A 144,179-nucleotide genomic window follows, 5' to 3' on the forward strand; every position below is an offset into this window, starting at 1 on the left:
AGTTCCAGAGCAGCCTCAGAAACTTAGCAAAGCCCTAAGCAACTTAATGAGACCCTCCCTGTCTCAAAAAAGAGCTGGGATATGGCTCAGTGGTAAAGTACCTCAAAAGGAAGGAAGGAAGGAAGGGAGGGAAGGAGGGAGGGAGGAAGGGAGGGAGGGAGGAAGGGAGGACTCAAAACCCAAACCAACAAACATGCATCCCTGAATGCTATATATGTTGGTAAAGAGTAATGCTGAGACCCAAACAGTAACATAGTAGAATGATAGCAGGTAGATATTCTCACAAGGGACAGAAAGATGATTGTAGCTGAAGGGACAGAGGTGGAGAAAGTCTGAGATCCTTCTTGACGCACACCACAGTGAACAACAGCTCCTGCAAAGCTGTGACAGTTCTAATGTTTTTTGTTTTGTTTTTTAATGGTAAGTTCTTTTTAAATTTTATTTTTTACTCTTATTTATCTTCTGCAGTGCTGATGATCAAATCAAAAGCTTCAAGCATAGCAGGTAAGAGCTCTACCACTGAGCCATATCCCCAGTCCATCAGTTCTGGCTTTTTAAATTCAAGGCAGATGATGACTTCATATATTCCTGAATTAAAAATTTTCAGATTCAAAACAGGCAAATAAAATATATTCACAGTAGAATTATTACTCTTATCACCAACTCTCAAATCAAGAAAAAAACATTAGAGGGCTGGGGTTGTGGCTCAGCGGTAAAGCACTCTTCTAGCACATTCGAGGCCCTGGGTTCGATCCTTAGAGCACCACATAAAAATAAATAAATAAAATAAAGGTATAAAAATGCATGTTTATTTGGGATATTTATAGTAGCAGACATAGTTAAACAAGTCATACTGACATCAATGTTAATTTAAAAATATATATCAGTGACTCAAGGGTATAAATACAATACTTTATGTTTGACAATGTGATGTTAACATGAGACATTATGTATATACCAAACCACATTAGCATTCAAAGGGACCTTAAAAATCTTTGTCTGGTATTTTTCAAACTGCAGATTATATCCCATTAGTAGGTTATGAAATCAATTTAGCAAGTTATAATAAAAATTATTTTTAAACAAAACACAATAATATATAAAATATAAAAGATAAAGATGGAAGTATTTATTCATGAAACTTTTGTTTACAGTTTTATATATTTACATACACACAAACTTCTATGCATACATGTGTATACTGTATATGTACTTCATTATGTAAAATGCTTAACAAATTCTGATAATGTGGACCTCTCCAGGTGACGCATGGATATCCTCTTCACTTTCCATCAAAAGTAATGACATAAATGACACTGGCTGAGTGTGTGCTTTGGGTGAATGTCCCAACTCTTCCCATATATAGTAATCTATAGCATCCTTATACCAAGTCTGAGACAGGTCTATTATCATTTACATCCTATACATGAGAAAACTGAGATAGAGGCTGAGTAACATGAACAGAGTCACCTGCCAGCAAGAACAAAGGTGGATTTCATTCCAGTGGACTCCAGAAGGTAAGTACCTCTCCTGGCTTCTATATGTACCCTCACAACAAAGCCTATCCCACTGTCCAAGTCGCAGTGAAGGTTAGCAGAGCCAGTTCTAGGCTACAGATACCATTTCCCAGTCCTATGTTTTCCATTATACCTCACGAACAGTCAAGTGAAACAAATTCAAAATAAAAGATACATACAAATATATTTGAAAGAGAAGATATTTATTTACATCACTATTTTCTTTTTACAATGCTTCCACTTTTTAAATAGCAAAATTTTGCAAGAAATCAGTTCTAAATTATTGAGATATTTTAACAAAGAAATTTTTTCCCTATGATTTTTATTTACAATTGTTTAGAGTTTTGGAACTGCATAACATAATTGAGACCTCTTATTCAAACTTTGCATCATTCTCAAAAACTTTTGGTTTAGGAAATTATGTTTTTATCATATCCTTGGCAGTTCAGGTCCTTCAGAAATATGAACCAGCTTCATAAGTGATCCACATTTTGGTTGCAGGCTGAACCTATCTGACACTTTTTCATGGCAAGTGAAAATATTTTGATGTTTTTAAATTGCTTTGATTAAAACTTTCTGGAGCTTTTCTATAACTGTGTGTATGTTCTGCGCACACCTTGGAATTATGAAGAGGGACGATCTCCAATGTGGCCAACCCTGAGACTCATAAGAGATTGAGACCTTTACTGATGCAGATATTGGTGCATTTTCCTCTCTGGGGATGGTCATATTTGAGATGCTTAATTTTCCTTTGATACTGTCCAGGAAAATCACTTATTTTGGAAAAACTCACCATTCATAAAATGATTTTCAACAATGACGTCCTTTCATATCACACTGACAGATTTCAAACATTTATTAGTGAAACTATAAGAGGATGATTTTCTTAATATTTTGAACATGAGTTCCTCTGAATAGTTGGTATACCATCCGTTAAAAAATAGAACAGATTAACTGATCAAAGCTACAGGTTACAATGAAACACTCTGCCTGACTCCTCTGTGTAAGAACAGCCAAGGGCTGGCCTTGAGCATCACGCAGCAGCAATAGAAGTATCATCCATGAGTCGACCCTGTGGCTTTAAAGTGGGATACACAAAACGGAATTACAAAGTAATAATGACAACAGAAACTAATTCTAGGAACCGTTTTTCAAAGACAGAATAAATGTGCATAAGTAAAAATTGTTACTCTTCTTTTAACCCCACATCTTTCTTCACTTGAGCCTAAGGTGGCAACTGCATAGCCAGGTGCTGCCCCTCTGTCACCAATGGCAACATCACCAGCTGACCAAGTATTTTGACCTGCTTGGTCTACTTCAGTCAGTCCTTCTCTTTCAGCCTTGTGATCTAACAGCTCCATGAAACAGAACCTAGTTACCATTCCTGGTCTAATTGATAGTTTTATTTTCTCTCTTGCTCAAGGCCCTCCTATGTCTCAAGCTTTAAAAGTCAGCCAAGAATCTAAGATGATAGACAAATTTCTTTTGGGGATTCAAGATCTTCAAATCTCCTCTTTGAGAAAAAAAAGCAATTTGCAATGAACTCTAGAGTAACCTAACAATATAAACTACAAAGACAGAATACTCAGATTAAAACCAAAAATTTCCTTTTCTCTAAGGCTGCTGATTGAACAAAATTTAAAAACATTACACCAGAAAAGTCAAGACTAAGAATTAATAAAAAATATCATAACTTTTTGTTTTGTTTCATGATGCTAGGATCAATATAACTGAAGTTGTAAAATTTGAAGTTGTAAAATCTAGTATCTAAAATAAGTCTTGTGAATACTTTTATCATTTATAAGTAGTAGACTTTATAGGAGAAACTCTGAGAGACAGTGATCAAAAAATGAAAGACAATAATATCACAACTTCACAAACAGAATGATTACCGAGAGATTCCCTGAGGCAGTGAACGTATGTATATACTTCTTTGTGTGTACATGTACGTACATGTCTGTGTGTGTATACATACACGAGTACATGTAAGTATAGGTCTTCAACACTCAAGGCAGGAATGGAATGAGTAAAAGAATAGGTCCTTAGTCTTATTCTTCACTTAATTTTTTGGTCTTGATGAAGGATGCTCAGTTTTAAAGACAAAATACTACTTCACCTGGTTAAATCCTTGCCAAATGTAGCTATGGGACTAAAGATGAGAATATTTTGCAATCAGAAACTGAATTTTTTAAAGGAAGAAAGATAATGATCCCATCTTGCTCTAAAGACCACTAGCCAATAAGGTAGCCACTAATCACATTTAGCTATTGAACACTGAAGTGTGGTTAATGCAACCAAATCATTTTAAAATTTAACTTACTTTCAACTAATTTTATTTATATTTCAACAGTGGCTAGAGGCTACTATATTGCACAGAACAGCTCTAAAGTTACATAAAAGTGTGGGATGTAAAATTTTAGTTACTGATTATTTAATAAGTGAGAAAGGGTAATCCTCAGTCACTGACTCTAGTGTGACAGGTCAAAAATATGTTTTAATTAACAAAAATTATAGATATTTATGGTGTACAAAATGTTTTGAAATACACATACATTACGGAATGGCAAAAAAATTTTAAGTTTCCCCAACTGATAAAGGAGTTGGCTCTGAGGACTCAAGTCTACACTTGCAGCAGCAGTAAAGTTACTAGAATGTATTACTTGTATTTAGAGAAGAAATCACAGCAATTAGAAAAGGGGATGTTTGGTGGGTATGGTGGTACACTCCTAAAATCCCAGCTACTTGGGAGGCTGAGACAGGAGGAAACCAAATTCAAGGCCAGCCTAGGAATTTATCTAGACCTTGTCTCAAAGTAAAAACAACAACAATAACAACAAAAAAAACCCCCAAAGGAACTGGGGAGAGGTAGGTAGTTGTAGAGTGCTTGAGACTATGGATTCAATATCTAGTACCACAAGAAAGAAAGAAAGAAGGAAAACAGGGGCATGTTTGTTATGTTAAAACTTAGAAATGTTATTTTCTGGAAACTTCTAAAAATGAATTTAAACACTAGCCAGAAGAGGTTCATCATGAGAGAAAACCAAAAGACTGAACTAGCATTAATTTGGATTAGGTTTGGGTGCACTGGGCACTATAGAGAAAGAAACACAGATTAATTGATGGAACCAAAATCTCTACTTATCAGTATGAATGACTCTAGCACCTCAAACAAATTATTTTTGTACAGCTAGAATATGATCAAGTCTGTGTACTGACACATATTTCCACAGTCATTACACTACTACTTCTGAGTTTAGAAACAGCAAAGTTCAAAAAGTAAAACAACTAAAAGGCCTTTCAGAGACAATTCATTCCCATAACACTTCCCTATCTAGTAATGAGACTTTTCTCCTTTAGAAAGATACTAGATGTGAAAGTGAGCAATGGCAATGGAAGTGTCTTCAGAATGTGATCAGGAGAGAATGTCTGAACCACTACTGTTTAAACACAAGGAGATCTGAAACTGAGATTTTTCTTTTACTATTGAAAAGTATAGTGTGGATAGGAGATTGGAAGGATTAATAAAATCAGTTTTTTTATAGATACAAAAACATTGTGTAAGTGTGGAAAGACAGAAGCAAGGGAAAGTATGCAGTACACATTAACAAAACTTAAACAAGAGAGACTAAAAAGGAAGTAATGAGCAATGTAACTCATCATTCCAATAGTGGTATAGATTTAAAAGACACACAAGATTCATATATATTCGTATAAATGGAGATACAGAGATTCCCTCAGATGCATCTGGGAATCTAATTTAGGTATCTGGGAACAACTTAATCAGAGATGGTATGCTGAGCTAAATAAACACCTGTCCTGCCCAATTCACTCTCCCACGCTATGACCATCCTGAGTATTCTTTTATTGCAGGAGCCTGGAAATTGTGTTAATTTTTAAAAATCAAAATATTAAACCAGGGTATAGTTTCTGACAGATGATGATTTTCAGAAGAGACTCCAATACAATATTAAAGACTTAGAATCAGGTAAGTTTAGGAATATTTAGAAAGTTAATCATTTGATTAAAAACTAGTTATGAACTACAACTTTAAAAGCATGTTCAAGGATACCATAAAGATAAATCATCTAATGATATAAAAACCTTTGAAATCAGATTCTCTAAAAATAATAACTTTTTACAAAAATAAATAGCAATGTTGCCAAATTCATGTAATAAAAGTCAAAATGGTCACTGCTGGTCTCAAAAGATTCAGTGAAGTTACATGAAAAATGTCTTTTTGTCTGCTTTTAAGAGTGAATATAAAAGATAGAAAATTTATAAGCCTTACCTTTACAAAAATACTGGTAGGTATAAAACGCCTGAGCAGCTGATTTGTGAAATTAGGAAATCTAAGCAAGTTGATGTTGAGAGATGGCAGTTGCTGGTATCCGGCCATTAGAGGGTAGAAATTATATAACATTTCCTGTTCAGTTCCAGGTAGAATACGTAATCGAATCTAATCACAAAAAGTTACAAAAAAATAATCAAGAACACATACTTGCAATATATTTACATTGTTACTCTTCGATTATTTACAAAAGTTGAACACTTAAATCCTTCTGGGTAAAACATTTACTCCCTCTTCTATTCTATCTTCCAGATAGATTCCCAAATATAGGATGAATTAATATGCAGTTAGAACAAGGTGGATAGGAAATCATGTGCATGACTTCTCAGTTCCTACTAAGATTTAAAGGTAACTTATACCTGCTCAAGAATAAGAATAGTAGTAGGTTACTATTTTATGTCTTAGATCATATAGATTTTGTTATAGAATAATGTTAGAAAGTGTCTATTTGTAAATACTACGTTAACATAACATAAACAGCTACTTCTCGGATTTTCTTTAAGGGATTTTACCATTGTATTAGAGTAAATAATTTCAGGGGAAAAAACAGTGTTTGAAAAACTTTAACAATACTTTAGAAAAAAATATGAACTTATTGTTAGCTTTATATTTCCTAACCACTTATAAGTAAATACCTGGAAAGATCAGGATAATCAAGAAAAGTTTATTCATTTGTAAATGAGAAATGAGTACATCTATATGTCAGGGATAATATATGCGTAGGTATTCCAAAGTAATATACTGGTATATTTAGTATTACATGTCAAAAATTTAAAATAGTACATGGATACATATCATATATCATACATAAATCTATTTCTCACTGGACAACAAACATAGCACCCAGAATAAGCTGAGCAAAGCTGATTAGTTAGGGCAGATGCTTCTAGGTGTTAAAACATGTTTGTCCTTCCAATTATGCCCTTATTAATAAAAAGTATTGACACCTGAGGAGTATCTGTGTTTCCCCTCAGACAGCGAAGGATAGCATTTTCACTGGAGTATAATTTTGCCTAAGTGTCATTTTAAAACCTAATAAACTTTTCCCAATGACTTACCTAAACAAATCAAATAGCTTAAATAATTTATTTCTAAGTATAGATACAAAATTGTATCTACACATACTAAAGGTAAGTAAATTCTATGCAAGATCAAAATTTCTACAAAAATTCACTGATAGTTAAGATAAGCCAGCTTTTAATATAGTCATGCTTCCAGGCCTCAATTTAAGTTTCTTTCTCTCTTTTTCACACACACACACACACACACACACACACACACACACACACATACACACACACTCATCAGTAAGTAAGAGATTTAAGTTTTTCAGAAATTCTAACATAATATATTCCAAGGATCTATGAATTTTTGTTCCTAAGAAGTAAGATCTTGATCTTAATGATGTAAAAAGGTAACATACCTTTGTAAGAAGTTAAACTTAATCTTTAATAGTGCTTAAAAAGTCACTACTGTCAAAACAATAGTCTAAATTGGTTCATTTATAAAAATTAAATGTCCAGGGGCTGGGGTTGTAGCTCAGTGGTAGAGCACTCACCTTGCATGCCTGGGGCACTGAGTTCGATCCTCAGCACCCATGAAACAAAGACACTGTGTCCACTATAACTAAAGAATAAATATTTTTTTAAAAAATTAAATGTCCAGTTCTCCATTTCCTGACCATACTTTTGTGCCTACATAAGCAATACCATGAAAGATGATCTATACCTGTTTGAGACCTGAGAACATGAAGGCATCACTGGGCTCCACAGAAATTTCCACATCTTGAACTAAATTAGTCTTATTTCGCAGGTGATACTTGACGGGTAAAGATTCTCTGACACGTCCAAATGATGGCAAATCTATAAAGAAAGATGACATGTTTCTCTTGGTTAAAAAAAAGAGGGCTCATCATTAATGAGTTCTTTTGTAAATGAATCTCATCCTGAAGATACAGTATTATTTAAATGAATGATATTACTGTGTTCATGCAAGGGAAGAAAATTCCTTGACTGGATAGTAGCTATAGGATGAAATAGGCTAAGAATGTGAGTCTTCTAAAAATGATCAACTTAGAAAGATTTTGGCCATCAGGAACTCAATTACAATTTATGACTAATTTAAAAAATCTATAAATGATTTCCCAAAAATCATTCCCATAATTCCTAAACCAGAATAAGCAAAAGTTCTGTTTTAGTGAAACTATTAAGCAAACTTCCATTCATCTGTGTACACACACACACACACACACACACACACACACACATAGAGAATTGAGTGTGTTTTATAGTTCTGCCATTTTATTTTATCTGGGATACAAAAACATGAAATGCTTTCTGAAATCGTATGTTATCCTTGCACAGAGGCCATGCTAATTTTCTCGGTATCATCCCAATATTACTGTCTGTACTGTTGAAGCAAATACTATATGATGCTTTTTCAAAGTTATTATAGACATCAATCAGGGTAATCAGGTAGTTGATAAAGGGAAGTTTCACTTGATAAATGTATTCCAATAAAGAAGAAAGGCATACTAGACAGATACCACATGCCTCCCGATAGAGCACAAACCATTAACTATGACAGTCTTGCCAAAACTTGAACCTGAGTCTGACCAAGCCTATGGACGATCAATTTATAGGGAGAGAGAAATATTAAAAATGGTACCATGCAAGCATCAAAATCCAGGCTATGGAGAAAAGAATAAATGATATGGTTTCTTTGACAAATAAGTAGCAAGGAAGAGGGAGAGAAAGTGAAAGAGCATGGTGGTAGTGGAGAAAGCAGCACTGGAAGAGAGATAATGGAGGGGTTAACAGTGGCAGGGAGGAGTAGCGCAGGAAAGAGGGAGTCAGCATACCTAAAGACTGAGATGGATAGGATGAAACTTATTCATAATTTGAAGTACACTAAACTTAAACTAGAAAACATTCAAGGTTAATTAAGAACATTTCAACAATGGAATTTCAGAATATTCATATATTCAGAATTTATTCCTGATTTTTAAAGTCATAATATTGGTATTATGATTATGTTGAGGAAAATAGCCATTACTTTTAAAGAGGTAAACTAAAATATCTGCATAAGAAATGACATCAAGGGTTTTTCTTTTTTTTTCCAAAATAATAGGGATGGGAAGAGCATGCAGTGCAGAAATGAAACAAGATTGGCCATAATCCACTTATAAACATCAGAAACTTTTCATAATACAAAGTTTAAAAACCTTAGAAGCTAAAAATACATATTATTACTGAATCCTTTTTATCAAGCAAAATTTGAATTTTTGATACCTGCATTCACATGGAGAGGGATATGTTCTACAATCACATGTGGCAGAGTGATGACTGTACTGATGACAGGGATGTTCTCCATGGCTGAAGTCCTACGGCAGAAAAGGCCATCTTTTAAACTCACATTTTATGTAGGATGTTAATAAATCAAATGCAGGGAACATGTGTATTAACCAACTAGTATCAAAGGAAATATATTTATCCATTCCCAAAATTTGACTAATGGAAGCAGTTTTGTAAAGTAAGAGCTTTCAGAATCTCATTTTATTTTGGATATTTCTGATGAATAATGGATATAATCCATGGGTGCTGCTGCTGCTAACAGAAGACAACCCAGGAGTTGTATCAGATTGGCAATCGTGAAGCACATCATTTGATTCAGTGATTTTGGGAGTAGGACTTTCTTAATGCAGGAAGTAGAATGGTGATTTACATTATGACACCAACTCATTTCATTAAGGATGGATGGTTCACTGATGGGCCTCAGACCACTTAAAGGGCACTGTTATAACTCACTAAAAGTACATAGTGGAAACTGAAAAATTAAAACGTATTTTACTACCAGTCAAAAAAATGGTGTTCTAACATTCACATAGGAGTACATATGTATAAAGTATATATGTATATAGTAACATTATAAAAATGTTCAATATTTCCCCCATGTTATGGTTAAGAATGATAAACTACAGGGGTGGCTGGCAGCTATGTGAATGCCAAAGAAATATGAAGAGTTATTTAGAGATGGAGCAGTTCACACTACACTACTACACAGCAAAAAGCAAGATGTAAAGCATCTAATCCTTCGTCAATAATAAATATATCTGTGGTATGATGGTAGCATGACAAATTAATTAAGCAGTGCTTCATTTGTTTTGTTTTTGGTACTGGGGATTGAACCCAGTGGTGCTTAACAACTGAGCCACCATCTCAACCCTTTTTATTTTTTATTTCAAGACTAGGTCTCACTAAGTTGCTTAGGGCCTCACTAAATTTCTGAGGCTGGCCTTCAACTTGCAATCTTCCTGCCTTAGCCTCCTAAGCTGCTGGGATTATAGTCACTGTCATGTGCCACCATGCCTTGCTTAAACAGTACTTCTAAAATGATGTTTTAATTCCTATCAACATGTAAATTAAATATTAATATGATAAATTCAGAATTAGAAGAAAGAAAAGACAAGTTGGATTTGTTTTTTATTTCTTAGTAAAACCACATTTTTCCATTCTTATTTTTTAAAAAGTTCAGCTTTAAGTTTTAATATGGTAAATACTGACACATATAACACATAAATAAAAGTTCTTTAGAATTCTCAATGATTTTTCAAAGTGTAAAAGTGTCCTGACACCACAGAGCTTGACAACTACTAGCCTATAGTTTTCTTTATATCTTCTGCCTTTGTCAGGCTTTGGTATCAGAGCTCTTTATGAGAAGAACCATTGGAGAATTTCTTGTTCTCTGCATATAACTTGTAACATGAGAATAATAAATAATAAAACCATGGGATCACATCTAATAAATGTATTTTTTGAAGGCTTGAAGGTCACTTTTTAAATTTTCTTCATAACACTGAGTTTTTAGGGGTAAAAATTTCTTCTCAGTTAATTTTGGTAACTCATAATAACCTTGTTGTGATCGCCATACCATTCAGATCTTCCTACTCATTACTCTGAATTGTATAAAATATTCCCTTTAAAATGATTTTTCTCACTTTTAAATAATAAATTATATTACATTTTAAAAAATATGAAAATAATTAAGGAATACTAAGAGAATAACACATGAAATATCATTTAGCTGTCTCCCAGACTAAGAAAGATAATAAAATGTACCTACATGGCTCTTTCCTACTTGTCCATCTTCCCCTCTAGAGAAAACCACTATTCTGAATTTAGGGCTGGGACGTAACTCAGCATTTGTGAGGCCCTGGGTTCAATCCCCAGTACCAAAGAAAACAAAACAAAAGCAAAAAACCACTATCCTAAATTTGGTATTTTGGTATCCATCATTCCCATGTATTTCTTTATATTCTTTCCAATTATATACAAAGTCCTAAGAAACATGTAGTATGTTTCATGCTTTTCAATGTTATATAAATACAATTTGTTCATATTCTCATCTGCAGCTTGCTACGTTCATTTTACATTATGATATTGACAGGTGCACCTCTGGTTCATTCACTTTCACTTGTAAGTAGTATTTCACTGCAAAAATGTACCCCAATTTGTCCACTTCCCTGTTGATGAGCATTTAGTTTTTCAAACTTTTTAACTATTATAATCAGTGCTGCTATGAACATTCTTCTCCATATGTCCTCTGGGTACAGCTCTTTCCTATGTCTGCATCATTACAGATATCTTCAACTTGATCTAGCAGTGCCTATTAGAATTCTAAATCAATTATTCTAGTATATTCCACATCTTTAGTAAACTTGGTATTGTTAACCCTTTTCCTTTTTTTCAAGCTAGTGGGATATGAATCTCAAAAGCATACTTTGAATTTGTCATTCCCCAATTACTAGGAAGGTTGAGCTTCTCTCCATATGTATGTTTATTGGCTATGTGGTTTCCTCTACTTAAACTGCCTACTCAAGTATTTTGTTCACCTTCCTGACAAATTACCTATCTTTTTTAATATGACTTATGGAAGTTCTTGATATGAACTCTAATCCTTGTGAGTTAAACTTGTTGCAAACATGTTTTCCCAGTTTGTACTTTGTCTATTCACTCATGGTATTTTTAGAGAAATGAAAATTTAAATTTTTTTTTACCATATGATTTTTTTTTTAGTCATACATGACAGCAGAATGTATTTTGACATATAATACATACATGGAATGTACATACATCAATCATATTGTCTATTCTATTCTGTTGCCCTACCTATCCCCCCTACTCTCCCATCCTTTCTCTCTATCCAATCTAATGTGACACACTTTTTATTTTCTTTTTCTCATCACAACATCATATACGTATTCTGTATAACAATGAGGTTCTCCTTCCATCTTCCGTGCAACTCCCCTTCTCCCTCTTTTTCCCTCCCACCTCTCTTCCCTATTTAGTGGTAGTCTTCTTCTCATGCTCTTCCTCCCTATCCCATTTTGAGACACCTATAGCACAAGAGTTAAAACCAAGAATCAACAAATGGGACGAATTCAAACTAAAAAGTTTTTTCTCAGCAAGAGAAATAATATGTGAGGTGAATAGGGAGCCTACATTCTGGGAATAAATTTTTACCCTTCAAACATCAGATAGAGCTCTAATCTCTAGAGTATATAAAGAACTCAAAAAGTTAAACAACAAAAAAAACAAATAACCCAATCAACAAATGGGCCAAGGACTTGAACAAACTTCTCAGAAGAGGATATACAATCAATCAACAAATACATGAAAAAATGCTCACCATCTCTAGCAATCAGAGAAATGCAAATTAAAACTACTCTAAGATACCATCTCACTCCAATAAGAATGGCAGCCATTATGAAGTCAAACAACAACAAGTGCTGGCAAGGATGTGGGGAAAAAGGTACACTCATACATTGCTGGTGGGACTGCAAATTGGTGCAGCCAATTTGGAAAGCAGTATGGAGATTCCTTGGAAAGCTGGGAATGGAACCACCATTTGAGCCAGCTATTCCCCTTCTCAAGACTATACCCAAAAGACCTAAAAAGAGCATACTACAAGGACACAGCCACATCAATGTTTATAGCAGCACAATTCACAATAGCTAGATTGTGGAACCAACCTAGATGCCCTTCAATAGATAAATGGATTAAAAAAATGTGGCATTTATATACTATGGAATATTACTCAGCACTAAAAAATAACAAAATCATGGCATTTGCAGGCAAATGGATGGCATTAGAGCAGATTATGCTAAGTGAAGTTAGCCAAACCCTAAAAACAAATGCCGAATGTCTTCTCTGAAAATTTAATTTTAATCAATCAAATTAATTAATCAATTTTAGACATCTTTAAGACCTAATCCATGTCATAAAGCAATTCTCTTATGCTTTCTGTTCAAAGTAATAAAGTTTTATCATTTACAATAAGATCTTTAATATACCTAGAATGAATTTTTATATTTAGTATACAGTTTAATTCCAAATTTTTCCCAAATGAACAGCTGATTATTCACCACCAGTGATAAAACAGTTCATCCTTTCTCCATTGATCTGCAATGTTCTCTCTGTAGAATATCAGTTCCATACAGGTATGGATCTACAAGTCTATTTCTAGACTCTCTCTTCCAATCTATTGGCTAATTTACACGTTTCTGAGCCAAGAGTGCTGACAACTATAGTTTTATAATAAGTCTTGGAATCTAGAAGGGGAAGAACCACCGCCTAGTTCTTTTTTCTGGAGTATTTTGATTATTTCTGACTTTTTTCCTTTCCATATAATTTTTATTTTCAGTACTGAGCACTCCACCACTGAGCTACAACCCCAGTCCTTTTTTATTTTTTATATTGAGATAAAGTCTCATTAAGTTGTCAAGGCTGACTTGCAATCCTCCTGCCCTAGGTCCCCAAGTCCCTGAGATTACAGGTGTATACCACCACATCCAGCTCATATGAATTTTAGAATCAAGCGTCCAGTTACACAAAAATACCTGTTGAAATATTAAAGACCTGTACTGAATCTATAGAAAAACTTAAAGAGATTAAATCTTACACAAGATCACTGTGTATCTCTCCCATCTACTTAGGTTTTCCTGATGTTTTTAAGTTATCTCCATAAAGGCAAGGCAAATCTTCTATTAAGTATAATCCTACATATATTAGAATTGTGGTTATCATGAAAACAATATTTTTGTTTTACTCTTATTTATTTTTTTTCAGGGTGGGGGGGAGATTAGGATTAGGCCCAGGGCCTCATACATGCTAGGCAGGCACCCTACCACTGAGCTATATCCCCACTCCCTCTCTTTAAAGTACATTGCCTAGAGGCTTATTTTTGACATATAGAAATATAATTGATATTTGTATATTGATATTATATTCAGAACATTGCCCAAACTCTTAATTCCCTTGGGTTTTCTATATAGACAATTATATTGACTATCAAAGAAGATAGTTTCCACCTTATGTGTTCTCATAATCCTATCTTCAGATTTAGTATGGCTGAAATTTCATTAAGATACAAAGAAATTTTATATAGCACAAAACTGTGGCAAACACAAATTAAAGTTTAATTTTCTGTTTTAGTCTGTGTTTTTAGCACATGACTGATTATATTCATATGATTTCTATTCTGCTTTTCAGAATGATAAATGACCATCACAAATAAAGTATTAGACTAACAAAGACACGAAGAAGAGATAGAGTAGATATTATATTTACCTCTTCCAGGAGATAATATAATGTCCAGTTGCTACTCCACCTTCATTTCCAACAGATGGGCATCGAAGACAAAAGCATTCACTAGCACTCTCTCCAGTCTGTAAGACAACTATAAGACAACTTTATAATCTTACACAGTGGTTTCATCTATGAGAGTTTCATATTTAAGCAATATAAAAAAGGTTTACATTATGAATTAAATAATATTTATAGAGACTTAGATAGTAGTGTTCACAGACATCAAATGACTTTTTCAAGACCACAAGGTCCAGTGTTTGTGCTAATGTAACAATATTTCATTATGATAAAAACCAGTGAGAAATCTGTGTGTCATATCAAAACTAATGAACAGGAGGAGCTTGGAGGTAGAATGATCACCACAGTGATTATTATTCTTTTTCCAAATCATTTCATGTCTTAAAAAAAAATTTTAGAGTAGAGAAAAAGAGAAAACATAAGTCACCCTTAAAGTACACAAAATGTGAATCTAAAAAATTCTGTTTTTTTTTTCTGAGTGAATATTCATTATCAGTACCACTCAAGTGGAAATGTATCACATATTACTTCATTATGTTCTAGTGTGACCAATCACCTGTTTGTTTCCTTTTGTTAATTTTATAGTAAATTCCTTTAGTGCTCATCTAAACCAAGTCTTCTCAACCTTTTAGCACTTCACAGCCTGCAATATCACTCCCTTAAATACAACCAGGCAATGTTGCCTTTCTGATGTCAATTTTAGGACATTTGTGAGTAAAACTCTGAAATAATAACAACACTCCCAAACATTAGGTTGTTATTGTTTTATGACTATTTTTTCTTTTTTGGTGCTAGGAATTGGACCCAGGGGTGCTTAACAACGTATCCACATCCCCAGCCCATTTAATTTTTTATTTTGAGACACATTCTCACTAAGTTGCTTAGGGCCTTGCTAAGTTGCTGAGACCATCTTTGAACTTGCTATACTTCTGCCTCAGTCTCCCAAGCTACTGGGATTATAATAATGTACCACCATGCCAGCATTTTTGTAATTTTTTAATGAAGAAGGCTGTGATAGATTGATGGAGATCTGACTGTAGATAAATAACAATCCATAGTGAAAAGGAAAAAACTGGGTTAATTTTTACTTCAATTAAGTTCTTTAAAGTAATTTTAAGGACTAACAAATGATATTGTAGTTTAGTAAATTTGAAAATGCATCAATTCAAATCTCTGGAAATAGCTTTTTTAAAAACCTAAGCTCTACCAAAACCCTCCATAAATTCTAAGTTAACCAAAATGATCACAAAATTTATTAAGAATGAACATATGGCAATTTGTGACACAGAAGTGCTAACACTATTCGTTTTGAAGACAAAGGAAAGAGCCATGAGCCAAGGAATGCAAGTGGCCCAGAGGAGCTGGAAACGACCAAGAAACACATTCTTCTCAAGAGCCTTAAGAAAGAATTCACTGAAACCAACCCCTTGTTTTTAGGATTTCTAACCTCCAGAATTTTAAGACAATAGTTTTGTGTTATTTTGAGCCATTAATTTCATGGTCATTTGTTATAGCAGCAACAGGATCCTAAATCAGAGGAGGTTCAAACCATTTAAAAATACACATTAAATGATGCTGACAATAAAGGCACTCTAAATGCAAAATGTTTTTAATGATAATTACATTAGAGAACATGGAAATTAGCATTTAAATAGAGAGGTCTAGAGACATGTTTGACCTCTATCTATTGTCATCACATAAAGATTTGATGCCAAGATCTTCACAAAAATCTAGTTATTTTATCACTCCAAGGGAAATTAGTACCTCCTTTCTGATGAGTTTTCTAAACAGAAATGGTAAATATGGAGACTGTCTAATCTTTCTGATGTCTTAAGAACCTGGCCTGGAGTCTTACAGTGAAGCACTCAATAAACATTTGTAGATTATTTATTTAAAGATACTGAAATGTATTTACAGGTCAAATGCACATGTATGCATTTATGTATGTTTGTGTGTTTATGTGTGTGGGGGGGAAATCTGATAACTGTTCATCTAATTTTTAATTTTAATCTGTATTTCAAATGACTGAATCCTGTAAGCAGTTAGTGCTCAGTGACTGAATTACCAAATAGACAACTCTATATTTGACTTTATGAATATATCATGACTTTTTTCTCATAATATTTATCCTTGTAAAACAGCTGAGTACACTTTTGCTTAGGTTAATATTCAAATTAATTTTATTACCTCAAACAGCTCAAGAAGCATAAAAGCCTAAGGTACGCTAAACCAGAGGTGTCATCCTGGATTTGAATCTGTTCTATGAAGTTTTAGTTGGGTGATTTAGGAAATTTATGTTCTACTTTCCTAAACATCTTATCCCATTTAAAATTACACGAAACAATAAACAATTAAAAATTAATAAGAAAAAACAACATTTAAAAAATTCAAATACCAAAAGAATTTCTATTTTACTTTTAAGTATGTTTTTCAGAATTTAACTTCCTCAGAGTAAAAATTTGATCTTTTAAAATAAGGAATATTCAAGCAAAAGGTAAATGATACTAATACTACCTTAATTCTAAGTGTTAAGCTTCAAGTTCCCTCATTTAGCAAAAAAAACAAAAACAAAAACAAAAAAACTCTTTACATTGCTAGCTTGCTCAAACACACACACACACACACACACACGGACACACAGGCCTACACACACACAACTCTCTGCCATTTAAATGGGAATAATCTGAAGTTTCACCTTTGTCCACTTGGGACTCCAGCTGATCCACTGCAGTCATAGAAGGAGCAAGCTGTAGTTCACTGGATACAATAGTGAGGGCCCACGGGGAGGCACTTAAAAGGTCCGTCATTAACAGAAAAGGGATGTCAGCATAGACCCTTTCCAGGTGCTCAAACTGTCAAAAACAAAGATAAAAGGTCTGTAAACAATTATACTAATCATTTTATTTCTTCCCATCAATTTCTTTCCTTTTCTTTTTTTAAAGAGAGAGAGAGAGAGAGGAGAGAGAGAGAATTTTTTTTTAATATTTATTTTTCAGTTTTTGGCAGACACAACATCTTTATTTTATGTGGTGCTAAGGATCGAACCCAGCGCCCCTTGAATGCCAGGCGAGCGCGTTACCACTTGAGCCAAATCCCCAGCCCAATTTCTATAACCCAAATGATTTCCAGTATGTATCACAGGAATATACCTTCGTAGAAACAAATTTAACTGCAACATCAAATGGAAAGACTGTTTCTATTGTTACGGTTTCATCCTGCAAGAAAATTCGAAGGGTACATTCAGTGGCTTTTCTAACATATTTTATATATTTAAATAAAAATTTTAAAATAGAAGGCATACAAAATACAATTTTTAATTGATCAATAAATAATCCCAAGCTAAACTTTAAGAAGCTAGATTCTTTTTCTTAGATGAAGTTTTTAAAAATATAAAGAAACCTGAGAACTATTTTTAGTAAGTTATCTATGGATAATTCACTCTGCAAAGTACTTTCTTCTATATGATTTTATCTCCAGATCCAGTGAAGCAGGATTTTATAGAACCAGCTATTAAGAAAGATATAGTGACTTGCCTAAGGCCACAAAGCTAGTGGTACCAAGCCTAGAATCTGGGTCTTCCTCTTGTGCATATTCTTTACCTCACCTTGATTCAAAATGACTAAAATAATAATAATAATAAATATAGCAACAAGAAGCAATGTGACAGACACTTATAATCACTATCCATGTTTATGCAATCATTCAAGGAAAAAGGTGGTATTATGATTGCCACTTTAAGATGAGGCTGTCACATAGAAGATATTAACTAAAATAATATAAGAGAGGATTGTTCCATGTATGGTGCTCCATAAAGTTATGAAAAAGAAATACCTTGTGGCACTTGCAAACAATTTCCTTTTCTTCAACAGTTGTATTGATCAGGTAAGAAACATACACAAGAAACATTCTTGATCCCACTGTTCCACAGCGAACATACAATGTTTTTTCCAGCTGTAACGAAGTGTTATAATTTAATATTACAGAGACTTTCTCCTGATACATTCTAGGATAATATTTCCAACTTTTAGAGTTTACTAGACCAACTGGCCAAATTCTTTCTCTTTATAGGTTGTTACAATATAACTAATCTAACTAATTCAAGTTCCCACTATGGAGAACCTTTAGTATACTGCCAAGGTATAAAAGTAGGATCATTACCACTCTCTCTCTCTTTAAATTGCCCTCAATTTCCCAATAAATTTTTGTATTTGGTTTGGAAACAGAAGTTGATGTGCTAATGCACTAAGTTACAGACAACACTTATTTTATACAACTAATTCTCCATATTAGGACCATCTGTTCTAAAATCTCTTGTATAAAAACTGCCAAAGATACTCTAGATATTTAAATATATAAAATGTTCATTAATTAAATCACAACATACTAGGATATGATGTTAAAACAATCCAGAACTACCTAAAACTTGCTACATATTTAAAGTTACAAACCAGATGATTTCCTCTCCAATCCCCAAAGGCCAAATTCACCTGTTCTCCTGGATGTAAGTCTCCAATAGGAATGTCAGTAAGTAAAGCCGGGTAGGAGTCATCGCATAGTTCTGTTCCATGAAGAGTCACATGAGTTTTCTGAGTTAAGTTCGCATCCTGTCCTAAGAGTGTTAATATATTGGGGTTTTAAGACACAGAGAATTTAAATGTTATCATAACAATCAATGCTTGATGAAGAGCCCTATATTATATTATCTTCTAAACAAATGTCCTACCCTTGACACTATGGCACTTATTTTACGATGGATTAATAATATCAAACTGAAAAAAATGAATGCTTACCTGGTTTTAAACCAGCAGTGAGCTTCACATCTCTGATCTGGGTCTTCTCATGAGATTGAACAGTCACAACCAAACAATACATTTCATTTGTCAGAGCAGGAGGCTCATGTTGCAAATGCACAGAAATGTTTGGAACTCTGGAAATAATCCTTTGAAAAGAAACCTTAGCTAAGCAACTGTTGGTTTTGAAGTATTTAAATAAGATATTTAAAAGAAACAAGAGCTGGGCATGGTGGGCGCACACCTACAATCCCAGTGACTTGGAAGGCTGAGACAGGAGGATCACAGGTTCAAGGCCAGCCTCAGGAATTTAGTGAGACCCTGTCTCACTAAAAACTAAAAAGGACTGGGGAGGTAGCTTAGTAGTAAAGCACTCCTGGGTTCATTCTCCAATACAAATAAAAAGAAGGTGATCTTTAACAATCTGCCTTACAAAGCAGACTTACATTGTGCTTGCTTGGATGATTATGCTGTCCCAGTGAACCTCATTGTCTGGAAGTTTAGGTCGTCTTTTGAAAGAACGAGCAGCCTGCAGGGCTTCCTGGGAGGAAGCAGCATCTCCTCCTCCTCCCTGCCAACTCAAAACCACACACCTGCCTGTCTCATTGCCCAGAACCAGGTCCACAGAAGTAATCTGAAAGAGAAAAGGTATGTTAGAAATGTCATCTCATATGTGTTTGTCACCATCCTCCTCAACAAAATTACCCTAAGAATGGCTACTATAAAAATTCACCCAGAGACCCACAGAGTAGCAGGAAGCAGAACACTTAATGTTTTGGAATGCTTAATGTTTTGTCTTAGTCTGGCTGGGACACAAACTTACAGTACTCTGAATCTCAACTTCTTCATCTTTGAAATTGAGATCATAAGCTGAATTTCAAGCCAGGAGACTGTACAGTGCAGTTATAATGTCAATACCTAGGCACAGTACTTGATATTACAGATGCTCAATTAGTAGATGATGAAGAAATAAATATTTAAATGACCACTTACACATCTACAACCTAGTTTCTAATTTCACAAACATTTTTCCTTAGAATATTTGTAGTATTAGCAATAAAATTTTTTATAGTTTGAATAAATGTTCCTTTCAATTAAATCCATTAACAAAATGACTCAAAACAGGATTACTGATTATGATTTATATATAGTAGAGTTCTTCAATTATGTAAAAAACAAAATACATCATTAGGGATTTAGTCAAATCAAGAAGAACTTTTTGTAAAACAAATAAGCAAAAATCTTTGGGACTGGGAATATAGCTCAAGGGTAGAGCACTTCCCTAGCACACACAAGGCCCTGGGTTCAATCCCCATGACCATAAAACAAAGAAAACACTCTCAATACTGGTTAATGATAAAATCAACAGCCTCACAGAAATTGTTATGGAAATATTGGTAGAACACCTAGGTACCATCTATTTTAGCAAGTTTAAAATAACTAATCATTCTCATTCAAGTCATGGCAAACAAGCACTTAATGTGCTTATCACTATTCTAAGCAATTTATATTTCTGATCTAAACCTCATGAAACCCTAAGGTGTAGGTACCCCTGTGATCCCCATTTTAAAGATGAATACAGAAACAGAGAGGTTACGTAACTGCCCAGGTTCAGAAGCTAGCCATCTGATGAGTTAGAATTTAAGGCCACATAGTTTGGTTCCAGAGCATATGTTCAAATAAAATATTATAAAATATTACTTTCATAATATATTTTCTGAAACATTTTAACTATATTAAATCAATCTTTTAAAATATTCATCACTACTTTTTCTTTTAACTATATGCAATCATTAATGTTTAAACACTAAAAAGATACTTAGTATAAATTATACAAAATATACTTGCCATATTATACAATATATATTGTTCGAAATTCCTTAAATGATTATATTATGTAGTTATTAAAAAATGAGATCAGTCTTACGTACTAACATGAAATGATATATAATATAAAGTATTAAGTGAAAAAAGCATGAGTATTATGTATATATTACCAATTTTTTATTAGTTCATTTTAGTTATACGTGACAATAGTCAATTTTGAGATATTTTACAAATATGAAGTATATCTTATTCTAACTACCAATTTTTTGGGAAAAAATTTTTTAACTACAAATAGAAAAATGTCTATAAGGAAACCTATCAAATTACCCTGATTGGTTTTCCTTGGGAAATCCAGGTGGGAGATTTTCTTTTCTTTTTTTTTAATTTAAAAAATTATGTATTTTTTAATTGTTTGACCTAAACACATTGCTTTTGTAATTAAAAATATTTTAAAACAAGTTCTGCAACTAACCTCAATTTTCTTTCCCACATCTTCAGTTTTTGCAACAAATTTAAATAACAGTTTTCTTGTTTTACCAGGAACTAAACACATCCTCCCTTGGGTCAAATTTTCCAAAACTTCACTTGCTTTAGATGCCTCTTCTATTACACAGAACTGGTTGTATTCCTGAAAAAGAGGTTAGCAACGGTCACCATTTACAAAGGCTAAATGTCACCTGTTTTGCTAACATTAAAAGCCAAGTGCTTTGGAGCTAGTTTAGTTTTAACTCCATGCTATTGAAGCATTATAATGGGTTATTAATAAAAGGAAATATTTTAATGCCAAATTTAGGCACTTATCTACTCACTGTTGCCATAAGAATAAACAGTTCACTAAACACAACCTGATTTCTGAAAATGCTTAGATATCCTTTTTGTAGAGAGAGAAATAAGTTGTTTATTGCACCAATGCTGTGCAACAAAGAAGAGCTTCTTGAAGGGCTTACTTTTCACATGGCTTCTGAGACACTGCACTGTCTCCTGCTTCTCATCCTCTTTGGTTACTTTCTGGTTTTCCCTCAAAAGCCTTTATTCTTTACTAGGTCCCTTGAATTCAGGGGTCCCACAAGTTTTGGTCCTTGGCTTTCTTTCAGTTCTATTGTTTTCTCTATGTTTACTTCATTAGCAAGTTTGTGCATTTATACATATTCTGTACCTTTGTGCTAAAATCTCCCACATAAAAATTATGGTAGTCTGTTCCTATTTCCTTAACTACAGGCTTATAGCCATGATTGTCTAGAGAACAAAATCCCCTCCCATCTAAGTCAGCAGATCCCAAACTGAATGTATATCTTTCTTCCCAGAAGAACATACTTCTCACAAATAGATAAACAGAGACATCATTCATGTATGGATATGCATAACTGCCACATTCACACCTGTTCATTAAACATCAAGAGCTTCCCAAGAATTCTTCCCATAGAATTTCTTTTTTTTTTTTTTATTGTTGGTTGTTCAAAACATTACATAGTTCTTGATATATCATATTTCACATTTTGATTCAAGCGGGTTATGAACTCCCATTTTACCCCGTATACAGCTTGCAGAATCACATCAGTTACACTTCCATTGCTTTACATATTGATATACTCATGTCTGTTGTATTCTGCTGCCTTTCCTATCCTCTACTATCCCCCCTCCCCTCCCCTCCAACAATACAAGGGGGAGAAATGAATTAAGAATTTCTTACATAGTTTAATTTTTATACATTTCCTATGAGTTTCATTTCTAGTGTATGCTTATAAAACTTAGGCATTCTACTTTTTTCCTTATGATCAGCATCTTGAATTTCAAATAAACTATATTCAGAATATACTTTAATGTTTAAAACTTTATGTAGCACTTAAATTATGGAAGTAGTTTATGTTTCTTATTTAAAATAAAGTAAGAAAAATAAGTGGAATACTAAGATATTAAGGAAAAAGTAAAATAAGAGTCCCTAGAGTAACCTTCTAATTTCAGACTTAAGAGTATTTCATGTTGGGAAAAAATAAAAAAAATAATAAAGACCTATCCTTGTGAAACTATGATTCTAGTTAAAAAAAATAAATAATTTACCAAATGATTACACATACAAGCTGAAACCATGGCTGTCACTCTTACTATAAAGGGTTATGAAAGACTTGCTAGGTCCACCTCGTGACCTTTATTCATCCCATCCCCATTCCTTACTCTCTCTCTGTTCGGTCAAGAATTCAGATTTATCTATTTTCAAATGCCTCTTTCACCTTACATCTCCATTCCTGCCACTAGCATCCTGATTCAAATCCTCATATCTTGAAGCTGGGTTAATACAAACAGCCTTTAATTAGTTTCTATAACATCATTTCTTTCCCTCTATTTTGCTACTACAATGAAATTTGTTAGACATAAATTCCATGCTCTTGCTTTAATATTCTCAAACTAATTCAAAGAAATCCCTGGGTAAGGGTTTGAAGTTAAATAAAATATGCTGATTTTCGGGCAATCTAGGTCCATTTAACCATTCTACTAAAGACATTTCTCAGTTTGTATGAATTAAATCATATTAAAACAGATAATGTCCTTTCCTTATTACCATCCAATAACTAGAACATGGATAAAAGAACAAATAAATAAATAAATCTTAAATGACTTCCATTTATTATTTAGTCTATCTCTGCTTAACTCTTCAAGGCTCCTGTAAACCATCAGGACTTATTTCCCACCACCTATGCTTAAAAACTCTCTGGTCTCTTGAGGTCATTGTCTTGACTTATGCATAAATATAGAATGTGTACTCCTATTTCACTGCACTGTTTTCTCACTGTCAAACATGTTCTCCCCTTTCCATCCTTTTATACCTATCTTAGTACCATATTCATTCTTGGAACTTCCTCCCTTTTCTTGGCAAATAGATTTCTAGGTTATACTACACAATTCAGTATTCACTATCTACTTGAACAATATGTGAGTCATTGGTCCCTGCTCCCAATGCTTACATTGTGATGAAATGATATGCTATAATCTTTCAAGTTCAGAATACTACTCTCAATAGATGCTTGTTGGTTAAAGGCTCAATATACTTTCTGGGAGGACAAAAGAAAATTATCCGTCAAGTGAGCTTATAAATGAAATAGCTGAAATGTAATCCATAACTTCACTTTATTATATCATACTTTGAAAATGTTCAAGTGCATGAAACATGGTATGTTCCCATTTCTTCAAGAAAAAAGTGGCTTATATATTCATAAATGAAAAATATCTATATTACTCAAGAAGTTAACAGAGAGAACCTCAAGAACCTCAAGAGAATAAAATTGGAGGATTATACATTTAATCATTTACTTATCACTTTATAGCCATCTATTCCATCTTAAATTTTTTAATATTAAACATGTATTTGTTCTATAATATACAAATAACATTAAAATAAAAATGGAAACAAATGATTTTGAAAATTGGATTATATTCAATTCTGAATCTTATTTGAAATTAAGTTGGACATTATAAATATATACACACGGAATTCTTAATATTTCATAAACAAAAAGTAAAAATAAATAAAACTCAAGAGTAGGGAAAGTGTAATACTTGACTTGATAGAGTTCAGAAATATAAATAGGTAATTTATATTTATATATTTATGTTACAGACCTTACTGAAGTTATTTGTTACTATGAAACCATTAAGACCTAAAATTCACTAAGTTCATTTTATGTAGTTAGAAAATGCAAGCTATAATAATAAACACAATAAAAATACATTAAAAAGTACTATTACCTGATTATTAAAGCTGACACAGAGTTTGGAAAACCTAATGGGATGTGGACAATCAGCCTTCAGATAAATGTCAAACTGAACAGGAACATCAACATGAAAACTTGGGGCATGAAATTTGGCTTTGCATTGTACTAGAAGTCAAACAAAAAGAGCTGAGTTATACACTACCAGATACTCACAACCCAAACACTTTATTCTATGAATTATATTTACTCAGAAGAGACCCACTGGCATTCTTACTGATTTCTTACTTAAGGTATTCTTACAGGCTGCTAAACTAAGACAGTTCAACAGACATAAATGTAGCTCACTTTTTAAAAATGAACAAAAGTTAAATAAGTTTCAAAGCCGTCTTTAATTTTAAAATCAGTATTGCCTCTAAAATGTCAGTGACAAAATTTTAAAGTGAAAAGAACCATTTTAAGATTAACTTGTGTCAAAAGACCTGACTAGAAATCAAAGCATAAACCTTTTAAGTAACTGCCTTTTCAAATTATGCCTGAAGTACATAAATGAACAAAGTATGTTTTAAGACATAAATCAAACATTTAATATCTTGACCTAAGACATTTAGGAGAAATTTTTTTTAAAAATCACAATTTAGCCATAAAATGATTATACTTTGAAAATTCTTTCTTGACTTTTATATTTATTATTCTACATCTATTTATTTTATAGTAAGAAGGATGATTTCCCTAAAATAATATTTTAGATGCTAGCAACCTACCGAATGGCACAAAGTCCTGCACTCCGATTGTGAAAACATTGCTGCCGGCCAGAGAAACTCGGTCTGCCCACAGCTTCTGAGCAGTTTTCACAGCTAAGACATCACAGTCAGGTTCAGGATCTGGAATTTCGTTCTGCATCAACACAGAGGTAAACATTTGTTCAATCAGTTGGAAAAAATATCTAGGTATACATGTCCCTGAAACATATCTTACACAAAGAATTCCAACCTACCATTAAAACATTTATGAGGTTCTTTTCTATACGAGATTTCTGATCATCTTTCAGAGTTGAAGCTAAAATGAAGAAATAAAATTAGAACTAAATTCACTATCCTGCTTAATGTTTCTATAATAATTTAGAGTAAATACCTCTTCTAAAATGACTAAGCACAATGACTTGCACATAATCCAAGTACTACTAAATAGCTGAGACTGAATTATTTTTCCAATTAAAAAGTTTAATGATGTGAAATAGTTCTGTAGATTGGATTTTTACTGAAAGAACATCACATTACCTCTTCCAAGGAGTTCTAGGGAATAAGTAATGTAATCCTTTAATTGGGCCATAAGGTAGGAACACTTCAGAGCTGTAGTCAATATAGATGTAAGCAGAGTCCACCATCCTTCACTCCGATAATCACACATCACATAATCCAGCAATCTAAGGGATGACAAGGAGAAGGCATAATGAAGAGCTTCACAAGAAGGGTCTGAAGAGTTCTTAGAGATAACAAAGTGCTCGTCTCATTTTATATTAATGTAAGAAAATCTTACTGAGATACAGGTATTTTTCATACTTAGTTAAACCTGAGATTTCCTAAAACTCTGAAAAAGATAGTGCCAACAGAAGGCACTTGAAAAATATCACAGAAATGGAATATAATAGAAATATGGAAATAATAAATTCAATATAAAGTTCTACTTCTATTTCACTGTAAGGTAAACAGAATACTTATTAAAAATAAATAGTAAATAAGACTCACTTCAAAGCTTTGGTATAATCCTTTGCATAATAATATTCCTCTCCCATCTGAACCACTATGAAAGGAAAAAAAGACTTACGTACATAATTTAAAATTACTCAAAGTTGCATGAATTTTAGCATGCTATGGATACATACTTAGATGACTTTTCATTCTTGGACACTTATACTTTTTGAATTGTGCAACAGCATTACTCAGAAGAGTTATTATTATTTCCTGTGAAAAGATAGAAAGTATGAAACATTTAAATAATCTCATTTTCTTGAATTCTGTAAAAACTAGTTTATATTGAGGGGGAAAAAACAACAACTTACAGAGTGAACAACATTTCTCTCCTTCAGCTGAAGGGCAAGAATTCCCACCTTCTCTTTTTCAGGATCAGAAAGATCAAAACCTGTGAAAGATGAGACGCAACCCATTTTAAACAGCTCATTTAACTTAAATCTTCACATAAATATAGTATGTGTACACTCCTGGAGTCCTTTACTGTAATATAATGTATTTAAGATTATCAACTATTCTAGACTCTTCAAGATTCTAAGGCAGCTTTATTAACAAAAACTTCATTGTGATCTCTGTTTTGCAGAGAACATTACTGAGCTCAGTGTTCTTTTATCTAGTGGAATCATCTTAAGAGTAGTATTCATATCATTCTCTACAAATTCTCTATAAAGATCAAAGTACATAACCTCTTAACAACTGAGATAGATTCCACTGTCACTGATGTTGCCTCAATTAAAATATGTATAAAACACAAAAAGGATGTAGATAATTTTGGGAAATTTTTTTGGGGGGGTACAGGGATTGAACCCAGAGGGGCTTACGCACTGAACCACATCCCCAGCTTATTTTATTTTTTATTTAGAGACAGGGTCTCAGTAAGATGCTCAGGGGTCTCACTAAGTTGCTGAGTCTGGCTTTGAACTAGTGATCCTCCTGCTTCAGCCTCCCAAGTGGCTGGGATTATAGGGGTGCACAATTGTACCCATCTTATAAATTGTTTTTAAAGTGATACAAGTTAATGTTGTTTTAAAAGGTCACATTAATCATTAAAGTTAACTGGAATTAAAAAGTTTCAGTAGTAACAGTGGCTTACTTAAGACACAGATGTCTAAATATTTTAATCACATCAATATCTTTAATTAAAAATGACCTATGATATAGTGATACAAACAAATCTAAAAAACTACATATCTGAAAAAAATGTTTCAAAAGCATATATTTTTATTTCAACAAAATTTTTCTACTGGCCACATTAAGCATAAAAAATAGTGATAACTATCTTGGCCTTTTGAAATTGAAAAAGAAGTGATGGAAAGAAAAATATTTACTTAGTATTCCTTGTCGCCACGGTCTTTGTCCGTAAAAGTCAAGGACGCCTGTTTGTGTTTCTAAGGGATCAGGATTGGGATACATTACAGAAGCCTGCGAATTAAAAATCAAACTTAAATATGAGTTTATCTATCCCATCACAAATGGACTCTTGCACAATCTATGACTGAATAAATAAGTTTTCACAAATACAGACATCAAACATACATTCAAATAACACAGTTGTGAATATTTTTAACATGAATTAAATTTTAATAAAATTTAAATTAAAAATGTTTCATCTAGCATTTAGAAAATCTTATAAAAACTGAACAAATCAATCTAATTTTAACAAATGGTTTCACAGCAACTAAAGTCTTTATATTTTCTTTTTATCTTGGCTATAATAAACCAGTAAAAAAATTGCAAAGTATGTTTAATATTTATTCCCTATGTATAAATATTCTTTGTAAACAAAAACATTATTACAAGGAGTTTCAAAGACACAATTTTCTTATCCTTTCTGTTGTTATTAATTCTGATATTGGGGAAAGTGGGTATTTTTTTTTAAAAGAGAGAGACAGAGAAAGAGAGAGAGACAATTCTTCTTTTAATATTTATTTTTTAGTTTTCGGTGGACACAACATCTCTATTTTTTTTTTTTTAATGTGGTGCTGAGGATCAAACCCAGCACCCACGCATGCCAGGTGAGCAAAGATCAAACCCAGCACCTGCGCATGCCAGGTGAGCGCGCTATCGCTTGAGCCACATCCCCAGCCAGAAAGTGGGTATTTTTGATAGCAAAATCCAACAGATTTACACTGATTTCTTTTTTCTTCTTTTTAACTTTTCCCTTGGAATCCAAAATGCAATATAAGTGCATTCCTGAAGAATGTGTAAAAACACCCAAAAGCAACAGGATAAAAATTTAAATTACATTCAGGTGCGGTAGTGCATGCCTGTAATCCCAGCTGAGGCAAGAGGATGGTGAGTTCAAAGCCAGCCTCAGCAAAAAGTGAGGTACTAAGCAACTCAGTGAGATCCTATGTCTAAATAAAATACAAGATAGGGCTGGGGAGGTGGCTCAGTGACCAACTGCCCCTGAGTTCAATCCCTGGTACCCTTCCCCCCAAATTCTTAAATTACATCTAAACCTCTATCACTTGTTAAGAAGTAAACATTATTCTTATAGATTTTTATACAAAAATTTGTTATTGATTGGAATAATTTTTCAATTAAATATAATCTGTGCATTTCACCATATCGTTAGTTAGTCTTCAAAACAACAGATCTTGCTGAGAATAAACATTTTAATTAGAATAACATACTTTAACATATTTCCTATAGTTGTTCATCTTCTTTTAATTTATATTATCATTAATACATTTATGAGAATTTAAATAAGTCTTGCTACTGATCTCTTAGAATCTATTATCTACTTTGGATTTCTGAAAATAAAATTCTGGGTCAAAAGATATGTTTAGTTAGTTTTAAAGCTTTCCAAATTTTTTGGCAGAATTGTCATTTTTTACATTCTGCAATGCCCAGTCCTTCATATTCTTAACATACTTAATTTTAATCATCTTTTAAAATACTGTGTTTGGATTACAACATGACAGCTTAAAAATATTATACATTTAATAAATACAGTTGGAAATCACATATAATAGAAAAACTTCCAGTTAATTCACAGATAAAAGTGAAGTACTTTGGCCTAAACCAAAAATAGTCATAATTCCTAAAACAATAAAAAATATTATATTCAACGATTTGGAAACAAATTATAATACCATCAGTCTTAAGTTCTTTCAAGAGAAGATTAATAAATTTCCTAAATGCCAGATAACACAGAAATTGGTAACTTACTTCATGACTACAAAGAGTTTTTGCATGCTGTTTCCGCTCCTGAGCATAATAGGCTGCCTGCTGATAATAGAAACCAGGATTCTGAGTTTGAATGGCTGTTAACCCTAACTTAATAGCTTCATCAAATAAATCTCCAAAGGCCTGGAATCTTAAAAAATAAAAATAAAAAAATCAAGAAATAAAAAAGAATGAAAAGGCAGTTTATTTCCAGTAATTATTCAGACTGGGAACTATGATCTCAGCAACTTATATTAAAATGCTATTGATTAACAGTTAAGACTTGTAATAATTTCTAGTGTGTAAGACTAATACACACCAATTTTAAGGTTATAGATAAATTCTAAACAACTCAGTGAGATTTACAGATAAATTCATCTCTTCTTCACTAACAAGTCTACAGATATACCATCAAACTAGATCTCAACATAGTTTTCACTGCTCAAAATACATCCAAGTTTCTGACAAAATTTTCCTTCTAGCAATTTTTAAACATAAGTCTCAAACAGAAAGCTCTGTGACAGTAGGAGTTTTGTTTGCTCGCTGATGTATTCTATGGATATAGATACACAGCAGAAACCAAATGAATGTATGTTGAATGAAAAAGATAGCAATATGAATTAAATGACCTCCATTAAAAAACTGAGCCAATCAACAGATACTATTACCAGAAATATATGTGCATCATATCATTAAAAATCTTATTGAAAAAAAAAAAAACCTAACTCAGTTTAGAACCAAAGTCCATGCTAATTCCATTTCTTCAAGCCCCATGTGTTATTTTTTTTAACATTCTAAAAGTACAATTTAAAACATACTGTTTAGACATCCATGCAGCATGCTCAAAAGACAATTCCGCACTTCCAATTTTTTTCTTACACAAGTCAATGTGTTTTCGGAACTGAGCAATTGCATCCAATGGGGTATTGTGTTGAAAACACAGTCTACAAATCTGCAAAATGTAAAAATCAGCCCCAAAATAAGGGGGGAAAAAGTCAAAAGACAAATTCATTTAAAAACATGTAAAGTTTGATAATAACTTTAAAAAGACGACAGAACTTTATTCTCTGAAGTTCTTTGCAACATAAATTATTTTCTTCATAAGAATAGTTAAGCTAAAACACAAGGATAAACATCTTTGAGGAATGAAATAAAATAATACAGCACTTTCGCTGAATTTATTCTATATCTTAGAAAAGCTTTTTAAAAATACAGAATGTTAAAACTTATACCAAATAATTATACCCAGTTATTCCCAATAAAGAACCTAAAGATGGGCTTGGGTAAAGTATTTTCAACAGGCAATTGAGAAAGAACAGATTGACTTTCGGTTTTAGAATTGTCAGAATACTGAAGATTTTCTGTAGCACAAAGTACAGTTACTTCCATAGAAAACACAGATTACAGAAATTTTCAAAAACTTTTCCCTGGAATATTATTTCAAAACAATATAATCTATGTGTATTTGGGGTAAGAGTAAAAACAGAATAATTAAAGCCTCAATTAATTTCCATATGCTTATTATAATTTTCAATTTTATTTTTTAGAAATAAAGGAATACACGAAAAGTGTCTCATCCATTCCTGTCTTTTAGACACCTAATTTTTCTTTCCATAGGCAACCAGTTTCTGGCATATGCTTCCTGATATATTCTACACACAGACAAGTATATGTATGTTTATATACATGAACTAGTATGCTAGCAGCTTGCATGAGACACACTGAATTATGTCTCAGTTTTCTCACCCAACAGTATCTTAGGTATCATTTGATATCTATATATCAGAACTGTCTCATTCTTTCTTTTTTTTTTTATTTTTCTTTTAGTTGTAGTTAGAAACAATACCTTTATTTTATTTATTTATTTATTTATTTTTTATGTGGTGCTGAGGATCGAACCCAGGGCCTCACACATGCCTGGCAAGTGCTCTACCACTGAGCCACAACCCCAACCCTGTCTCATTCTTAATAGGTGTATAAAGTTCTACTATTTAGAGTTACAATTTATATAACTAATCACTTACTGATAGTTTGTTCCCAATTGTTTCCTATTAGAAGATATAATAAGTATTCATAGATATGATTTGCCAGTGTTAGCACATATGTCAAATAAATTTCCTGAAAGGGAATTGCTATGTAAAAAAAAATGTTCACTTTAAATCTACACAGTCACTGCAAAAATATTTTCTACAGAGGCTGTACAAATTACACTTACACTAATAATGAATTGACGTATGTGCTTGCACATTACCAACTTAATACCAGACTCCTTTCAAATAAGAGTTTGGAAAATTAAAAGCAAACAAACACCCCTTAATTGCCTGCTGAGGTGGAGAGGGAGCTATCACTACCACATACAATCTTAAAATGCTCAAACAATGGTTATAAAAGTTTTCTATAGGGTGAATAGATATACCTTTCTTACACTTGTGCCAATAAACCAAGAAAGGCTTATGTAGTTCTAATATGTTGTATCATTTAAAATTCAGTAATTTAGGTAGTTTTCTTCTTACTACTCCTGTTCAAAACTAAACACCAAAAAACTTCCAACCAGTACCTATGAACTCAAAAGCAAAACCACTGCTATTAGGCTGCTAAGAATCAAGGCCCTTTTGAATAAAAGAATACAAAAAAGGAGAGCATCATTAATCAAACATCAACTTTTCAGAGCAAGAACTAATTTTGATTTTCTAATTTAAAAAAAGGACAATAATACTTAAGATAAATTTCCTGTATTTGGAAGTAGAAGTATTACCTTGTAATTTATAAATCCTGCCATGGTCTTGATTTCCAGAATATTGGTTTCATGAGCTCTCAATTCATGTACAAGATTATAGGCAGTCCTATAATTCCTAATATAAATGCAAGGAAGTTGGTTAATTATGATATAAATTAACATAAAAAGTTTCCTAAGAACAAAATTATTATAAAGAAGAGATAATATTTACTCAACATTTAACACTCAACAGCTCAATAACAGCATATATTTATCCCCAATGTTTTTAAAAATGATCTACTGATTAATAATATATTTGGAAGGAATTACTGACTTTTCATAAAGAGCAGAACCATTTCCTGTACATTGTCATTAATATCCATCATTAACCAATGGAAGACAAGTTGACAAATGAAAGTTACTTAGAATTACACTGAAAAATGAGCATTCTGTTTAAAAAATACATTTTTAAAAAAATATCCTTTACAAGCTCCTCAAACATTGCATTAGCAAAGGTGATATCAAGACAGAACAGAGATCAACAACTTTTAAAGCCTAAGTACATGCACCAGTGAAGGATAGCACTGATCTCAGGCAGTGACTGGAGAAGAAACATCCTTACTAGGGTGGCTGATGCAGAAGAATGGAGGTGAGAAAGAAGAGCCCTGTTGGAATGGGGCCTACCCTAAGATGGGAGGCAATGAGAAAATCTCAAAACAGGCTGCTCCATAGTAAAAACTATACTCTGAATTTCTTTTTTTTTTAAATTTTTTTCTTTTGGGGATTATTTTTTAATAGACCTGAACTTGAAGGTTTTTTAAAATCAATATTAATTGGTGTTAAAATTTAATGGTTTTAACGCAATCCATAAAAATAAACTACATGAAAGCCAATTATAATTATATGAAGTCATTAAGATTCAGAGAACACAACTTGGTGTTTAGCACCTCAACAATAAATAAAAATATGTTTCTACAATATTCTTATATGACTAAGAGCTTTAAAATATACTTCTATTTTTTTCCATCTCCTTAATTATAGAATAAATAATTAGTTTTTCATCCCTTTTATACTGTCATTGTAAATAAAAAAAACTGAGTTAAAGTTTAAAAAGAGTGGTTTTTTTTCATTAAGTTGTGACTGGTAAAAATAAAGGATATCTGCTTGGCCACTATCAATACACTGACAACTAATCTCCAAGAACCTACTAGGCAGATCCTTCAAATGGAAAATGATATTACCAATGGGCATTATAAATTTATAGACAAAAAAATAAAATTAAAAATTAAAAAGAAAATCATAGATGATTGGAATAAAAGTACCATAAACCTTAAAAAACCCATAATCTGATTTAAATAATATTTAGTTTTTATTTACTTTGGAAATCAGTCTTTTAAGACAAAAATTCCACTGAACAAGCAAAAAAAGTCAGGAAGATGGGGAAAATTTTACACTTTATCTCTTTAGATCATGAAATTTAATTAAATTAGACCCAAAATTTTTATGACACTCTGAAATTTACTTACAATATTGTAATGGAAAAAATGTTTTAAAATCTCAAATTATATTCCATTAATTTTTGGACAAACTAAATATTAAATTCTTGAATCTAATCAACATAAACATTTTAAAATTAATTTCAGTTTGGCTTAGACTCAGAAAGTACCATTAATATGTTAGCATTAACATAAAAATAAGAAAAATTCAGTTTGAAAACTCAAAAACTTACTTCAAAGCATTTTGTGTATCTTGTTTCAACTCACTGAAGAAAGCTATTTTGAACTGATGTCTAACAAATAAAAGCTGGGAAAAAAAGGATGAAAGAAGCACTATTAAATACATATTTAAAATGTGAAAATTCTAATAATGTTTATTATAAGAAAACATTAAGTATAAAGGAAAATTCAAAACTAACATTAAACTGTTATTCCAACAAACATAAATATAGTTTAAAGGTCTATTAAAGTCTATCTTTAAAAACTTTTTTAAGGGCAAGGAATTTAAAAACAAATTTTAAGAGCAAAGAGTTTAATTTAAAAACAAGTTAGATTTTAAAAGATTTTTTAAAAAACTTGAGAAGTACTGAAGCCATTTAAGATATAAACGTATTAAAGACAAGTAATAATGGACTTAAAAATAATCAATAATGAAAAATGTACTTTAGAATGCCTCTGTTATTGAAAAAATATATACCTGGTGTGTTGTTTTATTCAAAAATTCTTTATGAGATTTCACTCTTCTAATCTCAGTATAGTAATAAGTCTGTGCATGTTCATAAAAGGCATTTTCTAATCTGTTATAAAAAGAACATACAAATATTAAAGTTATTTTAAACCAAACTCTTTTCAAGAATCATATTTGTAAGACCTGAAAATAAAATTCTGACAGAGATGTCTATTTTACTTCACGACTGAGATTTAAAAAAAAAAAAGGGTGAAGCAAAGTAAAAACTAAATTCTTAGACAAAAATGTTAAAATTAAATGGTATACACTGAGCAAAATTCACAAAAGTCATTTACAATTATTTATAATACAAGGTATAACATTAAAAGGTTAAGTTAAAATTAACCTTTAAATCTGAGTTAAATCTAATTTTAAACAATTAAAATTAGATTCTAACTTGAACCAAATAATGTTTGGAGGAATAAATTAACTTAACCTGTCAAAGTTTTATAAATGAGAATGATAAGGCACTGACATTTAGATCATCTAACTTTATGACAGCCAGAAATATGTATTTAGGTCATCCTCAATGATTAAAACAACAAAACCAATTAGTATTATTAGAATGTCTCATAAATATCAAGCTTATTTTAGTTTTTAACTTGGCTGTGTACTCACAGATAAACATCCAAATGTTAGTACAGAGAACCAAGAGCAAGTAGCCCTGACAGAACCTATGATTTCCTATAAAGTTTGTTTTGCAGAATCAAATCTTCCCTCCCTTTAAATATAACTGATTAAACAGTTACAGAGCTTTGACTGGAATGGGTAAATGCTATAAAGCTTTTACCTTTTAAGTCACATATTTCTACATTATTTGAGGAATTTTTTGAGGAAAAAAATACATAACCAGTTTCAAAACCGTAAATAAGTAAATGATAGATCTAGTCAAGAAGTGAGGTATTAGTGAAAAGACCAATTCTTTTAGTAAGTATTTAAAACTTATGCTCTTAAGGTAATATCAAACAACTAAGAATAATTTTGGGGAAAAACAGACACTGAACTTCTTTGCTCTAAAACAGAAAATCTAATCAATTGTATTATCATTTAGTGATTTCAACTAGTTGAATTCTCACCGTCTATGCTTTTCTATGATGTTCCTTTGCCCCCCACATAAACATTACTTTCTTTCCCTCATCTAAACTTTCAAATACAGTTATAGGTCTTCCTCTCTTCCCTAAAGCCTTCCCCAGACACATCTATCCATTTGTTCTCTGAAATGATACAAGATTGCAAATTATGCAGAATTTACACTTGCAATGCTCTGTGGTATTTTACATAAATATTTTTGGTCTCAATAAAGTAACTCCTTTTTTTTCTTTTTATATTTTTTATCTGTAGATGGACACAATACCTTTATTTATTTTTATATGGTGCTGAAGATCAAACCTAATGCCTCACATGTGCGAGGTGGGTGCTCTACCACTGAGCTACAGCCCCACCCCAAGTAACTCCTTCGTAAAGGGAACCCAATTGATTAGTTTTGTACTAAATACACACACATACATAGATATAAAAAACACACATGCATCTATCTTTTGTCTCAAAACAAAATGTATCCTACCAAATAATTTGGATTAAAACGTTAATTTTAAGCAGCTTCTTACTCTAGCCATTTATCAGAAAATAAGTGGTATACACTCAGCAAAATTCACATGAAGATCACCTGGAGTCCATTTTTTTACCATCACTGCATCAGTTTTCAGATGAAGAACATTCAAGCTTCCCAACTATACATATAGATTTAAGTCTAAAAGAAAAGGGCCTTCCCAAATTTTATAAACTACATAATGGGCAAAAATCATCTTACAAGTTTAGGGGATAAAAGGAGAAATCACTCTATACTTAAAAGGAAATTATTATTGAAGGTAGATCCTGGGCTAAAGGTTGAAAACAGAGGGAAGAAGCAGAGAAGAAGCAAGAGTAGCAAGTGCCTAGCACTACTTACATCCTTCTTTTCCCCTACAGCCTTTTCAAAAAAGGGCAACAGGAGAGAGAGTTGAATATTGCCTCTAGTGGTCCACCCACGAAAATGCTTAGAGCAATCCCAATTCTGAATGTTATAGAAAGGTAAAGACCAGATCCCAAATCTAATTGCCTGGATGTACATTATCTGTATAAATTTTTAGATTTTTAATGAATTTAGACCCTTAAAATTCTTTATTTTTTTTAATATTGCCATTGTCTAATCTTTTATTTTTAAACTAGTCAAAAATTATTTCCAGTATTTTTAAAAATGTAAATGATAATAATGACAATGATAATTATGATGATAGCAAATACTTATATGGAGCAAACATTTAAATTGATCTCAGAAAAAAAATCATAAATATAAAGATTTACAAATGGCCATTTTTGGCATGTACTCTCTATATCTCTGCAACACAACTTTCCTCTAATAAGCATCTGCTTTTTTCCTCATTATTAAAATGTCACCTTTGTTTTCAAAAGCAGGGTGTGTGTGTGTGTGTGTGTGTATGTGTGTGTGTGTGTGTGTGTGTGTGTGTATGTATCTGTGTGTTTTAAACATTTGTTAGTTAGCATGATACTGACAGTCTGTATTATCCTAAGATAAAAGATCTGAAAATTTGGAACATTTATCTTTTCATAAAAGAAAAACACTTAACTCATCACTAAGTTTGAAAACTCTTCAAAGAATTTTGCCTTAAAATGATAGTGAACCTATGCAATACAAAGGAGTTTCACAGTCATCCTCCAATAAATTAGTGTTATAAGCATTGAGAAATTTAAAGAAAATTAACCAAATCATTGACTTCCTATAGTATTTGTCCTTAATACCTCAAACTGCTCTGAAACACATGATTGAGTAACTCTGCCACCTTCCTCCCAGATTAATGAATGTGAAGATTTCCTAGTAGTCGACTTTATTCTCTCTCTGAAGATAAAATATAAATATGAAGAAAGGGTTTAATGTCTTCCCTGATCTTTAATGAACTGTCTCAAGCACTCCTTGTTCTCAGATCCACATGCTAGAGGTCATGGACTCAGAGCACTTGCTTTTTACATCAGTTATTGGAATACTATACTCTTTTATTTAAATGTTTCCTTATCCCCCAACAAGATTTAAGAGTAATAGCTGAAACTATACCTTCCGATTCTCTCACATCCATGACAGCTACATTTGAAAGCAGAGGAAGACAGGCTCACTAGTGGTTAAGGTATGGTTTCTCAACTTCAGCACCACTGAGGCTGTGTAGGGTTGTCCTGTGCGTTGCAGGATATGCAGCAGCATCCCTGGCCTCTAGCTGCTAGAGGCAATATAGCAACCCCCTCGGTTGTGGCAATCATGCCCAAATGTTCCCTGGTGGGTAAAATTACTCTGTTTAAGAATCACTGGACTAAAGTAAAGGATAGCGAACGTCGGCTTTCTTAGCAAGGCCATGTGTAAACTTGAAAGCCAAGTTCTTAAGAGGAAAAAGGGAACTGGAAGATAGAGCTAGTATGATAGCACACTGACAAGAAACAGCATTGGAACGACAGAAGTACTGAAATAAGAAGTGCAAGGATGAACCATCAAAGCCTAGAGAGGGAGTCAAGAGCCAGCTGTGAGGCTAGGATGAGCCTCAGTGGAAAGAAAAGAAAAGCAACTTGTATGTTATCTATACATTAATTATCTATACATTGTCCTTTCTTCTTTGTTTTTCCCCATTGGTAATATAGTTGTATTAAAATACAAAACTCGTTATTCTTTTTCTCTGAATTCTGATCAATCAACTCAATGCTACATTTGGCACTACTAATCTGACTTTCTGCAGTGTCCGTCCTATTGTTTATTATTTCCAACATGGAGATTTTCTTAATTGCATTTAAATTTTCTTGCAATTCATTTTTTCATTTGATCCTGTTGCCTTTGCATGCTCTCTCCTTCTAAACTTATGCTTCACTTTCTTAGAAGCCATGTCATTTAATATTAATGAGAATACCAGATATCCTACTCTGACAGATAATGTTCAGATGTCTGCTTCTGAGGCAGAGAATCAAATGTGAGATAAATAATAATCAAAGATAGGGGCTGGGGATGTGGCTCAAGCAGTAGCGCACTCGCCTGGCACGCGTGCAGCCCAGGTTCGATCCTCAGCACCACATACAAACAAAGATGTTGTGTCCGCCAACAACTAAAAAAAATAAATATTAAAAAATTCTCTTAAAAAAAAAGATAAACTAAGCTATTCTTGTGTTCCTAATACTTTTGCACAATGAAAAGAAAAAAGTCATCTTATAGCCAGAATCACTGAAAATACTCCTATCTAAATATATATTCATGAAAAATGTAACACTATAAAATTTCTTTGCAACACTAAATATTAGAAAACAATGCATAATAGTCCCATAAAAATATTGTGTCCACAGGTAATTTGCTCTTTATAAAGGCTTAACATTTAATGGGACTCTCAGCCTTCTTAAAACATTTTTAAATACAGTGACAGACATATAAAGAATAAAGCAGGGCTGGGGTTGTAGCTCAGAGGAAAAGTGCTCGCCTGGCATGCATAAGGCACTGGGTTTGATCCTCAGCACCATATAAAAATAAAAGTATTGTGTCCACTTAAAACTAAAAAATAAATGTTAAAAAAAAAAAGAATGGGCACTGGGGCTGTGGCTCAGCGGTAAAGCACTCACCTAGCATGTGTAAGGCACTGGGTTTGATCCTCAGCACCACATAAAAAATAAATAAAATAAAGGTATTGTGTCCATCTACAACTAAAAAAAAAAAAAGGAATGCAACAATAAGAGTCAAGAAATAGAGACACCACCGTCATATAAAAGATCACACATGGTAATTACTGAAAAGTACAAGGGGATAAACCATTTATATTTCTTTTTCTTTTTGAGATGGGTCTCATTGTGTTGCCCAGGCTGGCCCAGAACTAGTGAACTCAAGCAATCCTTCTACCTTTCTGCCTCAGCCTGCAGGAGTAGCTGCAAATATTGACAGGGTATCCAACTCATATTTTTTAGAAGTGAGGTTGACCTAGATGTACACGTGAAAAGATGTCAGTATAGTAAGTGGAAGATCAATATGTATTATATTACATTTATTTTTGTTAGTTTAAATAGTGTTAAAAAGATATGCGTATATTTCTTCCTTTACAGAAGACATTTTTTGAAAGTGTGCTTAAGGAATTGTTGATAATGGTTATAAAGTTAAAAAATTGACAAAAGGAACTTTTATTTTACTTTTATATCCTCTGTACCATTTATATTTTTTCTACTGAACATGTTTTATTTTCTTAAAAACAAATGGGTCTAATATACCAATTTCTTAATTCCTAAGGAATAATCTAAAAAATAAAAGACCTTTATTTACCTTATAATATAACCCACAAGGTGGTCAGTGTGGGGAAGCACAAACAAAGACTTTCCTGAGAGTTCACATGCATTGCACAAAGCTGCAGCCCTTTCTGAAGCAATGACATCTTCCCCTGTTGATAAGCCCCAGAAAGAGAAAAACAAAATAAGTAGTGTATTTTTTATATGAATATTTCCCCAAATCTGGAATTTGGAATAAAAACCTAAAGCACTTTTCACCATGTCAATACAACTCCTAGGTTCCTTTGAGAGCCTGGGGTTATTAATACAAACCTTTTAGGAAAAAAATTGTGGAATTTTCTAAGCCAGGACAGGAAGGCCAAGTAATGCCAACGGATACAACATATAGCTATTTTTAAAAACATAACTCAAAATGGAAGCAGCAGTTCATGAGAGAAGTTTCCAAAACCACTTAGGATGGGATAAGTCTTAACATAAAAACAAAACAAAAAAAATATTATGCGTCTAAGAAAATCTGGGAAAACAGAAAAAACAAGTATTTAAAATGATGGGGCTGGGGTATGCCTCAATGTTAGAATGCTTTCCTGGCATGGGCAAAGCCCTGGGTTCAAGTCACACACATACACACAAAAAAAAGTTATATAAAATAACATGTTCTTAGAGGAAATTACAAATCCTATAGCATTTTTCTTTGCATTTGTATAAGGAATAAAATTTTAAATAAACCTCAAACTAGTAAATGACATGTTTACAAAGCAAATGAATTAACTGTTTTGTTAACGGATACATGACTACATTGGGAAGTAAGTGGAGCTGGAGGAGTAGGACTTAGATTTGTAATCTTTATTATAATTCTTTATTTTTTATAACAAACGTTTATTCATGAATTTTTGGTACTTTTTAAAAAATTAACACACCATCGACCCAAAAATTGAATGCATGAAAGATTTAAACAGTAAAGAATCTACATTCTGGTAATGAGAACTGGAGGTATAAAGCAGGAGTAGCTGCAACATTCGACACTTGCCAGGGTGTCCAACTCAATACTTTTTTAGAAATGAGGTTGACCTAGATGTACATGTGAAAAGGTGTTAGTATGGTAAGTGGAAGGTCAATATGTATTATATCACATTTATTTTTGTTAGTATAAATAGTGTTAATTAATTGATCTTTTGTTACCTGGGGGCAAAGGGGTTTTCTTCTGAATCAGAACCACTGCAACTTTTGTGTTTCTTCCTTGTAAACTTTGCCTGCAACAGAAAAACAATAAAATTAATTAAATAAATCATTTTAACTAAATGTATTCAAGCTTCACAAAAAACACAAGTTTCCCTCTATCACCACTTCTATTCAATATAGTTCTCGAAACACTGGCCAGAGCAATTAGACGAAAGAAATTAAAGGCATAAAAATAGGGAAAGAATAACTTAAATTATCACTATTTGCGGATGACATGATTCTATACCTAGAAGACCCAAAAGGGTCTACAAAAAAACTACTAGAACTAATAATAGAATTCATCAAAGTGGCAGGATATAAAATCAACAAGCATAAATCAAAGGCATTTCTGTATATCAGCGACAAAACTTCTGAAACGGAAATGAGGAAAAACACTCCATTCACAATATCCTCAATAAAAATAAAATACTTGGGAATCAACCTAACAAAAGAGGTGAAAGATTTATACAATGAAAACTACAAAACCCTAAAAAGAGAAGTAGAAGAAGATCTTAGAAGATGGAAAAATATACACTGTTCATGGATAGGCAGAACTAACATCATCAAAATGGCGATATTACCAAAAGTTCTCTATAGGTTTAATGCAATGCCAATTAAAATCCCAATGGCATTTCTTGTAGAAATAGATAAAGCAATCATGAAATTCATATGGAAAAATAAAAGACCCAGAATAGCAAAAGCAATTCTAAGCAGGAAGCGTGAATCAGGTGGTATAGCAATACCAGATTTCAAACTATATTACAGAGCAATAGTAACAAAAACAGCATGGTACTGGTACCAAAACAGGCGGGTGGACCAATGGTACAGAATAGAGGACACAGAGACTAATCCACAAAGCTACAACTATCTTATATTTGATAAAGGAGCTAAAAGCATGCAATGGAGGAAGGATAGCATCTTCAACAAATGGTGTTGGGAAAACTGGAAATCCATATGCAACAAAATGAAACTGAATCCCCTCCTCTCGCCATGCACAAAAGTTAACTCAAAGTGGATCAAGGAGCTAGATATCAAATCAGAGACTCTGCGTCTGATAGAGGAAAAAGTTGGCTCCGATCTACATATTGTGGGGTCAGGCTCCAAATTCCTTAATAGGACACCCATAGCACAAGAGTTAATAACAAGAATCAACAAATGGGACTTACTTAAACTGAAAAGTTTTTTCTCAGCAAGAGAAACAATAAGAGAGGTAAATAGGGAGCCTACATCCTGGGAACAAATTTTTACTCCTCACACTTCAGATAGAGCCCTAATATCCAGAGTATACAAAGAACTCAAAAAATTAAACAATAAGAAAACAAATAACCCAATCAACAAATGGGCCAAAGACCTGAACAGACACTTCTCAGAGGAGGACATACAATCAATCAACAAGTACATGAAAAAATGCTCACCATCTCTAGCAGTCAGAGAAATGCAAATCAAAACCACCCTAAGATACCATCTCACTCCAGTAAGATTGGCAGCCATTATGAAGTCAAACAACAAGTGCTGGCGAGGATGTGGGGAAAAGGGTACTCTTGAACATTGCTGGTGGGACTGCAAACTGGTGCGGCCAATTTGGAAAGCAGTATGGAGATTCCTGGGAAAGCTGGGAATGGAACCACCATTCGACCCAGCTATTGCCCTTCTCGGACTATTCCCTGAAGACCTTAAAAGAGAGTACTACAGGGATACTGCCACATCGATGTTCATAGCAGCACAATTCACAATTGCTAGACTGTGGAACCAACCCAGATGCCCTTGAATAGATGAATGGATAAAAAAAAATGTGGCATTTATACACCATGGAGTATTACGCAGCACTAAAAAAATGACAAAATCGTGGAATTTGCAGGGAAATGGATGGCACTAGAGCAGATTATGCTTAGTGAAGCTAGCCAATCCCTAAAAAACAAATACCAAATGTCTTCTTCGATATAATGAGAACAACTAAGAACAGAGCAGGGAGGAAGACCAGGAAGAAAAGATCAACATTAAACAGATACATTAGGTGGGAGGGAAAGGGAGAGAAAAGGGAAATTGCATGGTAATGGAGGGAGACCCTCATTGTTATACAAAATTACACATGAGAGGTTGTGAGGGGAACGGGAAAATAAACAAGGAGAGAAATGAATTACAGTAGATGGGGTAGAGACAGAAGATGGGAGGGGAGGGGAGGGGGACAGTGGAGGATAGGAAAGGTAGCAGAATACAACAGTTACTAATAGGGCATTATGTAAAAATGTGGATGTGTAACCGATGTGATTCTGCAATCTGTATTTGGGGTAAAATTGGGAGTTCATAACCAACTTGAATCTAATGTATGAAATAAGATATGTCAAGAGCTTTGTAATGTTTTGAACAACCAATAAAAAAAAAGAAAAAGAAATCAGCAGGAATTCTCAGTAAAAAATAAAATTATAATGTCAAATATTAAAAAAACCACAAGTTTGATGATTAAATTTAAGATTGACTAAAAATACCAAGAATATAGTGAATCTTTTCCTGCACATAAAGAACCTATTTGGAATAATCATTTCAATTTTAAAAGTATAATCTTACATCAAGCTTCTTAACCTTACAAAAATCTGCTTTTGCAAAAGTTTAATATATATTTATATGGGTATTTTATTGATGTAGAAATTATAACACAACTTCTTTATAGTGATATATTAGTCATTCCCTTTAAAAGTGAAAGATTAATATGTGCTTTTATGTAAAAATTACAATACAACTTATTTTTTTTGAGTGATACATTAGTCATTCCCTTTAAAAGTTTAATGTATGTTTTTTTGTGAAAACTGTAATATAATTTACTTAAAATTTACTTCTTTACAGTAATACATTACAGTAGTCGTGCAAAATAATTAATTATCTTAAAAGTGAATAATGATAAAGTGAAAGGGACCAAACAGTAAATTATAATGTCTCCAAAACAGATCATAAATGCAAGAAAAAACATTTGCAAATGTCTTTCAATTTGCTTCTAAATTTTGTTACAGATTTGGCATAAAATGCAGTTAATACTTAAGGAACTAAACAAATTTCACTGGAGGTCAACAATCCCCAAAGTGACCACTACAGTCCAAAGAGCACTCTATTGCCTTCAATAAATGTTAGTAACACAGACATTTGCAAATTACTATGGGCAGCCTGATAAATGGAGGTCATACCTGACAATTTCCACCCTGGTTGCGCATTCGGACTGCTTTTCTTTCCACTGAGGCTCATCCCAGTCTAGTTCATAGAACACAACCACCAGGGCTGGCACCAGATTCAGATGTTTATTCATCCAGCCAGTCTTTAAGATCCCTTTAGGAATGTACCATTCATACGAAGTTCTCTACAAATAGTGGTAAAAGTTAAGGAAGTGGTTTTTGTTTAATTTTTTTATAATAATAGCAGCAGAAACCACCTATTGGGTGCCAAGCAATGTTTGTACATTTATCTCATTCAATATGCACACTACCCATTTTGAAGATGAGAAAATTCAGGTTTACAAAAATTAAATAAGAGTTAGCAAGTGTTAGAAGTAGAATCTCAACCCTAGAAACATTACATTTCCCATTTAAGGAAGAATGACCAAAGTCAAAGAGCTCCTAATGATGTCTAGGATCTCAAGTACCCTGTAAAGAAGTATCCAGTCACTTTCTAAGCAAATTCTACTCCTATTCGTCACCATTCCGGTTTCTGTTTTTGAAAAAGCTGCTAAAATTAAAATATTGGCTGAAATTTAATATGGCTTCACTTATTTCAAAGATATATTGCCAGGAAAACAATTCACTTTACTTGTGGATGAAACATCATTCACAAGCTTGTTTTATATCACCAGCTTGTGGCATGGTTCCAGTTACCTAACACAAAGCAAGCACCCAAAAAGTGTATCTGAAATTGAACAAAACTGAAAAGACCATGGATTCTCTAACAATGATGTTATAGAATAAAGATATTCTATAATGATGAGAAAGATAAGACTTTCCTTTTAAGACTTCGTGAAATTTGTGGAGACATGGGGTTCTTTTTCTACAAATAAAAATGGCAAATGTAGGCTTATAGGTTACAAAGCTTTTAAATGTAATTATTCCTCTGGGTTTAAAAATTAACCATTAATAAACATATATATAGTATACTACATGGTACATAAAGATGCCTAAGGTTTTCTTTATACACCACTGTAACCACTGCCATGATAAACTTAGGGATTTTCCCACACACACAAGAACAAAAAATGACATATACACATACACACAGAGAGGGAGAGAATGCATACAATCCTAATGTCATTACCTTGGGTCTACATTTGGGATATTCATGGTCTCCTGGGAGCACCTTGAAAGAAATTGGTACCCGATCAGCTCTTCGATTGGCACAGAAAGCATCCCAGACAGCTCGATGGACAGCATTATAAACTACATCTAGTCCAGTAAGTGTAACAAAAGCCATAGGCCGACAACATAATTCCACAGGAAAGTCCCACTGTGTGGGGCTCATAGTTATGGTGCCACAAAAAAATCTGAAATACAAATGTTAATACATCCATAATTAATTTTAAAAAAACAACATCTATATAATACATGAATATCTGTCATTCAAAAATCATTACAAAAAACTGAAATGCTTTGAATGTCTGAAAACCATCAAGCCCATATAATGGAGGAAAGCAAAAGGTGAGTTGGATCTATTAAAATTATTATGTTAGATTTGTTTTTAAAAATTTCACATTAAAATAATTGTAATTAACTTTCAGATATATCAGTATTTTCAGTAATTTTTCAAAACATACACCAAACTTTGGAGTTAGCAAATCAAAAAAGAAGGAAATCAAAACAATAGGTCTACATTTCCTATTTCATATATAAGTAATAAAAGAAAAATAATTATTGACTTATATAATAAAGTATAACTTCCTCTAATTTCTCTGTAATAGATAACACCAAATTTTTCAATGTCTAGAATATTATTAATATAATATGCTTATTAAAGTAACAATTATTTTCTCATTTTCAAAATTTAATATAAAATGTACTATTTAAGGGAATATTTGAAAGAAAAATAATAATTAATGGAATTTGCTAGGAGGGTATGTCTCTATTATGCCATTTAGCTAAGACTATAATAAATCCAAGTATGTGCTGACTTTGGAAAAACACTTACATGAAAATGTGCTTTTTCCAAACAAAACTGCGATTTTTTAAAATAACCTCATTTTAAAAAAGAGGTATCATGAGCTCCTTAAAAAACGTGATGTTTGGGAGCTGGGGTTGTAGTTCAGCGGTGGAGTGCTTGCCTAAGCACATGTGAGGCACTGGGTTCAACTCTTAGCTCCATATATAAATAAATAGAATAAAGACCCATTAACAATTAAAGAAGAAAGAAGGTGATGTTCACCAATATATCATACAGAACTCAGCATAATAGTGTGAAAAATGAGGTGCACTTATGCCACTACTTGATCCCTAAAACATGGAATATTTGTAACTGAAAAGTTAATTTAGGAAAGACTACTAAGCATCTTATGTTCATGTACTAAGAACAATGAACATTGAATAAATGATTTGGAAAGTTTGCCAGAAATGATAACTGTCTACAATATAAATTGCGAAATTCTTCAGATAGATATTTTTAAGACAGGATTAAGCTACAAGGGCAAAGATAAAATATGCTATAACTAGGGGGAATGAACACTAAAAAGAGGTAATCCAAATATAAGATATGTACCTTTGCTTAATACCAAAGAAGCCAGACTAGAGCTCTAAAGGTTAATTTTTCTTAATAATCCCAAACACTCAAAAGAAATAGCTGTCATCTTTGAATATGGAGTAAAAATAAAGGGAACTACAAATGACTTATAAAACTTTAAATCAATGCTGACCCAAGAGAAATATAATATCAGCCACACAAATAATTTAAAAATTTCTAGCAGTCATATTAAAAGTAAAAAGAAAAATGGAACTCATTTTAATAATATTTTGTTTAATCTGGTAAATCTAAAAACATCATGCAAACATTAATGCTATTAATGATATTTTGCATTTTTTTCTTCACTTAGTCTTGAAAATCTAATATTTTATATGCACAGCACATATCCATTCAAACTAGCCTATTTCAAGTGCTCAATAGCCACACGCGGCTATTGGTAACCATAATGGACAATGTAGCTCTAAATTATGGTAAATATTCCAAAATTACTATATGAAAACTGTATCATAAATTCCTCCCATATTCTACCTTAAAAGTTAGACACTTGAAATAATCATGCTTATTCTGAAACATAGTGATGGAAGAATGGGAAGAACACAGGTCAAGGACAAGTGCAGACCGAATGGATGTTAATGACAGCCAGGGGAAGAGAAATTTCCAGATATCCTGGAAGTAGCCAATGGGGCAACTAACCAAACTGACATTGAAAGGCATGCAGAAGCAGTAAATGAACGTTCTGGATGGAGGCCATGTAATGCAAGGGAAGTAATCTGGCAGCTAGCATGGAAGATGTAAGGAAGGTGATCCAATCAAAGTGGTAAAAAAAAAAAAAAAAAAAAAGAATGTGATGGTTATTTTTAAATTAACTGTAAGTTCAGGATGCAGGACATATGCTATTAGAAATGGAATTCAGAAATGTCCAACTACAAAATGATCAAAATAAGAATGACAGTTTGGAGCCGAAATGGGGGTGGGGTGTGAAAAGCTGATTTGGGGATGTGAAGCAATACTATTCCTAAAAAAACTCAGGAAAAGATTGTGCCCTGGTAGCTCCAATAAGGACTGGAAGATAAATATCTTTGTAAGCCCAAAGGCAGACGAAATCTTTCTCTCCTACGACCACCCACCACACCTGAAAGTTCCTAGAAATAAGCGCGTTTCATTTCGGGGCTAACAGGGAAGTTCCAGGATTGACACTCCTTTACGCCTTAGGAAAACGCAGGCCCTCAAATCAGTACTGATAAGAGCTAGTCGTTTTTTCTCGGCAGTCTCGCCAGGCCCCACATATCTCCGGGCCCACACTCACCCAGGACGCACGCCCTGGGCCCGCAGTAGCTGTGGCCGGTCGCCGCCAGCAAGGAAAGGACGAGGGGAGGCAGGCAGGGGTGTCACAGACTGCCTAGAACAGTCCCTACGCTCGAAGCCCGTGAGCCGGCTCCAGTAGGCGAGACTTCCTTTTCCACACACACTGGCACAGGAAGCACTTTTTGGACCTGCGTGACAGCACTCTACACCAATCGCAGTCCTGTATCTTTACGTTGCTCCTCAAAACGTCAGGAAGGCGCTCCACTTCCCAGAGGAGAAAGATATGGGGGCGGAGCCAATAGGAGCCAATAGGAGAAGCGGTAAGTGGGAGGGGGCGGAGCCTCTGCCGTTGCCGCCCTGCAGCCTCCTACTAGACGCCTGAGCGCCCCACCTGCCACGGCCTCGGCCTTCCGCCCACTGCCCACCTAGTACTGCTGGGTACTGCAGACCGCTGAGTGTGCGCGTGAACTCGCGTTTTCGGCTCCGAAGGAGCTTACTCCCCACCCTGCTTACGCGGCACCGGAGGGGAACGCCCTGGCCTCGGGGCCGCTGCTCTTGCTTTTTCTTAGTTGTCGCGAACACTGTCCGCCTGGGAGGCGCCCGGCGCGATGAGCGCCAACGAGGACCAGGAGGTGAGTTCTCGGGCTGGACACTCTTTTTCCTCGCTAGTCCGTAGGTAGGGCATCCTAGCAGCCCGAGGCCCCGCACGTGTGTCCTTCGCCTTAGAGCCCGGCTGAGATGCCCTTCCAGGAGGGGTCAAGTATGTGTGACTGGGGGAGGGTCCGCCTTGACCTCACCCTACCCGCATTTGTATCTTTGCAAACCTGACAATCTACCTAGGTTCCTTATTACCAAAAATGAGTGCCCTTGGTACCCGACCCTGGTGTGCTTGTCTGTCTTTATATCCCACGTTGCTTAGCGCTTGGGTCCTGAGTTATGCTGACTTGGAATCTGACCACCTTTAAATTTTAAAATGCGTTGGCTGGTAAAGAGAGGGTTAATTGAGTTAGCTAAATTTCTGGTCGGGGAAAATAATGACACTAGTGTCTCCAGTTTCTCTTCATACTGTCTAGTGAACTCATTTATCCATCTGTTAGTTGTTCAGTGACTACAAAATTTATTTTGAGTATATAGATACCATCTGAATTGTAGGGTTTATGCTTATTTTATTGTGAAATGTTTGACATTGAATCATTTAATAGAGTTGGAAGGGATGCCAAAGGTCGTCTGGAGGGGACTCTTCTAACTGTAATGTGTATAAATGAGGAAAGATGTCTATAGTGATAATGTGAGTGCCCCAGGCTGCACATTGAATATATGGTAGAATTAGGATTAGGACCCAAGTCTCCCTGGATAGTAGATTAGTAGTATTTCCCTGTCTATTTAGAATGGAGTGTATTACTTGAAAGTCAGCATTTTACATGATATCTAAATACCCTTCTAAAATATTCTTTCCAGGTGAGTTTCTAAAGCATTAATAATCCTGACTCCTGGCGGATGGGGGGATATGTTCCTAGGAAGAACTGGAGGAGGAGATGTTTAATCAATGGATACAGAGTTACAAGTAAATAGGAAGAATAAGTTATGTTCGGTTACACTGTAGAGTGGCCATAGTTAACAATAGTGTGATGCATATTTAAAAATAGCTACAAGAAGGGATTTCAAGTGGTCTCACCCCTGAAGAAACAGTGAATTGGTAGCAAGAGAAACTTGTGGAGCCTTTCCGAAATCCAGATAGACTGCAGGAGTGGTGTTTTTCCGCTAATGAACCAATTGAATTACCTTAAGAAGGATTAGATACATCTTGTTTTACATGTACTTGCTAGGTTTTAAGTATTTCTTCTTACTCTCTTGGGCTGTCATATACTATTTCTTTAACAATTTATTCTAAAATTTTGTCCATGTAGATTAAGGTCATCATCTTTATTTTATAAAATTCATGACATGAAATCTTTTTTTAGAAAACTCAAACATTTACCCAAATGCATTCTTTCTTGCATCTCTTCTCAGGAATTCACCCGGTGCTCTCTAAAAGTGATTGAGACTTCTTTATAAAGCCATAGTATTCTAAGAAATATTTTCAGGCAAGAATTACTAGTTTCTTGTAGTCCTATCCTCTTATCTTGAGTAGATCCTGTCAATGTTTTTCTTAAAAGTTCTTGTGCCTTACCTGTTGTTTTGTTTTTATAGCTTTGTATCATTCTATGGAAAGAATTACAAACATAAATAATATATGTAAAGAGTGAGAATTTGTTTATGCTTCTTATTTTTCATCTTCAAGTTTAATACTTTCTCTGTCCCAGGCTGCTTTTCGATAGAATGATAGAGGGCACCTTCTCTGGAGTTGCTTTAAACCAAATCTTACATTCCTCTATAGTAGGAAGGAGGAAATCTGGTGATAGGATCTTCTTCACAAGATTGATTTGAGAATTAATTGAGAAGACACAATGTAAAATGCTTAGCGTTGTCTAATACATAGTTTCAAAGTAAGTATTTTCAGTGTGATTGTGATTTGTTGGTATGTACACATATATCATCATCATCTAAGTTCTTATAAGTTAACCAATTTTATGTAGTTGAGTGGGCTTGAATCAGAAGCTAAATACCCTACATTTAATCCATTTATACCACTAATCCTAACTCATTGATTTTCTTTCAGATGGAACTAGAAGCATTACGTTCTATTTATGAAGGAGATGAAAGTTTCCGGGAATTAAGTCCAGTTTCATTTCAATATAGGGTAAGACATGGCATGAATAGGTATACTTATTGCTTTGCTAGGAAAAAACCAAAGATTGCTAAAATTGCTGATTATTTTTTTAAATTTAATGTTTTAAATTTATTACATCTTTGTGTTTTCCGAAGCAGTTAAATAGAAGATTCATCACAGTGACGTTAACCATTCTTAACATTTTGAATTTAATTCAGAATCTATTTTAAAACCAAGATAACTTATTTTTTTATTGTGCCAGAATCATAAAACGTTAGACATGGAGAAACCTTGGAAATTATATGGTCTTGCCTTCTTAAAGATGACTTCTCTCCATTTAACTTCTAAAGCTCCTATAGCTGATATTGATAAATATTAAGGTGAAAATCCAAGATTATATTCCAGGTCTGGTGTGCTTTTTACTACCCTATGATATAGTCAAGAAAGGGTGATATTTTTTTAATTCTGCATTCTAAATATGTATGGATATTTAATATATGTAATGGACACATATGAAACATTTTTCTTTGAAATGGGAGTTGCTTGTAACTTATCAACATAAAAGAATGTCATTGTTTTATGTTGTAAATAAATATAAACAAGTTATCCAAGAGATTACAAGTAATAAAAGATTTATGGCTATTATGCACATTGCCACCATTTAAAATAAATTACATAAGAAATGATCTTTATATATGATTTTATTGTAGATGATCACAGGAAGTAATTTCCTTATAGTTACTTCCTTTGGATGCTCTTTTCTCTGCTCAACAGTTCTCATTTCCCTTTCAAGTTTATTATTTTATTACCATTTTCATGCACATAGCAGCCAGGAGACTTTTTTTTTTTAATGAGAGAGTATTTTTTTTTTCAATTAATGACGAAGACACTACAGTTCTAAATACCAGACAGAATCATGGAGAAATTTTTAAAATAAATTTAACACTACAAAGAAAACTTGGAAAAGTATGACACTTCTAAATAAAAAATATATAGCTAGCTTCAACCGGGGTTTTTTTTTAATAGCCAAAATTAAAAGTGGAGTAACATCCTAGGTGCTTCTGTTGAGTCCAGCTGCCTCCTCAAACTTTATTAACTATTGTCATCCTCCTCTTAGTGAATGGGAAAATTTCCCTGTACTTTCCTAAATGTCTCCATTAGTATCAGTTATTTATTGAGCACTCAGCACCATATGCAGAATGCTCTAAAATCTCAATCTACTATCTCCAATCTCATGTGTCATTCCTCTTCAATCCATCCTTTGTACTATAGAATGGATGTTGACAATCAAAGGAGATAAGTTATTAAGTTCTGCCAGTGCCTGAGTCAAGCCCTTCAGTTCTTATATAGAATGATTTAGAAGGCTCCTAAATGACTGACTTTCCTACTTTCAGTGGTCCTCCAACAGATAGTCATCTCATTCCCTTTTTGAAAAGGATTCTCCATGGATCCTTCACCTATATAAAAAATGAGAGCTAAATTCCTTAGCTTGACACTCAAAAGACTGATTTGAAATGCCTCTCTAGACCTTCCCAGCTAATAACATGTATTAAACATAATAGATTGTTAAATATTTTCCTGAAGTTGTTTTTTTTTTAAAAAAAATTATGTTTTTTAATACATTCTTTGCTCTTTCCCTCACCTCTTATCCATTATTCATCTGGCTTTTCCTTTAAGGCCTAACTCAAGCTGCTTCTGATATATTTGACCCATGTCTCCTATTTCTGCCCTGACTTTGAAGCAAAAGTAACCATGCTCTTTCTACCTTGCTCTATTTCTTTTAAACTAGTATACTATAATTTAGTGAGTCATCTAAATGAGCTATCTTCCTTAAAGACATGAGTGGTGTTGTCTTTTTTTTTTTTTTATCTTCAGTATCTATTTAGCATAATATGAGACATGTGGCAATTTATTCCTAAGGATACCTGGAGTAGGGACTTAGTGATGGCAGAAAGCAAGTAACTTTTATCACATTTTAATTATCTTTGTATTCAAAACAAGCATAAACTGATGGCATTATTGTGCACATAATCAACTTATACAGGTATATCAATAGATTCCTACATTTATTTGATACGATTTCTGAGGCCCACCTTAGATTGGTATGGAATATGATTAAGACTAAAGGGAGTGAGGATAAAAAACTAATGTAAAGAAAATAAAGGTGAATCAAGTAATAATTCAGTTGAAAAAAATTTAATCTTATTGCTATTTAAAATCAATATTTTTAGGGGCTGGGATTGTGGCTCAGCGGTGGAGCGCTCGCCTGGCATGGGCGGGACCCAGGTTCCATCCTCAACACCACATAAAAATAAAGGCATTGTGTTGTCCATCTACACCTAAAAAAAATAAATATTTTTTAAAAATTAATATTTTTAGAAACAAATAGAACATATTTTTTAGAAAAGCTACAGAGAAGGTGCTGATTCATGAACTATCCCATGGTATTATTAGAAAACCACCATGTTGCAACCACCAGTGCAATAATTGATTCAGGCAAGATTATTAATGGATGCTAAAACCTTGAGGTAAAAGGTTTTTGAGAAACAAGGTATTCACACAGTTTTGAAGTATTATTCACAAGATTGCTTGGTTACAAAATGAAAAGGTGCCTTAACAGTGAAGAGATCTGGAGAATATCACCTTAACCAAGTGATCAAATTTAGGATCAGTAGTGATGATTCCAGAAGATCTTATGAGCCTCCCTAGATGATGCTAAGAGAGTATGTCACATCATCTATATAGTATCCTTATCAAAAATGTTGAATTTGAGGCGAGGATGTGGAGAAAAAGGTACTCTTGTACATTGCTGGTGGGACTGCAAATTGGTGCGGCCAATTTGGAAAGCAGTTTGGAGATTCCTGGGAAAGCTGGGAATGGAACCACCATTTGACCCTGCTATTGCCCTTCTCGGACTATTCCCTGAAGACCTTAAAAGAGCATGCTACAGGGATGCTGCCACATCGATGTTCATAGCAGCACAATTCACAATAGCTAGACTGTGGAACCAACCCAGATGCCCTTCAATAGATGAATGGATAAAAAAAATGTGGCATCTATACACAATGGAGTACTATGCAGCAATAAAAAATGACAAAATCATAGAATTTGGAGGGAAATGGATGGCACTAGAGCAGATTATGCTTAGTGAAGCTAGTCAATCCATAAAAAACAAATACCAAATGGCTTCTTTGATATAATGAGAGCAACTATGAACAGAGCAGGGAGGAAGAGCAGGAAGAAAAGATTAACATTAAACAGAGACATGAGATGGGAGGGAAAGGGAGAGAAAAGGGAAATTGCATGGAAATGAAGGGAGACCCTCATTGCTATACAATATTACATATAAGAGGTTGTGAGGGGAATGGGAAAATTAACAAGGAGAGAAATGAATTACAATAGATGGGGTAGAGAGAGAAGATGGGAGGGGAGGGGAGGGGGGATAGTAGGGGATAGGAAAAGTAGCAGAATACAACAATTACTAATTGGGCATTATGTAAAATTGTGGATGTGTAACCGACGTGATTCTGCAATCTGCATTTGGGGTAAAATTGGGAGTTCATAACCCACTTCAATCTAATGTATGAAATATGATATGTCATGAGCTTTGTAATGTTGTGAACAACCAATAAAAAAAATAATAAAAAAAGAAAAGAAAAAAAATGTTGAATTTGAATCTGTATAGAGGAAACAGTTCATATCTAGCTAGAAAACTAGCCTAGATTCTTATAAAAGACATTTAAAAAGCCGGGGAGAGTGCTGGGGACTCTTCTAAATGATCCTTTAATGAATTATATATTTGTGGGTTAGGGTGATGTCTATTAAAGGATATTTTAGATATGATTGGAGAATTTTTAACATGAATTATAAATTAGGTAATATTTTTGTATCAATGTTGACTTTCTTAGGTGTGATAATGGTCCTGTGGTTATAAAAGAGAATGTTCTTAGGATACTTTACCCAAGTATATTTGAAGACATTACTTTCAAACTGTTCAACAAAAAAAAGGGAAAAAAGGAAAAATATCACATATGTTAGGAGAGTGGATAAAAAGGGAGAAATAAAGTAAATGGAACAAAAAGTACTTAGTAAATAAATTTCAGTGAGCATTCATTGTACTATTTCAGTTTTAAGATTATAATTTAAAGAAAAACAAATGTTGGGGAAGCAAAAGAAACAAAAGACATGCTTAAATTATTCAGGAATTACTGTCCAGCCTAAGGTATTATTTTTCCTTACCCATTTCTTTCTCTCTCAATTTTATATTTCATTTTCTTATTTCTTGGAATTGTGTGAATGATATACAAATAATTGTATTTTAATTATTTGTTCTTCTTGACTGTTGTGATGTCATAGTTAGAAAACTTGAGACAAAGATGAATTTCAGTTTGTGGATTATTATTTTTGTCCTTTTTTTTGGCGGGGGGTGTATCAGGGATTGAACCCAGGAGTGCTTACCCACTGAGCCACATCCCCAGAGTTGTTTTTTGTTTTTTTGTTTGTTTGTTTGTTTTGTTTTGTTTTGTTTTTTGAGACAGGATCTCACTAAGTTGCTTAGGGCCTTGCTAAATTGCTCTGCTGGGGCTGGCTTTGAACCAAGGATCCTCCTTCCTCAGCCTCCTGAGCTTTGGGATTACAGGCTTATTCTACCATGACTCCCCGTTATCTTCTTATTCCCCCAGTTGATGTCTTATCTTCATTCCCAGCAAATTTGGTGGAAACCAAAATTTTACATAAGATGTGGCCTTGGTACTAGAAAAGCTGATAGACTGATAGAGAGACCATGGTCATAAACTACACCTGTTAATGTAGACTGGGACTAAATTAAAAGTTAGACTCCCTTTATATTCTCCTTTGCCCCGCTCAGTCTTAGCCTACACCCATGAACTTTTCAAAATATTACTTTTCTGATCTGAGCATGAGTATTGGAAATAATTAATTATTTTAAAGATCATGATTTAGCACTCTGTCTTTTTATCACTTTTCACAAGCCTAAGATTTCCCTTTTCTTCAGATAGGTGAAAATGGTGATCCCAAAGCCTTCTTAATAGAGATTTCCTGGACAGAAACATATCCCCAAACACCTCCAATTATATCTATGAACGCTTTTTTTAACAACACCATGTGAGTAGTTTTGTTTTCATTGTTTTTTCATTTCACTCTCTATTTTACTCTCCTCTTAACATGTTTGTTCTGCATTGTAGATCATCAGCTGTAAAGCAGAGTATATTAGCCAAGTTACAGGAAGCTGTGGAAGTGAATCTTGGAACTGCTATGACCTATACATTGTTTGAATATGCCAAAGACAATAAAGAGCAGTTCATGGAGAATCATCATCCCATTAATTCTACAGTGAGTATGTGATGATTTTTTTTGCAAGATTCTTTTGTTGTTTTAGTTTTAGCCTGCTATTGATTAATTTTAGATCCTTAATATTTTTTTTTTAAATTGGAAGCAGACTTCATCAAAACTAGAGTACTTATTTTCATAAAACTGGGATATTGTAGAACCTAGTTTTGTTGTTGTTAGGTTTTTTGGTTTGTTTTTGATTTTGATTTTTGGAGTACTGGGGATTAAACCCTGGTCCTTAGTGCATGCTAGACGAGCTGTCTACTAATAAGCCACATCCCCAGTCCAAGAATCTAGTATTTTTAAAATTTACTTAATCTCTTTATAGAACTTAGATTAGCTAAGTTTTTTCTTATGTAGCACTAAAATATGTATGAAATTGATTTCTCCATGAGACTTATTTTTTAAATAGCTTTGTCATAGTTCAATTTGAAGGTGTTACAGCTTTAGGAGACCTTAATGAATAGAAAAAATAATGAATTTATTTCTAGAATAATTTTAGGAAATAATCATCTTTATGCTTTTTGCATCAAGTCTTGCTTGCACTGAAAGACTTTCAGTTGTCACCATTAATTGAGTTGTATCCTGTGAACAATACTATAAGTTTTTTGGCAGCAAAGGCCATGTTTTCTACTTGAATGGTTGTGGCTTCCACATTCTCAACAAAACACATAGAAGAAAACTCAAAGACAAATGGAGGAGCAGGAGAGGTTAGTAACTGAGCACATGGGCCTAGGGCCAGCCTGCCTGAGTTCAGATCCTCACTTAACCACTTATTAACTCTGACTTTAGGCAAGTGTTTTAATATGTCTATGCTTAGTTTCTCACCAGCAAAATGAGGATTATAATAGTATCTACCTTATAAAATTATAGTAAAGATCAAATGAGTGGCATGTAAATCATTTATAGCTGTGGTTAACTCCTAGAAAGCATTGTAAATTTTAGCTATCCTAAATACTGACCATATGAACCCAAATGTTTTAAAGATTTTCTTCAGGGAACCAGGATGTTTTAAGTAGGTACATATTTAACTTTCCAAATAGTAAACGTTAACCAAACTGTAAATCGGTCATGGAACCTTGTGTCTTTAACATAATACATATAATCAAATCTTCCTTCTTAGGGTTTTGGTTTTAACTCTTGCACTTAGTATTAAGTTCTTTGATGTGAACTACTGAGTGAAACCAATAATGTGTTAAGGGTACCCGATTTAATAAATGGGATTCTTTCATTTCATAGGTCTAGAAATTTTAAACCTTTTTTGGATAAAGCTATATTTAATGTAACTCAGTAATAAGGTTGGAGTCTGAGAACTGTTTCTTCTTCTAAATTTTTTTTCAGACATCTATAAGCAATATCATCTCTGTTGAAACTCCTAATACAGCTCCATCAAATAAGAAAAAAGACAAAAAAGAACAACTTTCTAAAGCCCAGAAACGTAAACTGGCAGACAAAACAGGTTTGTGTTATTTTTTGTCTTTTTATAACACAGATAAATGGGTTGCTTTTTGGCATGATATGGATGCTTAATATATTTAGATTTAGAATATTAATTCTCTATTCTTTGTTCTTGGAACATTTAGATCAGAGACTTCTTGGGTCACAGGAATATTATAGATATTTAATGCTACTTTATCACAAGAGATAATCATTTGAAAATAAGATCACTGAGTGGCAAAGTAACTATAAATGAGTCTGAAGATGAGCAACATTAGAATAGTATGGAAAAATGTATGTCCCACTTGTACACTCTAGCATGTTCGGGGTTTTCTAATTTACCTTTATGGCACATGTACATAATATTAAAAACTGTATAGAATAAACCTTTCTCTTGAAATGAAGTCTGATAATACCATTAAATCTTAGCATTGTAAATAAATAATTTAATAATTTTGTATATAGTTAACTTATTTGTACAACAACAATAAGATTTAAGAACAGAAATCCCATGTGTCCTAAACCAGAGTCCTTTAGAAAAGGATTATAAACTTCTACAATACACTTGATACCTTTACTTAACTTGGAAATTTGCAAATTGATATCAGTCTATAAATTTTTCCTGGTTGGGAAAAATGTGAACACTATCATGCATACACATTTATACTTAAAAATCTGTGCACTACTGGTGTAAGGTTATAAAATGCTCTTTACTAAAAACTGATCCTTTTATTTTGATGAGGGGGTTTAAAATTCTCTTGTAATATGATTGGTGGTTTATGTTTTATTTAATGTCTATCTATGGCAGAATATAAATAAAGCAACCCTGTGTTAGTCCTCAAAACTACATTTTTGAAATTGTAATGGTTTGTGAAATAAAAATCTAGGCATCTGTTATACCTCATGTCAAAGCAGCATTAAAATATGAACAATGGAAACAATACATTCTTAACATGTTATGGTCTGTTTTCTAGAATTTTGATTACTATTTTTTTGCAGTGTTTTCGCATTTGTGTCAATTACCTGTTACTTTCAAGAAGAATGACCTATGATCCCTTTTTTTCACTAATATCTCCCAAACTTCATTCTCTTTGATGATATCCACCTAAATTAGTTGTTTTCTCCTTATAATGGCAATGTAGCAATTAGTGACTTGAAGCTTTCATTCCTAATAAAATTTTAATAGAACACAGCACTGTGAGTAAGGTATAATTAACCAAAATTAGTGACCTTCCACTGTGTACCTCATAACTAACAACCAGTAGGATAAGATTCTTATTGGCATGAAAGAGAAAAGAACCATTAGCATCTAAAATTGAGCTCCAATAATATTGCCTCTTTCCTATAAGAATCCTGGGGTTAGGAGGATAAAGTCATACTCAGTGGTAGAGCACTTGCCTAGTACATGTAATGCACTGGGTTCAATCCTTAGCATCACACAAAAATAAATAAATAAAATAAAGGTATTGTGTCCATCTACAACAACAACTAAAAAAAAAAAAAAAAGGAATCCTGGGGTTATTTGCTTTTTCACTTGCTGTAAAATTAATACAGGTTGAGTATCCTTCATCTAAAATATTTAAGACCAGAAGCATTCAAATTTTGGAATATTTGTGTAGTTATCAATTGAGCAACCCTATTCTAAAAATCCACAATCTGAAATGCTCCAAAATCTAAAACTACTCAAACAGTTTCAAATGTTGGAGCATTTTGAATTTCAGATTTTTGGTTATGTATGCTCAGTCAGTATTATTTTTAATATAGACTTTGATGGCTTCATAAAATGAGATATACATAGAACATACTTGAAGCATAAAGGAAATCAAGCCATTTGAATTAAATAATTTTTAAATAGTATTGATTGTTTTGAACTTGTGTATCAAAAGAATAAAAACACCTTATAAACTATGAATTCTTCTGTAAGTTCTTATGAACTTACAAGTATACTCAATAGAAGAATTATTTAAATAATACTTTATCAGAGCATAACCAATTTTACATAAATTAACCAGGCCTCTTCTTAGTCTTGAAGCCACCCATATGTTTGTGAGACCTCCTGTGTTGGCCTAACTTCCTGGTGTGAAATGCTCATTCATGAAACAGTGAACTAGCACAACTTCTTACTTAATAAGCAGGGACTTTATATAAAGAAGAATTCTGCAATCCATGAAACTAATAAATTGATTCCAACCCACCTGCGTATTTTTCCTTAATAATAGGGTTTTGTCTTGAATGGAAACAAAGTAAATGTAAAAAGGGGATATACATCAACTACTTTGCAAAAATTCCCAGGAGAATGGTGCTTTCAACTCACAAAGATGATAAACTATTTTTATGACTTAGAAATATGGGATTTAAACCTTGAATCTATTTGCTATATATAATGTACAAAATCATATTTGTTAGAAAATTTGGAACTAGCTGAGTCTTAGAAATACAAATACTCTATTTTATTCTTCAGATCACAAAGGGGAACTTCCTCGAGGCTGGAACTGGGTTGATGTTGTGAAGGTATATAATATTTATATTCTCGTCTTCAAAACTGTTACAGTTATTGCCATCAATTAATGAAATTTATGTTTTCAATTCCTACCCTCTCTGCAATCTTTGGAATTTCCTGGGATGTCTGTTTACATTCAGCATGTAAGTATTTTTGAAATATCCTTCGTTCTTGGCTTCCTAATATCCTGAGTTTTAGATGTTCTTTTCTTAAGTATTGCAAAGTCTACAGAAGTAAGTTATTGCTACAAAAAGCATGACTGTTTACATAAGTTTATATCAAGAATGGACATGCTTATAAATGACTTTAAATTATGGATAATATGGAAACTGAAGAAAAAACCAGTCATGGAAAGGAATGTTTCAGTTTTATTTTTAAAGACAGACTATAAATGTAGTTGCCCATCATTAGCAAAAAAGATTTTCTGGATTTGTTGCTTAAAATTGTTTACATTCTATTTTTAAATTCCTCAAATTTGTCTTGCACTTTCTAGTTTCAAATATATTAACTTACATTTAACACAGTAAGCTAGTTCTCTTTGTAGGACTTCATGAAATAAGTTTTGCATGGCAATTAGTCCACAACTGCTGTAAGTATTTAAAAGTAAAGATTAGGGTTTTAGTGAGAACCCACAGATATGAATAATTTACAAGCAGCTTATTCTTTTTTTTTTAATAAAACAGAATATATGTTCATCAATCAATAGTGACTACTCTCTTTTTAAAAATATCTTTATTATTTTTATGTGGTGTTGAGGATCAAACCCAGTATCTCACACATGCTAGGCAAGGGCTCTACCACTGCTCTACCACAACCCCAGCCCCAAGCAGCTTATTCTTTTTTTTTAATTTTTATTTATTTTTTTTTTAAAGAGAGAGTGAGAGAGAGAGAAAGAAATTTTTTTAATATTTAGTTTTTAGTTTTCGGCGGACACAACATCTTTGTTTGTATGTGGTGCTGAGGATCGAACCCAGGCCGCACGTATGCCAGGCGAGCCTGCTACCGCTTGAGCCACATCCCCAGCCCAAGCAGTTTATTCTTGAAGTTTATTTTAAAAGCAACTATTTGGCCCATGAAATGTGTGTTCTATAGAAACTGTTTAATCTTTGTATGTCTAGATATAGGGGAAAGTTTTTTTTCTAAGAGTAGGGAGCCGTGAGGTGCAAAAAGAATAAAGATACACAATATATCTTCCTCCCTTCCTGGGCTAGAGGCTGATCTCATAGATAATTCCATTAAGAAAAGGCTACACTGACATTGGCTCATTATCTTTCCTTTGATGCTTGAGAAATACTTCATGTTGTCCTGCATATAGCTCGCCATCTGAACACATTTTCTCCCCAACATGCTCTGTGCTCTAGAATGATCTGTTTTCTCAGTCAGATGCTGATTCCCTAGCACAGCAGATCTCAGCTGAAAGTGAGAAGAAAAATAATCTGATTTATCTAAAAGGGAGTGATAGTGCTCCTCCTTCCCTAGCTCCAAAAGCTGTTTTTGAGAGAGTCCCTGATAATGTAAATAAAATTCCAAGTTTAAAAAAAAATAGTAAAATTCAAATAACCCAATAATCTTGGGAGATGGAAAACATTTTTTAAATTGGTGCATTATGATTTAATGGTGGGATTCATTGCAGCATATTTGTAAATGCACATAACATAATTTGATAGCTTTGTTCCATAGTATTCTTCCTAGGAAAAGATATTTTTAAGCCAATTACCTACTAGATAGTTTGTTCCCAGAATCTATTACTTTTAGCCAGTAGTTTACAAGTGTAATTCCTGAGATCATATCAGGTGGTATGCAAGGTCAAAACTATTTACATCACAACTTTATGATGTTGTTTGATTGTTTTATTCATTTTCTCCTGAGAGTTCAGTAGCATTTGGAGCAGCTGCGTGAACTGTGATGATGTCATCACTAATGCTCTATTAAATCACTAACAGAATGTGTGCTTTTTATATTCTTATGTTTTCCAAAAATTTCTCAGGTAGTAAGTTTGGAATCTAACAGTGTATGTTATTAATTGGGCTGTTCTTGATACTTTTGTGTATTGTCTTTCATGGTATCTTCTTTACTATAGAAAGAAATTTGTGAGACTCTCCAACCAGCTTCTATTGAGCTAGATAATAAAGAGATTTGTAAAAATGTAAAACCAGCCCCACTCTTAAATATTAAGTTTGGTTTGTTTCAGAAACTAGTTATATTTCCTTAAAAAATGTTATTGGGTTATATAATGGGTTTATTTTATTTTTATGTGAGTGAAACTTCTTGGTTTTAATTTCAAATGCAGTAAGTAAAAACCCACACTTAAAAAAAAAAAAAAAGAAGAAGAAGAAGAAGAGCTTTTAGGGGCCTCAGTGATTATGTGAAGAGTTTTGAAGTGTTGAGAATCACTACCCTTAGTAGTTTCTCCTTTTCACAGCTTCCCATATTTGTGAGAGTTATTGGGTACACGGGTTTCTCAGTGACTGGGTAGCTATTCTAATCAGAATTATTTTTGTATTACTTGAGAATTTTCTCTGCCTCACCCCCAAATTTACCAACTCCTACCAGAGATTTATTAGAATAGAATTGTAATTTAAGATATTTTAATGATGCTTTCAAAATTACACTTTAAGAATTATTTGGTTAAAATGTCTGTTGGGCTGAGGATGTAGCTCAGTGGAAGAGCAAGGACAGAGCCTTGGGTTCAATCCCCAGAACTGACCAAAAAAAGAATTTATTGTCTTGATAGAAAACAAAAACAGAATGTCATTTCTTTTATAAATGACACCTTCTATTTGTATAATCTTTGTTCTAATTTATTTTTATCTTGGCAAGCTCCAAGGAATATTTTTTCCTCTTGTTCTGTTGAGGTTATATATTTTTGTTGAGGATATGTTTTTAAACCTGTCTGAAGTAGCTAAGCCTATGATAAAAGCCATAGATATTTTAAAATTCAAGTTACTTGAACCTTAAAAGTAATAGATTCTGTTTGTTTGATATTGAATGGAAATAATGACTCAAATACTATGATTGCTTAAAGTTGTTGCATATTTCTTTTATCTTTTTTTTTAATAGTTAAGCAAAACTGGCTCTAAAGATGATGAATAATACTTGGAATTTGAGACAAGGAAAGAGCATCCTTTAAAAAGTAAACTATGTTCAACATCATTCATTAACTATTTTCTGGTATTAAGGTGACTTTTTATAAAATGCAGGTTTTTTTGTATGTTTCTTACATTAAAAAATGTTGTCAGTGGAAAGTTCATGAAAAGATCTGGTTGTATTACATTATTTTCACAAACTTGCCTTAATAAAAGGTGAAATGTTACTGTTTAGTATACTTTATGAAGCCTATTAAGCTTTATAAATGGACAAATATGGGAAATAATAATCAGTGTTAATTTGTATGATCTGATTGTAGTGGCTATGAGCCCTTTTCAAATGTCTTCCCAATACAGCAGAATTTTACATATACAGTTATTCCGTAGTTATTAATTATAGGTTTCCCATCTTAAAGTCTTCATCTCTTCTTTTGCTTAATCACTGAAGCATAAATTGCTTCAGAGAAATTTAAATACCAGTATTTAAACTTTTTATGAAACTCTTTGTAGTTCCTTTTTATTTTTCAATGATGAACTGTTTCCCTTTAATAAATTGGTATCTATTTATACTTTTCTTTTGATTTGGGTCAGGTGTTTGATCATGAGAACTTTCAATGACATGTGTAATAGGAGAATATAAAAACAAACCTGCCAAATACATTAGAAAGCATTTGAATAAATGCTGGCTCTTATTTAAAACATTTGCTGCATATAATAGGATGGGAATAAAAGATGCCTTAATATTTAATTTTTGTATTGTTGGGGACAATGATTTTAATAAATTCCTATTTATCTGCTATTGTGGTGTTTTCGTTGTTAGATAACTGACGTCTAAGTGGGTTCAACATAAAACCACATTTCAGGTCTTGTTATTTTTATAGTGTCTTCGAATATCCAAATGTATTTCTCAACCTCTGCATCTTTTTAATAATATACATAGAAGTCTTTCAAATGCTGAACTGTTACACATCCTTGATTTTTTTAAATCATTAATAGAGGAAACTATTGGTATAGTTTTACTAAGGAAAGAAGTTATTGATGTTTATGTGTGATTTATAGTGATTTCCTATATGCTCCCCAGCATTAAGAACACTTAGGACTACTGCCGTATATCTGAAAGGGTAGTTTGTTAGTATGTGAAGTTATTCTGCAGGTTTAAAGAATAATTAACTTCTAAAGAAATTACCTTAGCATAAGAGCAGTTTGAGATGTTTCTGTGGTTTTTACTGTTAAATTTGCCATCAATTAAATCATTTGAATTATATAGTAAGTATAATTATAGTGAAAGAATTTAATCTCATTTTAAAAGTGGAATCACATTTTGTTTCTTGAATTAATATCAAAATTGAGGACCACTAGAATTTGACAACTTTTGTTTTTAGGGTTGTGTATGTGTAGTTTTTGTTGTTGAGTAGATTTGTTTGCTCATTTAAAAAAATTTGGTAGTGGAAAAAATATTTTGTTTTGTTTTGAAGGTTCTGAAATTTTTCATGCTTATTGTGGTTCATAGATTACAAAGAATAATGCTAGTTAAATGCCAATGAACTATTTTTACTCTTTTTATATTTCTGGGGGTGATGGTGGCAGTGGTGCCTCTTATTACCTTATGTAAAACACTTGAATATTTTCATCAATATTGCCATCATCTGTGTAACACTCCCAGTATATTTTCTCAAAGCCTGTTTACTTAAAAATGTGTGGAATGACATAACTAATAAGCAATAAAGTCTGAGTTACAATGACTTTCCTACATGTTTTATTTCACATTACTTCAGAGAGAATTGTTGGTTTTATAAATCTCTGTAGCTTTCACATTACTTCAGAGAGAATTGTTGGTTTTATAAATCTCTGTAGCATTATGGTACGAGATAAACCCTCTATTGGAAATTGTGCAAATTGTTGAATTAAAAAATATTTTTCAGGCTGAGGTTGCAGCTTACTAGTAAAGCACTTACCTAGCACGCACAAGGCACTAAGTTTAATCCCATTACTACAAAAAAGGTTTTCAAATGAACTCGGAAGAAAGTTTTACCCATAGTCAAAAAAAAAGGGGGGGGGGAGTTGCAAACTGCAGGTTAAGGACAACTTTAATTTTCACAGCCTCAGAGTCTCAAATGAAGCGATGAAGTCCAGGATCAGCCCAAGGTAAGGAGTCCCACATAAAATGGCACATGTATATTCACAAACACTGACTGTGCTGTGGCTGAGTCCCATCTCCCTGTGAAGGTCAAAGAAGGAATTCCTACCTGGAACTCTAGTTCTAGATGGAGAGGTAAAATATAAGTATACATATACATATATACTCCTCTGAAAATTTGTACTCAAAAGTTACTTCATACATGGATTTCAGACCAAATTCTTCCCCATGTGGGTGCTCTCAAAGCACTAACAACAACAACAACAAAAAAAAAACCTTAAGCCAAGATTTTACTTTAAAGTAATATCAACTGGCACACACAAAAAAAACCCCACATATCTTCTCTTGAAAAAGAACCCACCTTCAACCCCAAGAAGTACCATACAGGCACTCACTCAAAATCATATAATTCACAAGCAAGGCAGCATGAGAGCCTGGGGAGCAACATAAAAACAAACTACAGATGAATCAGAGCCTAAAGTATATAGTAATATTATCAGATCCTTAAACATTTTAAGTAAGGAACAAGAAACTATTAAAAGTCACTAAGCATATTAGAAAAAGAACAGGACTTAGCAAAATGAAAAATAGGATAATTGAAATTTAAGTTACAGGTGAAGACAAGTACTGCTTACATGAATTTTGCATATATGAAGAGCTGAAGAGACCAACCTAAGAGGCAATGCCAGAATAAATAAATAATAGTTTTAATTTCTTACTGATAAGAACCAAAAATGAAATTGATTTCATGTTCCCACCATTTCTAGAGGAATCATTTCCTTGCTGAGTTTTCTGTGTAAATCTAACTTCTAAAATAAATTGTTTAATAGGCTGATGATGGTGATAAAATAGACAGGAAACCTTTCCACCCCTGCCCACTTTCCTTTTGTTACTGCTGGCCTCTGGGAGGTAGAAAGTTATCTTACGTGTTTTTCTGCAGCCTTCTTGGGCTATATGTCCTTTTCAATACCTTTCTCGAAGGTTGGGCCTACTAGGAAACTACTGATATTTTAAGCAACAAATTATAGCTAAACTCTTTTCTTTCTCCTTTCATTAATAAAAGGGATTGCAACTTAGAAAAGGAGGACACTGTCCACGGGGCAGGGGAGATGCAAATAAACAACATTTTGCTTCATATTAGGTGATGAGAAATTTACCTTGGGGCTGATGATGTAACTCAGTGAAGTCCCAGGTTCAATCCCTGCACCCAAAAACAAAAATTCAGAAGGAAAAAATTAACCTTGAAAGTTGTAATATGAGTTTGTAGAGTACAGGAGACAAGGAGAAGGAGGTTGGTGAGCCTTAACTGTACCTAGATTGAAGATTTTAGGTACTCTAGTACTTAATTCTGCTCCTGTATGGTGAAACTGAATGGCATGTGTTTGTGGGGTTTTTTTGTTTTGTTTTGTTTTTTAAATATTTATTTTTTAGTTGTAGATGGACATAATACCTTTATTTTATTTATTTATATGTGGTGCTAAGGATCGAACCCAGGGCCTTGGACCTGCTAGGTGAGTGTTTTACCACTGAGCCACAACCCCAGTCCCACGTATTTGTTTTTACAGAGGACAATAGGCATTCTGAGTCCCTTGTGATCAGTCTCTCTTGTGAAGGAAGACAATTAAACTTGGACCCCTGTAGCCTGCGGAGATTTTCATCTCTCTGAAGCTCCTTCAGTGAAAGCACACACTTTAAATACTGCATTCTTTTCACTATTTTGTATTCTTAAAAATGATGTTTTTCCAAATGTCTACCCAGTAGTATGATTTTTTTTAACATTAAAGTGAAATTAAAAACTTGAACAACCCTGCACACACAGTTTCTGTTTTTTGAAGATTACTAAATCTGAAATTTTTCAGTTGCCATTCACTCAAAAGCCAAATACTCCTTACCTTCCAGGGGCAGCTCAAAAGTTGAATTTTGAATTGATAGATGTTAGTTCTTTTGTTTAAAATCCCCATGAAACTGAGACACCATGGAGTTTGGGGGTTATAAGAATGTCCATCTGGGGGCTGGGGATGAGGCTCAAGTGGTAGCGCGCTCGCCTGGGTTCGATCCTCAGCACCACATACAAAGATGTTGTGTCCGCCGAAAACTAAAAAAAAAATAAATATTAAAAAATTCTCTCTCTCTCTCTCTCTCTCTCTCTCTCTCTCTCTCTCTCTCTCTCTCTTTAAAAAAAAAAAAAAGCATGTCTATCTGCTAAAAAGAAAATGCCTTATTCCCACAACATGCTGACAAGTGCCATCTGTTCAATTTGTCTGTGAGTTTCTATGTCAGTCTCATAAGTTTTAAAAATTCCTTAAGTTTTTATTAAAGTCATAGTCATAGTTTTAGAGGTCAAGTAGTTCCACAAGGGTTTTTAGTGTAAAAATATTCTCTTCCCTGCCACACCCCTCTTATCCCAATTTGCACCCAGGTAAGTAACTACTTTCAGCTGATTTTTGCTTAGACTTATCCATCAGACCCTGGAAGGTCACCTACTGCTGGGTGTGACCTCATCTGCCAGTGTTCCTGTCTGGTAGCCTTTGTTCTGGCTGTTTTCTATTTATGAAATATTGCTCCTGATAACCATGTGGTTAACACCTCCAGATCTTGGTCTTTGTTTTTCACTACAAGGTAGAAAATCTTGCAGAGTTTTGAGCAGAGCAGTGAGGCCATCTGACTTACGTCTACATGGTTTATTCTGCCTTCCATGTTGGGAATAGACTGAAGCAAGAGGAAAGGCAGGGAGGTCAGTTATGAAGGAAGTGGGTGAAAGATGATGTTAGCTTGACAAGAGTGAGAGGTGGAGTGGGAGAGAAGTGGTCATTTTCTGGACATAAACTGAAGAAAAGGCCACAGGATTTGCTTATGGATCAGACTGAAGGCCTCAAGGATGACTCCAGTGTTTTTAGCCAAAGCAACTGAAAAAAACAACTGATAAAGACATTAATTCTCCTTAAATTATCCCATAAGTTTAAGGTAACCTCAGTAAAATTGCAACTGGATTTTTAAGAGAAGGAAGACCTGATTCCAGAGTTCTTAAGCAAAATGAAGTATACCACAATAGCCAGGAAAAGTACTGAAAAAGAAGGGTTATGAGGTATCTCTTCCTTTTTATAAAGCATATTTCTAGCAGCGAGAATTAAAGTGATATGGTGCTGGTGCCTGCTCAGATCAATGAAATAGAATAGAACTCAGAAATAGACCTAAATATGTATGGGAATTTAATAGATATCTCTGTAGGAAATACTTATTAAAGAAGTGCTGTAGGCTTACTGGATAGCCACCAAGGTGAAAAAGAAAGAATGAAAGATACTCCTGTCTCACACTTGATGTCAGTAATTTCCAGAGGGATGAAAAAAACTGAATAGAACATGTTGGAGATTTCTTAAATGTATGGTTTAATAGTGACACAAAACGGGGAAGCCTTAAATACCAACTAGATTTGATGACATTTAAAACAAAAAAGTAAAAACAAAAATTGTACATGGAAAAGTGTGCATAAACAGCAAACTAGGAAAAAGTACTTTCAATGTACACATATGTAAAAAGCCCATAGATATTAAGAAAACTAAGCAAAGTGTCAGTTGCATACAAATGACTTAAATGAAAAGAAAGGCATCACATCATATGAGAAATTAAAATTGCATCAAAATTCCACTTTGTTCGCATGAGAATGGCCAAGACTGAATAGTTTGGTGGCATCATTTTTGAAGATGGCAAACAGGTTCTCCCTTACAGAGCTTCTCATAGTGTAAATTGATGCAACCTTTATGAAGGCAAATTTAGCAATATATGCCAAAATCATAAAGGCTTTTGGTTTAGAAATCCCATCTCTATGAATTGTTCCCACTTCTATGGTTGTCTGTGTGTAAAATGATCCATGTACAGAGTTAGTGTCTTGTTTCCCAACTTGGCCATAATTATCAGTAGTTTTAGGTATATTTCAGGTGAAAGGGCCCAGATTAGCTCCAGGATCAAAGCAAGGCTATGTGGTGGAGTTTAAAGAACATCTGCAGCAGAGTAAGCCAGAACATATTACAAGGTATGCCCTGCCACATTTACTTGTGTGAATTTAAGAAAACAATATCACTCAGCCTTTGCTCACCCAAAAGGAGAGAGACTGGCCTGTTACTGCTTGCTATAAAAGGTGCTGAGTCTCGCCAGGCATGCTGACACAGGCCTGTAATCCCAGCAATGTAGTAAACTGAAGCAGGAGGATCATAAATTCAAGGCCAGCCTGAGCAATTTAGCAAGATTCTGTCACAAAATAAAAAATAGAAAGGACTGGGGATGTAGCTCAGTGGTGGAGTTTCTCTGGGTTCAATCCCCAGTACTTAAAAAAAAAAAAAGTGTTGAGTCCTTTACCCTGGGTTCCTGTATATATCTGCACCATCCCATGGGGCTCCGGGGACTGGCTCTATCATACTAGGCTGCTGTCGTTTGCTGTGCTGAGAGTAATAGACTGTCTTACTCTGTCCACTTAGTCTCATTCCTGTGAGCAGCTATGGCATTGTGGCAGGTCAATTTGCTTGTGTGCCCTGTCATCTCCATTGGAGTCTTGTGATTTCTTGCTATCCTCTGTGAGGCTGGATTCTTCCTGTGACAGGAATAATAGTACCCTAAGTTTCGGGTCATTATGAAGATTAGAGAAACTGTAAAGAAGCTAACACTGTAATGATTACAGAGTAGGCACAAGTAGTTACTATTTTTAAAATATATGTCTTTGTCACCTTTGTTCTTTAACTCAGATGTTCTTGAATATCACTCTCAGTTGTTTCCCAGTTTATAAATTCTTGGCTATCATTTCACAACATAGATATCTAAAATAGAGAAAAATACATTTTCTAAACCTGTGTTTTTTTTTAACTGGTTCACAGCCATTAGTGGGTATAAATTCAATTTCATAGGTTTTCAGCTGCATCTTTTTACAAAAGAATACAATACAATAGATCAGATTGCAATACACGTTCTAAGAGTAGCTACTGTTAGTGAAATGTTTTCAACTTGTTTTAGAGTGAGTGTGTGTTTGTTTGAAGTACTTGGTTGTGATATAGAATCTACTGTGGGTTCTATTAAAAGCAAATTGAAAACCACTTTTCTACATCCGAAGTTGCTGCTTGACTTGAATGTGTGTGAGGATTTCAAAGGAATCAAATCAGATGATCTTGCCTTTAACCAGAACAGTACTTAAATTGGACCAAAGGTGGCAGAAAGTCAGTAAGAGTGAATCTTTACAAATCAGCCAGGCAGAGTGTCTCCAGAGAGCTTTATCCATGGACTAATCCATCTATCAGTGTTGGAGTTCTGGAGAATTCAGTCTGAGATTCAAAGAAACAAACAAACAAAAAATTTTCATTGGCAACAAATGGATTCTTCCAAATTTTATTTTTTAATATGAAGTAAAATGCATTTTTGTTGAAGGCTTCCATTTCTTTCATAAGTGCAGAACTTATTGTACCCTGTTTCCCACTCGAGTTGTGCCTCTGAGTCATTCTAACCACGTCATGCTTCATGGCAGGAAACCTACTTTACTACTGTGTTGAGTCACTGATTAAAAACAAAAATATCCTCAATTTCTGCATCCACGTTGTGATTCTTTAAGCAAAAGGAGAAACATCATTCAGAAACAGTTGATAATCAGTTAAAATTTTTCTCATCTTTCTAAATTGTACCCTCAACTCATTTCCTTTTTCCACATTCAGTGGCGTTTTCTTGAAAGAGTGTCAGTCAACAGGACAGTCAATAGGAAAGTGACAGTCAATAGGAAAGACCTGTCAGGTGTCTCCACTTAGCAAGCCAGATCTGACTGAAATAAATACTTGAAGTTGTACCCACGCCTGGCTCCAGACTCCTTTCCCTCCTCCTCAGGCCACTGGACCAAGGCAATTTCCCTAGCAATTTTCTTAGCTCCTCTCCCTGCGGGGAACTATAATGTTCAGATCTTCATTGATTGACTCAACAGAATTTGGTTTCTTCAAGAATTTACTATTTAGATCAGGAATAGGAAATCTGTGGGCACTTAAGTCAATATTCTGGTGAACAGTCATTAACCTGAAATATGGAACACTCTCATAGAATACCCAAGTAAAACCACCAGGGGTAGAAGTGAGTTTCCTAGTCCAACTTTGCATCAGCAGTCAGAACAGGTGGCCTTTATTTCAGTAAAGCTTTCTGGCTGACAGTTTACAAACGGTGAGCATCACAGATAGCATGGGCAACATAGAAATTGGGAGAGAAACATAGCCAGAGAAGTCCTAAGGAATACCAGAGCAGATCATTCTGCTTCCTAATCCTGAGCACAGTCTATCCTTCTTTGTCCCACTCTCAACTGGAAATATTTATCCAGTTCCTGTGTTTCTTCATCTTCCTCAAAATAAGGCTCAAGGATTGGGGATGTGGTTCAGCAGTAGTGCACTTGCCTCTCTTGCGCAAGGGTTCAATCCCTAGCATCTGTCCCCCCACCAAAATGGCTCAAGAGCAATATCCTCCTAGAAGCCTCATTTACCCTCAAATCAAACAAAAACATGATAAATATGTCATCCTATTCCACCAAGCCACTCTAACTCTAAAGACATAAAAATGTGAGTTTGCCAGTAAATGGAAATGCAGCAGTGCAGCATCATATGCTGCTGTATGGTTTGGGCAGCTCTCCTGAGAGCCAATAGTATGCAATGCAATTTGACAGGACTCTGAAACAGATACTCTGACTTTTTAGCTTAAAGCCTAGAGGCTGTAAAGTCTGAATTTGTTACTGTCACCTTGTGATAGAGGGAGGACCAGATTATAGCAGGCACTGAATGCCTAGAAGCCCCATAGGTGCCCGGGCAGTCACAAAAGTAAAGGAAATAGAGTGGAGCTAGCAAAAGCTAAGAGCAAGGACTACCTCCTACTGGGCCTCCCAGTCAGAGAGGATGGGAATGATGTGAAGCACGGAGAACTGCACAGTTCAAAGTCAGCAGCTGCTATTTGACTCCACTCTGTGGTTGCCATGGAAGAAGTAAAGAGCATGATTACTGGATCTTTTGAAGAGAAGTCAGAAGTCTGTGTTTTTATGTAGACTGACCTAAATTTTACACATTGACACTTATTTTTTAAATAGGTCAAATAAAATATGGCCATGGGCTAGATTCATGAGTTTGTGGCACACCATGAACCAGCAAAGCAAGTGTGTGGTTGTATCTTGCACAGGGGCAGGGGGAGGCGGGACTAAAATGCATGGCACAATGAGTGTCCAAGTTGTGTGCCCAGGCCTGAGACTGGAAGAAGAAGGAAAACTTTTTCCAATTTGGTCTGCCAAAAGGATGAGTCCCCTTTTTATAATTGGCACAAAGATGCCCATATGTACCAGCGACTTACCTGCAGAAAAGACAAAGCCTGTGATAGTAAAGGTCATCCTAAATGTGAACATGATATTAATTTCTTTGGTTCTGAGCATAGCTTTGTATCTATACAAGCTTTTATGGTTGAAAACCAAGTAAAAGTACTTTGGCTTATAGTTACAACTTACAGGAAAATTTATGAATGAATACACAGGGTTTGATGAGATAGATTGACAGGAGGAACCCACTCTTGTTTGGCAGTAGCCAGCAAAGGGAACAATCCAAGAAGAGGCAACTTTGTGGCCCTTAGCCACACGCTGCTTCAGGAAGTCCCCTTTGTAGGTCCCTGTGCCATATAGGGGTGAGGGGAGATACCCAGAGCTGGTAAATACACCAACTGTCTTGATTATCATGAGTAGATACTAGTGATTGGCCCAAGACCACCTTATCTACTTGAGTCTCTTGCCTTACAAATAGTTTCAGATTTGCCCTGCAAGCGTCTATGTGTATATGTGTGTGTTCTGTGTATTCAATCTAAAAAAATAATCATAAAGAGAGTCTTCAAAAAATAATTATACTTATTTTAGAATAGCAGCATATTGCAATGGGAATACATTCTAAACTATGGGCATATTCAAAGAGGTTGAGGCAAGGGACATTTTTAAAGGCAAAAAATGGAAATGATTATATCACATATTTTGAAACAATAATCTTTGGCCACAATGATTAATAACCAGATTGGTACCAGACAGTTGCTGGACAGATGACCACATTGAAGTATTTTTTGTATAAGGTTGCAGAAGCCTCCATGCAAGCTTATAGTTCTGACTGTCTTTTGTTGTGGTTACTACTAGGCAATCATGCATAAGAACCCCTCCTTCATAACTTCCAGCCTTATTTACTTCCTTAGGTTAGGGTTGACACAAGCAACTCCATTTTTATTTTAATAACTTTCACAATTTTTTACAATAGATACACACATATATATTGATTGATAGATAGCTGGCTAGATTTTTTTTCTCTAAGCAACAATTGTCCTACCACTTTAACATCTGTTGCCATGTGACTTCCTAATAATTTTTTTTCCTAGGCTAGAAGACCTGATTCTTCTCTGATATCATACATGCGAACTTATCAACAAATGTAAAGAGTTCAAAAAAATAATAATTTCAAGAAAAATATTTTTGGTTAAAAACCTTCCTTTTTATCATATATTTCCACAAGACAATTAAAAATTATGACAATGTAATGTGGACTCGCATTTCTTTTCAAGACTGTGTAACTCTCACCTTGAGAGTTGTTAATTCTTTACAAGGAGATCTCTGTGCAGAACTGAAATGAGCTCCTCCCCTTTCTGATTTTCCCCTTTCAAGGGGCTCCTGTGGACAGCTCTGGCTATAGAGACACTGTCTAGATTCCACTCTTCATTCTGCCACTTTGTAAACTGGCAAATGTATGTGTTCTGAACATCTCTGTGCTCCAGTTTCCCCAACTGTAAAATGCAGGTAGTAGCCTGGCTATCCCCCTGGTGGGGTTTTCTGCCATCAAACAAGTTAGAAGGTGAAAGGTACAGAGAACAGGGCCTAGGCTACAGAGATGCTGAATATAAAGATGCTGCTACCTGTGCCCACTGAAGATTTGTGGCAGATGAAGATAAACAACAGAAGTACCTGGATTAGGGAAATATAGGACTCAGAGAACCAATGGGTACATAGAAAACAGAGAATTTTCTATAGAGTCCTATATAGTTATAAGAGCTGAAAAGTTAACTCTGAGCTTCCTGGAGATCATATTAAAAAGGGAAATAGTTACATATCTTAATAGACAAAAAGAGAAACTGTACAGTCTATAGGGGGAAAATCAAAGCTTTTATAGTTTTTAACTCTAAGAGTATTTGCTCATATTAAATTTCATAATGGTAACACAAGAAGTTTAAACCTCTCACAACAGGAATGAATTTCATAAGATTATTTCTGTTATTAATCTTTACTTGGAAATCATTTCAAACCTATAGAAATACTGCAAAAAAAAATGGTACAAAGAAGTCCCCCATACTCTTCACTTAGATTCCCCAAATGTTATGTTTGTTCTGTCTGTTTTTACCATATATTTGCTTTATCATCCTCCTCTGTCTTTGTCTCTGGCCCCTCTCTCCCAATCTCTGTTCTCTCTCCATGCATATATACATATTTATGAACCATAATTGGAGGCATCAATGTTCCTTTATTCCTGAATAGTTCAGTGTATATTTCCTAAAAGCAAGAGCATTCTCTTACATAACCATAGTACAATGATCAAAATCAGGAAATTAGCATTGATAAAGTACCATTTCCTAATAAATCAACCTTTTCAGATTTTACCATTTTTATCAAATGCCTTTTATGATAGATGAAAAAAATTCTGCTCTGGTATCTTATCCTGGCATCAGACTTGTACTTTATTATGGCGTCTCTTTGATCTTTTATCTGGAACACTTCTTCAGTGTTTCTTTGTCTGGCAAGACCTTGACATTTGAGAACAGAACAAGCCAGATATTTTGTAGGAGGTCCCTCGATTTTGCCTTGTCCAAATGTTTCCTTACAATTAGATGATCCCCTACCTTTTTGGCAGGATATCTTAGAAGTGATACTCTGTCTTCAGTGTATTCCATCAGGAGGCACCTGGCCTTGTCTCTTCTCTTTACTGGTGATTTTTTTAATTTTAATTTTTTATTCTAATTTTTTATATATGACAGCAGAATGCATTACAATTCATATTACACATATAGAGTGCAATTTTTCATATCTCTGCTTATAAATAAAGTATATTCACACCATTCGTGTCTTCTTCATACATGTAATTAGGGTAGTGATGTCCATCTCATTCCACTGTCTTTTTTATTTACCCCCTTGTCCCCTCCTTCCTCCTACCTCCCCTTTGCCCTATCTAGAGTTTGTCTGATCTTCCCATGCTCCCCCTCCCAACCCCACAGTGAATCAGCCTCCTTATATCAGAGAAAACATTTGGCATTTGGTTTTATAGGATTGGCTAACTTCACTTAGCATTATATTCTCCAACTCCATCCATTTACCTGCAAATGCCATGATTTTACTAGTGATTTTTTAAAAAATTAGTTATAGATGAACACAATACCTTTACTTTATTTATTTATTTTTATGTGGTGCTGAGAATCGAACCCAGTGCCTCACACATGGTAGGCAAGTGCTCTACCACTGAACCACATCCCCAGCCCCATTTACTAGTGATGTTAACTTAACCCTTGGTTAAGATAGCATCTGCCAAGTTTCTCCACTTTAAAGTTACTATTTGTCTACCTTTATAACTAAGAATATTTTATAAGAAAATACTTCGATATCATGTAAGGATCTTATTCTATCCAATTTTATTCCCCTGTCTCTATTGCTGATTCTTGCTTGAAACAGTTATGATTATGGCGATAGCCAAATGGGGATATTCTATTAACCTCTGCCTTCATTTGTTGGCATTTGATGATTAGGAAGAACTTTCCATTCTCCTCTACACATTTATTTGTATCAGTATGGACTCAGTTCTGTCCTGGATTCACCCAGTCATATAACTTATTATTTATTTGACTGCCCAATTTCTCCCAGAAGTGACCAGTGAATGCCCAATCACAATGGCCTCAATATCTTCTTGGCAGGTCCCCTTCAGAGCTGAGTAATTCTTTACTTGCAGGCACAGCAATATTCATGAGGTTATTCCTTAATACATTCTTAGACAAAATCCTAAAATGTGACTCAATGAAAGCAATTCTAAAGCCAAGACTGTAATCCAGAAATGCTGATGATGGGGAATCTTGCTTAACTAAGGTTAAAACTCAAATAAATCACAGGAATGGGCACTTTCCACCAACCTTCTGTAAATATTGCTTCTTTTGATGAGACTTGTACAGAAGACCAGCCAAGATTTTGTTACATGCCAAAGCACTATCCAATATAACTATTTGTCATGGTGCAAATAGTCTATAGCTGTGTTATCCAATAAGGTAGCCGCCAGCCACATGTGGGTATTGAACACTTGAAATGTGGCTAGTGTGACTGAGAAGCTTAATTGTTAATTTAAAGTTAATTAATTGCAATTTAAATGTATATAACCACATGTGGCTAGTGCTGTCTAATTGAACAAATGAATCTACAAGTAAGGTTTTCTATGGAACTGACAGAGGATGGATTAAAATATACCAGAGATGAAATAATAAAATGTAGCCCTCGGTACTTGAACAATTAAAATTGTTAAACTCAAAGCCCATATATAGTTTGTATTTATTGCATTATTTAAACAGTAGATTATAAAATCACCAATGCTCCATCGAGGTTACTTCTCATTTGTGGCAGTACCATCACGGTATCAGTTTATATGATAGCGATCGTTATGTTTTTTCTTGCAGAGACTGTGCATGCAAATTATCTCAAAGTTGTTTCAAATTGGTAACATCTATCGGCAATGATGAGAAAGAGGGAGGCTAAAAGAAAAAAAAAAGAACAAAACTTTGTTCCCTCAACAACCCAAATTTTACTTAAGATTTGTTTCATTTATGAATTCTCTATATACTTTGTGGAAAGATAAACAGGATTCTCTGACCCTGAAAACTTAACATTGCTTGGCACAAATCTCAAAAAGGCCAGAGCCTCCTCCTTGTTCTTAGCAGGAGGGACTGTGCCCAAGTGTGACTGGCTGCAAGGTCAACAGGTGTTGGCAGCAGGCACTCCGGACAGCTCATTCCCTGAGCAGCTGTCGCATCTCCTCAGCCTGCCGGATGCCCAAGCAGACACTTTGTCCCAGCTGGCAAGACTATCCTCATGCTTGTTCTATAAAAAGGGAAAGCAACCAAGTGGGGGCGGGGGACATAAATCCTTCTCTTGGAGGTCTAATCCACATGAGTCCAACTTGCTGGACCCAGATTCCTCTACAAAGTGCTGAGATAGACACTGCATCTGTCACACCCCTGCTCATGTGCTCCAGTCCACATCATAAGACCCGCTGTTGTTTGCCCAAGCCCTTCCAATAACACACATTCAATAATAATTTCCCCCAAAAAGTTGACATCAAGGAAAATCTTCTGTGAAAATCCAATATATGATCACAGAGAAAAGAATGCAAACATTAAAATTGATCCAAAGTAACACAATAAATGTTCTCTAACACATGCAAGTCAATTTTCTAATAAGATTTGTATGCAAGTTTTTACAATCAGCTAACAGTTAATTAGTTGTTACTTAACCAGTGCTAAGAAAAAAATTAAGTCAAAGTTTTGGAACTGACTACCAAAGAAAATCAATATTCCTTTAAAAGCAGATAATAATTGGGATGGTTCATTTTATGTGTCAACTCAGCTAGGCCATCATGCTCAGTTATTTGGCCAACTTGAACCCGGATGTTGCTGTGAAGGTCATTTGTAGATGTGGTTAACCTTTACAATCAGTTGACTTTACATAAAGCGTATTTACCCTCCTTAATGTGGGTGCACCTCTTCCAGTTAATGGAGGGCTGAAGAGCAAAGGCTGAGGTTTCCTGAAAAAGAAAGAATTCTACCCTAACCAGAGTGTCTAGACTGCCTGGTCTGCCCTGCAAATTTAAGACTCAAGAATGCAACATCAATTCCTCCCCAAGTTTCTAGACTTACAGGCCTACAGACTTCAGACTTGTCAGACTGTGTAATCGAATAGCAATTTTAAAAAATAACTCTCTCTCTCTCTCTCTCTCTCTCTCTCTCTCTCTCTCTCTCTCTCTCTCTCTCTCTCTCCACACACACACACACACACACCCCACATACATATACATACACATAAATATATATATGAATATATATCTCCTATTGGTTCTGTTACTTTGTAGAACTCTAACACAGCTATATTATGAAGCTAAGGATCTTGCAGAAAATGATTTGGGTAAGAAATGTTTAACAGCTCAGCTTGTTTTTGTTTAATCTTTTAAAGTCTTGAGTCAAGGAAATTTCTTAACTATATGTGGTCACTTGTTTTAATGTCAAAATATATTGACTGTAATTTTGTCTGGAAGTCCAATCAGACCTTCTTTTGTTGTCATCTAAACACATTCTTTTATCTATTCAGTGTAGATTAAAATCTCAGTCTCTGGGTACTTGAAAATAAAAGAATTAAGCCATACTTAATCATTTCTTTTCTGCTCAATGCTAACTATCTTAATCTAATTTGGGATGATGGAAAATTTAAATGTTTTTATTCTTCACTAACTTCTAAATAAGTAGTATTATTTAAGAAAAAATACAACTTGGTAACAGTCACTGTGTTTTTTTCTAAATATAAAAGTAACTGTTGTTCCTTGTTTAAAAAAAAAAATCAAAAAACAAACCTAGGGGCTGAAGATGTAGCTCAGTCGGAAAACTTTTGCCTAGCATGTGTAAGTACCCAGATTCCCGCCCCAACATGGCAATAAATAAAGAAATTGATTAAATTAATTTTAAAAAATCTAACAGTGAAGTCTTCCTTCATTCCTTCCCTCTCTTTCTCCTTCTCTCCTTCTCTCTTCCCTTCCTTCCTTCTTCCCTTCCTCCATTCTTCCCTTTATAAATCCAAACGCCATTAGAAGAGGCTGGATAAGGTAGACATCTGTATGGGGTTAGGCTAGAGGTGTGTGGGTAACTGTTTAAAACCAGCTGGGGTTGGAGAGGGTCCGATTTGTAAATGTTTATCAATCGCTGTGGTATAAATATTTCCACAATGGCCAATTTCCAGTTACCAATGTGACCTGAATACAGAGTTGGAAAGTAAAGAGCCATTGTGGGCCAGCTCCAGCACCGTGCTCCCTGGGTAGCTGTGCAGTGTAGGGTGTTGATGACCAAGCAAGGTGAGGAAGGGGACTGTGTAGGGACAGCAACAACAGTGACCCAGCTCCTCACATCAGAGACAAGAAGGCCAGGGTGAGTATCCAAGCAGGTGTGGAAGTAGTGAGGGCCCAACATGGGTTGCTGGAGCCCAATAGGCTGAGTAAGAAGATGGGGGAGAGGGGGGAGGAGCAGTAGCAGCCACCCCTATAGAGCATCAGCCCCTAGCAGAGAAGGAGGACATCCACACGGCATAGCTTGGATGTTAGAGCCTACAGAGCAAGAGGGCATCCACGTGGAGGGATGGCAGGAGGCCTGGAGTAGGGCTTCAGAGGCCACCCAAAATGAGGAAGATGTCCATGCAGCCCACGGGCCATTGGAAGCCAACTGGGCTGAAGGGTGTGTGTGCCTGACAGTAGTTCATTACCTTGAGAATGGTGAGAGTCAGATTGCCTCTTTTAGAAAAGAACTGCAACTATGAAAGACCAAAAAACTAACTGGTTAAATAAGAGTTAAAAATACTAGCTTTAAATAGATATGGATTAAATATATCTAGATTACATATGTAACATATATAATACATTATGTGTAATATATATTACATGTATGTGTTTGAGTGTATGTGTATATGTATGTATGGATGCATGTATGTGTACATATGTGTGTGAATATATATATATGTGTGTGTGTGTGTGTGTGTGTGTGTGTGTGTGTGTATTCATTGTCTCTATTATATGAAAGATTCTAGGAGCAGCAACACCCTAATAACAGTGAACACAGCAGGTGCCCATTTGTAGTTTGTAAACATCATTCTCCAGTAAAAGAAATCAGAATTTCTTTTTAAAAAATTACTGATTCCAGGACTGGGGCAGGAAAAGTGCAGGATAAGTTGGAATGTCTTATGGAAGAATATAAGAAAACCCTCAAAGAACAATGGAAGCAAGATTAAATGACACAACCAGTTTAAAGGGGCTTCTAATGGACCACAACAAGTCAAAATCCACTGAATCAAATGTGAATCCGAGGGGGTGGGGGGAGAAAGAGATTTTTTTTTTTCTAATAGGCTATGGAAGCAGAGTAATGGTCCCAAAGATGTCGATGTCATGCTGGGCATGGTGGTGCACATTTAGCATCCCAGTGACTTGGGAGGCTGAAGCAGAAGGATTGCAAGTTCTAGACCAGCCTCTGAAATTTAACAAGACCCTATCTCAAAAAATAAAAGGGGGTGGGAGGGCTGGGAATGTAGTTCAGTGGTAGAGTGCCCCTGGGTTCAGTCCTTAGGAAGGAGGAGAAGGAGGGTGAGGAGGAGAAGAAGGGTGAGGAGGAGAAGAAGGGTGAGGAGGAGAAGAAGGGGGAGGAGGAGAAGAAGGGGGAGGAGGAGAAGAAGGGGGAGGAGGAGAAGAAGGGGGAGGAGGAGAAGAAGGGGGAGGAGGAGAAGGAGTCCATATCCAAATCTCCAGAACTAGTAAATATGTTATCTCACCATAGAAAAAGAACTTTGCATTCATGATTAAACTAGGAGCTTTAGATTAAAAAAAATTATACTAGGTTATCCATGTGGACAGAATGTAGTCACAGGATCCTGAGAAAAAGGAAAGCACAATGATTAGAATCAGAGAGAAGATAGAAAGATGGAAGCAGAAGTCAGAAAGGAAAAAGTATGCCATCCTGCAGGCTTGAAGATGGAGGAAGGGGCCATAAGCCAAGGAATGCAGGAGGCTTCCAGAAGCCAGAAGGGGCCAGACACAAAAATAAAAACAAAAATCAATAACAGCAAAAGAGTACTCCAGGAAAGACTGTTTCTTTGCCTTCTCCAGACTGCATTTCTTTGCTCAGGGGCTCCCTCCCCCTCAATCTTCAAAACAGCAGCCCAGCATCTGTGCTCTTCTCTGAGCTCTGCTCCCATCCTTCTCCCTCGTACTTAAATAATTTCTCCCTGACCCTAATTTTAATGTTTCCCTTTTCTTCTTCTTCTTTTTTTTATTTTTAAAATTTGTTCTATCAGGAAGCTGAGGCAGGAGGATCACGAGCTCAAAGCCAGCCTCAGCAAAAAGCAAGGCGCTAAGCAATTCAGTGAGACCCTGTCTCTAAATGAAATACAAAATAAGGCTGGGGATGTGGCTCAGTGGTTGAGTACTCCTGAGTTCAACCCCTGGTATCTGGAAAAAGAAAACAATTTATTCTAATTAGTTCTACATGACAGTAGGATGCATTTTGATACTTTGTATACAAATAGAACACAATTTCTCATTCCTCTGGCTGTACATGCTGAGTCACACCAGTAGTGTAATGTCTGTCTCATTTTACTGTCTTTCCCATCCTCACAGCCCCATCCCTCTCCTCACTCCCTCTGCACAGTCCAAATTTCCTTCATTCTTCCCTACCCTACCCGCCACAATGGATCAGCTTCCACTTATCAGAGAAAACATTCAGTCTTTGGTTTATTGGGATTGGCTTATTTCACTTAGCTTGATATTCTTTAGTTCCATTCATTTACCTGAAAATACCATAATTTCATTCTTCTTTAAGGCTTAGTAATATTCTATTGTGTATATGTACCACATTTTCTTTATTCATTCATCTGCAGAAAGGCATCTAGGTTGGTTCCATAGTTTAGCTATTGCAAATTGAGCTGCTATAAACATTGATGTGGTGCATCACTGTAATATACAGATTTTCAGCCCTTTGGATATAAACTTAGAATTGGTATAGCTGGGTCAAATGGTGGTTCCATTCCAAATTTTCTGGGGTATCTCCATACTGCTTTCCATAGTGGTTGCATCAATTTGCAGTCCCACCAACAACATATGAGTGTACCTTTGCCCCCACATCCTTGCTAACACTTATTATTGCTTGTATTCCTCATAATTGTCATTCTATCTCTCTTTTTTAAGGACACTTATGATTGCATTCAGTCCATGCAGACAATCCAGGGAGCACATTGCTTTTTACAATTTTTTATTTATTTTGTTTCACTATCATTATTTAATTTTATTTTTTTGTGGCACTGGGAGTCAAACTCAGAGCCTTTGCATTCTAGCCAAGTGCTCTATCACTGAGCTACATTCCTAGCCCTGCTTTTTATTTTAATAAAAATAAGAGTAGATCTTGATAATCATTCTGTGCCAGTCATTTTAAATATTGCATCCTATAGTATTCCATAGTATGAACAAACCATCATTTACTTATCCATTTCCTTATAGTTTCTAATTTTTATTCATTGCAAACAGTAATGCACCTTGCAGCCTTATATTTCTATCTAACATGTATCAATATTTCTGTAGGAAATCCCTGGAATTGCAGAATGAAACTCTATATACACGTGACATTTTGTTAGATGCCCATAAATTTCTATCCTGAAAGACTGTACCTTTAAACTCCTACCATAGAGTCAGAGCCTATTCATTCAAATGCTTAAACAGAATAGTATCAGCTTTTAAATGAATAAAAAAAAATATGGTGTGTTGTTGTCATTCTTTTGTTTTTACCTACTAGAGTATTTGAGCAAATTTACATGTATTTAAAGGCCAATTGTATTTTTTTGACTATTAGTATCCTTTATACATGTTTCCACTTTTGTTTTCCTATTGATAAGCAGGCTTTTTATACCCAACATACCAGGTAAGCATGACAAGCTGCAGTCTTTCTATTCTGCAAGTAGTTTTGAACTGATGGCTATGTTTGTTATTATTGATCCAAAGCTTTGGAGGGTCCTTGAGGCCCCATTTAGGGGAAATGGGCTCTGCCTTGGTCTCTAAATGATCTGGTGGCATTGCTTTTTAAAAAATTTTTTATTGGTTCTTTTTTAGTTATATATGACAGCAGAATCCATTTTGACATAATTATACAAACATGGAATATATCTTATTCTAGTTAGAGTCTCATTCTTATGGATGCACTTAGTGGGAGGATTCATTGTGTTGTTTTCATAAATGTACATGAAAAACTATGTCAGGTTCATTCCATTGTCTCTTCATTGTCTTTCCTTTGCTTATACCCCTTCCCTTCCCTCCATTCCCCATTGTCTAATCTACTGCACTTCTATTCTCCCCCCGCCCCCACTCCCTCGACCTCTTATTGTGGGTTAGCTTCCACCAATCAGAGAAAACATTCTACCTTTTTTTTTTTTTTTTTTTGAGACTATCTTACTTCACTTAGCATCATGGTCTCCAGATCCCTTTATTTTCTGCCAGATGTCATGAAGACATTTTTCCTTATAGTTGAGTAATATTCCATCCATCTCTTGAGGGGCACCTAGTTTGGTTCCATAACTTAATGATTGTGAATTGAGCTGCTATAAACATTGATGTGGCTGACTCACCATAGTATTCTGATTTTAACTCCTTTGGATATATACCAAGGAGTGGGATAACTTTCAGTATTCCAGAAATCCCCTCCACACACACACACATTCATCAATATCAGATTTACTGACTGTGCCCTTTCTTCGTTTCCAGTTCTATTGTGGATTTACTCTTTTAAGAACTATGTCACGGGACTGGAGGTGTCCCTCAGTGATAGAGTACCTGGTTAGCATGCATGGAGCCCTGAACTCAATACCCAGCCTCATGGTGGAGAAAGGTTGGAAGAACCATTTATATTGTGTATCACTCTCATCAGGTTTGGGTAGCTAAAGAAGGAAAGTTCAGACACCCACTGGGTCATCCTCTAAGAGAAAGACCACTCTGCAATTTGTACTGGTCTCTGGGTCATTTTAGACATCAAATTTTCAAGTAATACAGTAAAGGAATGGATTGTCATTCTCAATAGAAAAGTAGCACAAATACCAAGAGGAGCTAATGGAAATGACTGGATTTTACAGAAAAGGTAAAAGTCATCTACTCCTAAAGTTTAGAGCTACTCTATGCTTGAATGATTCTAAGACTATCAATTATTAAAGAAATGTCTTCTCATTTATTTGTAATATGAGTATCCTTGGAATGCTGTTATAGGATCCAGTGTTTAAGTTTCCAAATGATGGTGAACTGAACATCAGAATTAGAATATCAAAAATTCAAACTAAGGCACATAAAACCTATGAGAAATCCGGAGAGAATTTGCTGTAAGGTCTTTATATCTGTGCCTCAGAAGGATAATCCTTTAAATATATAAATATGCTAATTTTTCTTGGAAAAGAGATGTTGATGATATCCTTGAAGGTGTTTAGAAACAATAGTTTACCCTAGAAATGTGTTCCAAAGCCTGGAAAGAGGAGAGAGTGGCCTGGGAGAGCTGTGATACTGAAGTTCCTAAGAGACTGAGCAGAAGGCAGCTCCGCTTTTTGGTCTTCAGTGCAAGGCTATTGACTGAGGGACAGAGAACATATTTAAGCAGGGGACAGATAGACACAGAAGAACAATGGCATGTGTGAGAATAACCCATGTGTCCAGTAAAACCACCTGCACTGGAATGGAGAAGATACAGCAGACCTCATGCATGGAGGGGAGGGGGCGTGCTGCGGGCAGGGAAACACAGGTAGCCATGGAAAGATCAGTAACCACTTGGGCAGGGGAAAGGCATAGAAGAAATATGTGCAAGCATGAACTATAAGAAAGAGAGGCCATGTAACCCTTGCTAGATTAGTCAGTGTTCTCCAGAAAAACAGAACCAATGGGATGTGTCTAGAGGTATATTTCGAGACATTTATGTTGTGGTTCACCCAATCATGAAGGTCAAAATGTTTGGTACTCTAATTACAACCTTGAAAATCTGCAGAGTGAGGCAGTAGGCTGAGACCCAGGGAAGGACATGCTGTCGTTCAAGTTAGAGAACCCTCTGCTGTCAGGAACCCAGCCAAATTAGCAGACAAAATTAGCTGTCAGGTTCACCCTTCTTCCTGGTTCTTCCTTAATTGCTCAGGAGGTCTGGGATGACACAGCGGGCTGGATTTTCTACAATTTCACAGGCAGTGACAAAATGCCATTTGTTTTCTGTTGTTATTGCCCAGGAACTAGTCATGTTGGAGAAAAATTAACATTAGCCCATGCAACATGAATATGTCCAGTAAATCTGCACACAGACATCTTCCTGAGTTCTTGCAAGTTCTTCCTGTCACAATTGAAGCCCACCATCCCAAGCCTCTGTACTCAAAGTACCAAAGAAGAAAGGAGCCGTATTTTCGAGTGTTTTTGTTTGTTTGTTTACATAATGAAAGAAGAATCTAATAAAGTTCCCCTTTTCACCCCTTTTCCCAGGGAAGAACAAAGATTGATTTCTGGAAACTTTGAGTTTCACATTTCTTCTGGATGAAAGTATGTGCCTATGGGGAAGAAAAAATGTGTTTGTGAAATTAAAGTGGTAATAGAGGCTCCCAGCAGAAGAGTGATTCTCTGTCATGAAGGAGCTGTTTGTCGGAGTAAAGTGACCCTCACTTTCATGGATTCTGTAAGTGTGGATTCAACCAACTGTGGATTAAAAAAAAAAAAGAAGAAAAGAAAATGTGGTTAGGTCTACAGTGATTGCATCCATATTGACATACACATTTTTTCTTGTTATCAGCCCTTAAAAATATAGCATAACTACTACTTACTTTGCATCTACATTTTATTAGGTATTTTAAATAATGTACAGAAGACTTAAAGTATACAGGAAAGTGTACATAGGTTGTATGAAAATACTATATGAAAATACTTTGACATTTTAAATAAGGGACTTGAGCATCCACAGATTTTGATATCTGCAGTGAGTCCCGAAACTGAACCCCACTGGACACTGAGGGATAATTATCCTTTCTTAGCTGGAATCAGATGGGTCTGGATTCTGATGCTGGATTCATCTCAGGCAAATTACTTACATGCACTGATCCTCAGTTTCCTAAATCTTCAGAAGGGCAATAATAGCACATACCTCCTTCCAGAATTATTGTGCTTATCCATTCTGAGAATAGCTATGGAAGTGCGAAGAGCTCTGTCAAAGTGAATAACTATCATGTCTTTGAACAGAGAGTTGCTTTTATGGATAAAACAATTTTGAGACAGGGAAACTAAGATTTAGGTCTTTTAATTCATAATTTCATCTTTTATTAATAAGCCTTAGGAACTCTTTACCTAAAACTTGCTACACTCCTGGAAGGACAGAGTATACGTAAAAGTTGTTTGGAATTTTTATTTTTCCTTCCAATTTGGGACCAGAATGAATTGTAGTGATGTTGAGATGCTGAACTTCCACACCAGATACATGATCTACTCAGCCTTTTCTCCCTTCTGGAACTTTTTTCTACTTTGTCCCATGAGGTTGTCAATTGCCGCAGTCTGGCTGGGCACAACTCAGGAGCCACTTGTCAAAAGAAACTAACTTTATTTTTAGAACTACAAACGCCAAACAAAACAGCTCCTCAGGAAAAACCCTCAGAGCCCAACTGCCACCACCAGCTTCCACAAGCCAATCAGCTAGATGTTGCTGGGGCCACTGTGAGCCAATCATCAGCCGGCAGCTGGAAGTTTGCTGGGGCCCCTTTGGCTGTGGCTCTCAACAGTCAATCAGTCTCAGCTATAAGCATGTGACTCAGGCTGGCCAATCAGAATGTCCACCTCCATTGACACAGTGATTGGTCCAGGGGCAATCATATGACTTAAGCTGACTGCACCCCCACTACTGCCAGATCTTTATGGAATTGTTATCAACGTTAAGGAAGAAAGTTCTCTCTTTGGAATTTCAAGTGTATTGTCTTTGGCTGTTAAGTTTGGTGAATGAGTATGTAACAGGTTGAATCATGTCCTGGATTCATTTCAATAGTCCTAGAACTTCAGAGTGTGACCTTATTTGGAAACAGCCTTTTTCAGACATAATTAGTTAAGGATCTTGACATTCTTTGGGTACCCCGAAATCCAATGACTAGCATCCTAAAAAGAAGAGCAGAGAACACTGAGACACATAAAAGAAGGCAATGTAAAGGTGGAGGCTGGGATTAGAATAGTCTGTCTGCAAGTCAAGGAACCCCAGGAATTGCTGGCAACTACTGAAAGTAGGAGATTTGGGGCAATTTCTCCCCCAGAGCCTCTGGAAGGAACTAACAGACCTGTTTCAAACCTTCAGCCCCCTGAGTAATGACAGAATATAAATAAGTAAATGCCCATTGTTTTAAGCAGGGGTGGGGTGGGGTTGTTGTTACAGCAGCCCTAGGAAACTAAGATAGAGTATTTTGTATAATTAAAGGAAGCTGAATACAATGTGCATCAGGAAAGTAGAAAGCAGGGAATCCCCAGTAGCAGACATTGTTGCCTTGGATCTGATGCCTTCTTGCTTGATACAATTCCCAACTTCTTCCATCTCAATTGTTCTCATTTTCAACAAAACTCAAGAAAAAAATTTGGTCTAGTTTATGTCAGATATCTTCCCTTGGTCAAGTCATCAGGGCCTAAGGGAAAGTTGTGTGCTAAAACCACACTTATCAGGACCCTCCCCTGTGGATAGGAAAACAGAAAAGTGGGTCTTGGGGAGGCCCGTTTCTACAATGTAAATACTATACTTTTCTTAGGTATTAGATAATTAAGATAGACCAGTGACTTCTTACTCTGTGTGGTAACTGCAATTGCCAAGGATACTTTCACAACTGTAGATTACTGGGCCTACCCAAGACTTACCTAAAGGAAATCTCTGGGGCTAGGATTGTAGCTCAGTGGTAGAGCAGTTGCCTAGGACATGTGAAGCACTGGGTTTGATCCTCAGCACCACATAAAAACAAATAAATAATATAAAGAATGTTTGGAGTATGATATTCCCTTAAAAATAAATAAAGGTAATTGCTAGATATCTTGCCTGTTTTGTTTGTTTTCTTTTGTTTCTTAGGTGATTGTGGTGATGAAACAGCAGGAATAGTAAACCAAGGATGTCTTAGTTCAGGTTGCTATAACAAAATACTAGAGGCTGAGTAACTTAAAAACAACAGAAATGTATTTTTCATTATTATGGAGGCTGAAGTCCAAGAGGAGGTATAAGCTTGGCTGGATGCAGGAAAGATTCCTCTTCTTGGTTTCAGACTGCTGACTTCTCAGTGTATGTATCTTCTCATGGCAGAGAAAGACCAAGGGAGCTTTCTGGGGTCTCTTCTACAGAATCCCCATTCATGAGAACTCTGCTTTGATGACCTAACTCTACTTCCCAAAATTCCCGATACTTAATACCATCACAATAGGGGTTAATATTTCAACATATAAATTTGGGGGAACGTAACAATCAATCCATAGCAAGGAACTAAATGAGGCTGCTGGAGAAGATTTGTGACAGGTGTGACTCAAACTGGGCCTTGGAGGAAGCAGAAGACTTTGCTGACACAAAGGAACAAATTCCAAGCTGATCCTTAGAAAGATTCTATGAGTCGCCCTAAATTAAACTGTATTATGCACCCAAAAATAGCCATGAAGATAAGTAGGTGTGTAAGGATGATTCATTTTTGCAACCCGATTTTCTTGTATGGGTTTGTCTTTGAATTTATTGCTTGCTACACTGTCATGGTCAGATTAATGAATCAGTTGATTTTATCCCTGTTTCAAAGAGAGCCATGTGACAACCTGAGAGTGAGTAGTCAGGGCACACATACTCTTTAATTCAAAGACATTAATGGAACACAATGGGCTGTGCCCTCTAGCATCTGGATTTGAATCAACATTTTATAATGGGAATACTGACATTCTGCCAGCAACCAGGAACACAATCTATTTCAATATCTTGGCCAAAAATCACTCCTTGGTTTCTAACTTATTTGTGAAGATTTTTTTTTCTTTCATTCTTATTGAAAGCAAAAGTTTGGAACTGGTTTGGTCTGAATGTGCACCACGAAAGCCAGATATTAGAAATTCCATCCTGGTGCAACTGTGCTGGGAGCTGGGCCAAAGGGGAGGTGAGGTCATAGGACAGAACCCTCACAGATGGACAAATGGGTTATGGCTGGAGTAGGTTCCTTATCTTGAGAGCGGGCTTGTTATAAAATCGAGTTTAACCTTCTCTTATTCCCTCTCACCCATGTGATATCTCCTGCCATGTTATGATAGCAGGAAGGCCCTCATCAAACATGGTTCCTTGATCCTCCACCAAGAGCCAAATACATTTCTCTTCATTATAAATTACCCAGTCTAGTATTTTGTTATAGCAGCATAAATGGACTGACAGGAACTTATCTGTACGTCTCACTCTGCTGATAGGTATCCTGAAAGCCCACGTATATTCCTTCTAAATATTTGTATTTTAGAAGTTCTCTCAACCTCACTTCTGGTCTCTCAGAAACACACCACACCCACACACTGCTCCCCAGGATCCCCACATAGAATAAAGGGCACCCCTGACCCATCTCACCTCTATTAAACACTTATTAAACAACATGTTGTGAATAGTTTGGAATCAAACTTTTTTAAAAAAAAGTATTTTTATTACTTATTGATGGACCTTTATTTATTGATTTATCTTTATGTGGTGCTGAGACTCGAACCCAGGGCCTCAGACATGCTAGGCAAGCGCTCTACCACTGAGCCACAGCCACAGCTGGAATCAAACTTTTGAAAAATAGAGAGCCCTTCGGAATTCCACCTGTAGAAGACAGGGGAGTTAAAATTTTATCTTTTTGTGGGGTGCGGTTGGGGTTTGTCATGAGTGTGTTGTCATTAACATAGATGAAACACATTTGGTCTTTCCACAACATCAGAATTTATTGAATAATAATAAATTCACAAGCTGCACCACTTTCATCAGTAGACAGTTCACTAAATACTTGTAGGTCACCTGGTAGTTACAAGCCAGGCAATCACAGGTTCTTTTATTCCAGTCTTGATTTCTAATATCTAGCACTCAAGTCACACATCATACTTTACACAAATGTGTGTGTGTGTGTGTGTGTGTGTGTGTGTGTGTGTGTGTGTGAAAGAAAAGCTAAGAAAGGGTTAAGGCAGCCACAGGAGTTCAGAAGGCAGAGAGTAGATATGAATTTGAAGATTCTCTGTAGGTAGTCAGATAAGATTACTGGGACCAGCCAAAGAACTTATTTAGGGCACAGAGGTATCAAAGCCCAGAACTTATTCTAGGCCAAGGTTCTGATGGCAGCAGTTTCCTAGTGTCAGCGTGGAGAGTCAGCTTGGAGTGGGACGAGCATGATTGTCATAGACAAGGGAAACCACACTCTGCTGAAGTCCAAGGACAGAGATTCAGAGGTTCATTGCTGTGGCAATTTTCCTGGGCAAGTCTTGTGATGAGTGACTGGGAGATGGGGTCAGGGTGCCACAGTGTCCAGTCTTGGGTGCATCTCTTTTTATGGGTCTTGAGTGAGGGTCTCATATGACGGGTAAGCTTGTGGGCCTGGTTTCTCTCATGAGTTTGACACGCCCATGCATCCGCATGCTTCTGATTAATTGGATAAGTTCCCAATGTGATTTGGGATGTCCATGTGTCCAGGTACTCCCCAATTTAATTTGATAATTAGAATCTATCAGGCACCACGTGCCTTAAGGTGGTGCCAGGCCAATGGTGGATGTTTATTTGAACAACTCTCCACAAACAAGGTGGGGAGTCATTCTGCCTTGGTACTTGTACTCATAATGGAGTAGCTCATGGCAAACTACCACTTTACAAAATGGAGTAACTCGGGTTTAGGCACAGCCTTATGCACAGTTGTTCTGTACATCATGGAGTAACTCAGCAGAGCATAGCCTGCTCTCCACAGGCTTATTCTTTTTGATAAATTCTGTATGTCCAACATCTGATGGCTATCTAATTACCCAGACAAATTACCAAGATATTTTTCCTTAGCGTTTGTAATCAGAATGGAGCTGCTCATAGCCAACTGCTGCTTTATAAATGGTAGCAACAGAGCCAGGCATAGTGGCTCTCCACACCTCAGTTCAAAAAGTCATGGAGCCTGCATTCAAAAATTTGGTCTTTGTCTTAAGTCTGTGGACCAGAGCTTCTAAAACCCTTGGAATTTCCTGAATGGTTAGAGTATCTTTGTTATCCTTAATGGGTCTATAATACCTAAATTTATGTTAATGAGGTGGCTTATGGTGGGTCCCCTAAACAGCTTCAGGATGGGGCTGATACCAGAAATGTAGCCCACCTACTGACCTCCTGGAATGAGAAGTGCTGAAGGCTGAGCTCTATAAACTCCTGAACCGTGAGTGTTGATGAGCTTCCAGATTGATGAACATGTTTGGGGATGGTACCAAGAAAGGGCATGGAAGCTCCATGCACCCCTCACCCTCTACCTTGCCCTATGCATCACTTGGCTGTTTCCGGGTTGTATAATAAACCAGGAAGTAAAGCGGAGTTTTGCTAGCTTCTGTGAACTATCTTGTTAAATTCTTGAAACTGATAAGGGAGTCATAAGAACCCCTGAGATATAGCTAGTTGGTGAGAAGTAGAAGTGGCCAGGGGCTGGGGTTGTGGCTCAGTGGTAGAGCACTTGCTTAGCAAGTGTGAGGCATTGGGTCCAATTCTTAGCACCGCCTATAAATAAATGAATAAAATAAAAGTCCATCGACATGTAAAAAAATTTTTTTTAAAAAGTAGAAGCGACCAGGACTTTCAACTGGTAGCTGAAGTGGGGACAGTTTTACAGAATCAAACCCTGTGCAATCTGCCAGTGTCAGAGTTGAACTGAGTTACAGGGTACTCGGTTGGTGTCTAGAGAATTGGAGAATGACTTTTTAGCGTTGGGGACTATGCTCTTGGTTTCTATGCCATGACCCTCTCCCAATAGTAATGGCTGAACTTGTGAAAATGGATGACATTGTCCAAGAAAGTGGCTAGGGAAGGAGTAAGATACTGAATGCAGAATATTGAGAGAAGCTTTATTCTTGGGACAGAAGAGGGGGCAAAGGAAACAGAAAAGAGTCAGAGATAGGAAAAAACCCCAAGAACAATATGTGTCAGGGAACAAATGCCTTCCAGACTTTGAGAAGGAGAAAGGTCACAGAAATGTCTTACTGGACCTTGGGGATTGTTTGTGACTTTCAGAAGTGCAGGTCCTGAAGGGGACCAGAGTCAGGGTCCACAGTGCAAAGGATTTAAGTATGAGTCAACAGTGAGGAGGCAGAGATGCAATTATGGAAAGATTTGTTTTTCAGAAGTTTCAATGTTGAAAGGAATGAGAAAGGGGTATGGAAACAATTCACAAAACATAAAAATCTTTGTGTTTGCTTTGTGTGTGTGTGTGTGTGTGTGTGTGTGTGTGTGTATTTTTTATATTTATTTAAAAAATTTTAGTTGTATATGGACACAATACCTTTATTTTATTTATTTTATTTTTTATATGGTGCTAAGGATTGATCCCAGAGTTCCACACATGCTAGGCAAGTGCTCTTACCACTGAGCTACACCCCCAGCCTGTATGTTTTTGCTTTTAAGGACAGGAAAGACTTAACAGGTGCTCAGTAAATTCACAAATGAACAAAAATAATAAATAACATTTATTTTGTCCTTTCTATGTGGTAGGTATACTTACTTGTGTGAGCACTTCCATCTATTAACTTGTTTATTTCTAACAGTCCTACTTGAAGTAGTGTTAATATTAACGTCATTCCATTTATACATATGAGGAACCTGAGACATAGAAAGTTTCGGTCACTTGCCCATGTCTGGGTTCTTAAGCTCCTACTGTGTAATGATAGTATATTGGGGATCCTTTTCATGTAACAAGGAGTCTACTTTATGTTTTGAATGTAAACCTTGCTGCTTGACCACTGGAGGCTTATTATAAAACTGATGTGTGTTTATTTTTTCTTTCCTCTTCTCCCTCTTGCACTCCATAACTGTGGGGGGTGGAGAAGGCAAGATGAACATCCTTCCTGTCCTAAGCCGAGTTGTCTCTGTTTACTGCACACCTGTACTAACAGACTCTGAGCCTAGAAATGGGAAAACAGCTCTCTTAAGGATGAAGTTGAACATTAATTATATCTATTGATAATCTCTGAAAAACAACTCTTGTATCCCTTATTTAAGTCCTCTGTCCTCCCTGGCAGTCAGAATGACAGCCTCTGTGACTTGGGTCTGCTGCCAATAAAATTTCTTTTTTCTTTTTCTAAAAGCGTTTTCCATGTTATTGGATCAGCCTTCAATATCAACAGATTTAAAGACCAGAGCCAAGACATTTAGAGGGTTTTATCTTTTTTAAACGAATGGCAAGTCATATTAATGTTCATTAATGATTTTATCTAATATCCATGGAATGGGAATGACCATGAAAGAGTGAGAAAGAAAGCCATGCAGATGTAGAAGATAAAAGAACATTGTCAAAACAGCTCTTCCCAACTGTCTACTTAGTACCCAGCACTATGCACTGTGCACGATGGACATTCCACAAATATTTGTGCCATAAATATTTATTAGTTCATTAATAATTATGATTAGATTGGCAATATTTATTGATGTTTTATAATATAATAAAAAGGAAGATTTTAGTAAAGAAAAGAGTAGTAGTGTATTCTAGTTGGGTATGGTAGCACATGCCTATAATCCCAGTGGCTCAGGAGGCTGAGGCAGGAGGATCTCAAGTTCAAAGCCAGCCTCAGCAACTTAGGAAGGCCCTAAGCAACTTAGTAAGACCCTGTCTCAAAATAAAATATATTTTAAATAAGGGTTGGATGAGGCTTGGTTGTTAAGTGCCCCTGGGTTCAATTCCTGGTACCAAAAAGAAAGAAAGTATTCCATATGTTCTTGTTTCATTTTTCATATGAAGATTGCTTCTTTCCAATCTAAGTGACATTGCCTAAATCAGTTTCTGTTCTTTTCTTCTTCTTAACAGTTCTTGGGATTTTGAGGGGGAGGGGACTGTTTTTGGTACCAGCTATTGAACCCAGGAACATTCTACTACTGTCCCATGTCCCCAGCCCATTTTATCTCTTTGAGACTGGGCCTGGCTAAGTTGCCCAGGCTGGCCTCAAGTTTTCCATCCTCTAGCCTCAGGCTTCTGAGTAGTTTGATGATGGGCATGTGCCACCACATCGAGCTGTTTTCTTTTTTTTCTGTCTTTTTAAAAATTTATTTATGTCTTTATTTTTTTAAAAATAATCTGTGTTGCTGAAACAGCAGAGGGAGCTAAAAATAATGAACTGAGGTTGCTGTTATCATCATCAATGCTTCTAAAGAACAAATATTTGGAAACCAGTCATGTCTGTTTTGCACTTTGCTAGAAATACGGTTTGAACAGGGAGTACACTTGGGAATGTAATAGTCAGTGGTTAAAATTGGGTGATAGAACTGAAACATGGCTTTTACATGTTGAGAAAGCCTCACTCATCCAAGAGCACATTCCAGAGGACTGCCATGATCTGCTACCCACAGATCAAATCAGTCCCTAGAGCCAATCTAATAATGTGGACAAATCCAAATCCCAGTTATCACTCCTCTGGGAGAGAAGTTAGACCCAGAGGCCTCTATGGAGTGATGTGTCACCTCCAACGTGTACAGGCCTCCTTGGAAGTGGTCAAGTTGGAGAGAAAGTTCTGAACCACAGCAGATCTCTGTTAATAGCAACATATAATCCTTTTGCATATAATGATTACTCATATATTTGGGTTTAAATTGACCTTTCTATAGGTTCCATCTGTTTCATATATTTTCACAATAGTTAATTTCACGTATCAGAGTACAATTGACACTTAATATAAAGCAGAAAGGGACAGGAGCGGAAGTCCCCAAAGACCTGAACATATGGAACCTCTAACCACTTTTCCCTCCGTTCGCAGAAATCGTCGAAATCAGTGAGGATTTTAATATCAAAAGTCCCCTCAGGAGGCCATTTTCAGCCATTATCTAAAGTGTATTGTGGCCAGCCCACGGTGGAATAGAAAAGGAGCTGTTTACAGCAGAAGTCCCAAGAGAGTCCCAATTTGGAAAAATTCATGTATAAATACCCCAAGGGAGGATTGGGATCCAGAGTGGATTCTGTGTATTTCCCCGTGATGTTTCGACACCCAGGTGAGCAGGAAGGAAAAGGTGTCCCGATTATCTACTCTGCTCACTGGAGAACAGAGTGACCTGGAAGAGACTGAGGTGTCTCTACAGTCCACTGGTGGCCTGGAGGGGTCGGGAGGGGAGTCTCTGACACACCCCGATTCACAGACAGAGTCCCTGCAATCGGGAGGGAGTAGAAAGGTCAAAGAAAAGGGGACTTACTCCACGTCTGCTGGATCGGATGAGGGCGGGTGGTCTAGAGATCCCAGGTCCTTCCTTCGGCGGAGAGGAGCAGCCTCAGCACCTAAGGGGAAGACTCGAATTCCTCCTGGGTTTCGGCACCAAATGTAAAGCAGAAAGGGATGTGAGATCAGGAACCATGGAACAAGAATGAGGCACCAAAAGAAGGCTTATTGGAAGGTGCTCCTGGGGGAGGTTCACTGGTCCACTGTTATGCCAGATTCATGGGACCCCAATAGACCTCCAGGAGCCGAATCTGATGCAATCACACAAGAGTCTTTATTGCAGGCTCGAGCCTGGACTCACAACCATTCTCTCGCAGTGGTCCCAAGGAGTGAGTCCCAGTCCTTTGTTCAGTGAGATTTCATAGGTTTTGGGGGGGGATATTCTATGCATCACAACATCACACAGCAAACCATTCCATACTGTGGGAAAATCAAACAACAACTCAACATTGATGAGCACATTCAATGGCGGTAACAAGTTGGGCAGGGGTGATTGGTTAGTACAAGATGGGGATTCCTTTGAACTGATTGGTTTAGGCTATGAGGGGTGTACGTGCTGAACTACATGGTTTCCCAACATGTTATCAACCACCATAAACTACTGGGGGGTCATCTGGCATCCCAGGTATTTCCCTGTCTCATGCTGATTGGAGGTTGTTAGGGGGGTTGCTATGGGTCCTCACCTAGCCTAACTGAGTCAGGGACACCTGCCGCCACAGACTTCTCCTATTATTTACAGACAAATAACTCAGCAGGGTGAGTATGTGCTTAGGAGTGCTCTGAGGGTTTTTCCAAGGACAAGGGTCATGCCCCCTTCCTTAGGACAGGCCTTGAGGTAGAAACTGCTGTTATTTATTTATTTTTTAAAATGGGGTCACATCAGTTTCTCACCACAAGGGGGTAAGGGCCGGGGAAGTTGCAAGTGGGAAAGGCAAGAGCAATGCTAAAAAGGGAAACCGGAGGTAGGAGGGCCTGGGCCATCTCAATGGCAGCTACCTACTGCAGGGTTTAGGGGGGTCGTGTCTATTGCAGGTTGGTTAGGGCTGATGTGCGATGACAGGGTGATTGCTTCAGCAGGCATGAACCCCTGGTGGTTGGGGTCTGTTGCCATGTCAGCTTCTGATTGGCCAACTCGGTCTCCCCAGCTGGTGGAAAATCCCTGCCCACAGCGCCATGAAAAGGGAGGAGAAGGGAAGCCTGCCAACCTAACACTCCAGATTGACATAAAATTAGATATGGCTATATCTGTGATAGTGTTTTTAGATAAGGTCAACATTTTAATCAGTAGAGTGAAGAAGAATGCTCTCCATGATATGGGTGGGACTCATCCAAGGTCGGACTGGAACAAAAGCCCAACAAATCCCCAAGAATAGAGAATCCTCCATCAGACTGCCTTCAGACTTCATCTGCACCATCAGCTTGCTGAGTGTCCAGGCTGCCAGCCTTCAGAATAGAAATGCACCATCAGCTAGCTCCCTGGGTCTTGAGCCTACTGTTAGAATTCCTACTCTTCATAGTTGCAAGAACCAATTTCTTATAAGTCTCTTTCTATAATACATGCACGTCTTATCGGTTCTCTTTAGCTGGAACCCTATTCTCCTTTCATTGTTTATTATTTCATTCCCTCTTTCCTTACCCTAGAAATAGTTTGTTATTTTAGTAATTGTCCAAGAAATTACAAAATTCATATTTGTCTAAGGCTAAAGTTTATCACCTTTATCCTCTCCCTGGCAATACATTTTAGTGGTTAAAATTGTATGTGTCCCTTGTCTACTTATATCATTATTGTTGTGCTTTTAAAAACATTTATACTGTTCTTGTTGTTTCAACTTCTCAAGTTGTTATTACTGTTCCAAGCAGCCAATGTTCTTTTAGGTTTTCCAACAGCAGTGGAAGTTCTGATGTTCCTTCTTCCTAGTCCATGACAAAATTGCCTTTCCGCACTCCTCTTGAAGATAGATGTGGCTTGTGTGACTTGAAAGGCAAGACATCATGGTGGAAGGGCATGGTGGAGGGAAACTTCTCACCTTGTGGAAGCCAGGAATAAAAGGGGCATGTTGGTACACTGGATCACTTCTGAGTGGAAGCCATTAGGTCACTCTGCGTTTTGCCACATTTCCTTTTCTCTCTTCTATGGCAACCAGCACAATTCCAAAAGCTGGAGGCAACATTCCAGAGGGTGGAGGCTCCATAGCCAGTATCCCTGGAAGGAGGCCACAAGAGGCAGAGCCTCCAGCAAACATGCAAATGCATATGTCGTGGAAGTGAAGTAAAACTTCCTTCTTTCAAGACACTGAATATTGGAGTTCTTTGTTATGCTGCACCGCCATATCATATTATAGCCTGAGCGGACTGATTTTTACCATTTTCTTTGCTTTTCATTTCATCTCGCATCTCAGCCCACTCATCAGCTCTAATTTCACTTGGACTGAAAATATATCCTTTTAAATATCCTTTAGTATGGATCTGCTGATGGCCAGCTCTCTGGTTTCATTCTTCTGAAGATTATTTGATTTGCTCTAATTATTTAAAATTACCATCACCAGGTACAGAATTCTGTGTTGATGGCCATTTTCTTTCAGGAAATTGAAGGTATCGTTTCACTACCTTATGGTTTTGTTGCTGAGTAATTGTGTTAGCCAATTTTTTCATCGCTGTGACCAAAATACCTGTCAAGAACCACCTAGAGGAAGGAAAGTTTATTTTGGCTCACGGTTTCAGAGATTTAATTCATGGCTGGCTGACTCCATTGTTCTGGGCCCAAGGTGAGGCAAGACATCATGGTGGAAAGGCCTGGTGGAGGGAAACTTCTCACCTTGTGACAGCCAGGAAGCAGAGCAAGGGAATGGGGAAGGGATCACAGTGCCTCTAGGGACCCACCTCCTCCAGTTACACCCCACCTGCCCACAGTTACTATTAGATGTGGAAGATGACAAACCCCCAAATAGGAGAGTGAGAAAGAAGGTCATACATGGATGCATTGATCCTTTCCTAATTTTTCTTTCCCAGTGATAAAACAAACACTGGGAAGGAGGAGTCCACTGAATCTAGAAAGGCAGACTCTAGGAAGTGGCCAAAGCATTGATCCTTCTCTAAACAAATCCTTTCCAGATACCAACCCCTAGTCCCTGTATCCAGTCCAGTAAGATAAACCTTAGAGACTGACCACTGACCTCAGACTCCCTCCCATTTCACCCAGTAAAACAGACCCCAAATTCCTGAGTGCCCGAACTTACATTCTCATTAATTAAGTCACCTCTCAGTATAAACTACAGAAGCCCGGTCTCCTCCTTTGTTTAGAGACTCATTTTCCACCAGGAAAGTGGGTCCACTGGTGTCGCCCCATAACTGCATGAAAATTTCATTCCTGAATAAAAGGCTGAGATGGTCTGTGGAGTTTGCCTCCAGCCGGGTCCTTTTGTGGGAACAGTTACTACCCAGTCGTCCATTCAAACTAGGGTGGAGTGATTAGGTTGTAGCTCTCATAAGCTGATCATCTCTGAATATTCCTACATTAACACTGGAGCATTGTGGGGGGCACCTCATATTCAAGTCATACCAGTAATTAAACTTCTCCTTTTAAGGAGATCTGTTTTCTTTTCTCTAAATTATTCCCATACATTCTTGGGTTTTTGTTGTTGTTGTCATTTTCACTGTAAGATGTCTGGGATAATTTTTTTCTTTTCTTTTTTTTTTTTTTTTTTTTTGTTATCTTACTATAGATATATTGGTCATCAAAAAGAAAAAAAAAACAAGGTCTTTATTAATTTGCAAAATTCCCAGCACTGGCCACCAATCTCAGGTCACTTCATTACAGAGCTTGTGCCCTATGGCTCCTATGCTGCGTCGTCACACAATAAAATCACCTACTCAGCTTTCCTACTGATAAAACTAAGGTATAAAGATGAGGTTTAGATTATGTTCTGTGTCATTCACATTAATTCTTAATGTTAATGATGTGATATATTTTAGAGGAATTTCCCTCAAAATTGAAATATTAGTATTTCAGAGTTTAAAATAAGCTTCAGATATCTGAAAAACTGTGTGCATACCTCATTCCCTGATTATGGTGCTGAACAAATGAGATGTTATTGTCTGCTTATTAGTCTACTTATTAGCTCATAGGTTTATCCTATTCCAATAGGAACACAGCCAAAGTCACACAGCGAGTACCCAGTGGAGCAGGTGGGAGAATCAGGTTTCTGATTATTCCTGTATTGATCCAGACACCAAACCAAAGGAAGAGAATACATGAGCCTTTTTTCCTGCTCCAGTGGAGAGAGTGCTCATCAGCATTCTTTGTCAGTGCCATAGCTGCTAATACAGAAAGTGGCAGTGCATTTGCTCTTGTTAATATGCTGAAAATATTTGCTTCCCGACATCTGTCATTTTGCATAACTATGAACACAATCCAATGGCACCATCTGGGATGTCAGGGCAAAGGCGAGTGTGACGGCTTGAAATTCCCTTCCAATCTAATTTCACAGTTTTTAAAAGCCTTGGTTTTCTTCCATGATAATCATAGGGGGAAATAATTAACAATTATCCTCAGAGTGATGAAATTACTACAAATTAAGATACCGTTATAAATATAATTTGTGAATAATTATGTGACAGGAGTAGGAGAAGGGCAAAATTAATGAAGCAAAATTAATTAAAGCTACTGAGAAATAATTTTGTTTTACATTTATTTACCTTGGTCCATTAAGTATAGTCTGTCCCAAGATGCTTTACAACACTGGATTATTGTTCAGAAGGATATCTGGAGAGCATGCTCATAAATGTGTATGGTAAATGTGTCTGGGTACATTGCCAGTGATACATGGCTTAAAGTCTCATCAGGACCTTCAGAAAAACAGAGTGATCCTACTATGAAACGTTAAAAATATTGACATGCACATGAATTATAGGGGTGAATAGAATGGTCAGTGTAGACTAGTATTTTCTTGCTGTGAGCTGATGTAAGCTAAAACAGGATACACCTCCAAAAATTCTTTTTCACCCAAATCAATGAGAAAATGACAAAAATCACCAGAATCAACATTTTCAAAACTCTGGAAATTAACTAAAGATTTACAGCAATTCAGAGAGTGCTTATTGGAGAAAAATGGCTGAATCTTGGGAAGAAAATTATCTTTAATTTCTCCTGGTCCCATCCCACTCTTTCCAGCTCTGTGGTAGCCTTGAATACCAAGCGATTTCTAATCATAGTGAAAACTAGTAGCCCAGTGACCAGCAGAGGGGGCAAAATGGGCTGTAGTTCTTTAAAGCCTCTTTCCTAGAGAATTGGCATTAGTTCCCCTATTAGGTGATTCTGGGAGACCTCTCTTTCAAGACTGTCTTTATTTGACCTAAATCTGAATTTATGTGTTCCCCAAGCCTTTCTGCAGAGATATTTGTCAAAAACATTCAAAAGCAAGAGTTTAACTTCATAGCTGCCCAATGCAGTAAATAACTCTTGGTACAAATAATAGGCTAACTAAAAAAAAAAAAAGAAAGAAAGAAAGAAACAGAAAAAGAAAAGAAATGTCTGTAGACTTTGTTTGTTTTGGGTACCAGGAATTGAACCCAGAGGCACTTTACCACAGAACTACATCCCAGTCCTTTTTATTTTTATTTTTATTTTTTTAATTTTAGGACGGGGTCTTGCTAGGTAGCTGATATTGAACTTGCAATCCTCCTGTCTCAGCCTTCCAAGGACTATAAGCATGCACCAGTTGTCTATAAATTTTGAAAAGCAGCTACATAATCTTGGAAGTTTCGAGCCACATACACAGTTAAGTCTGTGTGCCTGCCCGAATGTGCATGATCCAGAAAAAAATGGAGAAGGTTCTAAGTTCTTGCCTCTGGCAACCTTTAGGCTCTGCACAAGAAGATAGTGTAGACTAAGAACAGGTTTTCAACTGCTTTGCCGAGTATTGAGGGTGTGTACGACCTGTACAGATTGTTCACCGTCAAAGACTAGGAGGGTCTTGGTTCCAGGAGTTTAAGGAACTCTCTCTCTAATCATTAACTAACCACTAAGATAATTGAGCAGAAATTTCAGTGTCCACACGTAAGAAAGAGTACAGACTTCACAGAATTATTTCATAAAAGTCACTAAACAAACAATAATAAAAATAAACACAACAGGAGAAACAACAAACTCCAAGGAGTGAGAGAATAATTTGATTTCCAGAGTTGCATATGATTGTGAATATATTATTTTCAATTTAAAAAAAAAAAAACATGGGGCTTTTTGTTTGTTTGGTTTGATTTTTGCAGTGCTGGAGCTTGAACCCAGGACCTTGCACATGTTAGGCAAGAGATCTACCACTGACCTACAGCCTCAGATCCTCAACAAAGAATTATGAGACATGCTCAAGAAACAAGGACATATGGATCAAAATGCAGACAAGAAGCAATCAATAGAAAACAGTCTCTTCTGAAGCCCAAATGTTGAACTTACTAAAATGAAAGACTTTAAGCCAGCCTTTTAAAATATGTTCAAAGACTAAAGGAAACCATGTCTAAAGGACTAAAGGACTTTAAGTGTGACGTCTCACCACAGAGAGAATATCAATAAAGAGATAGAAATGTCTTTTTTAAAAAGAATGAAATAGAAACCTGAGTTGAAAATTAAAGTAAGTAAAATGAAAAAGCCATTAAACGTTGCCATTTACATTTAATATAATTACTGATAAGGTAACTTTTTTTAATATACAACCCTGGGATTTCTTTTACAACCCTATATTTTATCCATGAGATTTTGGAGGCTATACAAACATGCAGAAATTCCTGGGTCTCCTAAAACAGTGTATATTTTAGATTACAATTTGTAAAATATAATTATTTTAAAACATTTGAGAATTTTAGGATGCCCTTTGGAGAACGAAATTCTAAATCCAAAAGGAATGTAATGCATCAGATCATCTTTTTAAAAACTCTAAACATAAAATTTTTCCTTGAGTGTCATTTTCTCCATGATACTCTGTACTATTCATACTTTCCTAATGTGAAATATGAAATGTTTGTGTTATGATTTTGTTACTTTCTTCCTTAAGACTATTTGCTCCTGTTATGTTTTTGGAATTAGAGACTTTTTTAAAAAAAAAGTATAATCTTTTGAGCTAAAATTTACCAATTTTGTAAAAACAACAGTTTTGATAAATATTATGCAGCTATATAACCATCATTATCATCAAGATATAGAACATTTTGGTCACCTTCCAGAATCCCCTGTGCTCCTTTATACTCAACCCCCAGTCCCTGGTAACTGCTTATTCTGATTATTGTCCCCATGATTTTGCCAGAGGGTTATTGAAAAGAGCTCCTGCAATATGTAATGCTTTATGTCTGGCTTCTTTCACTTAGTATCCTGGTTGCATGTAGTAGTAATTTTTTCCTTTTGAATACCGAGTTGCATGCTATGGTAGACACTATGTCTACCATCCCCAATTGATGGTCATTTCTGTTTTTTCCACTTTGGAGGTATTATACATGAAGCTGCTATAAACATCCACATATAGTTCTTTGTGGGAACATATCTAATGATTTTTCTTAGGAAAAATGTTAAATTTGTTCCTAAGCATTTCAGGGATTTTAATGCTATTGTTAAAATGTTATCACATGTTCTTAAAATTTTAAATTCTATTTGTTCATTGCTATATTCTGAAATATGATTGATTTGCTATATTGATCTTATACCTAGTAGGCTTGCTAAATTTATTTGTTAGTTCTGGTATATTTTTTGTAGATTTTAAAGGATTATACATGTAGAAAATTATGTACTCTATAATTATGGTTGTTTTATTTTCTCTTGTCCTGTTTGTATATTTTATTTCTTTTTCTTTCTTTCTCTTTTTTTTCTTTTTTCTTTTTTGTTACACTGGCTAAAATCTCCAGAACAGTGTTAAGTAGGAGTAATGGGAAGAGATATTTTTGCCCAAGCAAGAGTATTTATAGGCTATGACAACACTGAGATAAAATCTGAAATTATTTTAAAATATAAATTTTAGCAATTTAGAAATACAGATTCTCACAGGGTGATTTTTGTAAAAAAAAAAAAAAAAGAATTTAACTCTTCATACAAATCAGTTTTGTGTAAAACTGAATTTGATTTTAAGTGTAAATTTCCATACGGACCTTTCAAGATTTTCTGTGACATTTCCTCTAACTTGTAGAGGTCATTTGAAATTTGTTTCACGATGTTTATACAATTTAAAATACTTGTTTGTGCATTCAGTAATTGTATCTTCAATTACAAAGGACATTTAATTTTAAAATCGTCTTTCTTCTTACTAATTTACTTAATTTACTGAACACTTCCTATGAAAATAATGTCCTTTTCCGTTGGATGTAATGAATGACCTTTAAATTTAATTTCTAAGCTTGTAGATATTTACTTTGCAATGTTCCAGCAGTTGAGAGAGAGAGAGACAGAGAAGATTTCATACTCTTTGGAAATTCTAATAACTTCCTGCTATGCTTCATAGCAATGCCCCTGTGTGCTTTCCTTATGTAAAAACTTGCCGACAACATTTACTGCCTGATTATCTGCAATTCCTGTCTGCATTCAAGCCAGAGAGTTAACATTTGTGGAGCCTACAGAGATGGGCTCTTGTGACAGAGGGACAAGCTGCCCCTGGCAGGTCCTGGTGCTGCCTCTGCATGGATCCACTTCAGCTGTGGCCAACACTCTCATACCCTCAGTCCTGGCCTAGCCACTTTGGGACTCCATGGTACACTTAGATGCTTAGCCAAGCTTAGGTCCTGAGCCCCTGGCCTATCTTTGCGGCTCGTATGCACATTCCATTGTCCCATCAGATTTCACTTACAAAACAAATTCAAAGATAAAATTATTAAGAATTTCAGGATGAAGCCAACAGGGCATTAAACCCAATATGATGCTAAGGGAAGGAAGCCAGTCACAAAATACAACATAGATGAGACCAAGTCACTTGGCTATGAAACCATTCCCAGCTTTCACTTGCCCATTTTCTACCCGTGGTACTGCCTACCTGAAGGGCATAGGGGATGGTAACAGGCATCTTTTACATTGTGTACCCCCACGCTGTCACCAGGGCAGTCACCCCACCTGTCTATAGGCTCCTCTACATTCCTCTAAGGGAGATTATGACCCTCTCTTCCACGGGTTCTTTAGACCATTGCTCCTCATTTGTAAATGGTCCTTCCAATCCAAGGGACCCTTCCAATTAATATCCTCTCTGACTTTCCATCATAGGCTGCTTTTTTTTTTGCCAGATAAAGAACTGATATCCTTACATGAATGGAACTATCTTTATCTCCCTACCCATGACCCTCATCTCTCCTTTCTGCTGGTAGCAATTGTGAAAAGATAGTGGTGCCGTCAACATCAAAGAGATCATGTCCTAGCAACACAGTGATTACGGTCTAAAGAGTGCAAGAGAAGACATGTTTGGACGATATGTTGTTGTGTTGAAGCTGTAATACTTCAAACAAAAAAGTTAAACTGACAAGAAAACAAATCATGGTTCGCATTTTCCTTAACATTCTGCGGAAGACTTGTACTGGTGGCTATCATTTGTGTGGGGTCTGTCCTTCAAAGGTTCATGTGCTGAAAGTTTGGTTCCCAGTATGATAGGGTTGGGAGATGGTGGAAACTTTAAAGAGATGGAGCTTAGTGCAAGGTAATTAGGTCATGGGTTCATTACCCTCACAACAAATTGATGCTGGTCCGATGGCATGAGTGAGTTTCCATGAGAATTAGTTGTTAAAAAAAAAAAAAAAAGTGAGCCTGACCCCTGAGTCGCTCTGGCATCCAGTTCCACCATGTGATCTCTCCTGTACATACCACTGTCATCGTGATAACATCGTCAGAACAGAGCCCATGCTGGCACCATGCTCGGGGACTGCTGAGATTGCGGGTTAGGTAAACCTCTTGTTTTTTCAGTACTGGGGATTGGACTCAGGAGTGCTCTACCCCTGAGCTACTTCCCTATTGTAGTTTGGATACGAAGTGTCCCAGAAAGCTCCTGTGTTAAGGCAAGAATGTTTGGAAGTGAGATGATTAGATTATGGGAGCTGTAACCCAATCAGTCCAACCTAGTTTGAATTAACTGACTGGGTGGTAACTACAGACAAGGGAGCTGTGGCTGGAGACTGTGGTTCAGTGGAGGAATGCCCTGGAAGGGATCATCTTCCCTGTGGCTCCTTTCCCCTTCCCTCTCTCTATTTCTTGTCTGCCATGAATGGAGCAGCACCCTTCCATCAAACTCTTTCTGCCATGATATTTTGCTTCAACCTGGGCTCAGAGCAATAGACTCAGGTGATTGTGAACAAAACCTCTGGAAATGTGAACCCAAATAAACTTTTCCTCATCTAAATTATTCTTGGTCATAGTTATGAAAATCTGACTAAGACAGAAATTGGTATCCAGAGTATGGTCATGGCTGTGAATAATCTGACCCCATGGTTCGGAAACCTTTGGAGTGGTTTTGCAGGAAGAGTTCAGAAACATTGGGAGGTGCAGTGGAAAAGCTTTAGAATATTGTAAGCAGAGCTTACTCAGCAATTTTGGTGGGAGTTCTTAAAAGCCCAGAATGCAGGCTTCAGAAGGGAATGACGATTCTATTGGGAATTGGACTGGAGGCCATTCAGGTTGCATTCTGGCAAAGAGCTTATCTAAGTTTTGCATGTCCTGAGATTTCTTTTGTGAGGCTAAATTTAAAAGTGATGGACTAATTAATCTGGTGGAGGAAAATTTAAGGCAGTGCAGCATTTAGGAGGTGGCAAGGATCTTGCTGGAAGCTTTTAGCCAGGTTTACTATGAGAATTGGAAGCAGAAAGCAGAGTTGATGAATTTCAAAAACTTGAAGTTTGAAAAAGTGTGGTTGTTAAGGAGATTGTGGTAAGTCAAGAGATGCTAAGTACATTGAACAGAGACAATAAGAAAGAGGCCTTGAGGATATCTTAGGAATTTGCAAGAGGACACCCCATTTCAGGTTGAAAGGATGTAAAAGAAAAAAAATTCCTTTAAGAAGAGATTATGTGCTGGGCGTGGTTGCACATACCTGTAATCCCAGTGACTCCGCAGGCTGAGGCAGAAAGATTGGAGTTAAAGGCTAGCCTCAGCAATTTAGCATGACCCCATCTCAAAATTGAAATTAAAAAGGGATGGGGGTGTGGCTCAGTGGTAAAGTGCCCCCGGGTTTGATCCCCTGGAGAGAGAGAGAGAGAGAGAGAGAGAGAGAGAGAGAGAGAAATTATGGGGCACCCTGCTTGCACAGGGAGGCCTAAGAATTCATTTCACTGTGTTCACTCCCAGGCAGTTAGAGGCTACTGCAGCCATGATCCGAGGGAGCCCAGCTACTTCTCAATATGGTGAAAGACTTGGCTTCATCCATACTGTTACCGCTGTTTACCGGTGATGAGTCCTTACTTCCCCAGTGCTGAAGTGTAACACCAGAGAAGCAGTCTAGGCAAGTTTGGAGTGGAAAGTAGAAGCTTACTAAGGACAGCAGAAAAGACTTCTCCCGGAGGAAGAAGGGGACCCAAGAGATGGAATCCGTGGAAGAGCTACTAGGTCTTCCCCTTTTTATAGCTAAGGTCTTCATTCAGCTTTCCCAAATTCCTGTCGCACTCCTGTCCTTTGTTCTGTTATCTTTCAGTGATGGAATGGGGTGGGGCACAGGTGGGCCAAAGGAGAAATCTGGGCAGGAAGGACTTATGGATTAGCATCTCCTGTTCTCTGGGAGCTGCTTCATTAACATTTCTTTGAGATGGGCTCTGGGCCTTGGGGACATTAGCATTCCAAGTATTGTTCTGCTTTTCCTGGACTCCATTCTCAACATGGCCTTCATTTTAGATTTTACTCGATATTAGACCCTATTTACCTAACTACACTAACTACCTGTCTTTAAATCTGGCTTCAATATTGTGAGAAACAGAAAGTTCAGTGGTCCATTTTGAGAAGATAGTATTTAGCCTTAATTGGATCCAATTGTAGCCATTTTAATTATAGCCCTTCCCTTTGCCCACCCCAATTTTAAAATTAGCCAATCACATACTAACCCATTCTAACCCTGAGCTCCTCCTAAAGGGCAAGGGGGAGTACTGAGGGATAAAAGCAGGTAGACTGGCCATCCACATGCACTTGGTAGTTAGGTTTGGTAGCACACCCTTGGGACAGAAGTAAAATTAGCCTTGCCCACCCACTTCTAAGCATGTGTTTGATTTCTTATGGCACCTTGATATTTCTAACAATAAGGTACTGGATCTGTAGGAATGCAGGAGGCTGGAGTTAAGGAATCATGGAAGCTCCCAAGGAGATTTGAAGGACAGGCCTGGGAGGCCAGGCAAAGTGCAGCAGGGTCAGAATCCCTGCAGCCTACCCCTGTGAAGCATGAAGGTGTGAAGATGAAGCCAAAGCTGTAAAAGAGACCCAAGAAATTAAGTGATGCCAGTAATATGGACTATCTGCTGGAAAAAAACCGCTGGTTGTAACAAGATAACAAGAGTCAGGCTAAAAGAGCCCCCACACATTGCAACTGGGGAACTATCCAAGCATTTGAACTTGGACTTTTGTGCAATGCTGGAATGTTAAAAGACTATGGAGCCAGGCATGGTGACGCACACCTATAATCCTAGCAGCTGCAGAGGCTGAGGCTAGAAGATCATGAGTTCAAAGCCAGACTCAGCAATGGTGAGGCACTAAGCAACTCAGTGAGACCCTGTTTCTAAATAAAATGCAAAATAGGGCTTTGGATGTGGGTCAGTGCCTGAGTGCCCCTGAGTTCAATCCCCAGTACCAATAAAACAAAACAAACAAACAAACAAACAAAAAAACCACTATGGAAACTCTTGGAGGTGAACTAAATGCATATTGTACTGTGAGATGGACATGAGCTTTTGGGGGCCAGGAGCAGTAGTTATGGTTTGGATATGAGATATCCACCAAAAGTTTCTGTTCCAGTTGTTTATAGACAGAACTCACATATGCACCTGGTGGGGGTAACTCTGACCTCCCTACTGACATTGTCAACTTCTTGAGGGCAGGAATTTATAACTGTTTTATACACAATAATTCTTAATACCATACTCCATCAAACTGCTAATTTTATATGTATCAACTTCTAGTGAAATCCATAGACCTTTCTAAATGATTGTGTTATAAATAAATTGTTTGAAAACTGTTGCAATAATTGGGACATGGAAATTACTTTGTAAACCAGGGATTTCTACATTGGTATTTGACATAAGCCAAATCAGAATCATCTGGCTCTTCTCTGCTTTGGTTGATGCTTTATAAAATGCCTGCCATGTTGTAGGCACTCTTACGTACACTGTTTCAATTCATTGTTCTGACAGTTATTACACCATCTGCATTTACAGTGGAGTAAACAAGCACCATAGCTTGGTGTTACATTTGTCGAACAAGCATGGAAACCCAGAACTTGGCATTTCTAGGACATTCATTGCCTGAGTCGGAGAGTGGCTGTGTTCCCTCCACCCCCACTGCTGCCTGCTTCTACAGCCTGGGCTACAATGTTTTATTCATAAATCTTTCACATTAGACCAAACAGCCTGAAATTGCTTTGAGGGTGCCATTTTTTCTTTCATACAATAATTGATGCTGTGCATCTACAGATTATAATGGAGGCTATTCAACTGCTTCTGTGGCCACTATAGCCAGTGTTGTAAGTACTAATTTCTTTTTTTTTTTTTTTTTTCAGTACTAGGGATTGAACTCAGGGGCACTCAGGCACTGAGCCACATCCACAGCCCTATTTTGTATTTTATTTAGAGACAGCGTCTCATTGAGTTGCTTAGTGCCTCGCCATTGCTGAGGCTGGCTTTGAACTCATGATCCTTCTGCCTCAGCCTCCAGAGCTGCTGGGATTACAGGCGTATGCCACAGCACCTGGCATAAGTAAATCATTAGGCATCAAATTAGCACCATTTATGAAAATGACTATCAGCAGGTAAGTTACACATCTCAGCAAAAATTCACTGAAGTTATGTTTGCAAATAAAGTTCTTTATAGATAGCAGATTGTCACTTCCTGATGGGCCTCCTTTAGACCCTCCATCTTTCTGTGTCCTTAGACTTGGGGTAAATATCTCCTCACCATAGTCAGAGCTAAGCAGCCACTTGAAAGGCTTGAAGCCAGAGAGTAGATTTAGTTTGGGGTAGTCTGGAAGTCCTGGCTATTTAGGACATTCTCCTCTGTGGAAGCATCACCAGGTAAATGCTGCACTGACTTAATTAAAGCATCACTGACAGACTTTTCCGGACACACTCCTTCCCCTGTGGAAGTAGCACCATAACATTGTCAAATATGTGATGTGTGGCAAATGTCAGAGGAAGTCTCCGCTAATCCAGAAAAACCTGAATAAAACATACATACTTTATAATTCACATTCTATATCATAATTCATACCCAGACTTCCAGGTAAATTATACTTCAACTAGAATTTTTAAATTATTGCAGAGCATATGTAACAGACAGCCAAGATAAATTCCAAGAATATCTATGAGTCACTGTTTTGTCTTAGGAAAAAAAGTTTGCGTGTCTATGAGCTGATGAATAGTTAAATAAATAAATTGTGGTATATACACATGTTGGAATATTATTTGTCAATAAAAAGTAATGAAGTATTGATTGCCTATTGCCACAGAGAGAAATGTTGAAAACATGATGCTAAGTGAAATGAGCAACAGACCACATATTATGTGATGCATTTCTGTGAATTGTCCAGAATAAGCAAATCTATACAGATAGAAAGTGATTGATGAGTTTACAACTGGTGAACATATGACATGAAAACAATGAATTGTACACTTTAAGTGGGTGGATTGTCTGATATGGAATTTACATATCAATAAAACTATAAATATTTTATATTGGGATTTTAAAGTAGCAATGGCTTATTAAAATTATAATTTAAATATCAGAAGTGTCTCAGTGCAGAATGGGGCCATTTAGGTCAATAACTCTAGGTTAAGGCCAATAGTAGCAAGCACTACAATTAAAAAGGGCAAAGTTATAAATAACCTGGATTTCATGCTCCACGGCTCTGTAACATGACTACTGTTCTTCCTTGACATCTTGTCAAATTCTGAAGTAAGGATCTAAAGAAAGCTGTTATAACACTAGAGGAAGGTGAGACTTGTGTAGTGTGACATGCTTCTAGAAACAGAAGCTTGCAAACAAGCTGAAAGTTGGTGGAACTGTAAGATTTATTGCTCATGTGAAAATATGATAACACAACTGCAAATTGATACACAACCAAATTGAACTCCATATTTTTACAGAGCACTGTTTACACTGTCAGACATTCTTTGAGGAGATTAATTGAAATGTGTTAAATTTAAACCGAGTCTCCTGCCATGTAACAGACACCTTTCTAAGATAGTACAAAATAATTTGTGAGTAGCTTACGGAAAAGATGAAAGAAGTTCTCCAACATGCTTTCAGGTATAGAACAGTGAAAGATATTTGGAAAAGTTAATTACTAAATAATTATTTTAACTGATTATTAAAATATTAATTATTGTGGAGCCCACAATAAAGCCATGGGATTTTTGCCGTTAAATTTAACTCCACTTAATCCTTTAAAACAAATAAAAAGAAACAATGTGACTTTACTTATGAAAATGCAAGCTGGCTCTAAAATCTTTTGAGAAGGATTTTTAAAAGGTCACAAATTGAGAATATTGCTTCAAGAGTATCTTTATCACTCTTTGTTTCTTATGCATCTGTAATGGAAATTGTAGTGGTTTTAAATGGCTTCTTGAAATACTTGGGGGTCCAACTGTCTTTTAGGAATCTCCATTTTATGAGGGAATTTTGCCTTCAATTTATAGGTCAATAGGGCCTGATCTTTCTGTGTCATGCACCATTGAAGATTAGTTAAGAGTAAACATCTTTTGTTCTTTTTTTCTTTCATGGCTCATTTTTTAACCGGGATCTTATTCTTTCTATACAGTATCTTTGTATCTCAGCATCCTGTTCAGTCTCCCTGGATATTATCATCGTATGTTTTCTGTTGCTATAACAAAATACCTGAGAAAGATATCTTGAAAATAAAGAAGAGAGGTTTATTTAGCTCACACTTCTGGAATTCCAAGAGTATAACACTGTTGTCTGGTGAGGAACCCTGGGTTGTCTCACAGCATGGTGGATGGCATCTCATGGCAGGATTATGTACAAGAGAAAAAGTTCACCTGATAAGAGAGGAATTGAAAGAACCAGTCAAGGAAGTCATATTCACATTATGACAACTTGCTCTCTGTGTACCAGTGCAGTCCCACAAATGCAAGAACTCTCTAAGAGAATAGCAGTATCCCTCTTAATGATCTAATCATCTCTTTTTAAAGGCACCATCCCCCAAACACTACCTCACTGGGGACCAAGCTTCCAGCCCTTGAACCTTTGGTGGACATACCATACCAAAGCATAGCAACCATCATGAGCCACATGCATACCAGCTCTGCCTATATCAGAAAGATTCCTTTTACCTAATTAGTTTTCCCCAGGAAACTTCTGGTTTTTTAAATAATAATCTATGGTCTATTTTTTGTTTATATGGCTGTTCAGCATTACAAATTCAGACACAGTATTTGATATTCTGCATTTCAAATCTACTTTTACTTATCTTAAAATGCTTATATTCTCATTCCACCAATTGTTAGATTGAGCCATTCGGTAGGGCAGTTTACTTTTGTGTATTCTCTCATTAGCAATTGGGGAGGGGAGGGCTGGGGATGTAGCTTGGTGGTATAGCACTTGCCTAGCATGGGAAAGGACCTGCCACCACTTCGAAAAGAAAAAAAAAATGAGAAAGAAATTAAAGAGGTTGTTTTTCACAGACTCATGTTCCTTCCACTCTGATTGATTATATCCTGAGGATATTTTTCATGTCTAATTTATACTGGAAGCCCCAAGATTCAAACAACTCTGTGTTCCTATCTCCCTGTCCACAGCTCCCGTTTTCTTCTTAAACTTAAAAAAAAAAAAAAAACTGATCATAAAATTAAACATCTAACTCACTATTCTCCATATGCCCTAGGAGATTCCCTACTCTTAATTCATGATGGATCTATCCAATCATTTGTTCTAAAAGTTTATCCTAACAACCTGTTAACCTAATTTGATGTCTCAGTAGATTTATTGATGCCAATCCCATTGTAGATTTTTGCTTTCATTGTTAGTAAATGGATAATCTTAAATTAAATTTTTTTAAATGGAGAAAGAAGATGAAAATAAGGAGATAAAAAGATAAGATGATCAAAAAGTCAATTCTACCTTTGAAATTCTCTAGTCCCTGAGGTTCTACATAGCAGATAAGTAGAACATTTTATTCATTTAATTTTGCATTGTTAAGGATTAAACCCAGGGCCTCATTTATGCTAAGCAAATGTTCTACCACTAAACATAGTATATCCTTAAAGCAATATTTATTCTAAGAGCCGGTTGTTCTGTCTTTTTTTTCTTTTTATTCTGTTTTATTTTATTTTTTTGTAACTGGAGATTGACCCCACGGGCACTTAACCACTGAGCCACATCCCCAGCCCTTTTTTGTATTTTATTTAGAGACAGGGTCTCTCTAATTTACTTAGGGCCTCCCTTAGTTGCTGAGGCTGGCTTTGAACTCATGATCCTCTTGCCTCAGCCTCCCTATCCTCTGGGATTATAGGCATACACCAATGTGCCTGGCTATTTATTTGTTATAACAATTTTATTAATATATATTTCAGGGCTGGAAATGGGGCTCAGTGGTAGATCACTTGCCTAACTCAAGGCCCTGGGTTTGATTCCAGAACCACATACCACACACACACACACACACACACACACACTTCGCAAACCATATAATTCAACTATTTAAATTGTTTAATTCAGTGATTTTTAATATATGCATAGAGTTGCACAACCATCATGAAATAATTTTAGAACCTTTCATCCTCTCCAACAACCCTATACATATGAACAGTGACCCCCTGGCTACCCTGTCTCTCAAGCTCTAGATAACCACCCATCTACTTTGTGTCTCTATGCATTTGTTTATTCTGGACATTTCATATACACGAAATCACATCATATGTGCTCCTTTGTGACTGGCTTCTTTCACTGAGTATATTTTGAAGGTTATCCATGTTGTAGCAGGTATAAGTCACTGATTTTTCTTATTGCTGAAAAATATTTCATTGTATGAAAATGCCACATTTTATTTATCCATTCTTCAGTTGATGGACATTTTGGTTACTAAAACTTTTTAGCTCATTACGATGCTTCTACAAACACTCATTGCATATTTTAAAAAAAAATTTTTTGTAGTTGTAGATTAATACAATACTGCTAATTTTATTTATTTATCTTTATTTGGTGCTGAGGATCAAATCCAGGGCCTCACACGTGCTAGGCAAGAGCACTACCACTGAGCTACAACCGCAGCCCCTCATGTGCATATTTTTGTGTGAACAAGTTTCAGTTCTCTTGAGTATATGCCTAGGAATGGAATTTCTGGACCATATGGTAATCCCCTGTTTACATTTAAGGAACTGCCAGACTGTCTCTCAAAGTAGCTGCACCATTTTACAGTCCCTCCAGCAGTGCATGAGGGTTCCAATTTCTTTGCATCATTGCCAAGACTTATTATTTCTCCTTTTCGTTATACCCATCCTCATGGATATGAAGAGGTATCTCATTGTGGCTATTTATTTGTAAGGGGCACTGAATGTTAAGCAAAAAGTAAAAACAACTACCAATTATGGCTACTTTGTCACCTAAAATAACTTATGCTCCCTAAGTTGATTCCATGGTCTTTGAGAACAGTATTTCTGAATCTTTTTTTTTACCTACCCCTTGCTATCTCTGGAAAATATTAAAAGCTCAAGCCATCTTGAGGATCTCATTTACTCCTAGGTTGAGAATCATTTTTTTAAATGTATTTTGTCTTATTTAATTATACATGGGAACAATATCTTTATTTTGTTTATTTATTTTTATATGGTGCTGAGGATCGAACCCAGGGTCTCACCTGCGAGGTGAGTGCTCTACCGCTGAGCCACAACCCCAGCCCCTTGAGAATCACTTTAATCTGAGACATTTTGACTTCACAGATCAGTAAAACAAAGTTACCAAATTTGTAGTTGGCCATTTTCCAACTACAATAAACATGATTTCACCAAGAAAAGGATGGTTAACTTTCAAAAAAGTGAAAGAGTATTTCAAGCTAAAAGATTTGGTCTTTCCTAAAACTTTGAATTCCCACAACACTTCCAGTGAGAATTTACATTGGAATAATGTTATTGATACTCCAACAGGCCAATGGATTCCTCTGATAAGTATACACCCTAAAAGGCATGTGGTTGGGTAAAGAACACAAGCAAAGAGAAAGGTGTATTGCGTAAGCTTGAGCCAAGAATTTTTCTATAGCCACCTCTATATTTCAAGCAACTCCATTCTTAAAATATTAGCCCTGCCTATCATCATCTGAATATAAAAGTGTCCTTCTTTAAAGGAGGCGAAGCTGTTAGATGAAATGTTGGTTGGAAGCATCTTATTGGAAGATCAGTCTGACTTATCTGGTATAGACTGACCAATTTGGGTCTCAGTAATTACTAAGTGGGACAATAAACCAGTATGTACCAAAAGTGTGATGCCAAAAGAAATGCACAGTACCTCACATGAAAGACTCTGGCCTAGGGCTGGCGTGTTGCTCGGTGAGAGAACATTTGTCTAGCATGTGAGGCCCTAAATTCAATCCTCAGCACCAGGGAAAAAAAAAATTCTTCCTATAAAATTGAACCTGAGCCTACCTTTAGACCTCTGTGTCTAACAACCAACTTACAGGGGATAAATTTAAAACTCAAATGACAATAACACATTGAGAGATAATACATGGAAATAATCAGTCAATATAGACTGTGGAAATATCTATAGACAAATAACCCATATTCTTTTATATACTATAGAATATACAAAAAGGACTGAAAAATAATAAAAGAAATGTAATAAGTAGCAACCAAATGTAATTTGTAACTTATGTGGATTTTGATTCAACCAGATTACCTGGTTTTTTTTAGAAAGGCATTTTGAAGATTAGGTAGAACAATTCAGATATGATCTGGATATTAGATTATATTAATATAGTCTCAAGCAATAAATGGCAGAGTAGTTATATTTTTTAAAAGTCCTCACAAATCATCTATTACACCTGCACACTGAAGTGTTTATAAGACATATATCAACTGGGATTCGCCTCAAAATGCTAAAGAAAATGACATTATACTGGAAAAGAGATGATATAAGAAATTGGAGAAATTTTGACAATTGTTGAAACTGCATGATGGGAAGATGGGAACTCATTGTACTATTCTCTTTGCTGTTGTGTATGTTTTACAGAGTCAATAATAAAAATTTAAATAGCAAAATAAACTTTCATCCTAGGATTGCCCCAATTTGTGACTTGGAGAGAGTGGGATTCAAACAGAGCCTAGCCATCCTTTCCAGTTGAAGAGACAGTTGAGGATTTAAGATCAAGATGGCTGGAATTTGGAGGTTGCAATGTCAGGGATGAGAGAGCTACATGGAAAGAAAAAAGCTGTAGAGAGAGAAAACTAGAACTCAAGATCTGCAAAGGACACTCACTCAAACCTTCAGCTGAGTAGTGAACAGCTTATGGATATAAAGAGACTATAGCTGGAGACAAACCACGGATAGGGAAAAGGAAGAACAATCCCCAAAACTCACCCAAAGCAGAGAAGAGTTCTCCAGTTAGAGTGGATAAACCTTGTAATACACAGGGCACTGGGAAGAGCACTCAGCCTGCTCATAGTATGTATGGACTTAGTAACTGGGACAATCTAGGTTACATTAAGGTTGCATTAGTTCTACCCAAAAAGTGCAAAAGTAAGCCTTGAAAAGATCAAACAATTTCTAAGTAACTTAACCACATCTCAGAATATTTCAAGAAATGTGTGTGTGTGTGTCTCACTTGACAAGTAAAATTTATAATATCTAGACTCCAATAAAGAATTACTAGTTATGGCAATGGGGGTGAAAAAAACCCATAATAAACAGATAAATCAATCTATATAAACAGACCTGGTGATGTGATAGGTGATGGAATTAACAGCAAGGATATTTGGATGCAAATTATAACCATAGTCCATAAGTTCAAGAAAGTAAAAGAAAGTATGATCATGTTTAAAAAGACATGGGAAATAGAAGAGATTCAATCAAAACTTCTAGAGACGAAAAATTAATAACCAAAATTTAAAAATACACTAAATGAGATTAATGTAAGATTAGAAAGTACAGGAGAAAGACTAGTAAATGTGAAGACATAGCAATATGAATTATTCCTACTAAAATATTGGGGGGGGCTGGGAAAGACTTAAAAAAGAACAGAATATAACTAAGCTTTGGGACAACTCAGACGAATGTGTGTGTGTGTGACTGGAATCTAGTGAAAGGAGAACCAGGGCTCAAAAAGTATTTGAAGAAATGATAGTTGAAAATGTCCAAATTTACTGTAAACTATAAATCCATGGGTTTAAGAAACATCAACAAAGCCTAAGCACAAGATGCTACAAAAATGTCCATGGAAATGAAATTGTTATATCCAATGAGAAAGGGGTTAAAAGCAATTAGAGAAAGAAGATACATGTACAGAGGAACAAAAGAAAAAAAAATGAGATCCATAGCAAACTTTTTTGTTGGAAACAATGTAAACCAGAAGATAGTGCAGCAATACCAAGTACTAAAAACTAAAACCTGAAAAATAAATTTTAAAAAACCCATAAACCTGAAAAACTTACAAACAAAAAGATAAAAATCTTTCAACCTAGAATGCTATACCTAGGGGAAACATCTTCAAAAGCAAAAGCAAGTGGCTGGGCAACTTGGGAAGTCGAGACAGGAGGATTCCAAGTTTGAGACCAGCCCCAGCAGTTTTTTGAGACCCTGTCTCAAATAAAAAATAAAAAGGGCTGGGGATGCAGCTTAGTGGTTAAGCACCCCTGGGTTTAATCCCTGGTTAAAACAAAACAAAACAAAACAAAAACAACATTTTTCAGACACATAAAAACTGAAAGAATTTACCACCAGTAGGTCTATGCCACAAGAAATGTTAAAGGAACTCCCTCAGGCAAAGGTATAATAGGAAAATCTGGATTTATACCAAGGAATAAAGAACACCAGAAATGTTAATCATGTGGGGAATAATACTTTTTTTTTACTTCTTTATTAGTGCATTTTAATCATACAGGATGATGGGTTCATTTTGACATATTCATATATGAAAAATCATACTATGATCATATCCATTTTCATCACCACCTGTCCTCTTCTCCTCCCCCTAGTAAGTACTTCTGGAATGAATGGATGAGCAAATAAATAGTGATTAGCAGACTCAATTCTTGGCCTGAGTCCTACAAAACCTCTCACATGAAACCTCCTCAATATAAAATACTTTTTTAAATTTTAAAAGTCTCTTTGAAAGATAATCTTGGTAAGGAAAAAATAATAATAATGCATAGTGGAACTTATAAATCAGAGTAAAACCTTTAATAATAGCACAAATTTCAAGCCAGAATATTGAGAGTTTACTGTTGCAAGTACATGTGAAGTAATATAGCATTACTTAAAGATTGACTTTGATTAGTTAAAATACTCTTCAAGGTTTGGCAAACTTTTTTTTTTTTTTTTAGTTGTAGATGGGCACAATATCTTTATTTTATTTCTTTATTTTTATGTAGTGCTGAGGATCGAACCCAGTGCCTCACACTTGCTAGGCAAGTGCTCTACCACTGAGCTACAATCCCAGCCCTGGCAAACTTTTTCTATAAAGTGTTAGCAAGAAAACATTTTAGGCTCTCTGGGCTATATGGTTTACCACAGTTACTTAAGTCTACTGTTGTAATGAAAAAGCAGCGACAATATACTAGTGAGTATGGCTGTATTCCAATAAACTTTATTTATAGAAACAGGTGGCAAGCCACGTTTGACTCATGAGCTATTGTTTGCCAATCCCTGGTGTAAACCATAATCTCTAAACCAATCAGTTTGTAAAGAGAGGTAAAACTAAACCAAAGGAGATAAAATGGAGTCATAAAAAAATACTCATCATATGAATTGCCAAGATCATTGTAATGTCATGTGTAGATAATAAAAAAAAAATGAAAAAAAAAAATACTCATCAAGTCCCAAGGCCTAGTTCACAACCGAGGACTATGGAAGGAAGCAGTAGGCACTGTGGACCCATGACAGGGCTACAAAGTGGAAGGATTTCTTGGCTACTGTAAGGAGCATCTGCCATACACATGTTGGGACATGCTGGGACTCACTGAATTGCTGGTCATAAGGAACAGCAGCCATAGGCATGCTGAGTCAAGTCTGGTTGCAATTGATAAGGAGCTGTAAGGGGCACTAGCCACAGGTACACGTAACAAAGACTGGTTACAATGGATAGGGAGCACAGCTCCATGGACATGTGCGAAGAACATGTCCTGTTACAATTACATCATCTCACTGGACATAACCAATGGTCATTGACTTTTACTGGGTATGATCAATCACCAACGTATACCACCAATTGGAACTATGTTTAAATCACTTGTACTGCCACATCAAGGAGGCTGCTCTGAGGACATCAGTGAGACCGACTGCCTGGCTGTCTGTGTCCCCAGATCAACTCCACCATTCCCTGATATCCAAGGGTGGTGGGCTGGAGAGAACCACAGGACAACAAAAAAGTCTGTTTTTCCACTAAGAGAAGTTGCTTGGCATCAGAGGTATTTGGGGACTCTAGGATTGTGTGATTTGCTTGTAGGGTTGATTAGTGTGCGTTAAATGCTAGTTGTGGTGCTCCAGCACACCCAACACTTTTTGCATTGTTTATGTTCGATGATTGGTGTGATCCAATATCCGCTTGCATTTAAAGGCAATCTGCCTCCAAGTAACTATTAACAGCACCACTGGAGACAGCTACGCAGTCTAACTCAGGTCCCAGCAGAGTGCTTTCCAGGAAGTGAAGGAACCCACGTGGCCCATGGTGGAAAGGACAGAAACAAGAAGTGCTGGCAGGGCCTACGGAGGGAAGCTAGCATGGCCATTTGGCCAACAGCCTCAAGGTTGAGGGAGCCTCAAATTTTGGCTGCCATTCAATGATGCATTTATGCAGAGGAACAGGCGCGGCCTTTTCGCCAATACAGAGCTTGACCTTGAACTGTATCATTTTCTAAGAGGCACACTGCAAAACATTACAGAAGCTGTTGTCATGGTTACTCAGGGGCGGCTGCCGATTGTGATAGTGAAGAGGTTTTGGCTGCCGGGTCTGTACTGCTGAAAGAGAATGGGGGTTTTGTGTGTGTGTGTTAAAACTACTCCTACACACTGGGCAACCTCTCTCCAAGAGAGAGCTCTGAGATAGGCAACGACTATTTCATTGTATGCACTGCTTTTCATATTGTAATTATATCGCCTGATGAGGAACCTTTGAAAACATACAATTTCTCATTTGAATCTCATCTGTATTAGGGCTTCATCTGAAATGCTTTCGTTTAGTATTTACTTTTCCTTAAGATTCAAATTGAGTTTATGTAAAATAGGATTTTGCAATCAATTTTTGTTTAGTAGTGCATACCCTTTTTAAAAAATCTGCTCTGCATACTCTTTTCAGATCATTTTAATCTTTCACCCAGCTTACTTACCATTAAATAATTGTGTCAATTGCGCACTGAAATTTTTAAGAATCAGTCTTTATTTAGAATATAATTTCAGAAAAAAAGTAATCAATAGATAATCTGAGGATTTAAGTACTGCAGTTTCATAAATGTTCATTTTGCTCATAATATAAATTCATTAGGCAATCACTTTGTTATTATCCCATGGTTCATTTTGAGATTCTGTGGAAATCCATGATCAGTGGTTCTAGTTAAATATGAAAGTAGAAAGGAAGGGATCTAAAAAATCTGAGTGCTACCTGGTTTCACTGAAGATCCTTAGAAGTTGTGTGACTGTGGAGGAAAATTCAAGACCCACTTAGAAGGTTAAAGCAGCAGAATTGTGCTCTACTGAATTTGGAATGGGAATGCAAGCAATAGTTGGGAACAACACCTGGGTTTCTACTTGGGCACCTGTGTGGTGGTTCCATTCACTGAGAAAGGACCAGCTCTACGCAGGAAAGGAACAAATTCAGCCTTTGATATGTTATGCTTGAGAAACTTTTAAGATATCCAAGTAGAGTAAAGTAGGCAAGATCTGGATTTGAGAATAGAAGCTTGGGCTGGCAACATCAATTTAGAAGTCAATAGATAGTGATTGAACCTATTGGCAGAGCTGAGGTTTGGAGCTTATAGAATAAGAATAGAGCTTAGGACATGGAATCAAGGAATCCTGATATTTAATGGCCACAAGGATGAGAGTTTTCAGAAGGAAAGTAAATAGCAACTTTGCTAAGTGCTGTTTAGAAATCAGGTAAAATGAACGTGGAATGATATTGAAGGTGGGGGTGATAGTGACATAAAATGATGGGAATGAATTGAGCAACGAGAAGTGAGGAAATAGAAATCAAAAGTCAAAATACATCATTCAGTAGATTTGGTTATCAAGGTAAGGGAAAAAATATGGTGGTTGTTGGAGGGAATGCACACCAGGGCATAGTTTTTTTCTTGAGCTTTTCTTTGTTTTCAGGTGAAAGAGACAGCAGGACATGTGAAGATCCCAGATGAAATGATAAGAGTGAAGCTACAGATGACTGAAGAGATCATTGCACAAGTGGCAGGAGTGGATATCAGCAGGTCAGGGGGAAAGGACACCTGACATAACAGAAAGCACAGAGATGCTGGATGCAGGGGCCAGGTGATGGATTTGTAGGGTACTGAGAGAGTTCTTGGCTAGTGAAATTTACTCTAAGAAGCTTACTTGAGAAGAGATAGGAAAGAATTTGAGGTTGGCGGAAAAGAGGTCATCCAATCAAGAGAAAACCAAAGAAGTAAGTCAGGATTTCCAGGCAGAGCTGAGGGTTCGTTGATGATGAAATTGACTTCAGAAGGCCCCTTGTCTGTGGCCCTAATGAGAAAATTGCCAAAAGTTTGCTAAATAATGTTATATCTTTTTTGATAATTATTTTCAATACAACCAGACGTTGTTATGGTTTAGATCTGGAATGTCCCCCAAAGTCTTCAGTGTTGAAGGCTTGGTCCCCAGGGCAGCCATGTTCAGAAGTGGGGTTTGGGGGAAGTGATTGGGTCATGAGGGCTCTGACCTCATTACTGGATCAGTCCATGGACAGCTGAATGGACTCCTGGGAGGTGGTGGAAACCGTACATGGGGACTGGTGGGAGAAAGCTGTTCACTGGGGGCATTCCTGGAAGGGTATTTCGTGTCCCAGTCCCCTCTTCTCTCCCTCTTTCTCTCTCTCTTTGTTTCATGGCTGTTGTGTAAGAAGAGATTTTCTCCACAATGCCCTTCTGCTATGATGTTCTGCCTCACCTCAGGCCCAAATTAATGGAGTCAGGCAACCGTGGACTAAAACCTCTGAAAGCAAGAGCCAAAATAAATCTCTCCTCCTCTGTGTTGTTTTTCTCAGATGTTTTTCACATCAACAAAAGGCCGACTAACAGGCATCATAGCATTTCTTTTCTACGTGCGTTTTACTGTGTAAATTTTTCTTTCATTGCCACGGAATGCAAAATTCAAATCCATGAGAAAAAGTTAAGATAATGGAATTGAGGGTTTTTTTTTTTTCTTTTGCAATTTAAAGAAATGCACCAGAGTTCTGAAAAGCTAAATAAACCTCAAGACATCCAAAAATATCAACTTCAGTATTGGTATTTGGAATTCTGATGAAAGTTCACAGATAAAACCACAGCATGAAAACAGTGGCCTTTGCAAGGTGAAATGGGGGAAGGGTTAGCGAAAAGTGTGCAGGACTCAATAATTCATGAGGAATAAAGGCACCATTAAGATGCAATTAAGGAACAGTATTCAAAACCAAACTCAGAAAATTAAATAAAACTGAGAACTTGAGCATCCAAAAGCAGAGTAGCTATGTCACATGGAAAAGGTCTACATGAAGGCTGGGGTTATAGTGGAGTGTCAGAGCACTGGCCTAACATGCAAAAGGCCCTGGCTTCAATCCCATCAACTGACTGGCCTAGGGGATCCCAGGGAGCTGGTAAAAAAATTACAAAAATCTTTTTGTGGATATGTCTATGAGGGTATGCTATGGGTTTGATCTGGTTTAAGTCTGTACCCCAGAAGGTTCATGGGTTGGAAGCATGGTCCCCAACGTGGCAATGTGAAGAGGTGGTTGGACCTAGAAGAAGATCATTGGAGATCATTGGAGACCATGGTCCTCAGAATCTAGAAGATCATTGGAGACCATGGTCCTCAGAAGAAAGTAAGGAGCTCTTGTGGGACCACAGTTAGTTCTCTTGAGAAGTTGTCAGACAGGAACAAGCCTGACCCCTGATTTCTCTCTTTCTCTCTCATTTCCTGTCTTGCACGTGCTCCTGCCATGAGGCCACTAGACTCCACCTCTTAAAGGTCCCACCACCTCTTTACATTGCCACACTTGTGACCATGCTTCCAAGACATGAAAATTACAAGGGGGGGGGGGTGCACTTAAACCAGGTAAAAATTGGACCATTCATCCATTCACAAGCCTTCTCAGTTCTTCCTCTGAAATGTCTTTCAAGCCAACACACCTCTCTCTCTTGTTTCTCCCTTGGGCCACCATCATATCTCACACAAATCAGAATGGCTTTTACATTGGCCTCCCCACCCCAGTGAAGCTCAGTCCCTCCTCTCACTCTTCCCTTATCCAATTGTTCCACAGCCAGAGATTTTTCAAGATGCAAATCTGATTATAGTGTTGTAGGAGACAGCAGGAAGCAGTTTTATTTGGCTGCAGCCAGGTTTAGAGGGCACAGCTTTCGCTGTAATCAATTAATTCCCCTGAACCCCAAGTTGAAGCAGTTTCAGAACTTTATACCCAGTGTGTAAGGGGAAGGACTCAGAAGTTCACAGTCTGCAGAAGTTCACACAAAAGCAGCTTTTTCTTTCACTGTTCTGGGCAAAATTAACCCTTCAAGGACAGAACCTGAGAAGGGGAGAGCTTCTTCCCTTTTTCCCTTCCCCTACCAGCTGTTACCTGTCCTCCTCTCTTCTCTTTGAAATGTAAACATCTCTGTGAAGCTCTGGCTCAAGGCTAGAGACCTTGTTAAAGGATCTTTCTTATCACACTTTGCATTTGCGAACACACTTCTACAAACTATTATATATGTTATTACTTATACTATAAATGTTTGTGAAAAGATAGTAAAGGGGTGTTCACCTGAAGTGCTGATCTCTTCCAGGCCAGTGGCCCACTAAGACCGAACAACAGGAAATAGGAAGTTTAACATTGAATTCTTTTGTAGAGACTCTTCTGCGGATAGTCCTAAGATTAATTATAGTGAGGGTTTCTGGAGAAGCTTAATTAAGATTTTCTGTGGAGGAGGGGTGCCACTACTATACTGGATCCCTGCTAAATTATGTAGCGCCTCCCGTGGCCTTAAGTATAAATTAGTAACTCCTTAAACCTGGGCCATCAGACCCTCCATCTGCCCTCCTGCTTGTTTTCCCCCAGCATTTAAATGGCCAACAGAACTGAGTTCCTCAGTTACTCTTCTCTAGTTCTGACCCTCCTTCTTCCCAGTCACTGGATAAACTCCTGATTCAGGTCTCTGTTCAGATGTGTTTATTCCAGAAAGCAGTCCTAAACACAGACATTTCTTTTAGACTCAAAAGTTTTCTTTCTTCAAACATCAGTGCCTCCTCACATTTTATTATACCTATTTGCTTGAAAGCTCGATGATAGGATCAATCTATTTTACTCAAAACTATATTCCTAAGCTCAGTGGTTGGGCTATAAGAGGCTTCCCAAGACATTGAATTGAATGGAGGAATGATCAAATGAATTCCCAATGCAGCCCACAGCTTTTTAGAACTTAGAAACTAGATGTGGTCTAGATTTGCTCAGACTTGGGGAAAATACTGACAAGGTGTTGAATTATACTAATCAAATTCCAATTTATTCACTTCAATAAGAAATATAACTGACATGTGGGCCCAGAATTCATGTAGGCCTCATTTTCTCTGTGAATTTGGGAAGCCAAATTGCAGAATGTTCCTTGATGGGCGTAAATTCAGAGAAAATGATGTTATGATTCAAATGTTTAATAACATATGGTTTTAATTGCCTGATTCATTCATTTTTATACTGGGTGGGTAGATCTGCTAGGGGAAGCCTCTGCATCCTGTCTAGAAGCTACTGCCAACTCCAGCCTTTCAGGCTGCTACTTCTAGCCCTTTCTGCAAATAAGCCCCCTGTTACAGAGACACATTGTATAGATAAGCAAACCTCTTCTGTTGGATTATTAGGGCCTTTATCCAGCCTGAAAGCCATTGGGAGAATGGCTCTCTATTCTGATCCTTTATGAATTTTGATTTTATGGTGGAACTTTGAGTAACCGTATGTCCCTCATTTTCAAGTCTCTGGGGGTCACCTCCCCAAGTGACATTTTCCCCTTACTCATTCTGACACCAAAGCAGAGATTGGTGGAGCTATCAACCACTGTAGGAAATATACTGGGTCACTGACTTGTTAGAAATTGAAGGCTTCTGGCAGTGATGTTTGAAAAGAGGAAATGTTGACTGGAGGATACAAGTTAAGCGCTAGAACAGCTTTTGAGCACGAGCCTGCAAGGTGGCTGAATCTGAAAGGGAGGCTGGGGACAAGTGCCAACTCTGTGAACTAGAGCACTGTCATTTCAAAATGAAAAACCTGGACTTTGTAAAACATCATGTGTCAATACTTTATTATTTGTTTCTTTGATAACTATTTTCTTCTTACTCTCCCTTAATGTGTGCAAATTCTTCTTTTAAACACTGAACAGCCTCTTAATGGTATGGAACAGAAACAATATATGTGCTTCTTGTGTTCCCTCCCACTAAAATGACAATTTTTGTGGGGGTGGGGTACCCGGGATTGAACTCAGGGGCACTACACCACTGAGCCACATCCCCAGCCCTATTTTGTATTTTATTTAGAGACAGAGTCTCACTGAGTTGCTTAGTGTCTCACTGTTGAGGCCTAGCTTTGAATTGCCATCCTCCAGCCTCAGCTTCTCAAGATGCTGGGATTATAGGCATGCACCACCGTGCCTGGCAAATAACAACTTCTTGAGGGAAAGAATCTTGTGGGCCTCCTTCAGTCCTGCCACTCAGGATTGAGAAGAGGATTCAGCATGCAAAGATGCTGAGTCAGCTATCTTTAGATGTGTGAAGGCAATGAGTGCTGGGCAGGGAGGAGAGCAAAGAAATATTGTTCTGGCCACACTTGGGTGAGAGTTCACATGGCCCTGAGACTTCATTCCTGTGGCCCTGATTGGAGATGATAAGAGATGATGCAATCAGGGGGTTCAGAAACAGGCTTCTGCTGAAACCTGGAAGAGCCTGGATTTTGTGTTAACATGAGACGTGGCTCCCTTACAAATGCCACTGGAACTGCTGTGTAGGAAGAGACAAGCAATCTGCTCGAGGCAGCAAACACCACGGGAGCATTTGGTATTTGAAAAATGGTAACTTATTTATGGTGACAAAATGTTAACATAAATAATTTACTTTTTTAATCTACAACTAAACCAAAATAAAATCAAAACACAGAAGATTAGATAAGTTATAAGGTAGGTATTGACTTTGCTAACTTGACTCTTTGAAACTTGGTTTAAAATTGTTCTTTTGCCCTGTGTTCAGCTTAAAAAAAAAAATAACAACTCACTTAATCCCTCTTCGTGATCTCTTAATATCCCTGTTATCATAAGTTTATAAAAATTAAATCACTTTAGCTCCCTGTTAAAATAGCTTATGGAATTATCTTGGACATTATGTTCTTGCACTTGACAAGAAAAGCCATATGTTTTTGATATTTCCTCTGCTGCAGGCTCACTCTGTCTTAGCTCTTCATTATCCCAGAATCAGTGCCTCTCAGTTTGACAGTGGAAAGAAGTCCATCTCCCAAAGAACTGATGATTTTTAAAATGTCCAATAACAAGAGACACAAAAATCATCATCCCTTCTCAGCTGCCAGGAGGCTAGAGCTAAATGTTGGTTTCACCTCTGGAGCCTGTCACACAAATCCCTCAGTTAAGTATTCAGGTCACACATACTTGTATGTCTGTCGCTTCTGTGATGCAAAATGATGGAAATATGTGAATAGTGAAGGTTTTATTCTTGCAATGTGGTTTTGTCCCATAGTGAGCTCCGAGTAGATTCCAATCCACCACTGCTTTGTTTCCTCAGTTTCTTTCTCTTTTTTAAAAATATTTTTTTAGTTGTAGATGGACACAATATCTTTATTTATGTATTTTTATGTGGTGCTGAGGATTGAACCCAGTCCCTCACATTTCTGAGGCAAGAGCTCTACCACTGAGCTACAGCCCCATCCCCTCATCAGTTTTTTAATATAAGTTCATTAACAATTGTCTGTCCACTTTCTAAGTCAGCACACAGGAGAAGGTTTGTTGTGTGATACTGTGCTTCATATTTCTATTAAAAAATAAACCACATAATTTATTTTTACTTAGAGTAATACATGCTTTTTTAAAATATAAAGAAGAATAGTAGTGGTTACTGAAAAGCACCTTAGTTGCATGCCATTCTCTCAACTTGTGCAAGATTGTTCTCACCCACACAATTATGAAAGTACTAAAGGCAGAAAAATTCACACTCAGGGAGGTAAGCCATCAACTCATCTGGAGACTGAACTGTACAGTCATCTTCTTCCTTTGTTACATGGTTCTTGTTAAACTACATATGTTTCCATTTTAACCATTCTTTATGTAGCTTCAATTGCAAATTCCTGGACTTTTCTTGAGTTGGCTGGGCTTTTTTAAAAAAAAAAAAATATATATATATATATATATTTTAGTTGGACACAATGCCTTTATTTTATTCATATATTTTTATGTGGTCCTGAGGATTGAACCCAGGGTCTTGCACTTGCAAGGCGAGTGCTCTATTGCTGAGCCACAACCCCAGCCTTGAGTTGGCTGGGTTTTAAAAACGTGTGAATTTTAAACCAAAATTAACCCTACATATAGTATCAATCAAGCAAAGGTTTTTTTTCCATAAACTGAGTTGAAATCTTTTGGTGCCCAGGAAGTTTTTGTGGTGGCCAGTTGCATGGCCTGCTCATAACAATAATTAATTTCAGCACTTATTAAGTATCTACTGTTTCATCTAGGCAGACTTAGGCATATAGAGGGATAGAAACCGAAAAGTAATAGAATATAATTTTCTTACACTTGAGGGATTTTAATCTGTAGTGGCTGAGAACATGTGGCCCATTTACCTGCAGGGACAGATTTCAAAGAAAAGTAAATATTAATTATATGGGTTTGAGGATTTGTCAGTCTCAGAATGTAGACTTTAAATTTGACCTTAAAAGTAGTGTAGAATCTAGTTGTGTGCAGTGGTGCACACCTGTAATCCTAGCTGCTTGGAAGTCTGAGGCAGGAGGATCATGAGTTCAAAGCCAGCCTCAGCAAAAATGAGGCGCTAAGCAACTCAGTGAGACTCTGTCTCTAAATAAAATACAAAACAGGGCTGGGGATGTGGCTCAGTGATTGAGTGCCCCTGAATTCAATCCCTGATACCTGCCTCAAAAAATGAAAAAAGAAAAAAAAAAGTAGTGTAGGATCTAGAGGAAGTCAAACAAGGGAAGAATTCTTGTTCTAGGAACAAATCAGTAATGAGTTGCAGGTGCAGGTATGGGTGTGTTCATGGGCCGAGATGCTGAATGGAGATCTTGGGTGGATGGTTAGAAAGAACTGGATTTTCCTAATGAAACAGTGACTGGAGGATTGACCAAGGGCCTGGGGAATTGGGAGTTAATCTCTTCATTTGATGTACCCTGAAGAGCCATGGTAAACCCATAATCAGAGCAGTGGGAAAATGGAAAGGGTGCTTCAGAAAGAATCCAGTTGTGCAGATAAGAGGCTTTATAATTATAAGACGGGGGCAGGATATGAAGGTTTTCATCAATGTGGAGAGCTATCTGAGCTGCCGAAAATCTCTAGCTTCTATACAAAACCAAGGTTTATTTATAACAGCAGAGAAGAGATGAAATGAGCAAGAAATGATGATTTTGAGTTCAATAGAGAATAACAATACACATTTGTAGCACAGTACTAGTGACATAGTGGATCTTAATAGGAATTGTTGTTAATGCTATTGCTGTCATTATTGTAAAATTATTTGGTATTACAGTTTAATAGAAATAGAAAGTAAGGGAATCTTACATTTTTTTATGTGCCAGTTAGGTTAAAATCACATTTATTCTCTTCACAACAGCCCCAAGTTATAGATACAAATATGTGTATTTTTCATATTTCAAAATATAAAGCCCAGAATGCCTAAGAAATACACAGCTCATAAGTGGCAGACCTGGCTGTCTGGCTACAGGTCCATTGTTTTTCTACTCTGTCTCTAAATTGAGAGTTAAGAGATCTGCCAGGAACTCGAAGAGCAGATGTATGATTGAAAACTGATGAATGCTGTAAACATACCCCAAGAAAAGGTCAGTGAGGAATAGGGCTGTTCCACAGTGGAGCACAGAAAAAGGGAGGTCTAGGTGGCAGAAATGGGCATGGATTTAATCCAGGCAGCAGAAAGATCAATGGCTCTGACTGAAACACATAGTCAAGCAGCTTCCGTTAATCACACTTGGTGCCCCAGCTTTACAAGACTGAGATGCTGTTTCCTTTTCTTACCACATTTACCCAGAGATTTGATCATCAGCTTCCCAGAGACCTTGTTAAAGTGGAATACATACTTGCAATACTAAACAGGAACTGGAAAGGAGATTGTACCTCATTAGTTAAAACACTGATGATATTATTTACACCAGACCCCTTTTGAATGGTATTTACATAAGACATTTACCCCATGTATCAAATCAATCTGTCACATTATGGAGAGGAAGTTTCTGGATGTGCACAATAAAGCAAGACTATCATAAAGAAAGTACTTCCATGAATCCATGAAACGGCTAGCCAGATAATCTCTTTCTGGTGGCACTACTATTTAAAAAGTTCAACAACGTCCATATTACTTAGTAGTTTAGGATCCCTCACTGTGTCCCCAGGTTCACTTTTTGCTCAAATTATCCTTATTAAAATTCTGCCTAAGAGCTGTGGCTGTGGCTCAGTGATAGAGCGCTTGCCTAGCATGCGTGAAGCACTGGGTTCGATCCTCAGCACCACATAAAAATAAAATAAAGGTATTGTGTCCTCCTACAACTATATATATATATATATATCATATATTCTGCCTAGAAGTGGCATGTATCTATCTATTCCATTTACATTTTACTTGTCAAAGCAAGTCACATGCAATATTTGATATAAATGATGTACAAGAATTCTTTTATAGAGGGGCAGCAAATAATTGGGAGTACAATCTCTACGTGATGTATATTTGCTTACTTATTTAATTGAATATTCTATTTCTTCCAAAGTCAAAGAGAATATTTTTCTCTCTTAAATAAATTCCCTGTTACTTTTACCAGAATTTGGCTTAAGGTCTCATATTGAAGAATATTTTTTTCAAAGTAAAAACTTTGATTAACTTCTGTATGTAGTTTGCCTTGCTATAGTAACAATAACTACAACAATAAACAACCCACAAACCTCCAAAATATCTCAGTTGTTCACAGCTGGAAATATTTTTCATGCCTGCTCATGTTATATGCAGGTCTACAGAAGGCATCAAGCTAAGAGTCTGCTCTCAGGTTATGGATCTGTTTTCAGGCTGTGGGTTCGAGGCAAGTATGAGCTGGTATCTTCACAATCTGGGACCTTGGCTAAAGGAACAACCCTGATCCATGATATTCTATGGAAAAGAGCAGAGCAAGAGTCCATGCTGAAGCAGGTGAACTAATCAGGGTTCTTCAGAGAAACAGAACTAATAGGATATATTAAGATATATGCAAGGTTAACTATAGGAATTGGCTAACAGTTACAGAAGCTGAGAAGTTCATGATCTGCCATCTATCTGCAACCTGGAGAATCAAGAAATCCAGCGATGTAATTTCATCTGATTCGAAGGGTTTGGGAATTGGGAGCAGGAGAAGGAGTTCAATAGTGTAAGTGGCTGAGTCTGAAAGTCTGAGATCTAGACTTCCCTGTTCAATGGACAAGGACAGAAGGTGGATGTCCCAGTTCAGTCAGACAGAATGAATTCCTACTTCTTCCTCCCTTTTGTTCTGTGAGCACGCTCAACAGATTAGATGATGCTTACCTGTACTGTATTAGCTGAGAGCACATCTTTACTTCTTTACTTCAATTGCTAATCTCTTCTGGAAACACCCTCACAAACACACCTAGAAAGATAGTTTACTAGCTATCTAGGCATTCCTTAATCCAGTCACCTCAAATTAACACCTAAAATTAAAATTTAACACCAAAAATTAACCATTACAACAGGCAATCACATTCAGAGCTTCTGCTTGATCAGGAGATAAGTCACATCTGCCCACATTCCACTGGCCCAACCGGATCACAGGTATGGAAGTGCACTTTGCCCCTGCTTATGGGGAGTTGCCATGAAGTCCCCTGCGATGAACGAGGATGCTTTATTCTCTTTGCTTTTTAAAAAAATATTATTGAATTATAGATGGACATAATATCTTTATTTTGTTTATTTATTTTTATGTGGTGCTGAGAATCAAACCCAGTGCCTCACATGTGCAAGGCAAGCACTCTGCCACTGAGCTACAACCCCAGCCCCTAATTCTCTTTTAGTGAAAGGACTAAATTGCAAACAATAAGACTCTACCATAAAAATTTTCAGTGGTTTTTCTACTGAATTTTGTCAGCAATTTGAAAGACTGCTGGCATGACTTAATACACTACTTCTGTCTATGTATTACATAGATTTTCAAACTATTTCCAACCTGAGTATCATGCACAGCCTCAATTTCAATAATATTATGTCCTAGGACAAAGAGACAAACAACAAATACCAGGTTGGATTATCTTCTGGAGATAAGAACATACATTCTTAATATGAAATGTGGTTATTTTGTTGAGTTATTTGTTTTTCTTCTCATGTTTTTTGCAAAATTGATTTGATACAAGAACTGTGCACTCTATGTAATTTTTAAATTTCCCTCTTTCCCTTGTGATTTTTCTTTCTCTTGTTCTTCTCCTTTTTCTTTCTTGTCAACTTTCCAGTGACTAGGGGAAAAGACAAAAAGCCAAACATTATATACTTAGCAGTTTTTGAATGGCTATTATCAGTGCATGGAAAGCACTGTGGATATAATAACTAAGAAAGGGTTTCTACCCATTTGAATAAGCATCTAGGTGGTGGAAGAAACTAATATGAGCACACACACGCACATACTCATATGCAATCAAATGTGAGTATATTATAAGAATGTTTATAAAAATAGAAGGCTGTATACTACAAAATTCTAGCAAGTCATTTTCAGGAGGAAAAGTCATACATTAAATATAGAAGAAAATAATGGGTCATCAAAGGTCTCTCTAAAGAAGAATAGTTTAGTTCCATTTGTTTTTACAATGATAACTTTGGTGACAGCAGAATGGACAAGATGGGAGGGCTAGAAAATCAGCTAATAGTTGCAAGCGTCCAAGTAAAAGGGTAGGGGCCTAGGATGTGGCAGTGAGAGCAGGAAGAACAAGGAAACTTGAAAACATGTTTAAAGACAGAAATTTTTAAAATTTGGCAATTATTTATGTGTGAGGAATGAAGGTAAAATCATGTAAAATGTTTTCCCTGGAATATCCTCTGGTCAAGGTAGAAAGAGCTGACCTTTAATACATATGCAAATAAGAGATCTGAAGCTCTCCATCTCTGTGTGCGGGTATCTCTTACTTACAGAAGTGAGGATTCACTGAAAGACCCACCTCTAACTCTCCCTACTTAGGTGAAATTGAACAACTCAGACGCCAGCGGGCAACTTGGTCTAGTGGACTGAGTTCTTTCTTCTATAACAAGCCCAGATCCTCAGCGCTGGAGCAGGCTGGGCTCCCACCTAAGAGCAGCCAATCGGAGTGCAGGCTTCTCTGCCCAGCTATGTGATTGGTCCAAGGAGTAGTCACATGACCAAAAGCAAGCTAAGCTCTTCCCTGTGATGTTTTCAAACTGGAAACAGGATCCCTTTCCTTTCTGGTTGCTGGTGCCAGAGCTGAAAAGGGGTGGGATCAGAGCTGCCAGGATAGTGGTTCCTAAGTCAAGGGTAAAACATTCAGAGAAGGAAGAAAGCCACAGAGTCTTTGTGTTGTTCAAGTCTCTGATTCCAGTAGGCCTCAAGGCCTGTTTCACTCTTATCCTTGCTGAAGACTGGCTTTTGAGTCAAGAAATGACCTTTTTCCTCCCAAGCAAGTTTGTATCACAGTGTTTCCCCTTACCCATGGAGGATACAAGACCCCCAGCGGATGCCTGAAACCTCAGATAGTACTAAGCCTCGTGTATTCTGTTTTTTCCTGTGCCTACATACTTATGATAAATTTTAATTTATAAATTAGGCCCAGTAAGAATTCAACAATAGGGGCTGGGGATGTGGCTCAAGCTGTAGTGTGTGTGCTCGCCTGCCACGCGCAGGGCACTGGGTTCGATCCTCAACACCACATAAAAATAAAATAAAGATATTGTATCCACCTAAAACTAAAAAAAAAAAAAAAATATTTTTAAAAAGAATTCAACAACAATAACTAATAATAAAATAGAACAATTATAAAAATAAACTGTAATAAAAGATATGTGAATGTGGTCTTCGTCTCTATTGAAATACCACTGTACTATACTCGTCCTTCTTCTTTTGGATTGTGGTTGACCACAGGTAACTGAAACTGAGGAAAATGAAACTACAGAGAAGTGTGTGTGTGTGGGGGGGGGGCTACGGTACTTGGCACCAGAGTCCTAACTAATATATTCAGTTCAGTTCTCTCATCTCTTAAAGGGGGATAAGTGTGCATACTGGAGGATTATTATAAGGGTTAGAATTAATTTATACAAAGCACTGACTAGGGTACTATGTCAGATACCTCTTACTGCCTTCAGGTCTCTTGGCTCCCTTGTCTTCAGGGTCTCAGATTTGGCTTATGGTGGCATGAGCTCTGCATGAGTTCCTGCCAACTTCCCACCAGCACAAACTCAGTAGGTAAATAGCCCCCTCCTTTAATGGTGTCCCAAGAAGCTATTCTTTGCTTGACATCTCAGAAGTTGGTCCTTTCTGTGGTCACTACACAGTAACCAGGTGGTAACTCACCTTAATAATGATTATCTCCCAACCCCCCACTTCTCTGAACCACTCTCTAATCTCTCTGCTCCCTAGGATTGTGCTCCAGATACACTAATACTGGATTGTGCTCCTGATATACTAATACATTAATACATAAGCTAAAACAGGTATCTAGTATACAGTAAGCATTTGGTAATTTCAATGTTATTTCTTCTTTGTATTTCAGGTTTCACCTCCATCCATTCCTCTTGAGTGCCTCCAACTCTGAAGTAGCCAAGACTTCTGGTTTTCATTTTTAATCCCTTCCTCCAACTCTCTCCCTCCACTCTCTCTTTTTCCTGCTTTCTATCTCCCTGTTACTGTGTTGCCTGATATTTTGCACTTTTTAATTGAATCTTTTTCTTATTTATGAAGTCTTCAACATTATGGGTCAAGCAGGGACCCAGTAGGAGAAAAGAAGATGCACTCAAGTTAGGGTAAGTTGAGGGTGACATGAAGAAGATGTTTACAAAGTATGGCTAAGATGTAAGGAAAGGGACACTGCAGCACAATTTTGGGACTTATTAGTCAAGGAGAAGAGCATTTTCCAGAACCGAAAGGAGTAGGCTATATGAAGAGAGTCACCTTGAGGAGGCCTTTGACTTGGGACTAAAGGATGAAGAGACCAGGGTGGGATGGTGCACAACACCTTTCTTTTCCAGTCCACTCATCGCCAAATCACTAACACTATCCTGTATTCCTTCAATATATAATAATAACATATAAATTGCTTTTTATGATTTTCAGAAATTACCAACTTATAACCTTATGAAAAGAAATATGTGAAGAAGACTTCACCTTTATGATATATTCACCCAGAACACAAATATAAGGTACTTGGAAGCCTTTCCATCAGAGAACAGGAAGACATTTCAGCTCTGAGCCCTCTAATCAAGACAGTTAACAAAGGCAAAATTTCCTACCAGGGAATCCCCTCTCTTCACTTCTTTTTGCTTATGAATTTTGATGAGAAGATCTAGCTCTGGAGACTAGTTCTGATAAGCCTGTTTATTCCATGAGACAAATATGATATTACTAACAACAAAGCAAATTTAATAAGCCATAATCCATTTGAGTCCATTTTCAAGCTTTCTGAAAATGACCCATCATAATAATCTCATAAAAATTCACAAAAATAACATTCAAATTGAATAAAGTGATTCATGGTTTTGAGTAAAACTTATATGACTATTGTTATGGTTTGGATATGAGGTGTTCCCCAAAGTGAAATGATTAGCATAGGAGAGCTGTAACCTAATTTGAATGGGCTTCCTGGGTGGTAACCATAATTAGGTAGGATGTGGCTGAAAAAGGGGGTCCCTAAGGACATGTCCTGAAGAGTTTATTTTTCCTGCTGCCCCTTCGCTCTCCCTGCTTCCTGACCACCATGAACAGAGCAGCTTCCCTCTACCAAGTACTTCTGCCATGATGTCTGCTTCACCTAGGGCCCAGAGCAATGGAGTAGACCAACCATAGAATAATCTCTGAAACTATGAGCCAAGATAAACTTTTCCTCCTCTAAGTTGTTCTTGTATGGTATTTTGGCCACATTGACAAAAATAAATGACTAACACACTGTTTTTTTTAATTTATATATGAGAATGGAATGCATTATAATTCTTATTGCACATATAGAGCACAATTTTTCATATCTCTGGTTGTATACAAAATATGTTCACACCAATTCATGTCTTCATACATGTTCTTTGGATAATAATGATCATCACATTCCACCATCATTTATAACCCGATGCCTCCTCCCTTCCCCTCCCACTCCTCTGCCATATCTAGAGTTGTCTATTCCTCCCATGCTCCCTCTCCCTATCCCACTATGAATCAGCCTCCTTATATCAGATAAAACATTTGGTGTTTGTTTTTTGGGGGACTGGCTAACTTCACTCAGCATTATCTTTAATTCCATCCATTTACCAGCAAATGCCATGATTTTATTCTCTTTTAATGCTGAGTAATATTCCATTGTGTATATATGCAACATTTTTTTATCCATTCATCTATTGAAGGGCATCTAGGTTGGTTCCACAGTTTAGCTATTGTGAATTGTGCTGCTATAAACATTGATGTGGCTGTGTCCCTGTTGTATGTGGTTTTTAAATCCTTTGGGTATAGACCAAGGAGAAGGATAGCTGGGTCAAATGGTGGTTCCATTCCCAGATTTCTAAGGAATCTCCATACTGCTTTCCATATTGGCTGCACCAATTTGCAGTCCCACCAGCAGTGTATGAGTGTACCTTTTCCCCCACATCCTTGCCAACACTTATTGTTGTTTGTCTTCATAATAACTGCCCTTCTGACTGGAGAAACACACTGTTTCATTGGATGTTTACACATAAATAATGCTTAAATGTAGTAACTGATAAACTCAAGTTTGGTATAATTATAGTTTTATTTAATTATGATTTAAGATAATAAATTGAGAAAATGTCTTTATTGTTGATTGATAGCTTAAATTTTCTGATTTAAAAGTAGTGTAACCCAAGAAACAAATTTGTCCCTTTTTAGCACAAGTATACTTATAAAAATCCTTAAAGGCTACACTCAAGGAGTGGCAATCATCCATCTGATAAGGAGTAAATATAGAATATACATGAGAAACTCAACTCAGTAGCAAGAAAATAAATACCAATTATAGCAGGGCAAAGGAGCTGAACAGACATTTCTCTGAAGAAAATCTATAAATGACCAGTGGGTATATTCACTGATCATCAAGCAAGTGCAAATCAAACACTTGCACTCTGTGTGAGTGCACTCTGTGATGTGTGCACAATCACCTAATGATGCCTCTCCCAGATCATATGCCTGTTACTAAGTGACACATGACTGTATACCCAAAGGAAAGGAAATCACTATGTTGAAGAAACATCTACACACCCATGTTCATCACAGCATTATTCACAATGACCAAGGTATGGAATCAACCTAAGTGTCTGTGGATGGATGAATTGGTGAAGAAAATGTGGTACATACATAAAAAGAAAGCCTATGATTTGTGACAACGTGGGTGAAAATGAAGGTCATTGTGTTCAGTGAAATAAGTCAGGCACAGAAAAACAAATTCTGTATGATCTCACTACTATATGGAGATTTTAAAAGTTGAACTAGCCAGGAATGGTGGCATATGGTGTTAATTCCAGCAATTCAGGAGTCTGCGGCAGGAGGATCACAAGTTCAAGGCCAGCTTGGACAACTTACTGTGACCCTGTTCAAAACTTTTCTAAAAAATAATAAAAAGGGCTGTGGATATGTCTCAGCAGTAGGGCACTTGCCTAGCATGCATGAGGCCCTGGGTTCAATCCCCCAGTACCAAATAAATAAATATTGAGCTGACCAATATAGAATGATGGTTACCTGGAATGAGGTGAGAATATGGAGAGAAGTTGACTGAAGAGTATAAAATTAGTTAAGATGAATAAGTTCTAGAGATCTGTTGTACAACAGGGCAGTTATAGTCAATAATAATGTATTGCATACCTGAAAATTGTCAAAAGAGTAGATCACCCACAAAACAATAAGTACTTGAGGTGACATACGTGTTAGTTAGATTGATTTTATCCATTTCACAATGCTTACCTATATCAAAACATCCCAGTGTGTACTTTAAATATATTTACTTTTCATTGTCAGTTAAGAATGAATTAATTTTTTAAAAGAGAACAAAAGACTGGTACTCATTTTACAGATAAGAAAAGTGAGGTGTGCCAGTCACTTGCCAGGTTTATCCTCTATCATCTAGGACATAGACTTCGTGTTCTGCTCATATCTGTATGTGAAAGAAAAGCTAACTAATAGGTGAGAGAGAGTTCTTGGCAAATCATTGTGTTTTTCCATGTCTGGATTTAAAGAGCTCTTAAAATTGGGGGTAATGGAAAAAAAAAGGAATGCATAAGCCTTGAAAAACAATAAAATATCTCCTTCCCTTGGAATTAACAAACTCTGTTGGAAATTGTTTAGCCCCCAAGAGCCATATTCTTTTTGAAAGCTTTCTTGACCAGAGATCATTTTTATATCACAGAAATGTTAACAATAAATACTATTTGTTGCATCTCTAATTATGAGCCCTTTATTAGCCTCTAATGCTTCCAGCATTCCATTTAATAATCTATAATGGAAGACTCAGGAAGGTCAAGGATATTTCCCAAATTTATATTGCTAATTAACAATGCAAATGATTAACTTAGATTGGAATTGTGATGTGTCGATTTTCCTGCCAACCATGGAGTGCATTTTATACAATGGAGCTATTTATTCTAGTATCCTTGGTCTTTCTTCCTTTGTTATGAGCAAGCAAGTCTTGATATATTCTATTTTATTTTAGCAAGTAGAGATTGCATTAGTAAGTCAGATAGGTTGAAAAATCTGTAATTGGTCAATTCTTTCAACTTTCCACCTACTAAGCCATTTTGTGAAGAAAGGCTGCAAGTTTTATTGGATTTAGATCTCTCTTTAAAAAAATATTTACTTATTTTTAGTTGTAGTTGGACACAACACCTTTATTTATTTATTTTTATATGATGCTGAGGATTGAACCTAGGGCCTCGCACGTGCCAGGTAAGCGCTCCACCCCTGAGTCACAACCCCAGCCCCCTGGATTAGATCTCTTTATTGTTCCTGTTGAGATTTTACCAAATTTTATAATAAACCAAATTCACCCACAGGGGAAAATAGAAGATGCAAAGTCTTTGTGCAACCCACACATTAATCACTCAACTCACATGGGTTTGAAAGAGGCATTTATGCAGCTGAAGTCTGTATGTGCTAGAAAGAAATGCTTATCTATTTCTGAAAACTGGAATGTCTACAATGAATAAAAATTTTTAAAGTGCTGTAAATAAATTATTCAAAATTAAAAAAAATAAAAGAAAAAGAAAGTACAATCTAACTGAAAAACATTGTTCAAATGCCTTCTTGGATCTCACAGCAGAATAAAAGAGAGCCGAACTCCATTTATCCATTCATTCAGCAAAGTGTGTATTGAGTGTCTACCACAGGCCAACTCTGCTCAGGAATTTTGAGGATACTGTCACAAACAACATAATGTTTTCTGACCCCAGAAAGTTTTCTTTCTAGATGGAAAGGAAATTCTCTATGGAAAAAAAGTAAACATGAAAAAATATATAGATACACACTCTGCTCATAGCATTATTCATAATAGCAAAAAAGGTTGAAGCGACACAAGTGTCCATTACCAAATTAGTAGATAAGCAAAATGTAATTTATACACACACCAGAATATGACTCTGCCTTGAAAAGAGATTCTGGCACAAGCTACAATGTGGAAGAACCTTCAGAACATTATGCTAAGTGAAATAAAATCACAAAAGGACACATAGTATGCTATTCTGCTTATATGAAGTAGACAGATTAGTCAAATTTGGTGGTTACATCCTCCCCACAAAAGACAGAATCCTCTGTCAACGGGAGCAGGAGAAGCAAATCCCAGGTCAACACAAGGAATCTGAGAAGAGGTCATTTTGTTCCAATTCAAAATGAAGACCTCTCCCTGCTGCTTTTCCTGAGTTCTCCATTTGCTTAAGTTAGAAACTAAAAAACACTCTGGATTACTGTCTCTCCATCTCCCCACATCCCAATAGTCACTAGTTCTTCTGTGACTTGACTTTCTGAATAGTTCTCAAGTTAGTCCATTTCTCTCCCTCTACAATTCCATTACCTCATTTCCTTCCTTTATAACCTCTAAGCCAAAGTATAACAGCAGCTGTCAAGGTAGTCTTTCGGTCTCCAGTATCTCCTTCCAGTCCACCAGCAATGTCATCCACAGTGAGATCCCCAAATTCAAATCTATTCACATCAATTCCCCAGTCACAAATGTTCCCTGGAGCAGGACATGGTGATGCATGCTTGTAATCCCAGCAGCTAAGGAGGCTGAGGCAGGAAGATCAAAAGTTCAAGGCCAGCCTCAGCAGAAAGCAACTTAGTGAGATCTTATCTCAAAAAAATAAATAAATAAAAAATAAAAATAAAAAGAGCTGAGGTTGTAGCTCTGTGGTTAACAGCCCCTGGGTTCAATCTTGGTACCAAAAAAATGATGAACGTTGATGCAAAAATTCTCAATAAAATTCTGGCAAATTGTATACAAAAACATATTTAAAAAAATAGTGCACCATGATCAAGTGGGGTTCTTTCCAGGGATGCAAGGTTGGTTCAACATACAAAAATCAATAAATATAATTAATCACATCAATAGACTTAAAGAGAAGAATCATGATTATATCAATTGATGCGGAAAAAGCATTTGACAAAATACAACACCATTTCATGTTCAAAACACTAGAAAAACTAGGAACAGTAGGAACTTGCCTCAACATTGTAAATGCTATCTATGCTAAACACAAGTCCAACATTATTCTAAATGGCAAAAGACTGGAAGCATTCCCTCTAAAAACTGTAACAAGACAGGGATGCCCTCTTGTACCACTTCTATTCAACATAGTCCTTGAAACTTTAGCCAAAGCAATTAAACAGATGAAATAAAGGGATATAACTAGGAAAAAATGACTCAAACTATCATTACTTGCTAACGACTGATTCTATACTTAGAAAATCAAAAAAACTCCACTAGAAAACTTCTAGAATTAATTAATGAATTCAGCAAAGTAACAGGATATAAAATAAATACCCATAAATCAAATGCATTTCAATACATCAGTGATGAATCCTCTGAAAGAGAAATTAGGAAAACTATCCATTCACAATGGTCTTTTAAAAAAAAAATACCTGGGAATCAACTTAACAAAAAAAGGAAAAAACCTCTACAATGAAAACTACAGAACACTAAAGAAAGAAATTGAAGAAGATCTTCTAAAGACGGAAAAATCTCCAATGCTCTTGGATAGGCAAAATTAATATTGTCAAAATGGCCATACTAACCAAAGTGCTATACAGATTCAATGTGATTCCAATTAAAATCCCAATGTCATTCCTTATAGAAATAGAAAAAGTAATCATGAAATTTATTTGGAAAAATAAGAGACCAAAAATAGCCAAAGCAATCTTTAACAAGAAGAGTAGACAGGAGGCATCACAATTCCAGACCTTAAACTACACTACAAAGCTATAATAACAAAAACGGCATAATATTGGCACCAAAATAGACTTGTAGACCAATGGTACAGAATGAAGACACAGAGACAGACCCACATAAATACAGTTTATCTCATACTAGACAAAGGTACCAAAAACATACATTGGAGAAAAGATAGCCTCTTCAATAAATGGTGCTGGGAGAACTGGAAATCCATTTACAGCAAAATGGAAATAAACCCTATTTCTCACCATGCACAAAACTCAACTCAAAGTGGATCAAGGACCTAGGAACTAGTCCAGAGACCCTAAGCCTAACATAGGAAAGAGTAGACCCAAATCTTCATCATATCAGATTAGGTCCTAACTTCCTTAACAAGACTCTTAGTAGCAAGAAATAAAATCAAGAATTAATAAATGGGATGGTCTCAAAGTAAAAAGCTCCTCTCAGCAAAAGAAACAATCAATGAGATGAACAGAGAACCTACATTTTGAGAGCAAATTTTTGCCAAACACGGCAGATAGAGCACTAATCTCCAGGATATATAAAGAACTCAAAAATCTAAACACCAGAAAAACAAACAACCCAATCAATAAATGGGCTAAGGAGCTGAACAGACACTTCTCAGAAGAAGATATATATTTGATCAACAAATATATGAAAAATGTTCAATATCTCTAGTAATTAGAGAAATGCAAATCAAAACTAAGATTTCATCTCACGCCAGTCAGAAAGACAGTTATCAAGAATACAGACAGCAATAAATGTTGGAGAGGATGGGGGTAGGGGTAAAGGCACACTCATACATTGCTGGTAGGACTACAAAATTGTGCACCAACCTGGAAAGCAGTATGGAGATTCCTTAGGAAACTTGGAATGTTACCACCATTTGACCCAGCTATCCTACTCCTCAGTCTATACCCAAAGGACTTAAAATCAGCATACTATAGTAATGCAGCCACATCAATGTTTATAGGCGCTCAATTCACAATAGCTAAACTGTGGAAGCAACCTAGTTGCCTTTCAATAGATGAATGAACAAAGAAATCTTGGTATATACACACAATGGAATATTACTCAACATTAAAAGAGAATAAAATCATGGCATTTGCAGGTAAATGGATGGAGTTGAGAATATCATGCTAAGTGAAGTGAGCCAATGCCCCAAACCCAAAGGCCGAATGTTCTCTCTGATAAGTGGATGCTGATCCAAAACGAGGAGGGGGAGGCATGGGAAAAATAAAAGAACTTTGATTGGGCAAAGGGGAGGTACGGTGAGGAGGGTGCATGGGGGCAGGAAAGATGGTGGAATGAGATGAACATTATTACTCTAGATACATGTAAGACTGCACACAGGGTGAGGCGCTACATTGTGTACGGCCAGAGAAACGAGTCTGTGCTGCAATTGTGTACAATGAATCAAAACCCATTTTGCTGTCATGTACAACTAATTAAAATAAAGTTTTTAAAAAAGAAAGGAAAAGAAAAGAAAAATCCCTGGAACCCACTGCCCAGAACAGCATAGGTCCCCAGAAAACAGACTTTCACAGCTCTCAGAATGTGTCCCAATTGTTCCTCTGCCCAGAATGCCTGCATGCTTCTTTCTCACAAATTCTGTGTTCCTTCAAAAACCATCAAGTGCTTTTGTGTGTTTTTAAATGTAAAGTTTCCCTACCTCCCCTGGATAGTTAGAAGCTTCCTTCTTTGATCCCAAATCACACAGAAAGGAATTCTAATGTCTTCTTTTGGGCTGGGGGTGGTGTGGATCCATGGTAGAGCATTTGCCCTAGCATATGCAAGAACTTGGGTTCTAACCCCAGTACTAGGGGAAGGTGGGGAGAAATTATTTGGTTCCAATTTGGCCATTTCTCTTCTTCCCCAGATTATAAGCTTCTGAAGGGAGAAGACTGTCTTTATATCTTCATTTCTTAGCAGAAGACATAATCATAGCCAATGTTCAAGAAATCATTTGTTAACTTGTCAAGTAAGGAGTCATTTAGTATTTGCTGCTTGCAAATCGTGAGCTAGGTGCTGGAGTATCACTGTGAAAGAGAGACAGAATCTCTGCCCTCTGGGGATTTCAATGGTGAATGAATTTACTAAATATCTTTCACCATTCTTCTTAAACTTATTTCAGCTTTGCCCAAAGAATGAGAGTTAATTGACATTTGTGCTATCATCTCTTTCTTAAACATTGCCAGTAACAGTGTTAATTAGGACAAGTAACTGTTACTGCATTGGGAGTTTAAAGAAATTTAAGTCCAGTCTATGCCTTCCAAAGGCATATATAGTCTGGATAGAGAGTAAAAACCAACACATGGAACAATTAGGAAACATAATTAAGCGCTCATTGTTTGGGAAAGACTGCATATTTTCAGAAGGGGGATAATGAAGCCTGCCATATAATTAGTACATAATTTATAATGCATGCTGTGAATTTAGCACCATCAATGAATTTAGCACAACAGAAAAATAACTCTTGATACAGAAAACAAGGCTTTGCTCTCCAGCCTGATGTAAGACTCAGGTCTATGGAAAAACTGACTTGTTTATCTGCTTGAAAGAAAAAAGGGGCTGTTATCAGTGATGTATGCAAAAAGAAAACAAAATCCCACTCAATTCTCCAGATTTCTGGAGTTCCCAAGGATGGGAAGAATTGGAGCCGGGCCTGGTGGTGCACACCTGTAACCATAGCTACTCAGGAGGATGATGTGGGAGGATTGCAAGTTCAAAGCCAACTTTAGGATTTTAGTTAGACCTTATCTCAAAATAAAAAATAAAAAAAGGCTGGGGCTATAGCTCAGTGATAGAGCACTCCTGGATTTTTGTTATTTGCAAGGAGAGGGATTGGAGAATAGTTAGGAGGACAAGGTCTTTCAGAGTCCCAATGTCCTCATTATTCCCAAGAAGTTCTTGTCTAGGGCAGCAAGAAAGCACCAGCTATCATCTGGGTATTTGTGCTCAGAGGAATATATATTTGTCCTATGAATATACCTCTCCCAGACACCCTTACTCTCTAACCCAATCCCTCATAAGCCAAATGCCTCATCTGTGACTTTGACAAGACCACACACAGCTCTGAGCTACTCTCTCCGTGCCC

The 144,179-nt window shown here is 36.3% G+C and overlaps 2 protein-coding genes and 1 non-coding gene across 3 annotated transcripts; 1 reads left to right on the plus strand and 2 right to left on the minus strand.

The window, feature by feature from the left end:
* Positions 1-812: 812 nt before the first annotated feature.
* On the minus strand, positions 813-48,352 carry Trappc11 (trafficking protein particle complex subunit 11). Its single transcript, XM_026400592.2, has 30 exons — positions 48,230-48,352; positions 45,511-45,736; positions 44,397-44,566; positions 41,182-41,252; positions 40,040-40,154; positions 34,681-34,780; positions 34,217-34,290; positions 32,527-32,623; positions 30,590-30,723; positions 29,775-29,922; positions 27,929-28,022; positions 26,912-26,991; positions 26,735-26,813; positions 26,598-26,652; positions 26,130-26,275; positions 25,847-25,908; positions 25,614-25,746; positions 24,887-25,017; positions 21,618-21,773; positions 19,765-19,952; positions 19,319-19,467; positions 19,016-19,137; positions 18,360-18,479; positions 17,678-17,743; positions 17,224-17,380; positions 14,493-14,601; positions 9,156-9,247; positions 7,594-7,727; positions 5,806-5,973; positions 813-2,595 (listed from the first exon to the last, which is right to left on the minus strand). Exons 2-30 carry the CDS (start codon positions 45,712-45,714, stop codon positions 2,551-2,553), a joined length of 3,399 nt encoding a protein of 1,132 aa, XP_026256377.1. The 5' UTR covers positions 45,715-45,736; positions 48,230-48,352; the 3' UTR covers positions 813-2,550.
* LOC113191016 (U6 spliceosomal RNA) lies at positions 8,184-8,290 on the minus strand. The gene has a single exon (XR_003301852.1). It is a non-coding gene; the product is annotated as a U6 spliceosomal RNA (small nuclear RNA).
* Positions 48,353-48,585: 233 nt separating the features above from the next.
* On the plus strand, positions 48,586-65,052 carry Rwdd4 (RWD domain containing 4). The gene is made up of 7 exons (XM_077792492.1): positions 48,586-48,860; positions 50,888-50,968; positions 55,953-56,062; positions 56,143-56,290; positions 57,629-57,746; positions 60,186-60,235; positions 63,285-65,052. The coding sequence occupies exons 1-7, from the start codon at positions 48,837-48,839 to the stop codon at positions 63,315-63,317; spliced, it is 564 nt and encodes a 187-aa protein (XP_077648618.1). The 5' UTR covers positions 48,586-48,836; the 3' UTR covers positions 63,318-65,052.
* The last annotated feature ends 79,127 nt before the right edge of the window (positions 65,053-144,179 follow it).

Source organism: Urocitellus parryii, chromosome 14 (genome assembly GCF_045843805.1).
Source record: "Urocitellus parryii isolate mUroPar1 chromosome 14, mUroPar1.hap1, whole genome shotgun sequence".
Lineage (NCBI taxonomy): Eukaryota > Metazoa > Chordata > Mammalia > Rodentia > Sciuridae > Urocitellus > Urocitellus parryii.

Coding starts and splice junctions, on each gene's coding strand:
- Trappc11 (XM_026400592.2), bottom strand. CDS start 45,714: ATGAGCCCCACACAGTGGGACTTTCCTGTGGAATTATGTTGTCGGCCT. Junction 26,653..26,734: donor AAGAATGAAAAGTCATCTAA/GTATGTATCCAT, acceptor TTCCTTTCATAG/TGGTTCAGATGGGAGAGGAA. Junction 19,468..19,764: donor ATCATCCAAGCAAGCACAAT/GTAAGTCTGCTT, acceptor TTCTTTTCAAAG/GATTATTTCCAGAGTTCCAA.
- Rwdd4 (XM_077792492.1), top strand. CDS start 48,837: ATGAGCGCCAACGAGGACCAGGAG. Junction 48,861..50,887: donor GCGCCAACGAGGACCAGGAG/GTGAGTTCTCGG, acceptor ATTTTCTTTCAG/ATGGAACTAGAAGCATTACG. Junction 56,291..57,628: donor ATCATCCCATTAATTCTACA/GTGAGTATGTGA, acceptor ATTTTTTTTCAG/ACATCTATAAGCAATATCAT.